The following is a 142804-nucleotide window of genomic DNA, read 5'->3' as shown; positions in this document are numbered from 1 at the left end:
GGTCAGGCTGGGTCCTTGTCGTGCTGGCAGCCCAGGCAGGAAGGGCAGCAGCTGGGGACTCAAGTCCTGGCAGGCGGAGGAAATTCCCACAGCCACATCCCTCAGGGGGCAGCAACTGCTCCTCCGTCGCAAAGTCCCTTCTAGAAATGGGTTCCCAGACTGACTGCCACATGAGGTTAGCTATCAGGGGTTAAAATAGCACTGAGGAACTAACAGAAGCTAAATCTTCAGATAAAAGTCTTATTTTAAGTAAAAAATTAAATTTATCCTTCCAAATTATGTGAAAGCCTTATCAATAAATCTCCTCAAGCTTCTCTGACTGTATTAAACATGAATTGTAATAATTCTGCTTGGAACAGTATTTTTGTGCGGATTAGCTGAGCACAGTTTTAGAAATCATTTGGCAGCTTTTTACTGTTATAAACTGGCTTTAATTCTCTGCTAAAATACCTTCTGCACTAAGCCTTCCTCTGGAGTGACTAAATGCACGCCACAAGCTTTTCAGGGAGTTAAACTTTATTCCATACACATGCAGATCTACTTATGTACTTGACACACACACTTACAGCCAAAAGATACCCTGCAACGAACAGGCAGCGATTCTCCCATAGAAGCAGAATGGCTCACTCGCTAACGACGGTTTCTTCATTAGATACTGAAAAATAACATTCCTTGAAACAAGGCCTACTCCTCCTCCCATTGAAGCCAAGTGGGATCAGGATTGAGCCCCTAGAGTGGAAATGCAGTTTGAGTTTCCTAAGTGCCAGGTTCCAGAGCTTTCTGATGGTGTTAGACCCCGTGGGCTGGCTCTGACTGACACCCAGCTGCAACGAACATGCTGCGTGTCTTCCTGTTGGGGAATGGAGACAAGAGGGGCATGCACGGCACGGGAGGCTTTTTGAGGGCAACCACCCCTTCCTCATGGCAGAAGGGGCAGAGTGAGGGTTTCTGTGCCTGACGAAGGCGCAGCCTGTTCACAGGGCCGCAGCTCTGGCCCAGACTCTTCCAGGCGTCACGGAAGGGCTCCTGCCCGCTGCCGCAGGGCGAGTGGGGGGTTCGTGGTGTTACACTCTCAGGCCACCACAACCCTCCCTGGCCCTCAGAACCAGCTGTAGGCGTCTAATGGGCAACACACCGGAGGCAGGCGAGGCGGCTCTCGGTGGTCAGCCGTGCGGACACCTCGCCGGTGGCTACCAGCCGCGACCCCTCCCAGCGCCATCAGCCAGGCCGAAGCGGAGCCGTGCCACCCGCAGCGGGGGGCGAGGCCGGGTCACTGGCAGGGCCCGCGGGGCTGGCGGGTTCGGCCACAACCCGGGCGGGAGGCCGGGCTGACACCGCGGCAACGCCCCGTCCGCCGGGGTCCGGCTGGGCTCTTCTCGGGGGCGAGGGCAGGCAGGCGGGCCTGGGTCCCGCCCGAGTGGGGGACGCGGGGAGCCACCGGCGGACCGGGGTGGCGGCAGCGGGTTGGCACGGCCGTCCGGCGGGGCGGAGCGGCGGCGGCACCGCCCCCGGGCCCTCCCCACGCCCGCCCGCCCTCCCTCCCTCCGCCCCGCCGCCCCCGGCCGCAGGCTCCGTCGGGGCCGGACTGGCGGAGCAGCCCCGAAAGTTTGCGGAGCGGCCGGCACCGGGGCCATGTGGCTGCTGTGGCTGCTGCTGGGCTCGGCGGGTGAGTGCGGGCGGCGGCGCCGCCCGGAGCGAGGGGGCGTGCTCCGCTCGGCGGGGGAGGGCGCCGGGGCCTCCCTGCCTCCCCGCGCCTCCCCTCGGCCGCTCGCTGCGGGCCGGGGGCGCCGCCGGCCTCACCTCCCTCCCTCCCCCCGGGCGCCGCCTGCCCGCGCCTCGCTGGGCGGGCCGGGCCGGGCCGGGCGGGGATGCCCGCGCGCCTCCGTCCCCTCCTCCCTCTTCCCCTCAGGGCGTGCTTGGTGTGGTCTCGCCTCAGCCCCGGGGTGCGTGGGGCCGGTGGGAGGCGAGGCGCCCCCGGGGGTCGGCGGGGCAGGGTGGCCGGGGGCGTCGGGCGCCCCAGGGCCGAGCCGGGCGTCGAAGGCGGCGGCGGGGCCGCGGCCCGCTCCGAGGCCTTCCCCGGGCGGAGCAGGCCGAGGCGGGGGGGCTGGGGTCCGTGCGGCCGAGGGAAGCGCCGGGCTCCTACCTGGCGTTGCTCGGGGCACTGAAGGGGGGCTTCCTGCTTTTTATTCGTATTCATCTCTGTGGAAGGTCGTTTCCCCCACAGTCGGCATGTGTCGTGTAAGAGCTGGTGATCTGATGATGTTTTGTGCAGCTTTGCTGCAGGTGTGAATTATTTCTGCAACATGATCTGAGCGGGCGCTTTTCCAGGCGGTGCAAGTAGCCCGGTTGCACGCTGTTGTGTCTGTTTCCGAATCGCGCCTTGGCGATGAAGTGATGACACACAGTGGGTAAAACCCAGATTATCAAGTTCATTTTTTTGGAGTTTGTTTGTTTGGTTGGTTGGTTGTTTTTTTTTGTCCGTAGAGTATTTGTTGTCATGAAGAACTGGTAAGTTTCATGGCTCCCACGGTAGAAGTTTGTTTGGAGTTGGGTGTCGATGGGCAGGAGGAGCGTAACAGGGCTTGTGCTGTTTTGAAATTATATAACTGCACACTTTAGCTGCAAGGCTTGTAAGTCTTGTGTAGGTCTGGGTGTCTCTGCACAACTATTTCAGCAGTTCCTTTTTTGGAAGGCTTCAGGCCAAGCTCAGGTTTGTTTATCTGGATTGTGTTGCCTTCTTCCGTATTCATTTCTATTTTGCTGCAGAAATGTTGCCAAAATTTCGCCTAAGTATTCACAGCAAGGTATATGTCTCCATGCGTTGAATATATTTGTAATACCACCCTTAACGCGCGGAGGATTCCCTGCTATAAGATCGTGATCTTTACACAAAAGATTTCCCAGCCACCCCTGCTCCACCTTGGCCTGGGGGCAGTGACCAAGAGCTGTTACCGAAGTTCGTACTTCAGCTTTTCTGCTGCAAGCTGCCATTCTTGCACAACAGTTACCCTGCAGTTATTTAACCAGAGGCTCTAGCTTACTTTGGGGCAGATTCAAAGAGCTTTCTGAAACTTTTTTTTTTTTAACGTGTTCTGTTTTTCTTTTGAAGAATAAAGTTTGGGGTCTTTGGGGATGTGTTTTTTTTAAATGTTGCTTCCTCTGTATATTTTGGCACCCCTTCAGGCTTCCCACAGGGAGAATTAGTTTGTCTCTGCCTGGCCTTCACTCTGTTTTGAATTTTAGTTATGGTAACTCCTGAAAATATTTCTTTTCCTATTGAGTCGTTTTTGGGTACAGATGATAAACTTTGAAACCCTGGGGAGCAATTTCAGTTAACACAAAATAAACACTGTATAATGTCTGTCTAAACAGTTGTTCTGTTAGCCTGCAGGAGTAACTGTTGACTTGGATGGTGTCGGTGAAGATTTGCAAGGCAAAGTCTGAACTTTTATTTGCGTCTTTATTCTTAATATTATAGTTGGATCAAATAGTGCTTTTGATCCTGAAAGGCCTTAGCTGCATGGGAATGGTCTTGTTATGATATATATAATGTGAATTTATACCAGACTGGATTAACTTCAGTTTGTAATTGCAACCCGTAATTGATCAGAAAGAGACTGTTGGTCTCGAGGTTTAACATCTAATGCCCACACAGGAGCTCCCCAGTTCCCTTGCTTTCCTTTTCCAGCCCCTGCCCTGGTTCCAGTCTCATCAGGCTCTTGAGTGCATGCACACACACGCACATTCAGTCTCTTTCACCTCTTGGTGTTCTTGCCAGTATAAGCAGGTCGTGCTCAGCTCTGATCCCTTCCTGCCCTGCATGTGCCATGATCTGACCCAGTTCCCAGCGCTTTGCTTTGGCTAAGTGTCATCCCAGGAGTTCCTGGATGTGGGTTAGGTCCCGCAAGGATTCCTGTTGCCAGCTTAGACCGGAACAACGTTATTTGGTTCAGTTAATGTAGAAGAAGGTTTGTTAGTTAGAAAATGGACCTCTATGTTTTCTCTTCTTCCACAGTTTGTATTACTGAAGTAGCGCAAGGTGAGCTACATGCAGTTACGGTGAGTTTAGGAAAGGATTGCTTCAAAGAATTGCAAGTACATTATAGCTGAGTAAACCAATAAAATATAAACATCCCCTAAAAGAAAAATGAACTCTGTAATCCTGACTGCTGCTGTGCTGTATCTTCAAGATAATTTTTTTTTGTTATTCAAGGAAACCTAAATCTACTGAAAACGTTTTGAACATAGATTTATGTAATTTTTTTCTTCAACCTGTGTATTGTCTGTTAAGGAGAGAAATGGTGGCAGGAGGCACAAATATTTAGCTAAATGAACTGTTTTGGAAAAAAAAGGACTACAAAGTGAGCAGAAAAAGGGGATTACTCTTTTTTTTCTGACGAGGACAAACCTTCCTGTTTAGCTGTGAAGTAGGGCTTAAAAATGTCTGTCTTCAAGTGGCTGGAGAGTTAGAATAAAATAAGTGCACAGCTGGAATTCCTGAGGGTGGTCCCCAGGATGTCGCAGTTCGGTGTAAGCAGCTTTCTGATGCATAAGCCAAATATACAATGTATATATGCTGCCTCTTAAAATATACTCAACTTGCTCTGTTTTAAGGGGAGGCTTTTGTGCCTTGTTCCCTCTGGTCTTTCGGTCTAATGCTGTTGGAATCGGGACCCTATTCCCCAGACAGCATAAACATGCAGGGCCATGCATGTGCTTTCATTGCAGTTTGCAACTACATCTCTGGGAAAAACCCAGAACGTTGCCTAAATCAAGCAGGGGCAGGAGTTGCTTGAAGAGAAATGTTGCCACATTAATCTGCATTGTGTAATGTCCGCTAGCTTAGAACTTCCACATGCTACTAAGGAGATACCTGGTATTTCTTTATGTGGGTCTTCATTTGTAGTGGTGTTCAGAGGTGCTGCTTTCAGTAGAATTTCTTTGCCAAAAACCTCTGTGTGCTGCATGGGAAGAGCGCTGCTGAATGCCATTCTGCTCTCCTGCCATGTCAGTAGAGAGAGCAAGAAAACCGCTCTGCGTGGAGACTCATGTCTGTCCTGTGCATACAGTAGATCTATTTTGTATTTTTGATGCAGTCCTCTTGAAAAACTCTTAAACTGGGTCTAGTGCTCTGTAACCAGTGTTTGTCTCTTGGTACACAAGCCTACTGCGGGCTGGCGTAGCACGCCAGTGTGTTAGAGATGGACGAGGATTCCTGTAGTAGCTTTGGCAAGTCAAGAAACTTCCAACCTGGCAAAGTAATGGGAGAAATAGGTGATAAACAACAAGCATGGGATATTTCCTGAAGACCTAAATTTGTCATGATTGGAGCAGCTGAGAAGTACCAACCTAGGTGCAAAGCTCCACTTCTACTCTGGGGAGGATGGCTGGGATTTCTTGGAGGAGCCAGAGCCCACAGACGGGTTCTATCAGATCAGTTTCTGGTTATCAGATGTTTGATGTTTGAAGCTGTTGTCAGACTTTACTGTTGCAAGTACATTTTTGATGCAGGGGCTGAAGCAAGCAGGTGATGGTTTTGTGGGTTTCATGTAAACTTCAGGGATTTGGAATAGTGTTGCGGAAAGGGACATGTCCTTAATTAGGTTCCTGTTGCTTCTCGGGTGGGAGTTGCAGGGCCCAGGAGCTTCCAGCCATCCATCCCACTTGGGATACCTTTGCCAAGGGCTGTGAGGGTGAAAGTGTGATTGCAGCATTGCAGTCACATGTTGTGGTGGGAAGTGGAGATTGTTAACTATAAAATCAGTAGTAAAAATGCAATTTTCATACAAATGTGAAATACAATGTTCCAAGCTTGCAGTCAGTCTGCAGTGCCTGATATGCTGGGAGACCAGCAAATTCTGTACTTTTTTGGATGAAAAAATTTCTTGGTGATACTATGTTTATTGTGACAACAGTAAGCTGCATCCTACTTCCATTTGTATGCTGATTATCTACCAGGTGAGGAGTAAAATGGCTCCCTTTGCCATAAATCTAGTAGTCTGTAACAGGAAGATGGTGGTTTGTTAGGCAGCAATGATGGCGTGAGCTGAGGTTCAGGCATCTCTCTGTTTCAGGGCAGCAGTTTAGGAAGGTCTAATACAAAATTAATTTGTCACCTGGGGACAAACTTGTTTTTGGTTTTGTTTGGGGTTTTTTTATTTTGTTTTTCCAAACTGGTAACTCTTACCAGAATAATTTCTGTGATCTGTCCTGTGCTGTGGTTGCTCTCCCTGTCTGTGTAAGCAGAAATGCAGTAATGGAGCAGGCCTGAAAAATCTGTAGTGTAAGATAACGCTGTGTTGATAGTCCTGCTCTCCATTTCAGTGTCTTGTCTTTGTTGTGGAAGCTAATGATGAGTTTATGGATTAGTAGGCAGCCATTGGTAGGCTGTCACTGTTCAGCTGTCCTACCTGCTGCAGACTGAAGCTGTGGAATGTCCTGCCTTTGGTAGAAAGCACTCTGCAGTTAAGTATTTGAACTGGTGTTCTCAGTGTTTGAACTGGAAAACAGTTTCATTATCAGCAGGTGCGTTTCGAAGATGAGGAGGGAGAACGATCTTGTGTCTCAGTAGTTGTTTTTGGTTTTGGCTGCTTTTGTGTCTGTTAAAGTAAGTATTAAAGCAAACTTCTTTCTGCTCTGGCAAGATCTCGTAACAGGATGTGCTAAGATGCAGCATGGAATATTTCAAGTGAAACCAGTTCTAATGATGTATTTTAAGTGAAACATTAAATGACAGACTGCGCCTTGCCTGAAATGTGAGTAGATTGTGGCTAGAGGTAATTGTATAGTCAGCCATTAGTATAATTAGTTTATAATAAATTTACTGACTGCTGAAGCATTTTTGAGGAGGAGTGCATATGTGTTTAAAAAAAAACAACAAAAAATGATGAAAATTTAAGCAAATAGCTTAAGAAAAGCAAATCAAAAAAACTTGGCAAACACCCCTGCAGAAATTAGTATCTCTGATGTCGAAACTTCTAGCTTATATGATCAGTGGAGGTTTGCATGTGCCATGGACTGAGTACGTCTCCAGATACTTGCTTATTTGACATGTAGAAACTTGTTAAACTGCAGTAACTTGATCATGTGTTTGGGTGGGGTTTTTTCATTCAACCTCTTGTGCCAGTAAAACTGTCAGCCTAAAAGGCAGCTTAAGCCAACCTTAGGTTGCATGCACTGCTGGATGTTGGGACAGAAAAGTCCTCTGAAGGGAGAAGATGGTGTCATGCTAATTTGCCTTGGTGTGTGTTTGTGTTTTAATTTACACGTGGGAATTGGGAATTGTTGAGGCAGTGAGTAGATTTCTGAATGGAGCCCGTGGTGTCTGCTTGTTCTTGTTCTCGGCTGCTTGCATGGATATCCATGTCTTGATTGCAAAGGAGCTTGTGGAACCAGACACCTAATTTAGTTGCAGCTTATAGAAATATGTCATCTTTGAAAGTCTGGGAGAAGTAATAGGTAGTTCCTGTAGTGTGAGAAATGTGTTGAAGGACTGGGGAGCCCTGTGGGTGGATAATCAAAAGGGCCCAGATGAACAAAACAGAAGCAATTTGCGGGAGGGTGGCTGGTGAGAACTTTCTCCTCTGTGATCCTTAAGCCTTCTTCCTGCTACGGCCTGGACAGCTGTGAACTTGGACATGATGAAAATGTACCAAGCAAAGCTGCTTGTTGTATGTGAGTAAACGGTTGTATAAGCTACTGTTTCACGGTGTGTGACGTCGCAGTGAACAGGGTGATGAGTGGAAGGTAATGTGGCCATGAAACTCCATACGGTAAGAATGAGCTTTTAGCCTACTGTGTGGGATCATTTAGGGTTAGGGGCTGAGGAACTTGTAGGAGATCTGGGGAGGTCCTGATACTGTGTCCTCTTAGCCAGGAGGTTTCAGTTTTAAAATGGATTTAGTATCTCCCAGGATGCTTGTGAGGTTTAATTTAGAAAAGGTTGGGAAGTGTTGAGTGTGGTTGAAGTGTGCTGTTGTGTTATGAAATAGTTTGTTGCAATAGGGCCAAAATACTATTTTTCAGGTTTTAGTGCTATATTTTGATTGGTCTTTTTTCTTTCTTTCTTTAACAGGGATGCTGATTTTTTTTTTTTTCTTTTGAATTAAAGGCAAATCATCAAGTGTCGCACCTTGCTATGAGTTTCTGATGTCGGGATGTTACCTTTATCTGCTTAGGCAGATTATTGTTCCAGTTGTCTTCTGGGGAATGTAATGGGGGAGATTTCTGGTTCAGGGTTCTTTTATTGAAGATTTTAGGTGGGAACCAATTGCATCAGATGAGGTAGCCTATGTTGGTCCATATTGAAACAGCTGGGTTTGTGGCATGAAGAATTCAATTTGAAGTACCATTTTCCTGTGGGGATTTATCTCCATTTTTGATAAAATGCAACAAGTAGGTTGTGGTGCTATTAAACATTAAGATGTGAATCGTGGCTACTAAGTATTGCTTTGTGCTCAGATTCCTTCATTCCTTGGAGTCCTTTTCCTTGCTTTACATATTTTGCATGAATTTATCACTTCAGTTTTTAACGAGTCAGGTGACACTTACAGCTCCAGACAGAAGTGGTTGCCAGCCATGTCTGTGTCAACTGAAGGCTTCTGCTCTGCTGGGCAAAGCTGTTCACGGTCTTAATGCTGCGGGATCTGCTCCAGGTCATTATTACTGATCAGCAGTATGGCTTTGGGCAAGATCTGTTTCTTTCCTCACTGTACTCACTTCCCTTTTACCTCTTTAATTGTGTTCTTGTGGACATCAACTCTTTCTTTTCCATCTTTCTTTTATGCTATTAGCACTACTCTAATTTTAGTCGAGAGCTATATGTTACAAATAGCAACAGGCATATGAAATCACTGATAGAGGGAACTTCGATGCCTAGGGTGGTCTTACATGGCAGGTCTTACTCTTCTTCTAGCTGTCCTTCCCCTGTCCATTGCGTAGCTGTGCTGTGTGTTATGGCCCAGGTTTGGGCTCTGTGGAGCTTCTACTGTAGCTGGGTTTGGAAGGTGGTGATTGATTAGAGCAGACTGCTTGGGACTTGGTCTCCTTAGGTTGTTGATACAGTTTTAGAAGTGAGTTGTGCATCTTGAGCAACTTACTCAGTTCCTCAGAGATCATCTTTGAAGTACAATCAATATTTACTTGACACACAATGCAAGATGTGCATGTGTAAATGGCTAAATGACTTGTGAACGTCGGCACTGTTAGACTGATGTAAAATGTGCTAGAGCAGTTTTGTGGTGTTAAATATGCAGAGTAGCTCTGCTTTGCTCACCTGCCACAGCACATCAGTTCTCCATGAACAGGTAAATTGATAGAGTCGGCACTTAGGACCTCCAAAGCAAACACATTGCAGTCAATGAACTTCAAAGGCAAAATAACTCCTTTAACATGCTAACCAGTCTGCTGTCAATGGCACCGCTCGCTGTTGTGGCTAGGACCAAAACTATGCAATCCTAAGAGCTAGCTGGGTGGAACTGCACATGGCTAAAAGGACTGTATGGTCTAACTGGAACCTGAAGTGCATGTATGTTGTCTGGAGGGGAATGGCTGTCTACCAGAAGAGTTAGGGGCTCTGATGCTGGTCTTGGATGAGTGATCTTGGAGATGGGGGACTAAATCTATCGTGATCTGAACAGTAAGAAACATGTCTTATCAAGGACTGGATGTTATGTAAAACAGTCTACAGCTTGTTCAGGTAACTGGAAAGACATAGTACAGATGATGAGATAAAGATCTGCTCAGGCTGGCAGAAGGCAAATTGTGCTTGTGAAATCCTGTAGTCTGGAAGAACTGTACTTACTGCTCGATCAGTTTCAAAAGACTAAGTCATTAAACTAATCAGGTATAGTTCACAATTGGCTAACAAGTGACAACTGTGTTTGTGGTGATTGCTGTCTATTCAAACTCAAAAAAAGCTTTTTTTTTTTCTTTTAAGACAAGCTTTTGAAAGGTGGATTTTTTCGTCCCTCTCGACCTTCTTTCCATGTGGCTGATGTTAGTTACATCTCTTAATAAAGTGCTGGTTGAATTTCAGATGCCTGATTGTGAGTGAAATAAAAGCCTGTATGGAGCTACAGGTAGAATTGTAAAAAACCCAACCATTATGAACTCTTAAATAAACAGATCATTCACTTTACCATGTAACTGAGGTTCTGCGTGTTAAACTTGTCCTTTATTAAATCAAGTCCTGTTGGAATTCTGATTTACATTCTCAAAAAAAATTTGTTTGCTAGCTCTTTTAAGAAAGGTGAAGTCTACCTCCACTTGTTAGGCGTTTTCAGTCTTGTGAATGAACTGGCTTTGAATATCAGCAAGTGTGAAGGTAAGAGAAAAGTGAAGTCCTGTAACATTTCAGCCTGTGAGCTCTAAACCAAACCACAAGCACTTGTCCTTTTACAGTCAGATGGAGGGCTTCCCCCTAGATCTGCAAGCATTATGTGAGTTCCAGGAACCGATTCTTTTGTGCTTGTCTGAAAAAGAAGCCACCATGTGTAGTGAACAAATCAGGAGTGTACTTCTGACCAAAGCTCAGTGTTACTGACTAGAACATTGACAGAGTACCTGGAAGATGAAAAGAATGTTGATAGTAGAGTTCCTAAGAGTATTTATAAACGATATAAATTGGCAGTACCAGTTGTACCCTAAAGATCTTCCATGGGGAGTGTTAGCTTCTATATCGCAGGTTTGAGACAGATAAGTGTCGGCTTTTTTTCCCCCCAGTATAAGGATTGGTGACAGCATCACACTTTTTTGAAACATTTTTTCATTGCTACCTTTATCTTCCAAAAAAAGAGTCCAGAGTAATTTCAGCAACCTTATTTCATACTTGATTATATGCCCATTAAGGGTAACAGCACAATTGCCATTTTTCTTCTTCTTTCCAGATTTCATAAAAGGTAGGAACAAAATGTTTTACAGCATAATTTCCTATTTGCGTTGCAACTTCAAGTTTTGAAATGCCTGTCCTGTTCAACAACTGAGATATTAGTAGACACTTCATGGAGAACTCGTGATGGAAGGTTCCTGGATGTAGACTCTGGTGGGGTAACACATAAAAGTGTTTGTCTCTTAGTTACATCAGTAGAGTCCACCCAAAAGTAGGGGGTACTTGATGACGTTGGTTTGCACAGCTATACCTTTTAATCAGTCTCACTTTTTTGATACAGTATAGAAAGCTTTTGCTATTCTTATGCAAAACTATGCATATTAGTTACAGCAGAAATGCCCAGTGTGTCTTCCTGCAGCAGCTTTGATAACTTCCAAGCTTTCAAAGTTAAAGGCTCTCTACTTATTACTGACTTCTACGTGCGTTAGTCTTCAGTGGCTAATCAGATTGGATATCCTTAAAATTTCTAATGGGATCCTTGAAAATGTGCCAATGGACTATATAGGTTTTCTGATGAATTGTTTTAATGGAGCTCTGCCTTGCTAGTTGGTTAACAGTCTTCAGGGTAGCCTTAAGCTGCTTACTTTCCAGTTTCATTGTGTTATCTGTAGATAAATGTCCACCTTGTTGGAGCTTGATGTCCAATTAGGAGAGTGGAATGAAATCTGAAAATACCAGAAGCAGTTCTCATCATGAACAGGGTATTCTTTTCCTGACTGAGGTGGAACCCCGGGTTTTGGGCCTGCTGACTGCTGCTACTCCTTGTAAGTGGTCTAATGAGGAAACTGTGTTTGACCTGTAAAGCACAGTGTAGCTGATTTTTCACTGCAGCATTGGTGCTTCATGTGTATGCTCATCAGCAGTTGCAAAATTAGGCAGCCCACTTTTGTGAGCAAACTTTCCCATTTAAGAAGCGATCCACGTAACTTCTGTGGGCCTGTACCTGCGTGAGGCCCATCAGATGCTTAAATCCCATTAAAATTAAACCCATGTGACATAGACTTCTAAAATTCCTGGGTTTGCCTCGGTTTTGGAGGGGAAGCATGGCTGATACAGGATCTCTTAAAAGGGCAGTGACTTTTGGTACGTAGAGCACTTTTTCCACCCTTGCCAGCCTGGCCCTTGAGGGTGGATGAGTTAGGTGTTTGCGAACACTGGCCTTCCAAGCTACCCTGCGCAGCCCTATAAGAAAACTAGCTTGGCATAGATTTAGTAAATATTCCAGTGTTGTTTACTTCTAGATCAGAAGTACTGTGTTGGCCTGTTTTGGAAAAAAAGGTGTTATTGAAATGCTGTAGTGTAAATGCTTCGGTTAGAGAACACTTTGAGTGAGCTCTGCTGTCAAAGTTAAGCCCTAGGTGTAAGCAGCTGTACCAAGAGCTAGTCATCGCATGTTTCCAGGGCAAAGTCATTCTGGATACCTCGAAATGTATAGACTCTTAATCTGTTGTTAAACAAGCTGCCCAAGTTGTTCCTTTCTCCTCCCCCACAAGTCATGCCACAGCATTAAACAAACCAGATAGGTATGTATGCATGCAAGAGGAAAACAAAGATTGACACTGTGCCGAGGGTTCTTACTGAGCCCCCGGGAGCGTAAATAAGAGGGCAGTTCATTTCTGTATCAAAAATGACTTGCATTTTCTAGCTCCAGGGCATGACTTGTCTCTCTAGAGCCACTGTGTGAACTAAGTCTAGTTGGTAGTTGAGGAGGCAGGGGTTTGGAAAGCTGGAATTTTGGCTGTTACAGTGTGGGCCTACCTATATTTTACTCAGAATCCCTGGACTGAGCATTAGCTGCTCAAAGACTTTTGGTTATGACTTTGCCTGTTCACTGCTGAGGAATTCAAGATACACCTGTGGGCTTTAATATTAATAGTTTGCATTTTTTATGATGCTTCTTAAAAACCAGTTTGTATATTTGGAAAACTGCTGGTCAGTATTTATCTTCAGGTACCCATCTCCTCAGCATCTGAGCAGCACGGAAGCATAAACTATGGATTCTTGCAGCATTCCCATGGGATAGGAGAGCATTAGTAATCAGTAACAGATAAGGAAAACTGAAGCAAGGAAAGCAAAGTAATGTGATCATGTAAGACATCTGTGGTAGGGCTGAACCCTGTCTCTGGTCTTCTCAAATTCCACCCAGAAAGCTGCCCTTTCCTGAAAGGGATCTTGTCCGCAAGGCTGGACTGTGTCACAAGTACTGACATTAATCTTCTTCCTCCTAAAGCTTACATCACCGACATGTCGGGGAGCGGACTAGGAGTTGGCACACTAGCATTAAACCATTGTGGTGTTCAATGCAGCATCGTGGTGTTTAACGCCAGTTGGGTGACATATGACTGCCGGTTTGTAAAGCTGGACCTGTGTCTGCCTTAACTCTGGCAGCTGCTCTTGAGGGTGAAAGCTCTAGGCGTGTGAGAGACTTTGTTTAAGTGCCTGTAGACAGTACGTAGGGCTGTCCACTTGGTAAGCTTGGTGAAGAATTGGGAGGGGGGCAGGATAGCTGACACAGTGTGCAGTGAATGCTCATGTCCTCCTGTGCCTGTTTGGTTTTTTAATAGTACAAATAGGCAATGGCATCAGTGGAAAGCTCAGGTGTGAAGTACGGTAGGAGTAGACAGAGTTCTCTTTCCTGGATGACTTTTATGCATTAGTGATAGGAAATGTGCCTGTGTGGTATTACTGACAGCCTTGAGTGGCTGGCAAGAGCGTTTTAAATCCAAGACTGAATTCCTTGGCTTTCTGCTGAGCTTCTAGTTGAAATTATTTGCACTGGCAAAAAAAGTTGGCTGACTTGAAGACATGCTATGCACAGACTTAAACTATCTTGAAATAGTAGGGCTTGAAGACTTTCTTTACTTTCTTAGGGGCAAATTCTGCCACTGAGCATATGTTGTAGATCACATTTTAAAGTGTTTTTTCCCTGGCTCGCGTTTTGCTGCCCTTTACTTTGAACACAGCCTTTTTTTTTCTATGCGCCCTCCCCCTCCCTCCCGTCAGTAAGATGTGGTTACTGAAAGTATTGAGTTTTGTACCTGGAGCAGTCACTGTGCCTCTCTGAAGTGGGAATATTTTACCCGTGGGTACAGTGGGACACAAATCAAGGTGATGTGTGATCCTGTACAAACAGAACTAAAATAACATCCTAGAGATAACGGTGATCTTTGGTAGTGCATAACATCAGGCAAATTGTTTGCTGTCTGCCTTGCTTTGTGCCTTACTTAAAATGGAGATACCACTTACCCGCCTCAGTTTCATAAATGCTGGTAAGTGCTTAATTCTGCGAAGTGAGTGTCATCAATAATTCATTATCACTTAATTGCTGGAGCTGATTTCTGATCGATTTGGTAAGTAGGATGCTAGGAAATAGTAAGTTTTCCCCTGTCAGTTCCACTTCACTGCTTTTGCCAACGTTTCATGGGAGAGTTGTCCACATGCCTTCTCATTCTTCTTCTGTGGATGCTTTGTGCTAGGGCCGCAATAAAACTGGAGGAGCTTACAAAAAGAATGGGGCAATTGGTGTCAGATGGGGTTGTGGGTTTTGTTTTGCATCAGCAGCCTGCCCATGAAAGGCTGAACTGCAGACAGGCTGGAGTTGGAGGGCTCAGCCCTGCCCGTATGACACACTGTCACTGCGTGTCACTTCTGTTTCTCTTGCTTTTTCAGACAGAGAGGCTTCGCCTGGACTGCTGTCTTTTCTTCCTGCGGGTGCTCAAAAGTGCTTAGAGGCCTGTCACTTTCATCTGATGCTGTTGTTTATAAGCTGAGAAGACTGTTTGAGTTGTCCCTTTTATATCCGTGCTTTGGATCACATGTGAGCTTTTTCTGATCGTTTTCTGTCATAATGGGAATACATAGTTTTGGAGTGGATAACACTTGTAGTTGTATTTTGCTTTCTTTATGTGAGGAACATACTTTAAATCGTACATCGGAGGTGAGGATTTGGAATTACGCAGGTTCTCCTTCCAGTGTTCCCTGACTGTAAAAGGACAAGTGCCTCCAGCCTCCCAGGGTGGAGTATGGCAGATTTCTTTTCTGGCAGCAGTTTGGACACCAGAGAGGGGAACTTTAAAATAGATGTCCTGGAAAATATGTGGTGCTTGTTTTTATTAGCATACGATAGTCTCTGTTATGTGTAAGATGTGAACTAAAATACAAGTGAGGAAGCAGTGCAGTGTCGTGGTCCTGCGTACCTAGAAACGAGAGGTGGGGAAGGACTATTGGTTTATCTATAGTTTATCCCCTGGGGCTACTGTAAGCATCTTTCATTCACTTTGTTAGATGAAGGTCCAAAGCAAAGTAACTACAGCAGGACTTTAATCGTAGTATCTTCTGATCTCTTGCTTGTGGTTTGGGACATTGTCTGTACCTTGCAGAATCTGAACCGTTTAACACCTGTGCAGGGTTCGGCAATACAAAATGTTCTCAAAGGCTGCGCTACATCCTGCAACACAGCACGCGGTCCGTTGGAGCGTGTCTTTCATCCGAGTCTGGTTGGCCAAGGAGGCATTAGAAGGGAATGTGGTGTGGGGTTTTTGTTTTATTTTTGTTCTGTGTTTGTTTTTTTTGTATAAACATAGAGTTTCCAGATGGATTCAATTCTATCTTAAACACATATCAAGAATTATTTTGTTACTATTTTTATACATTTTTGAGACTGTGTGTCCAGATTCTTCTCTTTAAATGAACTTAACATGGATACGTTTCAGTGCATTGACTGTTTTAAACTGCTATGAAAATAAAAGTGAATTGACAGCCCAATTCTCAGAAGTCAGTCTTTTTGTTTTGAGGTGTTCTGATGTCTTTAAACTTCAGTGAAATGACAGGGCTGGAAAGAACATCACTGTTGGTATGCTGCTTTGTGGGATTACCTGAAGCCTACTTCATTCTTGTTTCAGTTTCTAGTTAGCAGAGTTCCTTTAAAAAGTGTTTGTTTCAAAATGAAATTTCAAAGGTTGAAAGGTTGAAAGAAGTTAATCTTTTCAGCCAGCTGCACTTCGTTCTGTTCACAGTGTCACTCTTTCCTCTCTTCGGAGGAAGAGGAAGAAAATGACTGGACATAAAAGATAGTGTTACTTTGAGTGAGTAGTTTTCCATGGTGTTGTGTTAAAACTGAGGGTGTTGACCTGAATTCATTGCAACTAGGGTGTCTTGAGCAGTGATGTACCTGCACAATATGTTCCTCGGTCTGTTCTTTAATGTCTCATGGAAAAATTTATTGTAGACTTTTCTAGGCAGTAAATTGAGAATGGGAAAATAGTAGTTTTAAAGTCTGAGTGCAATGGCTTAAACCTTCACTTTCCACAAACAAAATGCTTGATTCTGTACTGCTTTTCACAAGTAAGATTCTAATGGCTTCAGAGGAGCCACTCCAAAGTAAAAGTGGTGCAACAGAAGGAGGAATCGAGACTTGGGCTGGTCTAGGGGAAGGAGGAATTGGATTTTGGCTTCCAGTGGCACACTGAGTTTTGTGCTCAGGTTGGGGTATATGTGGGGAGAAGAACACTCATTCTGTCTCTACATTTAAAGTTTTACTGTGGTTTTCATCTTGCCATGCAAAATTTTTTGTGCCATGTAAGTGTTTGATCACAAAGCATCTCTGTTAGCATGTGCTTCTTGCTGACAAGGTGCTTCTGAAATGCAGAAGGTGTGTTGACATACTGGAAAAGTTGTGGTGTCACCCATTTCTGGCAGTCACCGTGACTTATGTGACAGTCTGTATTAGACCCTGATGAGAAATGTCATCCAGGTACTCAAGCCTATTGTGCCGGTGTTGTCTGACCCTTCCTGAAACATGTTGTTTACAGGGTTGTCTGAAATCTACTGAGAAATTCTTAATGGGTGATCAAATGATGACAGTAACGAAGCTGCAAAGTTACCTTGCTAGTAGCAGTCTCTGAGAACGTATTCTGCCTTCGGGATGAACCTTCCTGACTGCCAAAGTATGCTGTGTACCATTGGCGGGAGATTTTTAGAGCAAGAAATAAATTCATTTTTTCCCAGAGAGCTCATTTGTTTGGCATTGGATTTCTGTCGTCTTTACAGCTTCCAGCTAGCTGAGAGGACTTGCGTTGCCACTGCTACTCGTTCCTTGTGTGTTGTCCCCTCCTGTTCTTTGGAGTCAGCATATGGCATGTTATAGATGAGATGCTGATCACAGGAGTAATCTTAGTGCCCGTGTAAGTGGAAAGAAAGCAAGAACTTTAATTTTCAGCTTAAGGACGTCTGTGTTTGGGTTATTGTATCATAGACGTCGTGTCATAGACTTCATTTGAAGTCACGTGTGGAATCATCTAGTGTTATTTGGTGGTGCTAATGCTTCAGTTCAGTCGAGTCTGTTTGGACAGTCATCAGCCATAATGCAGTCAATACTTAAGAGTATTCCTTTTAAATTTATTTCTTTGGAAATCTGGAGAGAAAACAGCCGTAGTGCAAAGAGCTAGTGGATAATTTAAGTGCTGCTGGTTGAGCTGCATCTTCTGTTTTGTGTGTGAAACGCATAAATGTGGTGTAGGACACTTACAGCCTGTGTCATGTTTACTGAGAAAGTTGTTTGGTGCTACAGTCTGGGGCAAGTTTTGGCATTGCATTGTATCTTCTGTATCTTAGTTTTCCATTTATACTTTCAGCTAGTTCACAGAACATGGGTCAGTGTATGTGGTCAAAAGTAATGTTACTTTTGTGTAGATTTCCTGAGTCAGAAATATCCATATACGTAACTTTCAGCAAAGCAACGAGAGCATAAATCTTTCCTTTGTGTTACGGACTATATTGTATTTGAATGTGTGAGAACTAATTGCAGAGGAGGTTAGGAAAATGGGACAGACCTATAGTAATCACATTCAGCCTTTTTTGAGTGATTAAAAAATTTAAGTCCTTATTAATTGAGCTTCACACCTTTTTCCTTTTTAAAAGGGACTAACCCTTGGACAAAAGAGGAGCCCTGTTGCTTAAGTAGAAAGCGAAAACAATTGAAGTGCTTTCAATATAATGAACAACTGTATGGTTCATTTCTCCTGCAACCACTCCAGTTACATGGCCATTACTAGTTAAATTATTAATGAAGTATTGCTGAAGGAAGCTGCCCCTGACTGTCGACGCATCCTCTTTTCTCTGTGCTAGTCACCATGGTCACAGGAGTCTCCTTTCACATGAAGCAGTGTGAGATGCAGATGGGCTTTCTTCCAGACCTGAAGTGGAGAATGCGGCCGAGTTGTCCATATCTTTCACAAAACTCATTTCTTCTGGTTCTTGAATGTGAGGAATTTACCTTTATGTTACAATGAATGATGAACATCCTCTTACATCCTGGCAAATGAAGGCCTGTCTGGAATGAATCGGTCTGGGAGGCACTTGCGTGGGTCTCTCTGAAAACAGAATGGCCTGATGTATTGTGTAATACATGAGGGCACAGGTTATCCAGTGACATCACCTATCTCTCATGATAGTGCTTACCCTGTGTCCTAGACAATATGGCTTATTGTCTTATGCTAATGTGTGATGTCTCCTGGTAACAGGACGGTGTGGCTGTCCTCTTAAATTGCTGTGACAGGCCGTCACTAAGCATTAGTGTTTGTAAAGAGGAAAGCAACCTTTTTTGGAACCATCTTGAAGGATAGTGACGTTTTTTGTTTGCAATAAAAACAGGATTAAAAAAGGTCCTGAATTCGTGGTCTGTATGATCTAAGCACAGGATTCATCTTCTTGGCTAAATATTTTTGCCTTTGCAAGAGTGATTTTTGTGCTAAAGTACTGATCTCCATATACTTCAGTAACTTGCCAGTATTGGGAAGTGTAAGTGAAGGGAAAATTTAGGGAAGATAATTGTGTTAAATGAAAGCCCCCTCCTACTACTTAAGTAGGAGGAAAGTCTTTTCTCTTTCTAAATTTTTTTTCCCATTTCCTTTGCATCTTGTCTGAAGTATGTGATCTAATTTTTCCAAAGTTATAGCAAGGTCTGTTACCTCAAAGGGCTTTGTACCTCACCTGTGAGGCCTGTTTCTCTGATCCTCATGAAGTGGATTTAGAGCAGAGAGAAAGCCTCAGTGTCTGGGTGATTGCAGTTTACCAGGCTTTCCAGCTGGTCAGGTGGGAGCTGTGGCTCTGCAACTGTTTGACAGAAGATCTGAACAGAATGTGTCAGCTTTTTCCATTCTCTTAAATCTGGGCCCGTGTGTTTAAAGCACGAGAATGTGCAGCAGCATTTCTGGTGTTGAGAGACTGAAGATCTTAGTAAGTCTGCTTAGATACTCTGTTAGAAAATCTAAACCCAGGTGAGCAGCAGCCAGTATGGGCTGCAAGTGGGTTGAGACGTGGCACTGTCAGTAGCGATGCACAAACACGACAGCTCATGGAAGTGCAAAGGCTGGAGACTGCTTTGCTTCGTCGCTGCTGTTGCACACTTGTGTTGAGTAGGAGAAACTGAGGCTGGTGCCCGAATGTGTTATGCTAGTGGTCTGTTTTGATGGCAGTGGCTGTCAGTCTAGCACTATATATTACCTGCCAGAGTGTCCTTAAAAATATCTATTATGTAGAACTTTCATTGTCTACGGAACTTATTGTAGTGTGTGGGAAGGACAGAAAGGAAGGTGCAAATGTGTGCATGAGCAGTAGAGGAGAGGCACAGTTAGAGCTAGCCAGCTGCTGATTTGTTAGGTCTGTAAAAGAAGTTTGAACATGGTTGTTAGAGAAAATATGTTCAGGTTGTCCTTGTATTTCAAAGACATCTCTTCCTCCTTGCCTTATCTTACCCAGATTTGATAGCTGCTTGGCAGAAGTCTTGGCATTGTTTGGCACTAGCAGTTCCTTGCTCATTGGCCTGAGAGAAATGCCTGTTAACAACTCAGAAATGCACAGTTTTGAGCTGCGCTGCTTTTGTCAGTAGCCAGTCATCATAGTCTGATTTTTCTTATTTCTTTCTTTCCAGAGATTAGGGGGGAAAATAGACAAGCTTTCATAAAGTGTGATATCTTTCTTTTAATTCTGATTAATCAAATAGTCTCTACCAGTAAAAAAGCATGATGTGTGAGACCCACTATGGTAAATTTACACCCCGCAATTTTTGGACATTAGTTGCTGCTAAATTGGCAGAGTGACTGGAGCCAAAGATACCTGCTTTGCAATTGTATCTGCTGGCTGGGTGTTTATGGGAATGGCCGACTAGGCCAATGAGACTTGAAATTAAAATTAACCCTTAATGGCAACGTGCTGAAACTGCTGTTTCGTTAATGTATTCATGAAGGCTCTTGAGAACCTCCATTACAGCCATTCTCAACTGCTACTGAAAGTCATAATGCTTGCTTCCCTAGAACCTTGAAAAAAAGATGGACAATTCTGTGAACTTTGTGCATCCGAAGTTTTAGTTTGAGTTCTGTGTGAAAGCAAGTGTATCCTGCCTTGGAACCAAGTAGATACGCACTTTGAGAACGAAAGCTTTATTACTGAATATGTGGAAGCCATGTCATTTGCCTGGGCATCTTGAGTTCTCTGGGCTGCTGAGATACTATGGACTTCTGGGTTTGTTGAAAATTTCCACAAAATTACTGAGATCTTGTCTGTTCTTTCTGGTCCCCACCTGTGTAACTGTAGATGATTCTCCAGCTCACTGGTTTGCGCCACAGCCCTCCCAGCATTTGCTGGTTTGGCACGCTCTGTCTGAATGCGTCTTTGCCCTGGCTTCTTCAGAAAATACACTTAGTAGCATACATAAATATGATGGATGCCAGGAGGAATGTGGAGCTTTCAAAGTTTGTTTAACCAGCAAAATAATACATGGGGTTATAGCAAGGTTTTAGAGATCTCCTGAGTTTTGATTTGGCTCAGTGGAAGATTACCTGATGCAAAGAATATTGAATGAAGCCTTAAAAGGCAAGAATGGTCTTGTAGTTAACCAGAAACTTACTCATTTTTGTTAACTTCGAGTTTGTCCCAGGATTGACCCATCTGAGTAAAAGACATCCAGCTCTGGAAGCTGCAAGTGGCTCAAGTGAGACACCCAAAATATTCAGATTAGGGGCTGAAGTATATAAATGCTTATTATTTCTTAACTAGAGTGTACTGGGAAGCTTTTCTTTGAGACTTTTTGTCTAATGGGAACTTTGAGTTGGGTGGCATACTTTTTTAGTATTTTTTTTTCCCTCTTCCAAGACCAGGATACACTTCTAAAAAAAGCAGGTGCTGCTTTTCTTTGTTGGAAACTGTTCAGAGGATTTTAGGAACTAAAGGGAACAGAATTGGCAGGAATCAAAGGAGTAGCAAAAAAAATGGGAAAAGGAAGAAAGCTGGTACACCACAGACTAAATCCTGGACCATTTCTTCTGTAACCCTTTCCAGAGAGGTTGACCACAGTTGCCTCCACTGCTCCTGGGGAATTACTCATTTTGCTCATGCACGCATCAGAAGTTTTTCTGCTTTTTGCTAAATCTTCCTCTGCCTATCTTTATTCTAGTGTTTTCTGCTCTTCGCTGTGCTGTGAAACATGGCAACTGTTGAGAGTGTCAAAATCCAAGATTGCTTATATTTTAAACCACCCCCCATTTTACTGCTAGCTGGAAAGCAGTTTGTAATCTATGGGGTGCGTGGATGGTACCTTGCTTGGCAGTATTTACTAGAAAGAATTGGTCACCAGTGCCTTGCAGAAAGATTGCCCAGGCATGCTCCACACCCCGCATGAACGTCCTCCTGTGCACATATAGTTCCTCTACAATGGGAAAACATCATTGCTCTCAACTAGGGCTTCTGATGTAATGAGTAAGTGAAATAGATAAGGTGAAACTAAACTCCCCTGAAAAGAATGAGCCTCTCGCTTCAATATAATCCCTTCTGTGTATATTCCTAACAGCATGTTTTGCATTGATGAAATGCAAATGCCATTTATTTTGCTGTTACTGATTTGCTTACAGAAAGCAGCAGAAATCTAATCCGTGTAGCAAATACCAAGTCACTTTATCTTCTGTATAAATTTTTATTATTACTATATAAAGCACATCAAAGAGCTCAGTTTGAATGAGAGAAAATCATGCTTTAGGAAGATGGTTATAAAAGTTGTTATTTTTTACATGAAGTGATTATTTTCTAGGTCTTTGGTAGTGATTATGGGAAATTCCCGACTTCAAATAAATAACCAGTTGTTGTATACATGTGACATTCCTGAACCCCATCTTCCTCCCCCACTTAACTCTCTTTGAGGCTTGCCCAATGGAGGACAAGAGACCAGAGCTATGGGAAAAGGGCAAATGCATAGTCTTTTGTAAAATAAACCTCTCAAGTCTAAAGCAATGGCAAAATCTCCTCGAATAGACCCAGGGCATGACATGTGAAGTGTTTTGTGTCCTCTGATGTCTCACTGTTGAATTATGCCAGTATATTAGCAGTGATCTCCAAAATACTGAATGTGGTGTGAGGTCCTGGACTGTCTGCAGGGTGTTGCTATGACTGTACCATGGCTTGTCAACATGTTTTCAGAATAGGGTGGGTGAGAACTGCCTGATGATAACCCAACCTGGTGATCCTTTGAAATGAAGGCTCTGGTTTGGCTGTTATGTTGAAATTTTTTTTTCTGAAGTTGTGTATGTCCATTTTTGTGTTCTCATTGCAGTTGGAGAGGAATGACTTGCTTTTCCTCTTGAAGATTCAGGGGTGTTCTAAGTTCACTTTGCACCATGTTTGGTGACCCAACTCACGTGGTCTTCATGTATGCCTTCTTTTCAGTCTAACTCTTACCTCCTCATTAGATTTACGTTCCTATCATCTATTTCCAGGTACTGCTTCTGTTTAGGAACAGTACCTGGTGTTCACTGGCCATGTGCTGTCACTGGCACCAAGTACAGTCACTCTCCTCTTAAACTGTTGCCTTTCCTTGACTCCAATTGGTTGTCTTCTGCTAATGCTTATCCCAATTTTAACTGTTGCTTCGGTGTATTATTTGGAAAAAAATTCTTGTTCCTCTTCCAGACTTTAGGAGCCTCAGGAGAGAGGTTTCTGGTCTTGTTTTCTGTTCTGAGGGCGACTTCAAAGCAGGAGCTGAGTTGTCTTCCCAGGGTAGGGAAGTCTGCAGATCTGCCTGTCTGTCTAGATTAAAATCATGGTTATCTGTCATCAGTCTCCTCACACTTGGAAATTAGCTCAGTGTTGTTGAGTGAGAGGTTATAAGGTGGGTTTTTTTGTTGGGTTTTTTTTCTTTATTGTTAAGAATTTTGTTGATGTTTTACTTTGTTACTCTGGCCAGCATCCTGGCCTTTCTTGGACTTGGCCCCTCTGTGGAGCCTCATGTCCCAGCTGTGGCTCACAGGCTCTTTCCGAGGTGTGGCCTTTCACATAGTCGCACAGCCTGAGTTCTCCCCTCGTTACCAGCACTGCAGCTTACTTCGCCTCCTGATGTACTGTACCGACGTGCAGTCAGGTCCTAAATGCATAAATTACTCTCCTGATATCATCAGGAGGATATCGTTATCATAACTTCATCTTGTTTTGCTTTCTCTACCATGCCTGCACCATGAGCTGGCTTTCAGGGCCCTGGACGTTCTCTCTCCAGGACACCTGTGAAATGGTCGTTCGCTGGTAAGACATTGGCATGGTATACCAGCCTTTGCTGCCTGCGTGCTTACTGGGACACAGCATGGCATGTCTGGTTCTGACATGCGGCTTTCCTTACTGGGGAAGACTGATATGCAGCTGCCGAGACAATTATGGCTCTTGAAAACTTTACTTTGCTGCTTCAAGAGGAATTGTGGCATAGTTGTTAAGGACATGCAACTTCTTTAGACTAAGGGATGTGTGTTGGAATTGAAAATGGCAGGAGTGTTTTGGCTTTAGGTTATCTGGTTTAGCCTGAAAAAGGCCACTAGTCCTTGTCTTGCTTTTATCTTGGGGTATGTTTCCACAGCAGCAAAAGGTCTACTGGGCTTTCTCTCCTTCCAGGGCATGAGTGTTCCTCTCCTCTCTTCTGTAATGACAGATGCTCTTGAAATTTGGTAGTAGTTTGATTCAGACCACACTGAGAACTAAAGGCTTTTAGGTTACCTTTTTTAAAGCTTGCTGCCCACCTGTGGTGGAGTTTATGCTACTGGGTAGTAAGGGGGAAGACAGGAATTTATAGATGGGGTTGGAGAAAGATGGAGCTCTGATTTAGATCAGCTTAGGCTGTTGGAAGAGATCTGCCTTTAGCTAATCACAGCAGTGTACAAAAAGCAGCGATGGTTAGTTTGACGTAGTGCTTGTGCCACTGACCAATAGTATCATTCTGTACTGTTGGAGTCTTATGTATTTGGACCCGAAAGTCTCTGGAGATGCAGAGATTGGTTTGGTGTTTTCCCCCCCTTACTGGGTGAAACATTCTTCTGCCTACTAGTTAACAATTTCTGTTTATAGGATTTTTTTCCTGTAATGCATAGCTCTTGCTTGAACTGCATTCGTTTGGAGAGGTTGATTCTCTGTGCGATCAGTGTGGTGGGACAGAAGACTATAGAAATACTAGATATTCTTAGAAGTGCTGAGTGACTACTTGTTGGAGAAGGGGCAAGATGATACCTCCTTAGCATCCTGCTGAGGGACAAGGTTGGCGTTCTACTTTGTAGTTATGCTTTTCCCTTCCTCTCCTCTCCTTCCATGTTTTTGTATTACTGAATATTTGGGCGGTTTTGGTTTTGTATGCTGGGATGTAGAGTAGGGTAGTGTGTCGAGTATCAGCTACTGACTCTGAAGGACTTCCGGGCTTTTTAGGCCTATGAGTTACAGCATACTTTAAACACTGCTGTAGTGAAATGCCAGAGCAACTGACATTCCAGAAATACTTTTTTTGCAAAATTAACACTGACATTTACAACCCCACAGTTAACTGCTTCCACTCCTTGTGATTACTTCTTGTTGGAGCGCCCTTTAAGTCATTGTTCTATGGCACAACAGAACATCCTGAAGTAGCTAGGGACATAAACTAAGTGAATTCAGTTGTCTGCTTCAGACAGAACAACTGTGGGATTTTTCTTACATCAGGTGTAAGACCTAAAAGAATCTGCCACCTAGTAAGGCTGAACATCCCAGGGTCTGCACAGCTGACCATCATCTCTGAAGGCCCCTAAGTACAGGTACTTCATTACATGTTTTCAAGCAAGAAAGTGTGCTTAACAGCAGCCTTTTATGACCCCTTGCATCTGCGTAGTGGAAAAAAAGTCCTTGCAGAAACAAGTCTTACAGAGCAATTACAAACCTTTGATCTTTGAAAATAAATGTTTAGATTCTATGATGGGGAAACTTAAACTTAGTTGTGTTTGGCAGGTTCGTATTGACATGGAATATCGTGTGAGGAAATGTAAACCTAGCCCATTCCAATTGTTTGAAAAACAAAAAAGCTCCCCAAAGTGCTTGTTGTTAAATGGAATTTCTGTTTGCCTCTGTTGTTGTAGGTTATTCCTTTAAATTCAATTAATATTGGACATTGAATTCATTTTTGTTCTGGACCTGCATCTTGCTAGGTATTAGTTGGACAAACATTTTACTAGCTTGTCTCAAAGGCGTGTGCCTGAACCGAACTGATGGGATTTCTCATGGTTCTGCTGCCGCGCTACAAAATCCTAAATATCACTTCAGTTCCAACTTTGTTGTTCTTTGTTCCTTTTCTTGACCTTCCTATACATGCTTCTTTAATCTTGGCACTTGCTGTGTACAAGATCTACTGTCCAGTTCTGCTAGTTGTCCTTGCCGGTTTAAAAAAGCTTATGATTTACACTGGGTGATGCTGTCGGAAGCATCACGTTGCCAAGGAAAATGCCGGACAAAGAGGGTTGTGTTTGCTGGGAGAACAAGTAGCTAAAACCTGGGCATAACAGCAGAAAGTAACTGTATACAGATCTGTATGTAGCAGTTCGGTTTCATCTCGCATGAATGTTTAAAGGCCGGATATATGGGTGACTGATTAGGCCCCACATTGTGAGAGCATTTTAAAATTTCATGTTCTATTGTGTTTTGCAGAGGGAATGTAATTGTCTCAGCAGCTTGTGAAATAAAGGTAAATTTGTATCGAATCCTTAGGAAAGATCCTTGGATAAACTAAACCGTAGTAGCAGTAGTCCTCCCGCCCTCAAGGTGTTTATCTGTCATATGAGACTGTGTTTCTTTTCTTGCTTCCCTATCAATAGGCCATTCAAGATTAGTGTTCAGACTTCCTCCTGTTGAAGATAGGAGATAACATTCAGCTTGGAAATCTTATAGCTTTGTGGATGTTGGCCACAAGTACATTTCTCTTACCCTACCTTATCAGCAAAGTAAGCAATGTGATGAGACTGGTGGAGGAAGAGTTTCAGCATTAAGAGTTGTTGTAGACAGAGGAATGTAAACATCTCCCTGGCTGTGATTGGTATCGTTTAACTTCCCAGTCGGCTCCCATGCCCGCCCTGATAAAAGACGATTTGATTCCTGCCGTGGGTCAGACCAGCAGCCAGAGCTGATGTTGCAACCTGCAACAGTTGTGTTTCTTTAGAAAATATTTCAGATATCTCTGATCTAACTAAGCTGGCATTTAAAAGCTGTGAAAATCCAGTGGTTTTTATCTTCCAAAATGATGGCAGGCAGTAATCTGAGCATGAGGTCTAACATTCTAAAATTTTCCACAGTAGTATGTGGGGCATGGCAGGGGCAGTTTGGTATAAGGATTTGATATTGATGTAGTTTGGGACATGCGGAACAAGTCTGAGATTACTAACCCTCTGTTTATTCTCTTCACGTCCATGCTCTGTTGAGAATAATTTAGGCTGTGTTTTCAGAGTGACTAATACCAAATGGTCAGGTAGTGCAGGCTTTACACAGACAGCATAGCTGTTCAGTTTGGTGGGATGCAGCAGTGCTCTATGGGAGGACAGATGATACTCTATTGATCATAGAGTTTACCCAGGCAAAGTTCAGCCTCCTTTCCTTTTTTAAAATCCAAGCTTTTAAGGCATAACTGTCAGACTAATCTGAGGTTCCTCACTGTGTCAGGTACTTATTAATCTGATACTAGTTATGGTATAACTTGATATACTGTCTCTTCAAAGCATGGTCTGAATCTGTCCAGGAGGAGGATAATATACATGACTGTATCATAAGGCTGCTGCAGAGAAATCTTTCCTCAAAGGTAGAGAGACAAAACCACTCTTTTCTGAGATGCTAAAACAAATTCTCTTTTCTGTTCTCTGTAGGTGTCTGTAGCTTGTAATGTGATCTGTGAGGTGATTTACTGTTGTCCGTTGTCGGGTAGCTGGTATATAGTGATGAGTGCATTACGTGGTTCATGAAGAAGTCGGATTCTTTGCTATTTACACAGGTTCTGTCTTTTATTTAGTATGTTGATTTTATACCCTCTCTACACAGTAACTTTCAATCAGATTCGCTTTGCATGTTTGAATATAGAAATTATAGCTTCAGGTTTTTGTACTTTCTTGCTGTTTTTGCTGCTATACCTATCAAGATGCTCAGTTGCATTTTTGAAGTGTGTTTATATTGCTTATCTTTTTGCCACCAGTGGTCTTGTGTTCTTCCATTGAATTAAAGCTTGAAGTTAAATTCAAAAAGTATACATTTCTAGCCAGGAAACATCTGGAAAAGGGTTATACATCAGATGGTAACCTGATGGCAGTCAAAGTTTCATGCAACAGTGTCTGTCTTGGGAAATGGCACTGTGATACTCTGCAAGGGTCTAAGCTAAACTGTTGGCACTAGTCGGGGCAGGAGGGCCAGAGCTATTTCAGAAATGGGCAGGTGTGTCACACAGCCTGTGAAGATGGCTGTTACTTTCTGATGCTGAAGCTGAACTTCTAAATAATCTGTCTGAATGTGGGACTGTGCCTTTGGAAGCAGTTCCTGCGACTAAGAAGTGAAAAGGCAGGTGGTCGTGTTAACATGCTGATGTTTAGAGTAGAGCTGATGAATTGCTAGGAGCGATTTCAAGGGAGGAAGGCCACTGCCTTGTGACTCAAAGCACTGTGCTGGAGGAGTTATCTTCTGAAGACTGAAAGCCACAAGTCTGGTCGTCACTGACTGCTGTTTGAAAGCCTTAATGGTCTGTAGATAACCATGCTCACTGCCATACCGAAATCTGAAACAGGAGCTTCTCCTGGTGCACCAGAAACTAAAAGAATCTCCCGAAGTCTGCTGGTCTTACCTTTTCACTTTTTGTTGCTAACTATGCACATTACTTCAATAAACTGAAGATGTTGTAGACTTGTCTGGCAACCATGCAGCAACCCCTTCTGGTGCTCTCCTCATCCTGCTTGCCAACCTGTACGAGTGTACCCTTGGCTTTAAGCTGCATGAAAGTTAAGGTGATTAAGAACCTGATTGTGGAGCTGATGTGGAGACAGGAACTGGTCAGCTTTCCTCTGTCAGAGAGCAGGTTCCCTGTGGACTCAGTGTTTCCAGGGGGTCAGTGTGGTGGGGGGGGGGCTTGCTTTTGTTCAGTTGCACTGCTGTGGGATATTTTTTTTGATGTCAGTGGCTTCTGCTCTTTTGGGAGATCAGAAAGATAGTAATAACATGTGGGTAAGATGAAATGCTTAGAATCGAGTCACTGTTCAATAACCTGAAGATGACAACTGGTGGAATATGTTCTTTGTATTTCAGATTTTTGTTCTGGACTCTGCTAACTTTCTGTTTAAGTGCCCGGAGATAATAGCGAAGCTCTTCGGAGAGTATGAGGAACACACAATTGGGGAAAATGTTTCCATTCCAGAGGATGTTAATTATTAGAGGGTTCTGTGTAAGTGCATTCTCTAATTCATTGCACAGTAATGGCTTTCATAGTTTGTTTAAAATCGCTGGGGGGGAGGAACTGGAGAAGAGTCTGGGATAAACAAAACAATACTAAATTTGGAGTATCGATCTTGCTGTAGGGGTTGGGTGGATGAGTCAGTCTGAGTTGGTCTTCTGCTCTAAGTTATCTTGGGAGATTGAGGGCAAGTGGGATAGGGAAACTGTTCAGCAAAGATAACCCTTTACTCATGTGGCCATTACAGTCAAAAGAAAGAAGTTGGGGGTCATGTACTGACTCCTTTTGCCGTGAGTATCCAGGAGTTTCCTGTAACCAAAACTGGAGAGAGAGGTAGCCATGTGATGACTCCACCGCCTTGCAAAGGATCATAAATGTTATTCGCCAGGGGATAAAAAGGGCTCAGCTCCATAGTTCCTTTGCTCTGGTCTGGAGCAGCATATGCATTTCTTGATTTAAGTCCTTAAATTCATAAGTGAATGAATCAGACTCTGTCTCGCTGCTGTCGTAGTTCAGGCGTGATCTCCGTATTTTCCAGGCAAAGTGTCAGCTTGCATGGTCTTCAGGAGACTGGAGTAGAGTAGTGGCACACATGAGCTTGTTATCTCCTTCACCCCAATCCCTTTTTAATTTCTCTTGGGTACAGCTGTTTGTATCAAGCACTCATGTTTGACTGCTGTTGGCAAGTACTTTACAAGTATGTTGCTAAAGCAGAGACTGGGCTCATGAAATCTAAATTCTGTCCCTAGATCTGTTGTAGGTCATCTGCGTTATTGTATGTGAGTCCTTTTCTTTTTGTGAAGACAAAAATAACGTTGTCCTCAGGGTGTGCTGTAGCAATACATCCCTCAAAGGTATTAAGAATATGATATATTTACCTTTGCTGCTTCCGCAAGGAGGCGATCTGGTTGGGTAGCTCTAGTTTGGAGAAGAACAGTGTACAATCTCCATTTGACCTTCTTGCTGGGGAGCGCTTCTCTTTTGAGGTGCACCTGTTTCAGTAATCCAAGTATTTAATAAAATCTCTCCTCCTCCTTTTTCTGTTTGGAGCTGTGTTCACTCTATACTGTTAATGGCCGTAGTCTGTTTTTCTTCCACCATGCTAACCGTGCTGAGAGCCCATGGACCTAGAGGATGTGAGTAATTTTGGTGTGTGCTCAAGCAGCTGCACTGGAGACAGGCAAATGTGGGGGCTCTAGTGAAGTGCCCAGGCCCCCAAATATAGAATCCAGCCACAAAGGCTGTAGGATTAAAGTAAGCCTGGTCACCTCTGATCACTTCCTGCACATGGTGCTGCAAGGAAAAAGCAAATGGTTGTTTATTAGGGAACAATTTAGGAGATTATATTTAATTCAGGCGCTTGCATGGCTAAGTGCTGAAATGCAGCCACCTACTATAGGGAATGTGCCAATTGCTTAAACCAACACTGTAGGATATTTAGAATAAGATAATTCTATTCTGTGCATATTGCATTATTTATGATGGAGATTGTGATGTGTTAATTGCTCTCCAGTTCAATAAAGGCAGCTTTTGCTGTGAGGAATTAATGGGCAAAGGATCGGTATCCGATAGTAGTCTGTTTTCCTTGCCACTGTAGTTTTTCTGTCTAAATTGAAAGCAGCTATCCTTTTTAGTGCTCTAAAGAGGGTTTTTCCATTGACTTTGACTTGCCTCAGTAATATTTGGTGTTTAATTGGAAGTGACCATGGGAGTTTCTGCTCTTTTGACTAGGCCTGTTCCATTTTAAAGCTTGAAAATACTAGATATTGAATATATTGCATCTCATGGATCACAGCTGGAAAACTGAAGGAGGGGAAGTCAAACCTGAACAGTGAGCAGTTCCTTGAATAATCACCAATTTACCTGCTGCTTCAGCAAAGAAACATTTTTGAGCGCTTGTATTGCAGTGGGGCTGTCAATCTGCCTGTACAAATAACACTCATACCTTCTAATGTTGCATAAGCAATGCAATGATCAGGCAGTTTAAATGAGGATAGGGGAGGATAGGGATTAAAACTGTTCAAGGAGATTTAAGTTGTCAGATAATCACTGGCAGGTGTCCCTTACTGGTGACAGATGGCTTAGGTGTTGTCAGAGGCTTCATGGCAGAGCAAGAGAGAGCTTCTCTTATACTTTGCTTCCCAAAGCCAGCCTGAATGTGCACTGGGATGCTTGGCTTCTGTTCTGGCAAGGCACCTTTGCAGGAGTGCATAGGAGAGCAAGCTGAAGACTGGCATTTATGGTAATTTATGAGATAGACTTATGAACATGCAGCTGCAAACAACTTCTTGGGTGATACCAAAGGTGTTTAAGAGATGGAAAGTAAACAGTCCTCATTAGCGTACTTTGCTTACCTGTTTGGTGCTGTTAATGGGCAATCTTTTGAGGCTCTACATACTCAAATTCAGCATGGGACTTTCCTCTTAAAAACTAGTGCCCTGTGTTAATTTTGGGTAAAGTGTAGTAAGGAGGTTGAGTAAGTTTGTTGCCACAGACTCTTTGGGTGGCTGGAGGAGTCCCAACTTGGATGTTCTCTCATAAACATGAATTGGCTCTGCCTTCTGCTCAGTGCAATGGGAGTTAAGCCGAGTCTGCCTTCACTCCACTGGTGTTATCTTGCTGACAATGTGCGTCTATTGCCGGTGAGGTTTATGCATGCATGTGTTAAATGGTAGTTTATAGGCAAAGCATAGTGTTTGGAGTTTCTTCATGCTCAGCTTTTGAATTCCTCTCCTGGGTACATCATCTGCATTAGTAGATATCTATAAAGTAGATGTGCAGTGAGTCAGATGCTTCATGTCAGCGTAAAGTAGTGTGATAAGCTACACCTGTCCTTAGTGGCTGAATTTACAGAAGCAGCTGGACTTGAATGTAAGCATTTGTAAATAGTTTTGCAGTCTTTGAGGAATCAAGTCTTGTAATATCCTACCAGTCACCTAGCACTGCTTATTTGCTGTTTTGTAAGATGACGGAGGAAGATCAAACAGTGTTTAAGTCTGCCATTATCGCTCGCTTCTCTGTAGTTCTGATGTGTTTTGTTGGTGAGCAAATACTGGCAGGTATTGAAGGTATGTCTTTCTGATGCCATCTTCCTGGAAATTCCAGCTATGGACTTGTTCTCTCCTGTTTTCACAACACGTTGCTGATTTCAGTAGAGTGAGAACAGGTTTCTGATGTGCTGAAATCAAACCTGGTGCGGATTTATACCCAGCAAGGGGATAAGCAGGAAGAAAGGATGAATTAATTCAAGTACAGAGCGTACTGCGTGCATCATGTGGTAGGGAAGTATCATGAGTACCCCTTTGGCCCCACAGCTACATACCAGCCTGGATCAAAATAGTTCTCTTCACACTTGAAAAACTTGAAGCAGCAATCCATTTAAAGTGTCGAGTGAAGATCCCAGGGTCCCACAAAAACCATGCCAGAGGTTTGGCAATGAAGAGTTTGTGCTTCATCCTTGGCGATAGATCCTCTTTGCAAAGAGGCTGAAGTTACTGGCATTGTTCATGAGGGCGTTGAACACACAAGGGTCTTGTGTTTCTTCCTCAAAGCCTCTTTGGCCAGGGTGACTGCCTGCTCTTACTGATTACACTTTCTGATACAGAGGCAGCAGGTTATCAGTAGTGACCTGTTCTGTAATGTGCACAGTTCTCTGGAGTGCTTTCAGGTAAAGGGGTTTTTGTGAAAGATAACCTTGACTTGCTTTATTAATATAGTGCCAAGTGCTCAATATGACTTGTCCTTTTATTTATTTTTCCCTGATGCTTTTCCAGTGAGTATTAAATATTTAGATGCTAACGTTTTTGGAAGTGTCTGCTAAAACAGATTGACTTGCCTTCCTGAGTCCCTTTTTTTTTTTTTTTTTTTATTCAGCCCAGATGGTGTGCTGCTTAAAGTGAGCAATGTGTTGCAGTGAAAATGGACTACTTCTTTCCCCTTCTTCCCTGCCTCCTTTACTTAGCTGAATGCATCCATGTAGCTCATATTTGGGTTGGATTCAGAATTAGTCAAAGAGGCTGCAGGGTAAATGTCAACTATTGGAAAGCTACCTCTGCCAGACTGAAGGGATTTCTGCCCCTGCCGTCAGGCGGTATAGCAAGTTGGCTGCACAAAACCTGACCTCTGCACGGACCTTACTGGAAAAATGGACAAGATGATCTAGTTTGGTCCTCTCCCTGTCTGTAGCACTGCTCCTCTTCGTGTGCGTGCACAGAGCCCCAGTGTCATGCTGTCAGCTGTGTGTGGAGTGGGCAGGAACGTCACGTTCCTGAGGGCTGGGAGGTAATGACCACACTAGGGCCTTCTTCGAGGTTTTTACATCTGATAGAGGAGAGTTGCAAAGTGAGGGAAGCCAATGGAGCAATACAAATCAAAACAGTTCCACATGTGCAGTTGTTTTGACAATTCTTTATCCACCAATGGACTTTCTGGAGATGGAGCAATGCACATAAGTTTCTGAATTCGTTGGCTATGACTCAAGTTGCTGTCTGTAACTTGCAGCTCTCTTCTGGCAGCTGATAGAGGTCATGTTTTAAGAGAAATAGTTGTTGCTTTGAAATTGGATTGAGTCCAAGTTCCATCTTCCCATTCTGCAGCTTGCATAGGGCTCTCAGCAAGTGACCTGATCTGCAGGTGTATTCTGTTTCCTATTTGGTGAAAAAATTAGTAATACAGTCTTGCTTCAGAAAAACATTGAGGATAAATTTATTGTATGACAAAGGAAACCATATAAACAAACAACTTACTATGTAATGAGTAAAACTTGGTATCTGCTCCTGGAATGTTGCTTCAGTTTAGTAGGGTAGAAGTATAGTGTTTATTTAAAGGAGTTGTTAAAAGTAACAGGGAGTCGACAATTTGGGGTGGGGGTGGGGGGGTGGGGTGTTGTTTCTTGATTTGTGTTTTTTGCTTTTTGAAACCCTAAAAATTTCTTGAATTATTTTGCTTGGTCTAAATTTTTTCATTGAAGTGTGGAGATCATGGCTAAAGCTTTTCAGGCAAGATAACAGCAGTAGCTCCAACAGGAGCTGAACTTCAGTTAGTCTGCACAGGAGGTTTTACAGTGCTCGAAATGCAGCCTGTTACCATGTTTTCTCAGGAACCCCATGATGCTTGGGAAGGAGAAGACAGTTTGGTAGTTAAGGCAGGTAGCTGTGAGACCTGCTGTTGGTTCTTGGACACCAACTTGCCCAAGTCTAGAAGAGGGCTCACGTAAGTGCTGACAGCAGGATTTTTCATTTATGAATAGGCGCAGCTTCCATGTGGAAGGGGACCAGGCTGGATGAGAGATGTAGGTATGAGGTTAGACAAGAAGATACCGCAGAGCAGCAGAGAGAGATGCCATGAGAACGGCACCTTTTTGGTATCGGTGCCTAAATGTGCTGCCTCGGTGCTTAGGCTGTGAGAGAGCAAAAGCCTCGGCAATTCCTAGTTCTCTTACCAAGCTTGAACTAACTCTGTTTTACAGCAGAGATTTAATTTTAGCCAGGATGTTTCAATTTTGTAGTTTTTGAGAACTTGTAAACTCTCTCTAATAAAAGTTATGACAACTACCAGGAAAGTCTTTCAGTGGTACCATACTGACCTGAAAGCTGGTTTTTGTCGGGAGTGTGGAGAAAGGAGTTAGGTTCTGCTGTTGAAGCTCTTGTGTGCTTTATAACAAACTTGAGAACATGGAATATTGGCTGTGCCTTTACATTGCAAAGAATACCCCGGTATTGTATCTTTCTTGTGTCTTGATGTTGTGACAGCATGCTGTAGTTTTGTAATACTGCAGTAAGTTTTCTGCAGTTGGAGGCAGGGGTGTCATTAGCACCCTGGGAGCTGTGTGCTAATAGGAGGTTGTGTAATGCTGACAGTTTCACCCTCTGTAGCTGTTTTGAGTGGTGACTTTGGTTTGGTGATTACGTACCAGGTCCAGGTCAGTGATAGGAAGACTGATCTGAATGTCTTCAATCAAAATGTTACTGTTTAAGGAAAAAAAACCCAACAAAAGAACCCTTACTGGTTGAACATGGAACTGCAGAACTTAGCGATATTGTCAGGCTGCGCTAGCCCGGGGGTGGTTATTGACAGCACTTCATCTGTGGTGTTTGTTTCATGGCGGGACTAGCCAAGGACAAACCGCTCCCAGTGTGTCATGCCAGAGTCCCTAAATCTAAATCAGCAGTGTGGGGTACAGTGCTTCCCCAGGAGCTGCTGGGAGCAGTGAAGGCTCTCCCTGAGTGGGCTGGAGCTGAACTTCTCCCACTCTGCTTGAGGCTGTAGCCTTTTCCTGTCATAGTGTAGAGAGCAAACCTCTTTCTTGATCAGAAGAGAATGATGCAGGGAATGACACTGAGGTTTGAATGAAACGGCTAAAAACAAAGAGATGTCAAATTGCCAGCTGCATAGCCTGGGCTCACTTTTTGCTGGATGTCCCTTTCGTTAAGGTACTACAGCAGGAGAGTTACAGGGAGCTCTGGGTGTGTCGCCAGTGGCTGAGATTAACATCTTCCAAGGCAGATGGAGCAATTTCCACCTTTTTCTGAACTACCTTGTCCTTTAACAGCTCAGGGCAAATTTTCATTAACATATCTGCTCTGTGCTGCCGTATTCTTAAAACATCCCCGGGAGAGTCATCCATTTGCAAGAAACAACGTTTGAGAGGAGATACGTTGTGTGGGGCAGACACAAGCGTGAAAGAACTCTGTGAGGCGTTCCTATGATGTGTCTTTTGCTACAGTGATGTAAAACTTAGCAGTTTTGCCTTTGTCAGGGATGGAACATTTTGCAATGTTGCAGAGGAGGAAGGGAGCCATCTGCATTCATCTGATTCAGGAGTTTCTGGAAAGCCTCATGCTTAGAGGCTTGTTGTTTTGGCAGCTGAGTTCTCTAAAGATACCTGTATGGAGCAGGTTCCTCCCTGGGACTACCCCAGGAAAGGGTCTTCCCTGAAACTGCTGGTCGCAGCAGCTGTGATCTGCTCTGTGCCCTGTCCGGCATCAAGAAGTGGGGCGCTTGCCATGCTGCTTGCCCCCCAAGCTCGGGCGTTCCCGGGGAGAGGGAGTGGGGCTCCAGCAGGAGCAGGAGGCAAGCTGGTGCAGGGTGGGCAATGGCGGGAACCAACTGCAGCTCTGCCGCTCCCCCAGGGTTCCAAAAGCCATGCAATTATCCTCAAAATAGGGAAATTACTAAGTTGCGCATCGGCTTCATTTGTTCCTCCTGGTTTTGAACCATGAAGATACATGGGCAGGCAGGGGAGCTTATTTCTGTCACAGCTCCACCCTTGTGTGGGAAGATTTGTGATTATGATTTTTGCCTGGTCAAGTGCACCTTGCCTGGGGCTAGTCTGGAGCATGACCGAAGAAGACAAGGGGAAGGATATTCTTTCTCTCATCCTCTGCCTTGTCTTGCAGGCCCCCTCCCCCCCGCCCCTCCCAGCTCGACAACATGATGAGCTATTTTTGAAGTTTGTGTTTCTGTGATACCTGTGTTCCAAAAATAATGAGCAAGGTGCTGAAACACAGTAGATGGAAGTGACTGACTAGGGCTGTGTTTAACCTTGAAGGCAAATCTCCAGATTTCCCTCTCATGCTGTTCTCTTGATCTCCAGTATCCTGCTACTAAACCCCCTCCGCTTGGCAGGCTGTGCCAACTGCCTGCTGACAGATGTATGCCAGGGGACTAGGTTAACACCAAGGAGCTCAATTCTAAATTTGGTCAGCAGCACCATGTTTAAAACTTTGTTGAAAACCTGGTGTGAACTAGTCAATGTGTTACCTAGTTCCTAGCCCTTGTGTAACAACAACAACAAAATATTCTGCAAGCTAAGTACTGATCTGAAAAAAGCGTGGTAGTGTGGAGCTGAGGTCTTGTAGCCTCATCTGTTTTACGTGTGTTTAGACTGACCCTGTGAAGGGGGAAAGGAGAGGTGGTGGTTTGGGGGTTGTTGGTTTTTTTTTCCTTTTTTAACGATCTTTGCCTTGACCTGAGGATACATAGAAGGCTGTATGTATGTTCCTAGAAAGAAAATAGCAAGAAAGGAATCTGTAGAATGGGGGATGTGAGTGGAGAACAGGTAAAATGATAATTTAGGAAAAAGAAATCATGATAACATGATGACAAAATAACCGGAGTCAAGCTCAGTGTCTCATCTTCATTCAACCACCGATAACCAGCCTGCTCAGTGAGTGCTTTTGCTGCCTTTTTCAAAATCCCTTGCAAACATTCCTGTCTCTTGTTTGCTGCAGAGAGCCAGCTGTTGCCTGGAAATAACTTCACAAACGAGTGCAACATTCCTGGAAACTTCATGTGCAGTAACGGGCGCTGTATCCCAGGGGCCTGGCAGTGCGATGGGCTGCCGGACTGCTTTGATGACAGTGACGAGAAGGAGTGCCGTAAGTGACCATTGCGATGACCCTGACATGCTTAATATCACAGGTCTTGGCTAGGTAGTGGTACTGATGTGTTCCAAGTGTATGTCAGGTAGGTAGCAAAACTACTGCCAGTTTCTTAATTTAGCTATTGTTAGAAGAAATGTACAGCCTTTCTTATTATTTCAGGTCTTAAACGTTCTTCAATTTGTCTGATTTTAATACAGCACTTGGTAGCAGGTACCTAAACCCCTATTCAGAGGTGGATAAATTGAGACAGACTTGACTTAACGATTCTTCCAGTAGAGCACCGATGCTCTGTGATTTTTAAGGATCCTGTATATACTACTTCAGCACACTGGCCTTTTGCTGCAAGTTGACCTCCACTATCATCAAGACTAGTTCCTTTCGTTTCATAATTATTGACTGTATCCTGTTATTTTTGTTCTCTCCTGTCAAAATTAATTCTTAACTACCTGAAAGTTAATACTAACTTTCTGGAAAATAGACCAAATGAATTGACTAATAATGTTTCCGTGTTTTAATCCTCCTACGGAACTCTCAGGTCTAGAGAGCTAAAAAGTCTGATCTGCTTCTCCTCTGCGATTTCATTTTTTTCTTAGCATTAATTAAGCTTAGTTAATGTTACTCAGCCATTAGTTAGCATGAAACTTTCTAGCCTACATGTTTTACCCAGACAGCAAGATTATACTGCAGCATGGCACTATAATTTGAAATCCATTTGGGAGTGATAAAACCTCAAATTTCATGTGATTCTAGAGTGACTGAGAAATCTCTGAGATGTAAGTTACTGCTTTTTGTCTAACAAATGTTGCTGCTTTACATACCTACTTTATGGAGATCTTCATTAAACTTAAACCAAATTATAAGCAGCTTATCTTTCCCAGGACATCATTAGCTTTGCTTACAGAGCAGAAGGAAGAAAATAGCTTCTTCCAAATTAACTGGCTAGAAATCCCGTGTTTTGTTAAATGCCCTTGCTTTTTTAACTTGATGCCTTTTCTTTAACCCTAGTTATCCATCCCTTTTAAAATAAGGGACTTCAATAATTGTGCTGTGGAAATTTCCATACGTAGTTCTGCTTTAAGCCAGTGAGCCGTTCTCCCTTTCTAAGGTGTTAAAAGTATCTGTATAAAATATCTGATGCTCTACAGTCTTTATAAAGCATCAAGCTTGTGGTGCAATGTTGAAGACAGGTTAATATTATTTTTTTCTTAGATTTTAACATCTTGGGAAAGGATGGAGCTGTTGGAAGGATTGATCATTGTCATGCATGTCTGTTTAAACCCAAGCAGCATTTATACTAGAGGGAGCTTTGGCAAGAGTACAAAATGTCCAGAGTTCCACCTGTACTTCTCGGTGAGATGTTCCTGGTGACAAGAGCTGTGTGGCGCTCAGGTTCCTCGTTACTTGGCTCCTGGATATGCTGCTAGCGTGGCTTTTAGTGTGCTGTTTCTGCTTCTTAAAACAACAACAATTCTCTGTATGTATAGGTACCAACAGGGAGGTTTTTTGTCTCTAAGAATGTTGTCATCCTCTGCCTTGCATGAATTTTTGTTTCACCTGATGCAATTAGAAAATCTTAATGAAGATTTTCTTAATGAAGTCTGGGCTGGGTATTTACCCATGAATTAGTAACAGGAAAATATGCTTTGTGACTCTCTGTTCAAAAATTTCCTTACCAAAATCTGTTGGATCTAGTGAATTGCAGACAGTAATGAACATAGTAACTGACAATAAAATATAAATAGCTGCACAATAGCAGTTCCTAAAAGTTTTTCTTGTCATGAAGGACTCAAATAAACCTCACTGATCGAGGCTATGCTGCAACTATGAATTTAAGTTTCTGTAGAATTGTTCTTTGTTGGGTTTTTTATTTAAATACTTCTAGCCCACTTGATCAGCTAACAGTTTTCTGGATGAGCATCCTTTTGATCCTGCCCAAATTAACAAAGATAATTGGACTGTTCTTTCCTCTTCCCATACATCTATCTGCTATCTGATCACCTTCATAAATGTAAAATTAGGATGGAAAAGAGACAACAGGGAGAGCAAGGACTTTGTATCCTGTGCTGGCCTGCTGTTAGCAGGTCAGATAAGCCAAAACAGAATGGAGATAATGCTCGTTTGAATCTCCAAATAAAAAGTGAATATTTGTGCAACCAAGGTTCTGTGATGTATCCAGAGAGCTTCAGGCTGCCTGTTCTGCATCTTCATTCTCTCCATTTTGGTAGGCAGCTTTTAACTCTGTGTATGCTGCTGTGAGAAACACATCTATAATGAACGGCTGGTGTGTGGGGAGTGCTGGGTAGTTACAGTGTGTGCACCATGGCAGAGACATGGGGTGGGAGTGGAGTCACTGGGAAAAGGAACGACAGCGTTAGTAAGGAAGCTTGGAGGTTTTACGTTGTTAGTTGTTGGCTGATGTCTGAATTGAGGAAGTTGGTTTGCTGTCTCAAGGATCGATGATCCTTCTAACCCAGGAAACATCCCCTTTTTAAGCCTGCTAAGCACCTAGCCCTGCTAGTCGCTTCAGAGGGACTGTGCCTTACATATGTGAGTGTATACATACAATGCATGTAGCTAAAAAAATTTGGTTTTGCTGTTTTGATGAATTTTGAAAATGGTCCCATTCTTACAGTGGACTGTTGCAGCATTACCAACCAGTCTTTTACATCAGAAAATAATCAGAATTTGGATGGGCTTGTACAGCCCGAGTCTGGTGTTAGAGGAGTTCCTAGCTCAGGCTTAAGTCATTGAAAGGCAGCCCTAGCGTCTTGTCTGAGAAGGGCAAAGGAAGAAGAAAAATCAGAATTGTCTCTCCTCCCCCCTCCAGCTTGTGTCAGTCTGTAAAGACAGGCTCCCAGACTGCTTCAGGCTGGGAAGAAGTCTGGAGGTCATATGGTCCAGCTGCCTGCTCAGAGCAGGACTAACTTGGATTGAGGTTGCTCAGGGCCTTGTCTGGTCAAGTTTTACACATTTCCAAAGACGGAGAGTCCACAGCCCCACTGGGCTGTTCCAGGGTTTGAATATGCCCACTGGGAAAATTCTTTTCCTGATAAATGACCCATTTCCAATGATGAGATGGAAGCTGAACCAAACAATTTTTAAAGATGTGCGGTGCAATTAGAATTGAGATCCTCTGGCCTTAGTGAGTGGGAGAGGGGCATGTAGGAGCCCAGGAATTGATCTTCTTGACTGCAGAAACAGCAGCTGAAGAGTAAGAGCAGTTGACATTCAAAACGTGTAAGTGCGCGCATCACGTCTGGTTGTGCCATTGTACCAGTGCAGGTTGTGTTACTTGTCAGACACCTCCAGGGAGAACAGCCGTGCCTGATGTCGTGCTAGTACTGCAAGGATTGGAGCATGTGTGTGTATAGATAAAGGCATAAAACTTTTTTATTTTTTCATCATTTTAGTCTAGGCTTTGTTAACCTTCCTCCTATCAAAATAGGACTCTCCTTACTAAAACTTACCTTGCAGCACAATTGGAGTCCTTTGTTTTCTGTTGCGATGCTGCTTTGCATTAGCTGAGCTGTTGATAGTGAAGACAAAGCTGTAGGAGTTGCATTAGCAGCATGAGATGGCTGAGTTCCCAGTGTGTTACTACTGAGCCATGCTTTAAGCTGCTTTGTCTGTGATTCCTCATCGACTAACTACTTCACGTTGAAAGGCTTGAACCTTGCTTTAAAGTGTTTGTATGTGAGTAGGAGTTTAGTTACAGGATTCATTTGGCACTGTGGACTGGTATTTCTGTGAAGACAAGCACGCTCTGTTTTGGCGTCCCCACTGAGGAGGTTGCATGCATGCATGTGGTTATGTGCAGAGTCTTCTTCTCTCTTTTAGATTGCCCTATGGTTGGACATGTCTGTCCAGCAATATTTTGTCAGTTCCCTTGCTGTAGCATCTGTCCCCCTTCAAACAGGAAACTTACGGCTCATGGTCTGGTTCTCATTTTTTGTGGCCAGTGAATCAGAAGTGCTGGTCTGGGGGTGAGAAGGAAATAAGATGTAAAGCAGAACTACCTGCACCTTGTCCCTTCACGTCTTATCTCCTCCCTCTCTTTCTTTTGACCCTTTTCTGTCTCCTGCTTTGCAGGACCACATATCAGTTAGTGATGGCCCTTTGCTTGTGGGCTTTTTCTTCATCTTCCCCCACTTGCTGGAATCCATACCATCTCTCATCTTCCTTGCTTCCCTTGTGCCCTGACCGCTGATCAGTTTAACACTTCCCATGCCAGCTGTCTGTGTGCTCTTTAGGGCACAGAACACCCCCTGTTCTATTTGCCTTCTGTCATGGCAATGGGATGATAGAAAAATTTTATCTGGTCTTGTCTGGAGAGGAGGGTTGAGAGAGGGGATAAGCTGACACAGTGACTGGGCATTGTTGCAAGTAAGAACTGCTTCTCCTTGGAGCAGAGCATCTCTTTGGCTTTTCCTCCAAGTCACTTATTGAGCTTGAAAAAGACTTAATTGACCATAGCAGTGCAAATGTTTTATGAGTATTTTCAGTTCTCTGTAGTTGGAGTAATCTGCTATCATCAGGGCATCTCCCAAAATGGAGAACCCTGTTGTAGTTCATTCCTGCAGGTTCTTGTCCGTTGGATTGCTCATCAGCCTGTGTAGTCCAATATTGGTCATCCAAGTTTCTTTTAAATGTTAGTGGGCTTTTAACTACTACTGCTGCTTTTTAGCTGTGTAGATGATTTATAATGGAAGCTGAGGCTCCTCTTGACAAATGCAGAATCTTTACCAACAGGACTTTCCTGGGGAGCTTATAGGTGTTGATTGCATAGCTACTACATCCTGCTCTGGTTGCATACCAGGCTATACATACCTGGGGTTAGTGCTTTCACTGGTCAGGTGGGAGCTGCATGCTGTGAGCCGCTCTGTTCTCTGTCCGTTATCAGATACGGAAGATCCAAAATGGCACAAAATAGAGGACCTGAATGGAAAGTGCCTAGAAGTGTGTGCTTGCATGTTTCAAAATATTTTGAGGTAAATGGATTATCTTTAGTGCTGCCCTCTATACCTGCCTGCTGATATATTCCTTTGGGGCCAAGACCTGCATCACACTTTTGGAAGGGTGTTCTCCTTGAGGTTTAAGAGTACACTTAGTTAAGCTTATTAATTTACTCTGTCATCTTTGTTTCCTCTTTGCTCTTTGTACATCTTCATATTGGATTATTACAGAAAGAACAATGTGAACACTGGAAAGGGCTTTTGTCAGCTAATGAGCAGCAGCTAGTGGAGAGATAGCATGTTGCTCCCTTTTTCTGCTAACGAGCAGCAGATGGTGCAGATTCAGAGCATGGCAGATCATCCATGCTAAGTGCCTGGCATGACAGCCGCCAAAATTAGAGACATACCGAGTACCCAGAAGTCTAGATTTTCCTTCATCGCTCTTCTGAGAGCTATTTCTTACCTGTCAAGTTTGTGTTCAGCTGTGAGCAAGTAGTGGCACACAGTGGATACAGCGAGTAGCTGTGTTAATCCAGGAGCTAAAGAGTGTAGGCTGTGGGCTAGAAAAAAATCCTATGCAAGGATAGCCTTGAGGCGGTGTGTTCTCACGTTAGGAACTTCTGTCTCTCACATGTTTCTGTTTCCAGCTGTCACTGTTGCTTATTCAACACAAACATAACAGTAAAGCGGGTTTTTGAGTCGGTGCTAAAGGCTGAGTGATTGGAGTGTACAGATGCCTGAGCAACAGGGCTTCATCAGTGCCTCTGAGGATGTGTTGCCAACACACTTCTGCACTGGCTAGCAAGAGCTGGCCTCTGTAGGAACATCTGGAACGGCTGTAGTAAAAAGCTCATTTCATCACCAGCAATCCATCGTCATCAGACCTTGTTCTGATTGTCCTTCAGACAGAGTCTTTTATGAGCAAGTCTTCTCCATGCGGGAGAATGTCTTCATTAAATGAAGTGCTATATGAAAATGGTTAGTTTTAACTAGCATTCCCCAGGCAGTATTGAAGCTACCTGCCAAGCAGGCTTCCGCTAAAGGTCAGCTTCATCTCTTTGTCTCTTACCTGAGACACATGCTTGCAGGGAAGCCCTTGTGGTCAGAACGGAAGAGTTTCTAATGTCTGGGGTCCTGGGTTGCACTTGGCGTGGTGCGGTGAGCCAAGCTTTGCTGGAGTCCTGCACCAGCAGGCTAACTCTCATGGCCCTAAACGCCTGTGACTTGTATTTGGGCAATCTGAGAAACCAGTTTAATCCACGTGTCTAGCAGATCTGGTAAGGGCCTTTCTGTATCAGAGAACTGAAGCCCTTGGAACCCATGCTGAAGCCAGGGTCCTGGTGACAAATACCCTAAGGAACTCCTAGATCTGGTAGGTTGCATGCTGTGGTGCAAAGATAAAGGGCTATGTTCAATTCTATGAAGTGTTTGGGGGGGCATTTATTAATGTGTGGTGGGAGTGTTTTCTGGTCTGTGTTTTAACGGTTGTAACCATGCTTCTACTGTTGTTTTTGCAAGCATTTTTGACTGTCTCTGGCAGGTTAGTAGAATAATATTTGAGATAGTGCTGTAATTACGTGTTCATTGCTGATATGTTGGCACATTAGTTCTCAATTTCATCTTCTCTTATGTGTCTCTTAACCATGTTCTTGGTTTTACCGGTGTAAAAAAAGTTTGAACTCAGGTGTTTATGTATAATAAAAATGCCCTATTTTTTTCCCATTCCATTCTGCGTCTAACTTTTCTATTTTGGGTGTATTTTCAGCTCCATGTAATCTATCTAAATGCACACAGCTCTTTGTATAAATGCTTTATAGACTCAGAAGACTTTATAAATCTTCCCATGTCATCAGGAGGTGATGAGAGGGGGTGGGAGATGTGGTACCACTAAGCTTGAGCATTCAACGTGCTTGTATCTGCACACTTGCTCTTACTCTTCGTTGACCCTGCACTGGTGGGTAATTAGTCTGGATTAGTAATATATTGTAGTTTGAAAATACAGCCTGCCATAACCATTTTTAAGTTTCCCCAAGGTTTCCTCTACCTTACTGTTCCATCTCCAATTTAAAAACTACCTATCAGAGAAATGTTTACTGCTCCCTCTGGTGTTCAGTTGCAACAGGTTTTAGTGCTCGACAGGTTCAGGAACAGAGTCTGTGGGAAAGTATAACAAACAATTGCACACAGTCGTGGATGAGATATAAAGAGTCTGTTCACAAGAATGCTAAATGAAACCCACAGTCTGCAATTAGCAGCCTGCATTTCCTAGATTATGTGTAGAATCCTTTCCTGTGCTCTAATACCTTTCAGTTCGGAAACTGAAACTCTCAGAGAACAAAGCAGGTTGATTAGGTTTTCATCGTCAGTGTGGTACTTCAGGTGCATTTTGACTGGCTTAACTGCGTCCGATTTCTACGAAAGAGATAGTTTTTGAAGAACTGTGTGTATTAAAAGCTGCACAGCATCAGAGGGGTGGAAATTAAAAAATAAGAAAGCCCACTGAAACTAACGTCATGGCTGAGAAAGTTGCTCTGTCGTTGGAGAAGCTCTCGAGCGCAAGAACTCCTATGCTGCCCAGTGCAGCCCGCAGGGAGGAGAAGGATCGAGTGGGGACTGCACCAGCTTCAAACCTGTGTCATATGCCTGGAAGCCTCAGGTGAGGACTGTCAGATTGCCCTCTGATGTGGGGTAGACTTCAAAAGAAGGCCTTTAGATTTATTGCTGTTCACTGCTTTTAAAAAATAAATAAATAAATTCACAGAGTTTGCTCTTAATCAGGAGCATGCTTTGTGTCTGCCCTAGAGGACGATCACAAGCTGGAATTGTATTAAGGCACATGATATACCCATGCTTTTCCATTTGTAAGCCCCAAAATTAAAATGGAGGCACAGACAAAATTTCCTAGTAAGTGGTCGTTACCGTCAACCCAAATCACCCTGGTGACAGTCTGAATTTAGATGTTTGTCCTCGCCTTTCCTTAGGCTTTGCTGTGAGAGCAGTCAGATTCATGACTTCCACACTGCTGAGAGTAAGTAACCAGATCCAGTAGCCTCTTTAGAAGGCAGAGAAAAGGTCTTGTGGAGATAATGAGTGCTGCAATCTCTATAAGCTATTTAATGACTGCTTATTATGATAGTACAGTTATTACAGCTGAAGATGTTTTGCTTGTGTTTAGCCACTCAGCAGAGTCAGTCTAATGAATGGCTTTCATGTACAGGAACAAAGGGCACAAAATAACTGGCTGCTCTCCTAAATACTAGGCTTTGGGCTCAACAAGCAGGGCTCAGTGCACTGAAGAATGAGATGCAGCGTTTTGTTAATAAGAAATGTCTGCCCAATTCAGAAGGGGATTTGTCTGAACCAGCTGAGAGCTCCTAGATATACAGCAGTGGGCCAAGACCCTTGTAGGACTAATCTTACCCATCTGTAAAGATTACTGACTTTGAATTGTTTAATGTATCAGTGGCCTCAAAATATGATTCTTAAAGCATCAGTTAAAGCCTGGTGTTAACTAAGGCTAATGCTATAGAAGATGAGGGGCAGGGTGGTATTTTAAAGAGATGCATTCAGGTTCCTGTGATTAAGATCTGGCATTGCATACCTACAGTGATTTTTTTTTTTTTTTATTTTTTTTTTTTTTTTTGGACTGTCCCATCATGGGTAAAGGTGGTAGTCTCATCTGCCGCAGTCTGTTGCTGCTAGACAGGTGCATGTTTAGCTTTGAGAAGTTTCCAGTGCTGGTTTCTGGTAAGTTTGGATTCTCTCTTGCTAGTTAATAGCTTATAGTTGTGTGAACTAAATAGCCGTGAATTGTGTGTTGTGTCAAAGCTCGCCACATTTTGGAAAAGATAAATCAGCAAGTAATGAATACTTGCAAGTAAGTGATTTAGCAGCCTGTCACTTTTTTTTTTTTTAAAAAAAGGGAACGCCAGCATCAAAATCACTTTGTCACATTTGAGGATTTTATGTTATGATTCTAACACCATTCAAAAGTATTAGAGCTGAGCTTGTACTCTGTATTTCATCAAACCTATATGCGCTACTTTGGGAAGTGTGGAACGGCTGTGACGTGGCTCAGGGTACTCCCCAGAGGCTTACGTGGCTGTGGACTTCTGTCATTGTCTGTGTGCTGTTTTGGAGATGGTGACGAGCCTCTGCTGCGAATGGATGTGTCCAAAGCCAGCTGAATGGTTGATACAAATAACTGAGCTAGCTGTCAAATACAGACTGATTTAATGTGCTCTGTGATTCCCCACGAGCGTGGAGGAGGATGATACAGGCACAAGGAACAAGATAAAGGCATAGAGATAAATATAAAAGCAGTACCTTAAAATAACTAGTATAATTACAGCAACTTGAATACTTTAAAACTCCGCATTCCTGCTAAAATCTATGTGCAGTGGTGGAAGTCTGGGGCTTGTGAGTTTCTTAAGAGTATGATCTGGGAATTTAACTCTCCCTATAAACAGGACTAACAGTCTGCCTTAGTGGTGCCCTGCCTGACACCACATCTCCATCTAGTGCATTTTAAATGTCTGTGGAGAAAGCATAAGTCTGTGAGGAAACCTATAAATAATTGTGGGGTTTTTTAATTGACTACTTATGTCAAGGGGGGTTAATATGTGGAAGGAGAAAAATCTTAACAGCAGGGCCAGAACTAAGGAAGAGAGAGGCGTTCTGCCAGAGCTTGCACGCTGGAAGGATCATGGCAAAGAAAAGCTGCAGTTAAAGGAGATTTTGTGTATCTATGCTAATGGAGTAGGTATGGTCATGTGCTAGCATTCCAGGCTGCCAGGTGTTGTGCAAACAACAGTCTTACAAAACGGTACAAAAACAATCTTTAGCGGTCGTGTTCTTATTTATAACCCAGTAATAATTTCTGCAAACGGCTAATGAAATTAACACCTTTTTTTCTTTTTCTAAATAACTAGGATATGTAGCAGAAAGCTAGGAATCCCTCTGTAAAAGTAGTTGTATGTGTTGTAGTAGCTGTACATATATCCAGGGAAGACCTCTGGACTTCCATGCACAACTTACGATCACTGAGTGCTTTTAGGTCCCCTGTTTCTCTTGTTGCTTCCTGTTATCTCCTGGTTGACCTGGAATATTTGTTTCAGGTAGGTGACAAACATCAGAATTCTTAAGCAAAGCTGAATAATAAACAATGCATGAAATGAGCGTCTGCGTTAATTGGAAAGATGCTGTAAGCCAGCTGCTGATTTCTTTGTCACGTCCTCAGATAGCTCTTAAACTTGGGATATCTCACCAGAATTAACTCCTGTTTTCACTCATGATTAAGCAACCAAATACTTAGTAGTTATAATAAGATCTATAATGAAGTGACCACAGCAAATGTTTCGTTTGAAGCTCAATTACAGAAATTTACACATGAGTAAGGGCAAGTGCAGCAGCTACTTGTGATAGCTTTTTATGTAGGGAGATCAAGAGGGTTTGTGGTGCTAATTATTTCATTCTCTTGCTGGTCTCATCTAGATGGGGGTCAGTAAATAGTCCGATTGAAGAGCTTGGAATCAGACAGGTTTGACAGTGGGATAGAAGCAGGGCACAACCGAAAACAAGATCAGGTAGCTGGTGGCCCAGGGTGGGGTGAGGGATCGTGCCCATCAGGCAACTGATGCCCTCTGAGGAGGGCTGCCCCTGCTACGGAAGTCCCTCAAGGGCAGCGTTCTGCCCTGCATGTATGCACCCTGAGAAACTTGAGTGCTTTGAAGTCATGCTTAGTTTGTGTGGTTTAACAGCTGATTCGGAATTTGTCCTTTTGTATGGTGTTATTGTTCAGGTTGTCTAATGAGTATAAATACTTCTTTCAGTGAGAAATCGCTTTACTGGATGTCTGAAAAGCAAGCTTTTGTCTGTGACCTCTTCTGACATCTCATCTGCTTTGTGATGATTTTGAAGGACTGAAACATCGACTTCTCAAAGTAATCTTTAACAGTCTAGGCCTTGCTGTCTGCAAGAAGTGAAGGCCACTGACCCATAGCAGTCCAACTCTGAAGTGCCTTCTGTTTTTCTCCTTTTCAAAGGAAGCAGTTTACTCTTCAGGGCGACAGACTCCATTGGCTTTTTTACTTTAGCATTGTCCTTTCTCTCTTACTGTAAACTGTAGTGTAAATATTGCCCGTGTAAGTGGGTGATAGTTTACTGTGTTGGGGACAACCTCTGATGTTTCCTACGGGGCTAATTTCACTACGTTAAAAAAAAATAAAAATAAAAAAAAATTAAAAAGTTGCTGCCTTTAGAAGAAAGTCCTTTTTAGTCTCACTTTCTCTGAGTTTAGACTAGCAGTTTATGACTAGCAACTCTTTCGCCTGAGTGGTTAGACAGGCAGCAAAGGGAAGAGTGACCCAAGGGCTTTTTGTAGGTCTGATGAATGCCCTGCAGTTACTGGCTGTGTTTTGGATCAGACCTCATTAAATTAAATAGTTGTTTTGTCTTGAATTGGAGAGCTTCTGGCATGGTAGACTGTTGGGTGGATTTTATACTGGGAATAGTACTCCAGTGCTAGCTTTTTTCTAGATAGGAAGAAACAAGCAGAGGAAGTGAAAATTCTGTGTTGTTCTGCACAACAGTCCCGTCAAAGAGCTCTGTGCTACTAAGTGATGCATTTGCCTTCTGTGCTGAGGCAGCTGATGAATGACTGCAGGTAGTGGTGGCTTTCACGCTGGAACCTGAACTGAAAATACTGTCCAAACAGCAATTAGCTAATGCAAAATAACATTTAGTATTAACTAGGTTAGGGTTTATATCCGTTCTTGGGGTGAAAGGAATCGTATCGTGGTGCCATCCTGCTTGTGTTTTGAAGTGTTGTAAAATTGATCCTTCTCTTCATAAATTTAAGTTAAAACCTGTTTTTCAAAGAGCAGGGACAAGTTGAAAAGACAGCTACCTTAACTCCTTCATGTAGAGTCTTTACTGAAATGCTGCACCTCACCACGCATGTGTCAAGAGAGGCTGGAGTTACAGTGCTGACTGAGGTGGCTGTGGCATCTCTCAATGTAAATTAACAACAGCAGAGAAGTTTAAAGGTGGTTCATTATCGAAGTCAGGAAAATACCTGTGGCTCTGCAATAATGCAGCATCTGCACCCAGGAGTTTCTGCCTGGGGAGTTGTTTGTGTTGCATGCAAGTAATCAAGTTTTGATTAGCTGAATACATCGTCATCTGCTGTTGGATTGAGATGTGTGGGTGTGAAGCAGCATAAAGTTATTTTGCCTGATTGCTACCTGGAGGGATTCTAAGACGACGATTTGACTTCAGAGATGCTGATGCTGAAATACTGTGCAGTTTACTTCCAGCTGCAGGTTCTCACGAAATGTCTACTGTTGGATGTGCTACATACCATTTCCCTCACTCCAGATTGCAAAATAACCAAGAAATATTTCAATAATAGAAATGTGTGTAGCATTAAAAGAAGGAAACGTGCTTGTCCTAGCGGCCGCATCATGTGGGGTGCCTGTTGTGTGCTGTCTTTGCGTCTATTGCATACAATAAACGCTGCCTAGTTCACTGGAGCTGGGTGTGAAATGCTGGAGGTGTGGACTGGCTGGCTCAACAGTAACTATTCAGTCAGAGAGTTTCTTTCCCTCAAGTTTCATTAGCAAGACCGTGTACTGACCTCTGTAAGAGAAACTCAATATGTTATGAATGTATAATATCTTCTCTTTAGGCATTATGTCATTATAGTGGGGCACAGCTCTAAAATTTTACTGTGATATCTAAACAGTAGGTTAGTATCTACTTACAGTTGCATAAAAATTCTTTTTCCAAGAAGTTGGGCCATGCCATCTTGTCCTGGCTGTATTCCTCAAATCTGTAGTCCACAACTGCACTTTACTTGCTGGTAATTTGGTAATTACAGAAGACATTTGTTGTCTTTACTGCTCTGTCTATGGAAAGAAAAATCACCTGCCCGTCAGAGATCTGCTGTAACCTTCTGGTTGGGTTTTAAGTCCTTGTAGGCCAGTCAAGAGTGTCAGAATTGCTGTTACACGAGAGGGTATCTATATACAGTACAAGGTTTTTACACAGTGTATGCCAAATTGGATTCTGCCGCCCGCCGCCCCCCCCCCCCCCCCCCGCCCCGCTGTTATCTCTGCTGAGAAATAATAGAATGGATTACACTTTTTGAAAAATAGTGCTATTTCACACTGGATACCCTAAAGATAGCAAAATGTTTTTCTGTTAATGGTGTAGAGCTGTGCCTACAAACTGTCGCATCTTCAGTGGAACGTACAACGGGTCCTGATGGGAAGTTGTTATTTTTTCAGAGCCTTAAAAGAAGCGGGTGGGAGGATTGGTTTCTGCATAGCATAAGGAGTGACTTCACACACTCGCACATACAGCTGCCGAAATAGTTTTCTTGTACTTAAGCAAACCAACCTGAGGGGAACGTTTGGCAAGCTTATATTGTGGCCAGCAGTTCTCTGACAGCATCTTCAGCACTTGCTTGCATTGGAATTTTAAGAGGCGAGACTAATATTTTCGTGAAGAGCAATTTCGTCCCATGGCTAGTGGAGTCAGAGGAGGCTCCTCCAAGTGCATAGTGGTTCACTGACACCTCTTTCTGAGTATAATGGCAATTCCCTTTTGGGTAGTGTAAATACAGATTCATGTTAATGTTTCAGTCCTGGATTGCTTCTGCTATAGCTGGGTAACAGGGTGGAGAGTGGAACTGGAGCAAATTGATCCTTTTCTGCCATAGGTTCACAAATTGCTTGAATGTCAGTTTATTTGAGGTGGTTTTTTACTTGCTATATCTCTGCAATTGGATCCAGACTGGATCTGCTGGTTGAGCTGCCTTTCTTTAGACACAGTTTTGTAAGTTGCTGTGTGATTTCTCACTGTTTCAGGCGTGTCCGTCAGTCCTTACCCCTTCCTCTCCAGCATGGGGTGTCTCAGTTTCTTAGGTTCTGGAGACCTGGGCTCAGGAGGACTTGACAGTTCCTTTAAAAACAGCCAACTTCTCCCTTCCCTTTGCCTTAGCTGGTTATAGCACCAGTGAATAAGGTCAGATGATCCACACATGGCTGTGTCCTCTTTTACTTCTCTCTTGTAATTTCCTGATATCCCGGTAACGTTTGATTATCCTGAGCCCGTTTCAGCCAAGCATAACAGAAGGATATATAGATTGCGAAGATAATGCTGTCCTTGAAAGCATTATCAAGGCTGAAGTTACTGAAGGAGCCAAATAGGTAGCTGCTGTTAAATAAACGTAAAGCTTTTCACGTACAGGTCTGCCTGCAGACTTGAGACCTGTGCAGTAGAAGGCACAGTGATGAGCAAAGGAGAAGAAAACCTTTTTTGTAAGTCATGTAATGGGAGTAGAAGTTGCAGAGGAGTGCTGTGAATAGTGCAGCACATGACTTGAATCTGCTACAGGAAGTCATGATCCTGTTGTAGGTATCTGTTACTTGTTAGGGTGCCAAAGACCTGAAGAAAATGGACAGCCCCTTCATGTTAAGAGTATCTCGAGAGATCGATGCACAACGGGAAGATGCGTTTCTGCTGAGGAAGAAATTGTGCTTTCCATAGGGACTTTGAGCAGTGACCAAATAACACCTGCTTGAAAACCTCGGAAAAACTGTGCCAGAGGACAAGAAGAATGTCAAATTGAAAATAAAGCAGAAATTCCACAGTGGAGTTCTACAGAGCCAGGGAGTGTGGCTTGGACTAAGCCATTACTGGTTTCTCATTTTTCCTGCATTTATGCACAGTGTATAGAGATGCATTTTGTGTCTGGAACTGGAACCTGGAAAACTGGGAGTGAGGCTTGTGTCTACTAAGCAGCCAGCTGCATGGCTAGTGAATCACTGTAGCGTTTGAAATGCTCTTTTATGTTCTCTGATGCCAATGTCAGTTTGAACTGGGATGGGTTTGTGTATATAACATGGCAAATATGGAGAATTGCATTCAGGTTTTGTTGTGTTTTCCTTCCCTTGAGTTAAAAAAAAAAAATAAATCAGTGGACTATGTAAAAGGGAAACCTAGAGGTAATTTGAAGGTGTTTACTTTCTTGTTTGGTTTTGATCTGTGGTTAGTAGTACGTGCTCTTTTGGAAAACAGTTATTCTAAAACAGAATTTTCTTGTTCTCTGGCTGCTGTTTCAGGAGGAGGAGGAGATAGGAGAAGGTCTGGGGAGAAAATGCTGAACTAAACATCGCATAGCTATCTAAGTAATACTTCTTAAACCATTGTCCTGAATGGTTTCTCCCTCTTTTTGATGGGGTATCAGGACACTTTGGACAGAAGGCAGAGTGCATTTTCCAGAAATTCAACTTCATTCCTGGTCATTCCAGCACCTTTTTCCTCCAGATGTGGTCAAACATTAAGTATTGCTTATGGCTTTACTGCTGTAGCTCAAGCTAAAGCCCCAGATGGGCTCTGGGCCTTCTTGCCTTAGGGCCAGGACAGCTGAGGTTGCTGCAACGTGTGTCTGTTGTACCTGAAATGGAGCTCCTGCAGTATCCACCACTGCTCGTGGCTCTGGTCGGGAAGGTGCAGGTACACGACCTCTGCTCTCCAGGGGCCAGAGGCTCAGGTTTTGATGATTCTTAGTCTGAAGTCTGTCTGGAAGGATAAGGCTGGAAGAGTAAGAGGTGTTCTGTATTAGAAATTTTAGAAGTAAGTAAGCTTGAAGGCTTAATTTGGCAGGATTTTCAGAGATGGCAAAGGGCATCTCTGAATATGATTTGCCAGAAAGTTGATAGCCTCCAAGTTCAGACCCCAAATGACTGAAGTAAACCTGCTTGAAGAAGTGACACACAGTAAATGTTAACAGGGGCAGAACCTCAGTTGCTTCTCCCTTTTCTTATTCCTTCTCCCTCTTCTCTTCTTGGAACTGTTCTGGTGCAAAATACATCTCTCACGAAGCTGCCCAGAGGCAGTCACTTGGTCTGGGGAATGTAAATGTACTGCGTGGTTTCGAAAAGGCGTTAGCTTTTAGGAAAAGAAAAGCAACAACAAAAACATAGCATGTGAAGCATTGGGCACCTCTTCACATAGGTGTGTTGTTACCAGCAGCTTGGCTGGCTGGTTAGTGTGCGAAGTGTCGGTCAAATGCTGATACGGACAGCTTGCTTTGGTGACGGGCTGGGAATCTGGTGCTGAGGTGTTTAGTTTGCTGCTTCTGTTTAACACCGAGGGGTATGGTACTGCCTCAAACCTTAAGATTACTGAATTATTTAGCTGAGATCAGTCTGCCTCAAAACTAATGCAGAAGTTGCTCTTTGAAGTCGTGTGAAGAATTGCAGGGGCTCGGATGTCCTGGCTAAGGGTTTTCCATTGCTGGTGGTGTTAAGCGTGGCAGCTACTTCAGAGTAATTTATCACCTGCTTTTCTACAGAGTAATGTTTCACTTTTTTTTTTTTTCCTCTCAAGTGGACCTTGGATACTCTTCAGAAAAAGTGGTAGCTGAATATGTGAAATTCAGTGATACGCCCTATTTTTACACTTCATAATTCTAACTGAAAACTACTGGTATAATAAAGAAAAACATGTAAGAGAGGAATTTGCTTTTGGAGGGCACTAAATCAAGTGAGAGTTGCTGTAGCTGTGGTTTAAAACAGTTTGTATGCGCTCTGCTGAGTGATGGAAGAAGGCTTTGCTACAGCTGCACTTAGCTTTTTAACCCCGGAAGAGAGGATTTTTTCCAAATTAGTGCTGAAGCTGTTTGTCCCTGTTAGAGATACTTTTTTTTCTTTTTATGTCTGTGCTTCAGTTGTCCCTGACCTTGTCCTGACCTTACAAAACAGTGCAGGTTGGCATACTGAAGTGCCATATGGCTACATAAAAAGATTGCCTGTGGCTATGATCTCCAGGTCTGTTACATCTCAGAACCTGGGAACTGTAAACACAACTTGTAGGTTTGGTGTAGGAGTAGAAAACATTTACTCAAAAGGCCTGCAAGTTATGCCACTGACTGCTTTTGTGGTGTTCTCCTATCGATGGTCTGTGCATCGTATTACCCAGTGTTTGCATTGCACCATGCACTCATTCCTGCAGCTACCAGCATCCTCTTCCTGCAGTGACTGGCTTTGCTTTAGAGTGGACTTGTTGAATAGTTCAGCATCCTGTGATGTGCTCCATCATGTTACGTGCTAATTTGAAAAAGCGAAAGGGAGGAAAAAACCCCTAACCACGTCTTGTTATTTTTTTTTTCTTTTTACTTTGGGAGTTGCTTTGTTCTAGGCTGGTGATAGCACAGGATTTAACTGGTACTTGCCTTGAGCATTATGGTGGAAGCATCTGCTTCACTCTAGCTGAGGGCAGTGTTCTCTTCTTGCTGTGAAGAGCTGCTGTGCAGTGAAGTAAAAAATGTGAAGTACTTAAGATCATAATGATATTTTTGTAATCATTTGTTAAACACAATTTGGCGCTGTTGTTAGTATTTAGTGTTACATGAATAGCTGTGCTGGTACTATGAGATAGATGTAGTTTCTGTCCTGAAGAACTGTATAATAGATGATGGAGAGAAGTATGGCAAGAGATAAAATCCATGTAATTCATGTTCCTTTTGCAACCAATGTTATATAAATCATGCTGAATAAAGGCAGTGTTAATTATAGCATTTTCTTTTTTGAGTTTGATTTTTGCAGCCTGAAAAATACTCTAATGAAGGTCTCTTGTGTTTCTTATTCTCACAAAGACACTAACTTGCTTTGTATCTCTGCATTCCTCCTTTCCTTCTCCAAACGTTTCGTGACTCTTTGTACAAGTTTGTCTCTGCCCAAGTTTGCCTCTGGATCTCAAATTCTCTGAACTTTCTGCCATGTTCATTATCTCTGCCTACCTTGGGCTGTTCACTGTTTGGCTTCTCTGAGCAAACAAGAGAAGCTTGCTGGTGTACAAAATCTAGACTTTTGCTGCTATTTAGTTTGTGGACTTGGTGCGACATATAGCTGCAGGTTGCAGGGGGCCTGTGACTAGTCCAGGTAGACTTTTGCCTCTGAGGGTTGTTGTCTGCTGCCGGAGGACCTACTTAGATGTGTCTCCTGAGGCAGTGATATTTGCAACAGACTTCCATGAAAAGAGGAGATAGTTGCTCTTGTCTTCTGTGAATTATGACCCTCTTTTTTAATATTTTTCCTCCACTGCTGCTAGGTTGGTCAAATTCACGTGGGTCTTTAAGGGACAGTTAGGAGTAACTGCTTGTCAAATTGACCAACTTCTTCTCCAAAGCATTGCACAATTTAAACTTGTTGTGAGAGGTCATTTGACTTCAGTTGCAATGTTTCAGTCAGTCTGGAAATTGTACAAATTGGAACCAATTCAGCCCAAGCAAGTGAAATCTCACAGAAAACTTAAAGCACGTCATAGGGAGCTTGGAAGGCACCTAACATCGGTGCCACCAGCGCTGCCTGGACTTACCCAACCTCTGCTGCTATGGAAGTGCCTCTAACATTTGTAAATAGTTTCCCTCATCTTTGTCCTCTTCTGTCTGTATCTTCTCCCAGCAAAAGCCAAATCCAAGTGTGGTGCCACATTTTTCCCCTGCGCGAGTGGGATCCACTGCATCATCGGCCGCTTCCGGTGCAACGGCTTTGAGGACTGTCCTGATGGCAGTGATGAGGAAAACTGCAGTAAGTGTGGGTCTGCTTGCGAGGGAGGGTGCTGCTTTCTTCCAGCTGATTAATACTACTTATAAAGGAAGCACTTGGTACCCTTTAGTTTCCGAGTCAAATGTTCTCCCTGTCATTTACAATCCAGATGATCCTTGTGCTTTTCACTTTGTAAGTGACAATCTCTTTTTTTTTGTTTGTTTGTTTTTTTTGTTTGTTAAGGTCCAGCTCAGTCTTATTCTGTGCATAATGCCTGTATGATGCTTCAGTTTTGTAACTTGGAAGTGAGATGTAAGCTGCCTGTTTGCTTTGAACAGGTTCTCTGTGCTCAAATGTAACTCAAATTGGGCAAATCTTAAATATGACTTAAAATTGTTTTAATTTTTATTTGCCTGTTTCCTTTTACTGAAGCATATGACTTACATGTTCATCAGCACACTTAGGTTTCTCTGTTTATACATGTTCTCAAACAACAAAAAAGCAAATAAAGGGTTATTTAGTGAAACAGGTTCTGGGAAGCAGAAGGAGGTTGTTGAACTCAGACATACCTGCCGGTGCACTAGCGTGAGCTGCTATTCAGCAGCCTGCAGGGAAGTTGCAGCAAAAAATCGCCTGAAGTGCCACTTGACTTGGGCAAGACCCTTGGCGTGTGGCCACACAGGTCCATTTGTATCTGTGAGAGTAGCAGGGATATATCCTAGCAGTAAGGAAAGCTATGCTCAAGCCCGCAGCTCTGTTGCTGTTACCAGGAGCGCGTAAAAGCAGGGGTCTGTAGGCAGAAGCTTGCAGCAATAGGTGCTCGTTCTCTTGTTGACACATGCTGAGTTTTTCCTTTTAATGGCATTTAAAGGTCAGGAGGAGGACAACAGTCACCAGCTTTCATAGATAACAAAAGGGGTGATCTTTACAGTGATCTATCACTCTCTGCTTCTTGGAGGACTTTCCTTTCTTGTTTGTGTCCTCCCCAGCAGGAACATCTCTTTAAGTGCTGTCTGTTGGCCTACAGAGTCTGGTTTGGGCCATGGGAGGACTGCGGCAGGGAGATAGCACCTCTGTGGAGCAAGTGAAGCTGGAGAGAGAGGATTGAAGGCTAAGGAAATAACTGGGCTATGCTTAAACAAGCAGACTATAAAGAAACTTTGACAGAAGTGCTTTGAATATCCTTGAGGTGGTGGACTGACAAGTGGCAGGTCTCCATGGAAAATGCCCCAGCTCATGGGGTTGGTAATGAATGACATAATTTCCCATGAGCTTGTAGCATGTAGCTCCAACAGGACCTTACAGATGATGATAACGTGCTGCTGATCTCCTTGTTTCTCTGTGCCCTTTAAGCACGCACTTGCTATTTTCTAGCATATCTGGGTGTCTAGTCACTGTTTTGCGTATGTAGAGGAACATCACTGTAGGCCCTAGAGTGACCTGGAATATCAACCCGCTGTGCAAGTGTGCAGCAGTATCAGACCAAAGGAGATTTAGCAGGTTTGTGGTAAATGTGCTTTTGGGGAGCTAAAAGAATTGGGAGTGTTGGGAGTTATACGACAGGTTATATGCATGGCAGACACTAAAGGTTTATGGGGTTTTTTTGTTTTGTTTTGTTTTTTTAGGACTCTTTAAAGGCAGCTCTTACCTTAAAGAATAAAAACAGGGAGGCAGTATTTGGGAACTGTAATCCCCTTTCTTACTGTGGCAGAGAAGCACTTTGAAGCAGACAAGTCATCTAAACAGCTTTTTTTTAAGGTTTTCAGTTGGAAAGTTGCATTCCCTTTCAGTCACCTCATTACCAAAAACTGGCGGGAGTTCAGAGAAGAGTGCCAAAAATGATTAAGGGACAGAGAGATTGATTTATGAGGAGATATTAAAAACTGCTAAATTATGTGTATCTCAGCTAAATGATGACTGTGTTGGAAGATAAGGCTATATATGCTGTATATGAGGACTGCAAACACTGTTCAAGGAGGGATTATGTGGTTATGTGTGCTGGGCCGTAGCTTAGAGGGATGAAATTAAAAAAGAGAAAACGAAGATGAATATCAAGGAAACCCCCTTGACAGTGAGATGCATTGAAGCTGTGATGTAATCTGCTAGGAGAAGCGGTGAAAACTGCACTGCTTGGAGCCTTAAGTGAAACTAGACATAGCATCTTACAGCATATTGACTGCTGGGTTTGGCGTGAGAAGACTGCTCTACCTAAATAAGCCTGCTGAAATACTGTTTTCACTCTGTGTGCAACACTGGGCCTTACGTGAAAGATTTTGTGGGTGCTACTGTAATGTGCACACTGGCCTTAAAAAAGGAGTTGAAATTCAAACACGAAGGAGTTGAGAAACGTCATTATTGCCATCGTATTGATTCAAAATAGTGAGAACGAGGAAGGTGGAAATAGAAACAGAGGTAAATAAAACACTGCCTGGCAGTTCTCAGCCAGTTATAATATGAAACTTGAGCCAAACTGAGTTTGGTGTAATGGGAAGCAACAGGCAGTGTTTACGGTAGGCAGTGCTCCCCTCCATATGTCTGCAGTGTGAGCAAATACTGAGCGCCAAGCAGCAAGTGTAGTAGGGGCTCATGGAAGTGAACAGAAGGCTTATCGCAACTGTGGGTGGACTAAATCTCTGCTAATCGTAATGAATCTTGCATGAATTAGAGATTAGAGAGACAAGGTTGGTTTGATTGCCAAATTACTGCCACATATTCAGCGAATTGACCAACTGTTGAGTTGTGACCTGTTGTCGTTGATTGCTTAATGGCTATTTCACTGTCTGAGTAGGAGAATTTCTAATGAAAGATCTTACTTTCTCTTTCCACAGCAGCAAATCCCTTGCTTTGCTCTACTGCCCGATTCCACTGTAAAAATGGTCTTTGCATTGACAAAAGCTTTGTGTGCGACAGTCAAAATAACTGCCAAGACAACAGTGATGAAGAAAGCTGCGAAAACCCTCAAGGTAGGCACAGGGGGTTTATTCTCTTCTTCAGTATTATACCAACTCAAATTAACGTGGAACAGGCTCAGCAGAAAATATGATTCGGTTGGCTTGCTCTGTGCTGGCTAGAGCTGTGGTTTCCTAATTCTACAGATGAGAGTGGGATGTGTAGAGGGTGCGTGTGTGTGCATGCATACGTTTCGTTCTCGGTGCTCAGAAGACTGGTATCTTTTACAGATTAGTGAAAATGTGCTTTTGCAGGAAATGCTTGTAATCTGTGATCCTAGTGCTCACTGAAGTTGCCGGGAATCCATTTAGTGACTTCTGTGAGAGATGGATTGGACCCAGAGGGATCAATAGTAAAACTTCAATTTGAAGTGTTTACTAGATGAGTAGATCTGTGTAGGCATAAAGCTTTAGATGCTCATTGCTCAGTTGTTTTCTGAAAGGCATGTTTCATTGCAGGACAAGCCTACAGTGGAAGAATTTATTTCTACCCTTCCTTGTTTCTGTGTTTAGAGAAAAGGATGAGGACAGAAGAAAATTTTTGTCTGAAAATTGTTGTGAATTGAGTCTTGTGAGAATCTCAAAACACAATCTCTGACTTTTTTCTTTTTAATTTGTGCTACAAGTCTACATCTAGTGCCCCTCAGTTTTGTTTTCTGTAACTTAATGCCATAGTATTTTATAAAACGTGAAGTATATATGAATGACTTGAGGTTTACAAATGGTGTATATCGGGTATCAGCTGCTAAACATTTTGATGTCTGAGTTACTACCAAGAGATCAGAGTAGGCAAAATAAGGCAGATGGTGGATATTTGCAGGGGAGATGCCATGTGCTTGTGCCTGTGGAAAGCAGGACACATGAAGAAAGATAAAGCAGGCTATGAAGGAAGAAGAAATTAGGGAAATTGAAGGAGAATAACTTTAATATCTAGCTGCACTGATGATTTAGTCCTTTGTGGAAGAGAAAATAGTACTGAGCTGAACACGGTGATAAATATTCTTGACAGCTCACAGGGGAAGAGGGAAAACGTGCAACAGCAATGCCAACAAAACAGGGTTTATAGTGATGGTATGTGACAATCTCTTCTGTGCCGTTCCTCTGCCTATCCTATGAGTGCTTCTCTTTGGCCCTGTATGAAGGGTCATCCTGGGAACTCGCCTGCTTGCTGGGCTACATTGCAGCCTGGAGCACAGCTCTGCTCAGATCAGAGCTTTGGCTAGGGGGGCTGGCCTGCCCCTACCCTCTGCCTGGGGGGAGGAAGGGGCTGGTGAGGGACTAGCACGTGTATCTTGCTGCTGCCCCCGCACTGAGGGCTGAATTGTTTTTCACTACAGGCCTAAGGCAGCCTAATAAGATTATTGTGGGTGGTAAGGTTTCTTGTTGTGTTTCTTTTTTTTTTTTTGGCTTGTGAAGCTTAAAGCAGCAGTGTTCTTTTCCAAGGTTGGGATGGCTGCTTCCTCTGCAGATTAATTGGCTGGATTGCCTCCAAGTTGTTTGTTGTCATAAATCTGCTTTTGGAAGTGACTGTCAGGCTCAGGAGAAGAAAAGAGCTGTATTTCATGAAGCCATTACCTTTGTCTTTATCTTTGGTCCTTCTGGAAAAGTCAGATCACTAAGAGGGTTAAGCAAAGTAATTCCATCTGATTCTATCCATGGAAAGACCCTCGAACGAGGAAGAAGAGACTCTTTCTCACTAGGACAAGCAGCATTGGTTTGTGGACTTCTTTTATCATAAAAAAGAGACAAGTACAGTGTTGGGAATGGGGAGTTCCCAAAGTGAAATGTTGGTTGTGGGGAGTGTGTGTGATTGACCTTTGGCAGCTCAGAGCCTCCCTGAATTGCCATTTCACCGCTTGTAAGTGGACGATGCTCATGTACCTGTCTTCCAAAGCGAGGATTAAACACTATAGTGTGCTCAACTTCCCATCTGAATGTAAATGACAATTCCCTCTGAAGTTTTGCAGCTATGTGCGTAGGTCTGTCCTGGCTTCCAAACACACCAACTACTTTATGTTAATTGAGAATTATAGGCTACTGTGGACAGTCTCATTTCTCACCATTCTTTCCACAGCAGATCTAATTACTGTAATTACAGTGAGTTCCATGTTAACACAGGACCCAAGAATCCTGGTCATTAACTAGATCTCAAGTGTTCTGGGTTCTTAGGGACAGAGCAAAGCAAATCTGTAGGGTGCTATAAAATCCAGATAGAGGGTTTTCTTCCCACTATGTTACATGTCAATTGTGGTAGCTTTAGTTCAGTGTAATCGAGTGTAGTCTAACATAGGAGATTGCCCTTGTGTGCCATTTTTCTGTCTAAAAATGTGTTGATTTAGAAATGGCTGAGCTTCTGAAGCACTGTATGGTAGCATTGTTACTGCCATTTAACAGATGGGGAAGAGGAGGCATGGATCAGCTAAACAAAATGTTTGCAGCGTGACATCCTGGCTGGTAGGAGTAGAGCTTCATCCGTGCTTGTCTGCTTCAGGGGTATGTCATGAGACTTAATCAATGTTTGCAAACTGTTTTGAGATACTATGATAACATGTGGAATAGAAGTGTGAGTAATTAATTGATGCTTTACTCTCCTTCTGCTCTTGGGTATACTGACAAACTTTTTAAATTAACACCTCTTTCTACTCCTCCATGAACTTCAAAGGCCTCCTTTATCATGCTGTCATTCCTGGAAAGCTCCAGTAGCAGAATGGTTTGGTTTGTGTCTGATACTCCTCTGTCCATAAAGATCCTTTTCAGTCAGGAAGGGTCACTCTGCACGCCAGGGAAACAGGATCGTGGCCCCCTGCTGAAACGTGTTGGCCTGGATTTGGCATGGACCACTTCAAAATGTGCCATCCTTGATGAAGAGTAGCTTGGCTAGCATGCTGCAATTTGAGACGAGCCTGAAGCCGTGGGTTTATAAAAATTAAAATTAGTCATAAGTAGGGGTGTATTCATTTGAGGGGAGGGAGATAGAGGCCCCAGTATTTAGTTGTGAAAATGGAGGACAGTCAAATTTTTGAGAACAAGGTCCCACCCTTCTTTCTCCTTATCACTTGGAACTGAGTGTTGCACGTCTTACAAAGGGTTTTATGTCATGGGGAAAGAGTCAGTTTAAAAACTTAAATCATGACAATTTAGCAGCAAGTCAAATAATTCTGCTCTAATTCCCGACAGTGATTACTTGTAGCTTTTGTAGCTGCCACGATAAACTTCAGAGCTGTTCCTTTAATCCCACCCCAGCTGTAGTTGGGTCATCTCTGATTTCCAGCATTGAAGTAGCATGGCCAGATGTTTCCCCTAGGCTGGAATGTGGTGTGTTCATCAAAGTATGTGCCTGAGTTTTGGGACTGGGTGGAGGATACATCCACATGAATTGCGTATGTGAATTGCTCTTTCTAGGGCGCCGTTCCACTTTTAACAGCGCTTGCAGCGGTTGGAAGTTTCTGCTCCTGTTCTGTGCTTAATGGATCTTAATCCGGGGAAGTTCTTCTCCCGCATACACTTTTTGCTCTTATTACTTTAAGATCCTTCCCTATGCCTCAAATAGGCTGACAGTGTCATTCGTTCACAGCAGCGACTGGGTGTGCTCCTCGGGCGCCTGTCGCTGGGGGGGATTCCTGCTCTGCTACAGGCATCCACTCAGTTGGAAGGGAATTCCTCCTTCTTAGTATTTTTCTACAACCATGTAAACTTGTGCAGCTCTAATACTGTATTTTAGTCTCTTAATTGCTTTTTATCTAAATGTGTCTTCACAGTGTATCTTCCTGTAGTTTCTCCACCATCTTGTACTTTCAGCCTAGAAAGCTTTTACACAAACACAAGCATACTGGATATGTTAATTCAAACTCCTTTTCCTTTTGTGGCCCTTCTTTTCTTTCCTTCTAAGTCTGCTAAATGCCTTTGTTAGCTTTATTCTGTTGCCTAGGAAAGGGGGTTTTATTGCTGCAAGTCTATATTCACTCTGGCTGGTGCTGCAGAGAGAGGCTCTTGGCTTCAGTGTAGTGTTCCTGCAGTTCTAGCTCTGCAGTTGTTAGTAAACAGTGCTATTGTGGTCAAGTTATAAACCAAATGTTTTCCAAGTGTCCTGAAGTCGACTCCTGCCCTATGTTTCTACAGTGTATTTGGTGATGTCCAGTGTTGCAATTGTGGATACCTCCTTTTTTATTTTTTTGCATGTTTTTCCATTGACTTTGTGTAAGATTTTGATATACCACAATATTCTAAAACAGATTTAGAAGTATACACAGTTGTCAGAAGTCTCTGTTCTTTTCTTCCATGGCATGTATAAATTGCTTGTATAAAAATTGGCAGCCTATTAAAAAATGAAAAATCTGACCCTGTGTCAAACAAGTGGAAAACAGTTCAAAAGGCTGACTTACTAAAATTAAATTTTCAGTGATAATATAAATTCTGAAATGATAATTTCTGTGGATTTAGGTATAGGTGAAACAAAGTTGGAAACGGACTGGCTGTAATGGCCCTTTGCTAGCGTTTGCACGATTGGGTTGCAATGCCAAGTGTGTTTTAGAACTGACAGCCAAGTGGAATAGACATACTCTAAATTTCAATGAAATACCACAAAACCTAATTTATGAAACACAAATAGCTCCCAGAACATCCTACTCTGTGTGGAGCTTGTAACCAGCCCTTTGCACATGGCAAACTGAAATTCTGAAATTCCCAGATGCTGTGGTATCACTTAGACATCCCAGAGCTTTGTAGTCTGATCCTGGCTGCGTACTATTCCTTTTATTGAGTCTCTCTTTGACTCATTACTGACTCAGTCTGTAAACTGCAGCTCAGCTTGCAATTGTTGTGCATCAGCTTAGCCCAGATTCAGCCTACAGCAGGAATTTAATACTCAGAGGCAGACTAAACAGAAGGAGAAACTTAAGGAATGAAATGTTACTGAATGTTTTATTAAATGAAGGCTTTGCCTGAGCATATTTAGCTCTCATATCCCTAGTTTATAACATATGCTAGAGGGAAGTGTCCTTGTCAGCTGTGAATTCCTTCTGTTCTTCCATTTCCTGGTTAAGGTCAGGCTGCTGCTGCTTTCCCTTTTTCTCTCCTCATGAGATTATTTATTTGAGAGGGTTCTTGTCAAGAAAAAAGTTGATCCATCTGCACGGAGTCTAAAAGGTGAGGTGAGCTACAGTAGGCAGATGTTCATATTAGTTGGGACTGATAATTCAGATGACTTCTAAGTTCATCTGTGCCTTTAGTTCAACAGCATGTGGACTCCACGGTCCCTGCTGCCTCTTGGGCCAGTCTGTCTTTTGTAAAATCGATTATTGATCGCTTCATTTGAACAGCAGATAACACAGGTGTTGTCGTAGACTGTCCCAGGCTCATTCAGAAGCATGGTAACATTGGAGTGGGACTGAAGGGAATTCTTCACTTCACTTTGTATGGAGGCTTTTCAGTTAAGGTAGTGTAAAATAGATGTGGGGATCTGAGGGAGAGGTCCAGGCAGCTGGTGCAAGTGGATATGAGTTGCTGTGTCTCACGGCTCCTGCAGGTTGCGAAGATGCCAGGGCTTTGTTGCAGAACAGGCATATGTACCTGAGGAAGAGTCATCTTGTGGATCAGCATGCTGCTTCCACAGGCACTTTGGCCTAGCGTTTTGGCAGAATAATACAGACTCATTGCCGATACGTTAGGCTGCCACTGTTTGGGGAGCAGCTATTCTGTTAAGAACAACTATAATGTGGTGATAGATAAGCAACAACTTCAGGTCTTCAAATGGACAACAAACTTACTTAAAAGGGTGTTTGTAGATCAGCCTCTTCACCTGATCCCCTGTTCAGCCCACCTTTGATGGCTTGAGTCTCAAAGCAGTTAGCAGCAAATGATGACTTGGCTAGTGTAAAAATCAGTTTTATGACCCAAGTTAAACCTTAGACAAGGTGGTGTGTCGCTGGGGGCTAGCCATGTTTGTCAGCAGCTCTAGCGGGGGGGGGGGGGGGGTGAAAGAAAAAGAGGGTCTAGCAACAATCACTTTTCTCTGAAAGCATTTACTTGAAGATAGTAAGGATGGGGAACTAGCTCTGTGTCTCCAGCTCATATGATGCCTGTTTTGTAGACATCTATACTTCAGGATGCTGATGGTAGCCTTCCCTCAGGGCATAGCTTACCCCCATGATGCAAGTGCCGTTCTTTTGGCAGTGCCTTACTGGACTCCTGCTGTAATCCCATGTGTTCTTTGTTTTTTGGGGTTTTTATTTGGTTGCGGGGGCTGAAATTGCAGTTCTTAAGCTAGTTACAAAACCAATACATGCAGGCTGTCACCACGTATCAGCTACTTGCCTTTCAGCCAGTGGCTCATGAGGGGAACTGGAAATTGAGACTGTAAATGGCATGCTTTTGTTCTCACCTGTGCAGAAATGAAATATGAGCTCTTAACAATTGCATCCAGATATTTTTTACCTTCACGTTGTGGCACTTACGCGTAATTAACAGTTGCAGAAAAAGGTGATGACATGAATATCCTGTTTCTCTACCTGTGCTTCAAAACTTCAAAAACAGGTGATAAAATGTCATGCTAGAGGAAGACAAGTTTAAAATAAAGGACATTCTTTTTCCTCATTGTTCTTGAGGCTAATTAAATTCTCTTGAGCTCTTATTAGTAAAAATCAATTCTTTTCAAATATATTTTCCACAAGTTTTTAACAGCATATAGGCATTTGAAATACAGTGTATGTATTGGCATGTCACGCCATGTCCTGGCTGCTGAATTGCATTAAGTTTTCATAGACGTCAGTGTCATTTAGTTGTGCAGAAGGCTCCTGTTGCTGGACCAGCGGTGCCAGCCCCTGGTCTTTTTTGCTGTCAGTGGAGGAAATCCAAACAAAAGGCACAGATGTTAATCTTTGACTTGCTGTAAAACAATTCCAGGTAAGGTGACAGAGTGTTTTTTCTGCAGTTGTTGAAAAGGATTACAGCATTTTTATTTAAAATGAAACTTTAGTTTTTGTTAGTACAATTCCAGTACTGGGCCAACCTGTTTATTGGAAAATGGTAGTTGTCGTAGCATAGACATGTCAGGGAGGAGCCACAACAAAGCTTAAGTACTAAAGAGAAGCTCTTGCTAGTAGAGCAGGACCTAGCTTGGCTCTTCTGTTTCTAGTCCCAACCCTCATTCATCACACCAGCCTGCCCCAACCTGGGATTCTACTTCCAAGCCCAGCTGGGAGCTGGTCTGCATGGCTCTCCTGCCAGCTCTGGCCCGTCACCCCTGCCACTTCAGTCAAATGGCAAACCTTGTTCTTTACCCTGATGATTAATGTTAATCTTAGCTAAGTGGTAGTGCTTCAGCCTAAATCTAGCTTTGAGACTTTCCTGCATTAACCAGGGCAGCAAAAAGTCTGAGGTAAATTTCTGCTTCAGTGCCTTCGTAAATCTTGGTCTGGCACTGTCGTGTCTGTAACCACTGGTTAGAAATTATTTCCCAAGGTGAGCTATTGAGGAAGCTTGCTGCATTCAGCAGTTCGCGTGGGGACCTGCGCAGAGAGCACAACGGTTTTCCTTTCTTGCTCTTTAGGAGTTGGGCTATTCTTTTTGTGCAGCAGTGGAATTGAACAGAAGACTAATTTTGCTGCTCAGACCTGTGTGAGCAGGAGAAACGGATGCCAGCAGACTTTGGGGTAGGTTTTTGATTTTGATGTTGTGTGGTTTTGTTGTTGTGTTTGGGTTTTTGGTTTTGGTTTTTTGGGGTTTTTTTGTTCCCCCTGCAGCTGCCAGCAGTAAAGTTGGAAGATCTGGCTCCTAAAATGTCAGGCTCCAACCTTGTCCCTAGCTGAAACTAGTTCTGCACACGGTTACAAGCTGTATCTTTTCACAACTTCAGTTATATCTGGGAATAATTTGACATGTGAGCTCTGTCAAAGCTCATATGTGTGTTTTTAACTCACATGTAAAGCCGCAAGCAAAGCCAATGTGACCAGGTGTAAAAGTGTGTCTATTCAGATGTTGTAGCAGTTTAATACATAATCAGTTATGTAATTGAGCTAAAGCAGCATGTTTTCTGTGTAGAGAGTCCCCTGGAGCAGGGTTACCACCGTCTGTTGAAAAGTTTTACTGACATCTATTCAACAAGAATAAATGCAGTGATTCCAGGTCAGCCAGATGTCTCTGTTGCTGGAAACTGTACTGGTGCAATGCACTTGACTTGTAGGAAGGGGAGCAGCTAGGAATGCAGGATTGTTCTCAAAAAGGTAGGTCACCCTGCGTGTGTGGGACCTCGATAGGTCTGGGCAGTTTGTGTCTGTTATTTAGAGAAATCCTTGCTTACAGTAATTCTGTTTTTTCTCAAAGTCGTTTCACTGTGCTGACATAGCTCCAATTTTACTCTGCCTTACAGAAAATATGATTTTTATATCATCTTATAGGAGAAATAAGGGTATGGAAAACTGAATTTTGGGGGCAATACCTCACAGCTGGCACACTGAGCATCGAAGTGTGTCTACTAGACCTCACTATGCCTTCATGCCAGCTGCTTTCAACTGCTGGTCCCAGCCAGGTCAGTGGGAACGTTAACTTTGCTGCAGATGGAGCAAATGGTGTGTGTTTCTTTATTGCAGGCCACCCTTTAGTTGCTATACCAGTGTGCTGTATTCACTGTGCAGCATAAATTGTGTTGGGGTGATTTGTAAAACCTGAGCAAGGTGCCAGCCAGGGTTCCAGAGAAAGGTATTTCATGCTACCTGATCTAAAACTAGCAAATGAAACTCGATAAGCAAGTGGATTACTACAAAAAAGAAAGTTTCTTGACAGGCTTTAGCTTAAGCTGAAATTCATTCTCAGCCAAGCATTTCAGTATCTGGAAATCTGTGAAGGGTGAGGCTGTTGAATTCTAGCTTTCCATCCTTTGCTGCTCTTGCGTTAAAACTTGGGTCCCAGAGTGCGATCAAGCTTCTTTGGAAAGCTGGGCACTGCAGCAGCTTTTCTTCAGCCTGCTGAAAATTGTGAAGTGATGAGAGACATCATGCCAGTCTTTAGTCTGTGTGCTGTTCCCTGTGCCTGCCAAACTAACCCATGCTTCCATCTCACATTACCAGATACTCTGTGCTAATTTGCTATAAAGGATTCTGTTAAAAATCCATATTTATGAGGGATGTTAAAAACATAAAGCAATTATATGGTTTTCAGTTACATAAACATCAACATGCAATGGGAATTAGAAGCTGAATAATTAATTTTGTGTTGATTTGTAATATAGAGTTATGCAAACAGTAAAACCTGGAGAACAAACAGAGGGAGGAGTGCGGAGGGTGCAGTGCCATAAAGTGCTTTTAGTATCCCTACTCACATTCGGTTCAGGTGTCAAAGTCGGTATTGGCTGTTAAGGGAGGGACAACCTGGTGAATGGGAAGCATTGGGTGCAGATGTCCTGTTCATACCTGTGCCCTGTTAGTTAAGTAGTGTTTCCCCTAACGTGGCTGAGGGCTGGGCTGATGGAGGTGCCTGTTCACGTGTTCTGAGCAGAGAGGTGGCAGCAGCTAGAGCCGCCCGGTGCTCCTGCAATTGCCCTGGTAAGTGACCTTGACATCCTCAGTTAACGGCTGTCATGTGCCTGATCTCTGTTTTACAGATTAAGAATTTCAAACTTCTAACTCTTGAAAGGCTGATGAAAGATTATAAAGTCATTTGAAGGTAATAAATATAATGGGTCACTTCTGAATATTTATCTGTCACCTGAAGTACACCAGCCAGTCACTGTGGAGCCTGGGCATTGGTGCTGAATTATGTCCTCTGAGGCTTCAAAGCAGAACCTTTCAAGGTTTTGTTTATTCTAACAGCATTATTGCACCACACTAAATGCAGTGATTACCAGCTAGTTCTTAAACGGAAGTCATTTTGAGGATCTGGTGTTTTTGTTAAGAGGTTAGGAAATGTGTTACGCCGCACTAAAGCCTGTGGGAATTACGCACTAGCTTGTTGCATTTGTTCAATGCAGCTCTTTACTCTTAGATCATCGTTTCCCTTTGCCTCCTACATGTTGAATAGCTAGCAAGTACCAGCCTCCTTTAGTGATGGCTGTCCAGGAAAAAGCTTTTAGACTTTTTGAGGCAGGTCTTTCCATGGCAAGTGGTGCTCGTGGTTTACTCTCGACAGGAGAAGACTTAGGACTGACTGTATACAGAACAAGTTCTACAGCGGAGAGTTTTGTTTCAGAAAGTTCAAGTTTTAGTTCAGAAAACCTATCGTCGGTTAACTTTGAAGTCCGTAGTGGCTGGAGCTTTGTTGACTGGTTTGCAAGGAGGTGGTTTGGACTTGGCTTGAGGGAAAGGGATCATTACGTGCAATTAAATGGAAGCTCTGCAAGGTACTTGGCAGTGATGCTTGTAAGAACCCATAGCTGTAGAAATAATGTGTGGGAAAGAGAGTGTCCTTACAGTAAGAGACTAACTTGCTGTCAAATTTAATTTTCTTTTTTTCACGCTCTAGAATCAGAAAATAATAAGCATGTGGCTTCAGGAAAGAAATGCTGTGGGGGAAGTTATATCCTTGTGTAATAATAACTGGTTGGCTGTGATCATCCAGGAAAAGGGGGATAAGACGACCATATGTTCTGTTCAAAAGCTAACAAATTCCAGGCTGAGTTTTTTCTGTTGTTTTTGCTTGCTATTAAAGCCAAATTTGCCTGACCGGATTCGAAGAGGTATGTTGGTGATGGGTTACGTAGAGGAGTTCTTCAGAGATGGGCTCAGACAGAGGGTGGGTGCAGCAGGTGTGAGAGGACTGAAGCAGCTACTGGGATAAAAAGGAGACATCGTGGTAGTACACAGAGCCTGGCTTGCAGATGGGGGGTGGAGATCATAGGTAGGGACTTAAGCCATGCTCCTGCTTCATTTTTTTTGGTTGGTTAGTTTTGGTTTATGAAAGGATCATAGTTTTGTCATTTGCCATTGTGTGGGAGCCAACTCTTATAATTAAGACTGAGACGGCGGTAACCTTCTGCTCTTAGGCACGCACAATCAGTTTTGTGATGAATCAGCTGCTGAGATTTGCATTCCTGAGGCCAAATTCATGCTCTTTCCATGCTATTGGATCACTGAGTGGTTCTTCTGCAAAGAAGCCACTGCTGGTATCTCCCTTGTTTTCCAGACTGCCTTTTCCACCACCTCTTGATATATAAATTCCAGAGAGTTGATGATTAGTTGGCGGCCATATGAGGTCAGATTCTAGTCATGACTGATAGTTGCAAGAAAATATCCAGAGCGTACTTCCTGGCCAAGCTGGATGTAATTCAAGACTTAGTATGTGAAGGAGCACTGGCTGGAGGTGCTTGGGGAAATGTGCAGAAGTGGTATTGTGAGCTTGTGTATTGAGATCACAGCACGATGCCTTTGCAAGCTATACGGCCTGTCTGAGGTGGAAACCAAGCAACATGGGAAAAAAACTGAAATGAGTTAACCTTTGAGTAATGAATTTCCCAGGAAGGTACAGGAATGCTTTTGGTCTATGCCTTTCTTATCTGTACATCAATAATATGGTCAGTCTTTGCAGAAAGCCTGGTGCAAATAGAGTAGAAAAAACATACTGAACTGTTCTTGTGCTCTTTCATTCATTGTTTCACCCTCACTGTGCTCTTTACTTTCTCTTGTTGGAAAAACTCTTCAAGCACTTTATTAAGTTTTTATTTGTAAAGAAATTAGGTCAAATTTGTGCTGCTCCCATTTTTTTATTGTCTTTTTTCCTGTAAGCCATCAGGGGCTTTTCCTCACTTGTTTGTTTCTGTGCTTTCTGGTTTCTTTCTGTCTTCAGTTTTTGTGTTGTGCTCTTTCTTTGTGTGCTTGTTTTTGACTTTTCTGGAGGTGTCAGCCAAGAGGAACTATGCATTAAGCCATATTCAGAATTCAGTCCACTACCCACAGTTAAAATACTGCGAAGTCTTGTTGCCCTATTCAGGTAAATCTTTCCTACTCAGTCATTGCTTGCACATTTTAGAGTTGCCCTGGAGAAGCAGAATTGGTCTAGGCTTAAAGCACACAAACTAGTACAAAAAAAACCCACTTTACAAACAAAACCCACATGCAGGAGCAATCATACACCTCCCTGAGAAGACAGGGTATACATTGCTTTCTGTTCTATCCATCTGAGATGGACCACATCTCTCCAATACGAGTGCCAGACAGTGGCTCTCTACAGGAACATTGCCAGTTGCAGTATTCATAGCAAAAGCGTGTTTCTTGATTACAATTTCAGCAGAGATTTGATATTACATGTTTAATGGTGTCTGCAAGTCACAATTGGGTGAGAAAAGGAGTCAGTTTCTGCTCCGGTTGTGCTAAAGCTGTTGCAGCGGGAATTTCTTTTCCATCTATTACCACATGATTTGTACTGCTTATATTTTATGGCCTTGATTTACAGTGTATGTCATGAGTTTCTCTGCTAACGTGGTTTGCTAGGTGGGAGCAGTCTCCTGATGCTTTTGACATGAAGTGCGTGCATTGGCTGCAGCAGAACCAAACCCTTGCAGTGGAAGGGGGGGGGGTCTTGGAAGAAGTTACTGCATTAAACATCTGCTAGAGGAAGAAGTTTCCACAGGAACTGGGTTAGTAGTCCACTTCTGGAGCGTAAGCTAGGAGCAACCGTTTGGGCAGCCACCTGCCATGCAGAGCATATGGCAGCAAAGGCGGCACTGCCGTGGTTGGCGTGCAGAGCAGGAACCGCAGTAGTTAAAGATGCCCACTCCTCTGTTGAAGGGGAGGAGAGAGAGGAAGCCTTTGCAGCTGGGTTGAGTGCAGGCTGCTTCCAGCAGTTGTCTCGAAGCATTCCTCACTGCTGTGAGATCCACGAATGGTGCTTTGGAGAGAAAAAAAATTTCCCCTGGGTTTTTGATGCTTTTCAACCACAAGTCTTCATCGTTTGCAGCAGGGTGGGGTTCTCTGCTACGCTTTTCCCTGAGCTTTGCAGTTGTGGGAGCTGATTGAGGAGAGGGGGGAGGGGAAAAAAAATCAGACTCTTTCAATTCCTTCCTTGCCAGGGGCTACAGAGCTGCCTCTCTAAAACTGTCATATTAATCTATGGCAGTTGCTTCTGGAATTGCAATCATAACATATTCTGTCTCTTTTCCTGGTAGTTAGAAGGGGCTTCTTTAGCTTTTTCCTTTTTCTCTCTTGTCTTTTCCATGCCCTTTTCCCTTCTACTTTTACTACGCAGTGAGAGTGCCAGGGAAATTAAGAGGGTGATGTGCACCTCTGCCCTTTTCACATGAAGGCAGGAATGTGTTTCTGTCTATGCTAGGGCTGTGTCCCAACAAGAAAGCGAAAAACTGTGGTGCTGAATTTTTTCTCAAATTGTCTGTTTAGATGCACAAGTAAGGTCAACTTTTAGTAGGTTCTGTGCTCTGAAGTGTATTTGAAAAGATCACCCTTTTTATGTAAAGTCATTTTTTTTTTTAAAAAAAGGAGGTAAACAGTGGAACACCGAAGAAAGCTTAATGCAAGCAAAACTTCTCCCTGAGTCGAGCAGCAGAATTTACTTTCACTTCCCTCCTGAAGCGTGGAAACAAACTCTATAACTCGCAGAGAGTTATAAAGCAGGTATGTTTATTACAGCGCTGGGTGCAAGGGAGATCGCTTCTCCTAGCCTGCACACCGGGTCACATTCTAAAACTCTGCTTATTACATCAAAACATGCATATTCATGAGTTAGTACGATTAGTTCAGAGACTAGGTGGGGATATTGTAGTTGTTTCTCAGAAATTATTATATTTCCTCCTCTTGGCGCATGTGTGCTGTCATCTGGTGGTCATTCTTTGGGGGCTTTTGGAGGAAGGCTCATAGTCTTATTCATCGTGTATTTCTCACCTTTGGTACAGAATCCCACTCTGGCTTAACTCCAAACCGAAGAACCAGTCTGAACCTGATGATTGTTTCACAAAGACAATCAAGTCCTCCTTTCTCATCCAAGCTGTTCCTACTATCTCAAACATTTCAAGGCTGCTTCTGCTCCCTTATCTTGTGCTAAGTCTAGCTAGCTAATTTCTACTTTCTACTAAGCTATGCTAAATTAACTCTTTATTCCCCAGATCACTCCTTGTTAGAGGCTTCAGAGATGATCTCCATTGCTCGACAATCCAGTTTGCCCTGCACACACCACTCCGTTGTGTTTCTTTCCATGTAAGATTCAAGGCCTTGGGCCGTGAGGATTTCATTACTGTTCCTGGGTGATTATTGTACCTGCAGTTCTAGCTTCACCTCTGCTCTAAAGTCAAGTAAAATCCTTCAAGTATTACATTCCCTACTTGGTTTCTGGGCCTCTACAAGCCTGTAGTACAGGTCACTTAGTGCGGGTGCAGAACGACTCCAACCTTCACCTTTCCTTTCTGTTTTACATGCAGATCAGACTCTCTAGTTCTTTGATTTCCCAAACAGGGGAGTAGATGTGTCTCAGCTGCTGTGGGTGAAGACTGCTTGTTGAGGTTGGAGAGCTCTGCCCTACACTGGGCTGCTTCTGCTCTTTCTGTGACCTGGACAGTAAACATGTGCCCTGCATTTAATGAATGCTCTGTCCCCTCTGCATTTAAGAGGATCTCGTGGACCAATTGTTGCTGTGTCTTGCTAAATAACTCTCTTGCAAGAAGGTTCTGCTTGTGCTGAGGTGGGATTATGTAGTGCTGAGCTTGTCTTCTGGCTCGTTACTTTTCCAGTGGTTAGATCAAACTGAATTCAGGCCCATTCTGTCACATTAGGAACTTATTAAACTACTGCTTTATGGCTTCATCTTTAAACATTGACCTTTCCATTGACATTTTGTGTGTGTTCAGCCTGCCCTGATCTTCTGTCCTCTGCATTTTATCTCTTGCGGGTTTGTTTCCCCCTCAAGTCTTGTGTGTTTGTGTAGGTGCTTCATTTCAGAGGAGTATAGGAAGGATGCAGATGTTATGACTTCATTTTTTTGTTATTTAGTATACTGCTTGGGCTTTTTTGATCTCTGGAACTCAAAACAATGATCAAATAAGGATTCTCTTTCATTTTTCTTGACACTAATTTCTCTCTCCATGGATGGAAGTCCCTGAGGTTGGTTCTCACAGAGTCAGTGACTGGTAAAATACATGAATCCATCCTCTGTCCAGCTGAATTTATTACCTATTTCTGTTTTTTGCTGGATTTCAATTTCTAAACCTTTCTTCTGCCCTACATAGTTCACATTTACTGTTTCAGGCTGAAAGCATATCTTGTGGGCCTAGGGGGGAAAAGCTTGCGGGTTCCCCACTTTCCTGCTTTGCCTGTCCCTTGGGCAGGACTCAGTTCCTGGTGGCCAGCATGGAGATGCCCTGAGGAGCAGGGAGGGGAGTAGGATCCAGGTCCTTGTCCCCAGCCTAGCCCCTCTGGGGGGGACTGCACCTAGTGTCTAGCTCTCCTGCAGCCTCAGCAAGTGCTCAACAGCATCTGTTTTCTTAGGCACTTCCAAGCTCCATGAGAATGATTTCAGGAAGCAGAAATGCATTTTACTTGCCAAGTATTGTGTGAAATGTCCAGGAAACAGATCTGGTTGGGAGGAGACCTTCCTTGGCAGGGGAGACAGAGATAAGGAAGACAAGTTGTCTGTTTTTCACTTATTTGAAATAGCACGTCTCACAGCTTACCACTTGCTTAAATCTGTCTGCCTACTGACTTGTTTGTTTCCATTTCAAACCTGGATATAATTAATGTAATTTTATAAACATGAGTGTAGAGAAAAAGGATAATACAACTTGAGGGACGTTTTTCTTCAGAGCATGATGTATTCTGCTTTCTTTGACAGTTCCTTTTGCAGAGCAGTTTGTGCAGCTTCAAAGCATTTATCCTGCTTAAGAACAACGTTAAGTATCTTAATTAGCTTGGAAAATGTTCTGGGCTTTTTTGTGCTTTAATATATTTTAAAGATATTTTCTGTAGTGAGAATTCAAAGTGATGTTTCTATAATTCCTTTGACTGTGCAAGTGGGCTGTCACATTCTCCAGAACTGCATAAGCTACCTGCTGACCTTTTTTTTTGCTTTTGGGACATCTCATCAGGTGAGGTGAGGTTTTTGCAGATAGGCCCACAAGCCAGGTTTGACAGTGTTGAGAAGAGTCAGAGCCACGTTGCCAAGCCGTTTATAGGGAGAGGGAGGGAGAAGGCTTTGACTGAAGGTGTGTATGCCTTACTGGTGTGGGACAGCAGTTGACATGCTGTGTATGTCCCCCTTTGCTGGAAGAATCTGCTGGAACCTCAGGCAGAAACGTCTAAATCTGTGAGTGTGTAGACGTCAGAAGCTGCCGGATGCGAGTTCAGCAAGGAGGAAAGGGGGATCTCCTTGGCCAAAATAGCAAAGTCTGTGAGAGTCCCCCTTTTTCTTTCTCTCCCCACCCCAGTTCTCTTAAAACTTCCAGTTGTTGCTGCTGCTTGTTAAAAGGTATTTTCATTCTGTCATTCATTGCTCCATCTCGCGTTTGTTCCCTGGTAGCACTGCACCAGCCTTTGTCTCACCACTGTTGGTGAAAAGCCTCTCCTTTGCCCTGCAAGCAGAGCGCTTGAAGTGCAGGTAGTTGTTCAGTGGCCTCTGTTTGCTGAATCGGGGGTGCTCTGCTGAAATGAGGGACTACGTTAGCTCTTGTGCAGCAGAAAAAGGAGAGGTTATTGCTTGTATTGGTAATTCTGAAGGCAGTCAGTTCTCTCTTTAATTGGGGTAATTGCTCTGTGTCTTCACACTGGCTTGTTTGGCAGTTTCTGGTGAATCTGAAAGGGATGCTGCCTGTTGAACGGCATGTCTCAGTGACATAAGAAGCTCTGGGCTTTTCTGCTGGACATGATGGTTTGGTGTCACCCTTCCCTCCCCGAGGTGGTTTTCCACCTCTGGCGGTAGATGTCCTGTGGGCAAAAGCCCTGTTTGACTGATGTGGGTTTGGTTCTGTTGGTGAAGAAGCAGTAGTGGAAAAAGTCGAAAAGTAGGTGCAAGTGGGAGATGTGGCCCTTCACCACCATGTGGCAGTCTAAGGGAGGGGAGGGACGGGGCTGCTCTGTGACAGGGAAGTGTGAATGAGGAACGTCGGCAAGCTGCGAGCGTATGCATTTTTGGAAAAGAGTCGTGACCTGTCTTTCCCTCTTGCTTTCATACTGCATCTTAGCCATATGTTCTGTCAGCCCTGGAGAAAGCTGCTGCCTTTTCTTACTTCATGTGCTTAGCTAAGGTTATGAAGCTCCTGTCTGTTGTCATTTAAAAGCATTTACTGTTAGGAATTATGATGCCACCTCTGCTCTGCATGTGCTTTAGAGGAAGCAGGGGTTTGGCTCATTGAGGGAGAGCTGCCACCACAGCAGGAGTCCTTAGTGTTAACATAGCGCTCGTTCCTACAGGACAGGGTGAACTTCCTGCTCTACAGACTCACCATCGGTTCATACAACCTGTCACTGCATCTTTTGCCACATCGCATATAAATACACATTTTAAAAACATTTCATGTAGACTTCCAGATCTCAGATCGTTCAGTCTATGTTCTGGTTAGGTGCGTCCTACCTTCAGTTTTCCCTCGCATACTAGCGAGAGCAGAGATAATTACAACAGCTTGCTCAGATGTGCTCAGAGGAGTCCAGAGGGCAAAGTGGGAGTCCTAAGACCTCACACAGGGAAACTGCTTTACTCTCCCTGAACACTTAGCGATGTGGTGGTGATCGTTTTTCTGGTTTTACGTGCCTTTCCAGAGCAATTGCATTGAGAGCAGTGGGGCACGGACTAAGGTGAGTTGTAATTTGAGTCCTGTAAAAAATGCAATTAAACTGCAAATCGGGTATAGAAACTTGAAATGCAGGATTGTGTATCAGTCAGAACCTTGTGTTCTCATCTGAAATGAAGCCTTGAATATCGCACAATCTTGTAGCGTGGTGGTGCAGCACTGTTCCTGACAAACGTAGGCACCTAACTTGCTGAATTCCTATTTCTGCTGTTTGCAGTAGCTTTCTTCTCCCCTTTCCTCCTCTCTTCACACTGTCACAGGCTTCTTGGGGAAACTCATTTACCCTAATCCTGTGTTTGACTCGAGACCTGATGAGCTAATAGTTTGAGAATAAATTGCTGTCGCAATTGCATTCATAAATATCATGAGCGGCTTCCTTAAAGCGGTACTTGAGACAAAGCTCTCAAAACATTAAAACAGCTTAAAAATAATTACTTGGCTAAAGCAATAAAGTTCCGTTGATACGTTTCATTTTTCATAACCCTTTATTTTGTCCTGTTTTCAGAAAATGGACAAGAAGCCTGTATTAAAAAGTAATTAAATCTGCAACCCAAGCAAGACAGAAAATTCAAAATTTAATGCCAATGCACTTTTTTTCCTTTTGCAGATGATTGTTGCCCACTCGCATCCACACAAGTATGCATATCACTAGCATTTACAAAGAGCTGACTGTTGACTTTGTAATTCTTGGTTTCCAGGAGTTTATCTCACAATCTCATTATGCAAATGTTTGGGTTTTTTTTTAAACTTGAACATTTGCCATGAGAGTAAGTGTCTGTCTGGAGCACTGCATCCAATGCATCCTGCAAAAGGTGGGCAGAACTATCAGTTCTGTTGAAAGAGAGTCATGTGGCTTTGATTTATAATTAATCTTTAAGACTCTAAAGCATCTTGACAGTATAAAACAAACAAATCTGACTAACAGTGGTGGTTGCCAGATGAGGCTGTGTCCCGCACTGCATTGTACGCATTGCACGGAGGCTTGGTGGAAACTGCTGGCTTTCCCAAAGAAAAGTTGTGTGTTGTGTGAGGCCGTGCTCCTGTTGAAAATGTGTAGGAAAGAATATGCTTTAAGAACAAGCACTTTTGGATATCTGGGGGGAAAAAAAAAAAAAAAATCAGTATGGGATCCCTAATTTTGACTAGCACAACACCGGATGTGTGTGTTGGAGGGGGTGATATTTGACAAAACCTTATTCCCATTGCTTCTGGAGGCTTGATGTGTTTGTTGTTGATTACATGCGTGATCTAGCATGAGGGGATGGAGAAGATCCCGTGGAGCACCCCAGTGCCAGAAGCTCTCCTGGCTGGAGGGCAGCTCTGGGAGTTCCGATGTCAGGTAGTTCTCCTACCAAAGAAGCAGAAGAGAAGCCTCATTAGAATCTGCTTTGTGGGTGGTAGTCATGTACAGGCAGGAGCTGGTGGGGACTGGTGATGGGCTCAGAAGGGTTTATTTGCGCTGGGAGAACAGTGTGCTTCTGTGAAGCTGCGATATACAGTGCACGGTGCCAAAACGACTTCTTGTGAAGGCTGTCAAATGCTTTTGGAAATAATGTACACAAATATGTCCCATCATTCTGTAAAAATAAATTCCATCTATCTTTTCATGGTGGGGAAGGGAACCGAATAGGCAGATGGTTCAAGGTCATACTTAAAGGCATAGTAGTCAACGTGTCTTCAACCTTAAAAGGTTGTTAGGGTTAGTCTGTGAACTCTGACTTTGAAGCTTGCAACAGGTGACATGTTTTTTTATCAATCTTGTCCTTTTTAAAACAACACGCCCTTAGGTGGGATTGCTGCTCAGGACGGGAGGTGAGGTTCACCTGCTAAATATAGAATTTTATGTTTGGTAAGGGCTTTCCTCTGGAGGTCTGTGTTATGCCAAGAACAAGGAGAATGGGGCTTCTTCGCACTACTAGACTTGTAGTTTGGTTGTCACAGAATAGTTAATAAGTGATAAATGTAGCTACAGGCGAGTGTAATTTTTTTAAAATAGAGAAACCTGTTCACTTTCATGTGGCTTTAAGCTTAGAGTGAAATGCAGTAACTTGATGATTACTCGATATAATCTCTGGAGTGCCTTTACGTCACAGTCTGGTTTGAACGCTGTTCTGCCAGTCCCAATCCAACAGTGGACCCTTCCACTAATGCTTTCACCTTCCTTTGTCCACAGACCAGCAAGGCAAATGAGTTTCATTTTGTTGTCCCGGCCTTTGCAGCCGGGTGCTGATGAAGCTGATGCCTCATTCTGAAGAAGCAAACAGTCAGAGGCATCTCACCGGCTGCCATCTTGCTATCAAGAGAGACACACTAGTAACAGCAGCGTGCGTGTTTGGTGGGAATGCCTCCCATCTTCTGCCACAAGCACAACCTTGTGTCCCAGGGATCAGCAGATACAGAGCATCTCTGCCAGCGGTGGTTTTGTTTTCCGTGATCTGGTTCATGCATATGCAGCTCACCACTGTGCATTTTAACATTCAAAATACTGTTCCTCCTGGTCCAATACAGAAATTGTTTTGAAAGCTGAACTAATGTCTGGAATACTTCCCATATTTTGCCCCAGAGTTGCAGATATGCCTGTTCCATCCTATTTTTATGAATTGAAAATGGGCCCCTTCAGACACTTTCCTGTATAAAAATTGAGCTAGATCTTTCTCAAGATGAACCTTTAAAATTAGAAACTTCACACTTGGGTGTCAGAGCTGTGTATAATTTGCTATCATGACAACCACATGGTCTCTGTCACGGAAGAGTGAAATATCTTGCGTTGTTACGGAGTAAGTTTGTGCCTGTTTCAACAGCTTCTATGCTCCCGTAGTGCAGATAAAGAGTTCGGCTCTGGGTTGTGTCGTGGCTGATCTTTTCTTATGTGTTATAGTCACTCTGTGGAGCATTAACAGCCTTTCATGTACTTGTGCCATGCCAGGGTTATGCTAGTTATATTTGTAGTTTCTGGCTTGCTGCTAATGGTATTGTGTAAACGCTGAGTTTGGTTTGTGTTTAAGACTATTAGAGCAAAGGGAAGATCGTTCTTCTCTGGCTTACATATAGAAAGCTCTGGAATAGTAGGTTTGGTTTCCTATCAGAATAACTTGCCATTGCCTCTGTCACTCCAGAGGATAATGTTTTCCCTTCTGGTTCCCATTACTATAATTAGATGCATTCAGAACTTTCCGTTTCTGTCTATAAACATCCAATCATGTGATTGATTCTTGCATGCCAAATAGATACTTTTTCCAAAGGAAATGTGTATTTTACATGAGTTTTCAGACGAGCTATGTAAATCGAGTGCTTCTGAGAGGCACTGTGACATGCAGTCTTTCAAACTTGTGTCCTGTGTGCTTCCCCCTTGTGTACCTCCGTAGCTTTCTGCTGCTTTAATTGCTGGTTCCCGTGCTGTGATGTTTAGTCAGATGTTCAAAGCACTGGCTGCTTAACTTGCCAAGAGATGCTTCTGTATCATGTGGGTTTTTGTATCGATCAGGATTTAGTGGGAGGCTAACCTGCCTTTCTGAATGGATCGCTTGTGTCAAGGAAAGCTGCTGACCAAGGATATTTTTAGACATTGTTAATGATCCAGAGAATGTACTGTCAAATATTTTCTTTTCAGTCTTTTTTTTCATTTTGGCATCACATGAGGTTAACATTCAGCTTGTTGTGTCTGCTTCCTTGGGCACTACGAATTCTCTGCATACTTTGGGATAACTGTCCATGCAGACCCTGTGGCTCTGATTATTTCTGTGCCATCTGTTTCTTTTGTTCCCTGATGGAAGGGAATAATCTTGCCTCTTAACTAGAGCAGAATTTCTAAAAGTAACCAGTAGCTGTGAAAATAAAATAAAAAAACCCAACTAAAACAACCTTACAAACAAACCTTGTTTTTCATTCCCAAAGAATTAAATTTTATGCCATGGATAAGGTGTGGGTGATCAATGCTGTCTTCCTTCAAACTGGCTTGTGCCAGGATAGAGGATTGGGCTGAGACCATGATTCCAGAGTCGTTAATTCCAAGGATGTGTGCTATTGTTTCAGCCAGGGGTATGGATTTGACCAGTATTTTTGTTGTTAGCCATGACACTGGATTCAGGTCAACTGGAGGAGGACAGATGATACCTATGCAGCACAAAGTCTTCCGACACAGTCACCTACTTGCTTTTCATAAATTTCTTATCCCAACTAGCACTTTGCATAATGTGGCCCAGGTATTTTTGATTTCAGATTAGTCTGTGGCCCCAGGGCTTGTGCTGGGGATGCAGTGGCTCAACAGAATGCCCCTAATCTGGGAAGGGTATTGAAACCCTGTAGATGAGCAGGTACTCACTGCATGCTTCATTTACTGCTATCCTGAGCTGAAACAGACCATCTCACTGAAAAGCAGGAGCTCTCTTAATCTTCAGAGATGTAAAGAAGGATGTTTTAATGTCATTTTTTTTATCCCAAATTCACCAGTCTGTTATGGCTTCAGAATTTATTGTGTATGTTGTATAGGCCGATTGCCAAGTAAATGAGAACATCCCAGCTCTCCTGCTAGCATAGCCCATTGCTGCGTAGTCAGACTCAGGAGCAGGGTATTGGTGGTAGGTCTTGTGGTCTTAATCTGCTGTTATATTGGTATTATGATTCTAATGGTTCTTTTATAATAGAGCCTCTTTCTAGGGAGTGAGCTCTCTTTAAGAGTCTTGGAGCTCAGCTTTATGAATGCATCCTTCAGAGAAGGATGAGAGTCTGCTGGAGGGAGTTTGACGTTTAGGTGCACATTGGACAAGGCGACTCGGGGTGCTTGCTTGCTGAATATGTGGGGGTATTCCTTGCTGTTGAACTCCTTGATGTTAATAAGAGGATCTGTGGTTTTGGGAGCTGATTTTGCAAGTCAAAGATGGTGTTGGTTTTATTTTTGAAAATACTTTTCTGCTGTTGCAGCTAGAGTATAAATATAGGAATGATCTGTCTGTAGGGTTCCTGGCATACCCTAATTGTCACCAGAGAACATAAAGATCAAAGAAAGCGTCCTTGCCACTTGGGCCATCCTAATGAAAGAATTGAGAGATTAAATGCAGTTCCTTGATCATCTGTGATCCTACTATGTGACTTAAAGCAAGTTTTTGCCTCTGTAATTATGTTTTCCCCCCAGTTTTTAAAATAGCAGTAGTACTTCCTCATCTTCCATTATATAAACAGTTTGTTGATTGCTTACTTAAGATTCTATGTTAGGTAATGAGACTCACAAATGTCAAAAAAAAAAAAATTTTTTTTTTTGACGTTATGCAGACACTGAAAGGAGTGTGTCCTGGGGTTGAGTCATGCTTGCTTGGTGTTTTTTCTCTTTGCTGAAGAGAGGATACTCTACATACACCAGATTCAAGAGTGTCTCTAACTCCTTTTGCCACCACGCTTGTTCAGTGTTTATCCAGTGATGGAAGTCATCCGCAGCAAAGGATGGCCTTTACCCTGTCTGCCAGACGGATGCCAGCGGAGCACAGACCTGCCAGCCCACCACCGCCTTTCCTAAGAAAAGTCTGAGAAGAGGCAAAGGAGGGTTGTGTTTCTGAACGTGGCCCTTAGTCAGGTGGGTGGGGAGGCACGCAGGTGCCGTCACCCCAACACAGCCTGCGCTGTGCGGGGCTGTGCGCAGCGGCGGGAGGCCCTCATGCTGCAGCAGGAACACCAGCACTTCTGGCTTATACCCCTGCAAAATTCAGCTGTTGCCACTGCAGCGTTATGGTGGGTGAGCTCCCTTTCCCGAGGAGGAGAGCTCTGCTCTCAAAGTAGGTAGGCTTTATGTAGTGCCTGTCCTCAGCAGACTTTCGCTTGATCTTTGGAAGACTATGGCCATGGTGCTGTTTTACGTGTACGTAACACCTACGTGCTCTACAGAAGTGGGACTGAGTTTTGGGGTTTAACATAGCTGTGTTCACTACTCTTCAGATTGTCAGAGAATCAGTGATAAACACACACTGCAGTCGTCATGGACACTTAACAGATGCATTGTTTGATTTACAGGTTTTCAAAAGTCTGCATAAATCATTTTTAATGGATACATTTATAGAAAACAGTTTTGTTCTTTGCAATCCCGAGATTTTCTTCTACTGAATATATCTTAATGCTTGTCAGCATCATGGCTTACTTATTTTTCACAGCATACGTACAAAAATAAGTTCATCTTTCTTCTGAAGGGCTCTTACAAGTTTTAAGGGAGGAGGGGAATAATTTTAAGCTTGACAGAAGCTATAATTCAGGTAATTAGAAAAAAAACAAAGCCACAACAAAAAAACAAATCTCTGTTGTAAGTAGTCAGTCAATTTTATGCTGACAGAGGCAAAATCATGGTGTTTGGGTAATGTTGTTTGCACCTCAGTGTGGTTTGCAGAACTTGCAGTAGGTTACCTGTTTTCTGAAAGATACTTCTCTGTCTGCTTTTAGCAGGCTGTTTTGTGTACACAAGCTGCAAAGCATGAAATTACTATCTAAACAGAGCAAGACTTCTAAGAAATGGGAAAAATATATTTCAGTTATTTAAGTGGATTTTTTTAATACCCTGCATTGAGATATGAATGGGCTTGTGCCAGTGGTCTCAAACACAACCTGCAGATGAATTTTAGGGGTCTAACCATCTGAGATTTAGTGTCTTGTCTTTTAGTATCCAGCAGGGCAGGAACGTACTGTCACAAGTTCACTCAAGAACACTGTTCAGAAAGAAGCTGGGAATCCATTTCTCCTTTGGATATACCCCTGGAAAGGTTAAGAGTTGATTCGTGCAGTTCCCCAGGGCACCTACAAGAAGGTGTTTTGGAATAGGGTGGTCTTGAATGGATCCTGCTATATGTTTTGCAGTTTGATTCGAATTGTGCTTCTCCTAGTGGATTATTTCATGAGGAACATGGAGCTTGTGTATGTGGAGTTTCCCCCACGAAATCAAAGCGTTGTTACCCAGAATGTTAGTGGAGCTGCTCTCTGACCTCTTCACGGGGGAAATGGGCACCTTGCTGTGTGTGGAAATGCAACAACAAAAAAATGTGTTTCCCCTTCTGATCAATACAGTCTGATTCTAGACCTTTTACCTCCGTTTTTTAGCGTGACTCTTATCTGTTGTTAATCCTCTCGAGCAGCGAGAAGATAGTTTAATACAGAGATCCATTTCACCTCTGAATTCCTGGAAGCTAACACTATAGAGTTTTATGAAAAGAAATAATGTGGGGACAAGAGGGTATTTGCAAAATAAGCATTTACATTCTGATCTCAAAATACTCACTTTGACCTCTAAATCTCTCTATCAAACATTTTTATTCTTGTCTAGCAAAATATGAGAACATACACTCACTTATCCCTTTTCATATTTATACGTGTTCATTTGAAATCTGTCCAGCAGTTGGTAAATACACGTATCAAAATGTCAGAACATAAGTCACTCTTTTTCTTCTGCTGTGTGAGTAAATAATGATGAAGGGAAGTTTATCAGTTGCGTCTTATTCTTTGTATATTTTTTTTTTTTGCTTACGTGGGTAAGAAATTTACCAATTTGTGTCTCTTGAGAGGATGAAGGGCTGAGGTAGTGTTTTCCTAGGCCTGGTGTATACTTGTAATGGGTCTAGGTATGTTATCCTCTGCTTCTGATGAAGTCTTTCTGATTTTATGGGGTTTTTTGATTAAGCTTGATGTGTATTAGAAAAGCATATTTTAGTTCTTTGAAAGACTGCCTTTATTAAACAAAGCGACTACTGATCAGGAAGAAAAAAAAACCTGTTAGTTAAACAAATGCAATTAGTTAAGAGTGTTCTCACAGTGTTCTTCAAGAGCTAAGCTTATGCTCGTTCAGGGCAATTCTTCTTGGAAGTCAGTGATGGAGGAGAGGACTTTTATCTGTAAATCAATGGTGAAGACTAAAACATGAAGTAAACATGAGGCGTAGCACAGAGAAGGCGCTGAGGTTTTTTTCATTTGGTAAAATGGCTTTTGTGTTATTATAGGGGCGGGGGAGGATTTTCACTGTTATTAATTAAGAGCAGGAAGAAGCATCTGGTGTTCTACAGAGGGTTTTTCCTTGGGAAGTAATTTCTTTGTTAGCATCTCCATAATGATCATGTTCACGCGATTTGCCTACATGCAAGCCCCTGTTCCTCTGAAGTTACAACTTACAAGCCCCTGGGACTTTGGGGGATGATGCAAATGCTGTGGAGGTGCTAGGGATAAGAGACTTGTCGCTGCTTGATTTTTGTGGCAATCCAAAGCCTGTACACGTATGGAGATGCTCCTGTCTCCCCTCAACTCGACGAAGAACAGCTCTTGTTTGTTAATAGTTTCTAACCTGTCCGTGAGAGGACACTATTTCATTTTGGCATCTCCAAAAGTTGTTTGAGTCTGAAAGGATACTTCTAAACAATTAACAGCCATTTTCCATCCTGAATGTTATGTTTCTGTACGTACAGAAAGGAATTGATAGAAAAAACACATCATATAAATCATATGTGTGATGTACAGTTCGGTGGTGTGAATTCTGTATTCAGTGATGCTCATTAAGCTGCTTCTGTTCAATTTCTTTGGATAACTAGCTGAAACAGTCCTCAATCTACCCAGATGTAAAAGATAATTCTTTCATGGATAAAAGTGGTGGAAATACAGTCTCTACCACTTTAAAGTTCAAAGGAGAGAGCAGTCAAGCTGAAAATCCAGCAAATAGGGTCAGGACATTGTGTGAGGTGAACACACCATTACCTTGAAGAGTGTGATTTCCTAAACAGAAAAGGCCCAGTGAGAAGAATAGAGGCTGCAATAATTATTATAATTTATAGTTGTCAGTGAGCAATAAAGCAGTTATGTATTACTGCATTTCTTCATGGTGGACACTTCCAAATAAACTTACATTTGCATCAGTCCAAAAAATAAAATATCTCTTGTCGTTTCAGGCTTCAGCAAGTGCTTGAAGTTCAATGCTAGTATTGGAGTGTGAAACTGTTACCAAGTACTGATCAGTGTGACAGTACTTGTCTTGAGATTTTTTTGTTCTTGTTGTTTAAAAAAAAAAAAAAAAGGAATGCCTAACTAGTTTAAATTGCTTTGTAGATGCTACTGAGATGAATTCTCTAAGACTAGTTGCCGTAGGGGAATCAATATTAGGATTGTCAAAGTGTTAAGGACCCGATTTCAGTATAACATACTCTGTTTTAAATTGGTAGTAAGTCATCTGGTATTGTAGTAATTAATCTGGTGTAAATGAGATCCAAATCAATATCAGATTACTGGCTAATTGGAGGCCTCTGATTGGCGTGGGTATGTCTTCAGGGGCTGGTGAGAATTTCCCATGGCAAATTCTGCTGTGCAAACTCTTCTCTTTGTTCTTTCCCGCATTTACCACGCTTTTCCTCCATGCCTGGATTTGCAAGCTCTCATAATGTAGAGCACTGTGTAGTACAATTGAAGAGCTTTCTTTGGGGGAGAGTATTTCAGAATCATCTGCTAATCTTTGCCAGGGAAGATAAACCTGAAACCAGCGCAAACGGTGAAAATTTATTTATTAAGGAGTAGATGTTGCAAAACTCAAATCTTCCTGCCTAATATTAGTGCAGTCGGCTTATATTCTTACTGTTCTTTGTCAAATCCCAATTCTGTCTGATTTTCTCACAGGCTTGCTTTATTGTTCTGTGTTCCTTGCATTCAGGTTGCAGTGCAGCTGGCAGACAGATGAGGGGAATTGCATTTGTTTTTCTTTGAACAAACTGTATTAATTAAAATGCCTCCCACTGGGCTTGCAGTTTGCTGTAAGTGGCACATATCGTTAGCTTTTAAAAACCAACAGGGCCATAAACTTAGTATTATTTTAGCTTAAGTGCTGTATGATTTAGGATGCAAAGTAGAACCCTGAGGTAGAACAGCAAACCTGGACACACAGCTCCACGTCCACAGAAGAATGTATTTTTTTGTTGATAGGAAAGAGTCTGTGTTAATAGAAGGGGAGCAAAGTCACTTTTTTTTTTTAGTCAGTAGAGCAGGTTAGTTGTTTGACCAGAGAATCGAACATGAAAATTCATACAGTCTTGATGGATACATTCTTTTTTTATATACACGCGCACATATTCCTGGAGAATATGGTGCCTGGCCTGTTTTCTTCCTGCCAAAATGCTTTCAGTAACGAACAGCTGGCTTCATCCATGGACAAGTTGTGGCTTGGAAAGTGTAGGTCTGTATCTGCTGTTTCCTGTTTTTTGACCTAGGTCGGAATATTCTTCTAGACAGATGAAAGCATTTGCTTGCATCTTTTTAGGACATTTTAATGATCAAGAGTTTATCAGAGTTACGCTTAGAGCGTGAGAAACTTTGGATCCATTAGGAAGAAACGAAGTGATTTCTCTGTGAAGCGGGACGGGGTGAAAGGAGAATTCTGAGGTACCTAGTTCGCTATAAGATATCAAAGACAACAGGAAGGAACATGTACTGTGTGTTTGAGGTGAGAGTGTCATTAGTTACAGGAGAAAGTCAGAGCCTTGGACTATTTCTATACAACTCAATCTGGGTTAGGGTTTATTAAAGTGACCCCTCGAACTGTTAAAAATGTGCAGTATACAATGGGTAAATGGATAGGAGCTTTTCTCTGCTGGAAAAGAAGGAATTTGCATCTAATGTTTGAAATGTTTATCACACACCAGGAGCCCTAGCACTGGGTGTATTGCCATAGCAAATCCTTAGGCTTTGTGTCGTGCATTCACCGAGTATAAGTAAATAGAACAGATGAAGTTGATCTGTTGGGCTTCAGATGAAGGGAAATTTCCCTTATTTAAGAAAGTATGGGCCTCGGGTGATGTAATGCAGTGTGTTGTTTTTTTTTTTTTCACTCAGACCATTGTTAAAAAAGCAGTGCAGTATAAAGGATCGTTAAATAAGGATGTGCAGTTCATTAAACGCAATGCTTTATATTGAGTTAGCAGTGAAACAGCAAGCAACTGGTAAGGAAATGAGTGATTGTATTTAGAGTTTCAGCAAGGAAACTATGCCAAAGACAAGAAAGAAAGTTTGTTGCTAATCTGTCCCCGTAATTTAGAACTACACTAATGACAGTGGTAGAGACAACAGAATGAGAAAGGTGCGCGTTTGAAAGATCTGTGCTATTGGGGTGTGGCAAGTAGTTGGTCAAAAAAACAGACCTAGATTAATGCTGTGGAAGTGTTCTGTCTCTGCTGCCATTTGGGCAGGGTGAAGCAGCATGGTTTTGGTTTCACGCCTGTATCTGGTTGGGGTGCTCTCAGCAGGAGTTCATTTACTGAAGGCTTCCAGGATGGAGGACATGCACAAACAGGATTAAGTTCCACCAGAAATGTAGCATTTGCATCCGCTTGGCTTAGACCCAGGATAAGCTGCTTTTCCCTTTCATACGCTATCTTAGTTTAAATCTGTGTCCAAGGATGTGGAACACCTTTCTGCCCTCATCCTAAGGTGATTAAGAACAAAGCACCTTAAGAGAGAGCCTTTAACTGTACAGCTTCAGCCTGTTTGGTAGAAACACTCTTTGTTTGGGTTTTTTTTTTTTTTTTTCCCTTTGCAGGAGAGAATTTGACAGTCCTTGGTTTGAGGAGGGGGAGAAAGAGGAAAGATGCTGCAAAAATGGCATGGGAGGAGGCAGCTCTGTGTTCCATTCTCCTCAAGTACAGCTTACATATTTCTGTGTTGCACTGTATAGAAAAGCATAAGCAGTCGTTGGACAAGAGATCAGAATTGCCATCTCCTGTTTCCCAGATGAACTCTAGTTGCTAGGCCTACAATCTAGGTATGTTCAGTAACTTTGGGGAGATAAAAGAACATGGGTATGAACTCCCTTGACCAGGCATGATCACACAACCCCAATTTCCTTTGCTATCAGATGCTAATGAAGGAAGAGAATAGAAGAATACTACTTTTTGTGTTAAATGTCATAATGCTGCGGTTCTGTTATGGAATTAGCATGCAATGAAGAACATGCACAATATTTGTTCTGTTCAGTGAGTGTCGTTTGGAGTCCTTGTGTAAGATGCAGCATTGAAAAGAGGGTGTGCAGCACAGAAGTTTTCTCCTTGATCTCTGCAGATTCTGTTACTTCAATACTGGTTTTATTATTTTCCTGGGTAGAGTCTCTTGCTACTTGCCCTTAAAGCATCATGGTTTTATCCCCAAGGGTGGAAAAACTTTCCTTTACTGAAATTTGGCAAGTTGCTTTCAAGAGGATGCAATTTTTCTGAGTCTGCAAACCTGATTTATTGGTTAATCCCCACAGAGGATGTAGGAAGTGTCATATGTTATACGTTCTATGAGTTTTTTTGTCTAGACAGAGTATTAGAGTAGGGTTATAAAGATACTCGGGAACATCTGCAATTTTTAAACACAAGAGGACTGTATTACTAAGTACCTTCTCAGCTGCCACTTGCTTTTCACTGAATACTTAGGTTTCTTGAATAAATCCGAATGCTTGCAGATGCTTCTTTACTAAACAGCTTTGACCTGTGTTCAGCTACTTGAGTATCATTGAGCAAGTAATTCCTTTCATTGCTCTGGTTTTGCCCAGAACCAGAATCACTGTCTCCATCCTACACGTAGCCTTTTGAGATTCTTGGTCCAAAAATCTTAGTGCAGAAAAGAATGGAGCTGTACACAGGTTTTCCTTCACAAAGGACTGGAAATCAGTGAGATGGGTTTCAGATTGCTGACAGCTAGCCTACAAGTCCCTCCAGGGCGTACCTCAGGAGAGAACAGGACTTCTTACTGTCATCGTGTTGGGTGTGCTCTTGGTCTCTTCCAGACCCTTGATGGGAACAAGAAGGTCTGCAGTGACTCTGCTCAGGGTGGCAATCCTCATTCCCAGCGTTTGATGGGAAGCGTTTTGTGCTGATGCTGTGTGGCCTTGAAGACTCTTCTGTCCCTTGGTCACATCCACTCTCGTTTCTGGCCCAAAGTTGTTTCCTAGGTTTCCTGTCATCTTTCCCCTATGAGAGCTCTGGTGGTTTCACTTGAGTGACCTGACCCCTGGCTCCTGTACCAAGCTAGGGTTGAAATGGTCACTGAGAATAATGAGTCAGAGGAGAAAAATGTCAGTCAAGCCTGAAGACGTTTAGGGACTTAGGACTTTGGGTCCCCTCTTACTGAGCTGGCAAAGTTAAAGCTAAACAGGCCATTGCCCTATAACGGGTCCAGTTCATTTATTCCATCAAGCCTGCAGCTGCCATAGACCTCAGGTATGTTTGGATTAAACCTGTCAGACCAGTATGTCTTTGTAAGCATTGTGTTACTGAGAATGGTATTTAAACTGTGTAAGGGACAAATTCCTGTGTCTAATGTCTTGCCAGACTGGGGATTTTCCATGAGGCTGCGGTCATCCTACTAATCTTCACTGATTTCAAGGGGAAACAAGCTCATTTTAAGCTGCAGCAGTAACTAAATCTACATGCCTACTTGACCGATTTGGTATTTAATTAAAACAGAAGTATTATGGTGGGGTAGTTGAGATAAATGACAGTCAACGTTCGCAAAACTGACATAATCTGATTTCTTTCCTTTTTTTTTTCTTCATTTTAGGTATTAAAAATGTTCCTTAGTATAGTATGTAGGTATGCATGGAGAAATACTTAGCAAATGTGCACTGGCCTGTAATGTTCCTAGCAGGTATTTTCTGAGTTTTGAATTAAGAGCATAGGCTTCTATCAGATGAAAGATGCAGAGTACATATAAACTTGAATAATGTCATGCCAGACCATTCATTGTAGTTTTGTGTATATATCTGTGTAATACTATTGCTAGCCATTAGCAGAATGAAGGAAAAAAAATTCTTTGGTAAAGAAAATTTTAGAGTTATTTACAAAGAGCTTTGCAATGTTGTGTGATTACAGGTATTTAACTATAGTCAGTCTATGAAAGTATGCAGCTGACTTTGTTTTGCTTCACTTTTTAAATTGGACATGGTAAACAAGTAGAGGTTTTTCCCCGTTGAATTGCAAATTATCTGTAAAACCGAAATCACTGCTTTCTGAAAGTGCCAGTCTAGTTTGTTGAGAACCTCCTAGTATAGTAATACACGCGTGTCTCACAGGTTCATCAGCTCTTAGACTTCTGAGACAGATTGCTGTTCTGGTAAGGGGACAAATTTGCTGTTCTGGTAAGGGGTCACTAATCATGGGGCTTCATGACACTTAATGAGAGTGCTTTTTTGGCATTCTTGGGTTCTTGACTTTCAGTGCTTTTTCTCTTTAATTACTCCCCGTCTGCCCTGGGCTCTTCACGCAGGAGTTTTGAAATGAGGAATTCCTCTTGGCTATTAAGTTTCCACCTTCCTTATAACAGCTACCCTGGTGATTATGGTGAACAGCTACTCTCGTGATTATGGTGTACACTGCCTCCCAACTTGAAGTCCCTTTTTGTCTCTTACAGTAGATGTGGTCCAAGACAGCTTGAACCCAGTGCCATGTTGTACAGCTTTGTATTGCTCAAGCCTTTAGCAGTGTTGTCACATGCTCTAATCAGCAATTTCCAACACAGGTGATGGATTTAAGTGTCCAGGATCTGATTTTTATTGCAACAAAGTTTTGAAACGTTCTGGACCTATTCCAGATGTAGTTGCTCTTACCAGTCTTTTGGAAGCTCTCGTTGATACTGACATAGTACCATATCGGAGGTGTTCTTCTTCAGCCTTCTGCTTCTTGAGGACACCAGTCTTCAGTCTAGGTAACTGGAAGAACAGTTAAAGATCCCCTTGCTGGCAGGATAGCCTGCGCTCTGGATGTTGGTGACAAATTTATTGTGTCCAGATCTTTTGCCCTTGGAGCAACAGGAATTTTTGCAGAATTTATAAACTTGGTTTATTCCCTGTATGTAGTGATAGCTCATTCATGGGACGGTTGCTCAGTAAAAGCCACGCTTTTGAGAACTTGCTTTCTGAAGGAGTCAGCCTATAAACTGTCCACCTTGTGTTGCAGCTCACACTCTGGTTCTTGTCATGAAGCCTTAAAAGATTATAAGGGAAAATTTACCCATTGACTTAAGTGGCTTATAGAGACTGTGGTGGAGTAAGGAACAAGTGTTCTGTTCGCGAACTTCTCTCATCTTTCTGAAAATCTACTAGCTTGATGAGACTTGTGCAAGATTTCTTGACAGACGAAAAAACTTAAATTTGATTTACCCAGCAAGATTGACATTTTGGGGTTAAGCTAGAAAGGGTGTTTGAAATACAGATGAATTGAATGTGTTGTTGTTTTGGTTTAAACAGTAATGAATTATTTTAATGGGCCGAAAAGCTAATACTGACATTATTATAAGGTACTAAGGACATGGGTTTAAATGAACATAACCTTAATAGTTGATGGATTTTTGTGGGGCTATGTGGTGTGGGCCTCTGAAATGTCCTCTGGTTTGTTGAGACATGTTACTGGGCCTGTTAGAGTACCAGGTGCATTCTGGAAGTTGCTGGGACCCCCATCCAGGGCTTCTGCATCTTGCATCTGCTCTCAAAGCATAAGATTTAGATGCTTTTTAGTAGACAGCAAGATTTTACAGTGTCCTTCATAAAAGGCATATCCCAAATTGAAAAACCATCACATATGCAATTGGACTATTCTAGCAAATTAGGAGACCCTGTTAAATGCTGGCTTATAGCTTTGAAAGACTTCGACCTGTTGATTTAAGTTTGCCACGCACAGCGTGTACTCCTGGGCAACTATTTTTCCAGGCCAAGACAAAATTTTTCAGGCAATTACTTTTCTAGGCCAAATCAAAATTTCGCTTTCCTACTTGTTTCTTCCCCTTCCCCCACCTCTCAAGGGAAGAAATGTTTGTTACTTCTTTCAAAATCCGTTGTAGAACTGGACATCCAAAATCATTAATCACCCTTGAAATATTAGGCACAATGTGTGAACCACAGTCAAAGAAAATTCCAGGTTTGAGCTTGATTTGAGGTAACCGTGGGACTGATGGGAGTAGCCTGTGTCTCAGGGGATGATGTGCTAATGCACTGCGTGAGATGCCAAGTGGGAGCGGGCAGATTGAATGCTCTTTGAAGAGCGTGCAACTAACAAGCATATAGTAAATAGATACTGTGGCAACACTCTCTTATTTTAAATGATAAAATGTACAGTACTCCTCTCTGCTACATTACTAAAAGCAATTAAAAGCACATTTTGGTGTATGGCACCATCCGAGGTAAGAGCACCGTGCTTACAAGAATGACTGGGTTTGAAAATTTTCAATTTTCAATTAAGCTTGAAAGTACAAAGTGCAAAATTAACTAACTTGCAATTAATTTCAGTAGTAATTATGAAAAAAATGCCAGGCATATAGAGGATGAGAAGTGTGGCATAATTAGTTATGGAGTTTTTTTACTGCTGTAATTACAGTGATGAATATGCATGAACCTGTTTGGGGAAGGGAAGCACAGCAAGCAATTGTATTTAATTAAACTTTTAGCTGGCTTAGTTATGAAGGCTGTTCTTTGTTTTAATCCCCTCAAAACTGCTGGGAAACTCCTGATGCAGGGTAGTTACACCCCAGAGTGTAAAAATGACTTTTTTAGGATCTGTATTTCCTGTGTAGAGGTCTCGCAGGTCATCTGTCACTTCATGAGTCGTAGGTAACCATTATGTTCCAGTTTTCTAGCTCTTGAAACTTCTGTGAAAAACCCAATGAAAGCAAATTGCACTTTTTATTGTTTGTGTACTTAAAATGTTCCAAGAGAAAGATGTAGAGCTGCACAGGTGAGCATGAGGTGGAGGAACCGTCCTGATCTTCAATAGCATGAGGCAAGAGTGACTACTGTGCACAGTGATGTTAAGATCAGTCAGGGGTCTTTTTTTATGACGTCCTTAGCTATAGAAGCAGAAATGAGCTGAAAAATGGTTTGTGAAGGGAGCAAGGAGTCCTGAGGAGCGAGTGTATGTGATTTGTTTTGAGGGTTTTATTCACTATTTTCTAGATATTTGGTATGTTCCGCTTAGTCTAGAATCCAGTGTGGTTTTGTTCTTTTTTTCTTAATTTTTTCTCCTAATTTGTCTTTAGTCAGGTTTTTAAGCTGAGATGTAGGCATGTTAAATTAGTCTCCATCTTGACTGTATGGACTCTGCAGATGGCTTCTTAAAATGCTACAGCGAGTTGCTTAAGGATAATTAAGTGCACCTTAAGAGTGAAACAACAAAGCTACCTCCTTTCTGGTGGTAAAGAAAAAGTAAATAGCCGTTAAAGTGTGTGTGTGGAGAGCAAGGTATGGCTGATGGAAGCAGAGAACTCTGATTTCTGGTCCTGGCTGACGGTTTTTAGCTCTGCAGCTTTAGGTGAATCATTCATTTAGGCCTTGCTTTTTTGGTAAGGAATATATTGACCTGTCTTGTTGGATTACTGTAACATCGCTGTGACTTGTTTGTAAATACTTGAAGATTACTATAAAAGAAGTAGTATATAATTACTTGCATCTGTACTATAAATGAGTAGTAGTAAATGTTTTTATTTCTTCCTGTTTGAAATTAGGTAAACACTTAACCTTTTTCGTTTTAAGAATGTTTTTAAAAATTGCTGCAGATGTTTTTGCATGGAAACATGTCTCAGCTATCACAAAAAGTGCTCCCTGGAGGCTTTTCCCCCATGATGTGGTTATTCCCCAGCACAGATTCTGTATGGTCACCCAGCTTTTGTTTAAGTATAGTCACGAAACATCATTTCACCTGTTTTCTCTTCTTTCTTTCTGTGAAGTGTGTCAGTAATTTGTCCTGCATCTATTCCCTTTTACCCGTGTCACCTTCTGGTCTGCCCAGCAATCTAAAAATGAGTCACTGAACTCAGTTTTTATAACCCATGGCTATTCCAAACACTTCAATCGTGTCTCCTCTTAATCATCTTTTCGCAAGACAAAATAAATCCTACTTCTTTCTCTCTTGATATTTAAGCCCTGTTTCCCCATTCATCATCTGTTTCTCATGCTGTGCTCTCACCAACCTAATTCTGTCTGTCTTCAAATAAGCTGGCCAAAATAGCACGGTAGCTTTCACATGTGGTTTCGTTAAATATATATGCAACAATATATTTAATATCCTTTGCTTCTGATAAGCCAGTTTTCTATTAACCTTCTTTACTACTGCTGTGCATTAGACCAAGATTCTGTCGACAAAGGTTCATTTTCATGTGACACATTAGCTAATTCAGTGCCTTTTAAACTGTGCTTAGCTCTACTAATCATTATTTGCCTTCAGTCTTTGCATGCAGAATGTGAACTGTAAGTAAGCTACCAAAGATCTCTTCATTTGTCCTTGCATTCAGTAATTATCTTGACATAGTGGTTAATAATTACGATTCTTGCCTCTTAATACAAATTTTAAAATACATTTTTCTTTCTTGCATTGTACACATGCTTTTCATATCAGGAATTGTCCAATTCGGTATGACTAGTTCAGTCAGTGGCCAGGGTCAAAGGGATAATAAATGTTTCCACAGTCTCTGTGGAAACAAAAAGACGACTATGTCTTCAGTGAGACTAAAATCTGGCACTCTTACATTCATCAGGCTGTGTTTGTCAGTGCTGAATAAACAACCTTTCGTCAAGTGCAGCAATTTTCTCCGTTCTGCAATTAAAGATATTTTTTGCTTAATTTATTTGTATGAAAACTTGCTGAAGTGAGACCAAAATTTTTATAATGCATATTTCAAAAAGCGGAATGAAGGTTCTGGATAAAGTCCCAGGTACTATAATATCTTGATTTACTGTCTGAAATGTTAGGCTGAGTCCATCCGCAGAGGAAAGCTATCCAAGTTTCCTCCACACATTAGAAGAGGAGATGAGCTCCTTCTTCCTTTATGAATGTGTGGTTAGCTTCTAAGGCTTGTAGAATTTATAGATTTGTCAATGAAGTATGAACTTCTGCTGAACTTGGCAGTAGGATGGGATGATGCAACAAGTGAGAAAGCTTTTAAAAGAGGAGATCCATCCTTGTTGATAGAGGGTGGTTTGGTTTTTTTTTCTGTTTATCTGAAGACAAAGTTGGTGAAACTAATGCAGCTCACTTGGAAAAATAACCCAAATTTCGGGTTTTTGGCATGGTTTGGGTTATTTGGCAGGGATGGAGATTTTGTTAAATTTTTTTTTTTTTTGGACTACGGGCCAGCATATACATTCAGGACAATCAGAGGTCTTGGGGTACCTCCAAAGAGGTGTCTAGACCATCATTGTTAGCTCGAGGCAGTCCATTCCAATGCTGCATTGCCCTTGCCACTTAGCAAGCTGCATCTGACGCCAGACCTACACGCCTGTGGCTTAGGAAGTCGTAGTAAGTTGTTGTGATGGTGCTTTGCCTTTGGGGGTAAGTGGTTCAGCTTCAACCTGGCTTGTAGTTACTTAAAACTTGTAGGACTTTGCCTATTCTGCAGAGAGACTTTGGGGGAACTCACTTGAGGACACGAGGAGATGATAGTCCCTGCAATAGAACTATCAGAGTGGTCAGGGTAACTGGAGTTCTAATGGTGTGGAGGCATGTGCTGCTACTGTTCACTCACAGACAAAGGCAGCAGCTCTGATCAATTAGATGTATGAAATAAAGCTGTGATCTCTCATGTTAGTCATTTGGGACACCTCCCTGCAGCTCTTGAAAGCACTGAGTTTATATTGTTAGTTGGAGCAGGCATTGTTTTGATTCTTTTTTGTTTCAAACTTCTGTATTCAAAAGTAGTAAAAGCTTCCTTGCAATATTTTCTGCAGCCCAAACATCCCTGATCATTACAACCTTTCTTGGTAGTTAGTCTTATGGACATCTGATAATTCGTGTTGTTCTCCACCAAGCTCTGATTCATCTTTGGGGTTTTTTATGATGCCCAGAGCTGGATAAGTACTCCAGCTGCAGTGTGTTGGGGTTGTATTTTTCCCTGCCAGTGAACATCCTGTTCTCTGCTGGCACGGGGCTACGCGTGGTCCTGACCATCTTTGCTGTTTTCTGATCATTTTGAATTTTAATCTTGTCTAGCAGGGTGCTTGCATTGCCTGAACAGCAAGCTGAGTAAGTGTTTTCTCTCTGCTTTTGTCATTCAGGTAGTTACTGAATAGTGCCAGACTTGGAGCAGAGCCCTTTGGGCCCCCTGAAAAGTTTTCAATTTTCTAATGAACAGCTGGTAGCCACAGCCTTTGAATGGTTCCCTCCCACTACCTATTTTCAGTGTCAGATTTTCTGATCAAGTGAGATTTTTTTAGCAGAGGATGAAAAGCACAGGTTTATCTTCTTCCTAGTGTAATGCTTTCCAGATTCTCATTGATGTCCCATTTGTGTACACTAGCTTTCCAATGCAGCTTTTTTCCTTTTGACGTGCAGAAAACAGACTCCACAATCTGTGAGATTCTAAAGTAGGTATGTTTATTCAGCTCTGGGCAGCACGAGGGGTAGCCCCACCAAAGTCGTGCGCCCCCAACGCGGCAACTTGTCTTAGATTTATACCATTAAGCATTACATAATACATAAGGTTTCCCAGTACACCTATACATATGTATGACGTGTCCCCACTTCGTATTAGAATTAGTCCCAAGAAGTAATTTCCATAAACTTCTCCCATCTGTGCTTGCGCAGTGCCTCCTTGTGGTGGTCGTTGGGGGTCATAAAGATGAAGGCTGATCGCTCCTCTTCGTCACCGCGGGTAGCCCCTTGTCCTTGCACAGACTCAGTTGCTCCTCGGCTCTTGCCCAAACTTCAGAGTTGGTTTCAGCCGATTCTTAAGACAGGTTCATAATTCTTATTGGGGACTGTCTATTGTAGGGGGGCACAGGGCTTCTTGCTTCAACCAGTTTGTACAATGGCTAACAGAAACGTTAAGCAACATCTATTAATTTGATCCCCTGGACTATACAGCAATCTAGATAATCATTAAGCAACGCCTTATCTACTAAGATTCCCTTAACTCCTTCTCTCACTTTTTTTTTGCCTCTTTACTTCCCTTGCTTCTCCTTTCTTTATTTTTTTTTCCTTTTGTTTGCTTCTCTTTTCATTTTTTTCTTCCCCCTCTCTTTCTCTGGTGTTAGATAGTATGTGTCTTGTGATCATGAAAGCCAAACAGGGTTATGTAATAGCTACTTCACAACCAATTGTCATCTTTGCTGTTGTGTTTTGTGCTTGCTTGCTTTCTGTTTTTGTAATATTGAAGGGAAGAGTTAGAGTTTGATTTGCAACCAAGTATGATGTTTGTTCAGACCTTCCTGAAGGTGTAACCTGTACACAGTGAAGCTGCTGAGGCCACTGTTTGGCAAGTCTCTCTTGCCATTTACACTGAGTTTACAGAGCTTGTAGCTGGTAGGAGACATTAGTTTGGATGTCAATTGTAATGCAAAGTCAGGCTCACTTTAAGATGCAAAGCATCTCATGGTGTCACTTCACGCAGGTGCTTTCCCTGATGGAACCAAGGACTGGGCTCCATCTTGGTTTGAACTGCACGTCTACCCAAATCCACTCAGTCATCATAGAGTCATAGGATCATTAGGTTGGAAAAGACCTCTTAAGATCATCAAGTCCAACTGTCAACCCAACACCACCATGCCCCCTAAGCCATGTCCCTAAGCACCACATCTACACTTTTTTTGAACACCTCCAGGGATGGTGACTCCACCATCTTCGTGGGCAGCCTGTTTCAGTGCTTGACCACTCTTTCGGTGAAGAAATTTTTGCTGATATCCAACATAAACCTCGTTGTGGTCTTGCTTTCCTCTCCAGCCTCCCTCTGTTTCCTAGAGGCAGGCAGGGCAGCCTGCAGGGCTCTTGCTAGAATGGGTTCGCTGCTCGTTTCCTCTGGTACACCCTAGAAGCAGCCAGCGAAGGGGCGTTTGGTAGGTGTGAGTGGGTGATGTGAAATGTGACCCTAGGAAAGGGATGAGGTCACCTAGCAGGTCTCGTCTGTCTCTGCTTTCTGTTTTTTCTTTTTCCACTCAAGATCACCACCTGTTAATGGTTTCTAAATCACTAGGACGCTGTCTTGAATGACTGAAGCTATGTGGACTGTGTGTCTGACAATACCTCTTCCTCTTTACTATTCTAGAAAAAAATAGGATTTACAATAGTAAAATATGTATAAGACAGGGCATGGACTTTGTACTAGCACTTTCTCAAAAAGCAGAGCCATTAAAATACAGTCCTTAAATAATTAGACTGAATTTAAAAGCTGATTTAAAATTTACTTTATAGTATATCTAAATCACACTTCAGCAGTGTTTCTTGCTGACTCTCCAGGCTCCGTAAACCTGCACCGCATCTCTTCAAGCCTTACTATCCTTCTTACACACCAGCTGTCCATACCACTAACGCAGCATCTAGAAAAAAGTTAATGTGCACATTTGAGCTGAACAGTGTGTGTCTCTTCTTACTAACCTCCAGAATAAATGCTGTAAAAAGGCAATTCATCTGCCTCTCCTGTACAACAGCCCACGTCCAGCTTTTTCTAGACGTTCTATTGCAATAACGTCCATTTTTGTAGGCACGTAGATCACCCAAGATAAATTGGTAACAGTTTTGCAATGTGGTGTAGTTTAGTTTCAGGGTTGATAGATGATAAGCACACAAGCATTTCATCCACTGATTTTCATTTTAATTAGTTTACTTTTTGTTTTGAGTTTTTTCCTGCCTAGATATTCGAATGATTCCAAGGAATGTTAGCGGAGCATGTCACGGAAACCTCGGTTCTAAACTCTTGGGGTCAGACTGGAGTAGGAAAAGCAGAGCCACCCATGACCTTTGACAGACCTGTTTTCCTTCATGCTTTTGGCTTGAAACTGCTTAATACCTTTAAAAATTAATCAAGGTAGAACATGCTTCTGCACTGGCAGGGAGCTGGTACAACGTCCAGGCCCTTGCCTACCTCAGAGCTCTGTTATTCCAATTAACCTTTGCAGAAGACAGGACTTGCACGTGGATTTGCCAGTGTTGCCAAGAGTACTTGGTAGAAAATGTAGTTGTTATGGTATTACTTAAACTAGTGAAGATAAAGCTGATGTTGGAGACTAACAGTGAGTCCACTTGAGTCTTGCTGGTGGAATTTCACATTTCTGTTAACTTTTCCATTAAAACATTCTTTTGTTTTAACTTTCAAGACAATACAATACTACTTATTAATGTCCACAATGGATTACACAGCAACCAGAGACACAAACTCTGGGCTTTTCCTGCAGATACTGTTTGTGACTTGAACAAGGTGAGACTGGAATAGCTGTTGGGAGATAAGGGGGAAGGAGCAGGCTGTGGTACAAGTCAACAGCTGTTATCCCCAACTTAGGCACAGTGCTGGCACTGGGGCTGGAGGCTGGGATGCTCCATGTTGTCATAGGTCACTCACATTTATGCTATGAAGACTATACAGTTTTTCTGTCTTTGCAAGACGTTCTTGCTTTATTTTCTAAGCTTGATACACAAAGGAGCCTTTCAGTGGTGTGGCTGTTTGAGAATTTAATTCTTCAGAACAGGTTTAACTTAGTGACCGGGAGGAGGACGATAGTAGTGGAAGCCTCTAGAGCTTTTAGTGCTCTTGCTGAGTAACGTCTTCCTGTCATAAAATGCTCTGAGAAGTATATAGTACCTACCTTCTTGGGAGTCTCCTTGATGGTGACCCTCTCTTTTTAAAGGAGAAAGAGGGGTTTGGTTACTTCTGTTTGTCTCCTCTATTTAGAGAAGTGGACTTTATTAGGAGAAAGTTCGTCCTTTTTGTGTTCTGCCCCTACTTTTGGGCGCAGTTTCTGTACTGGCAGTGAATTAATCAGATTACACCATTAGCCTTTTGGGCTGTCACGTGTGCAGGAAGTGCTGTTTAGATCAATGTTGGAGTGATCCTGAATTGCATTTGAGTAACACTTTAATTTCCTCCTTGGCCTTCATCCAGCTACTGAGCCTGGACCTTTTGTTTCCATGCTTGATGGTGCATTTTGGCTTTTCAGGTTTTTATGTTGCTGCCAAGCTAATTTTAGAAATTTAGTTGCCATGGCTACTGCTAAGTATTTCTTAGTTCTCTACTTATTTGCTCAGTTTGCTGCTTTCCTCCTTTTTTTTTTAATGTTTAAACTGCGACGTGTGAAGTGCATGGAGCAAGTATGCTACCCTGCAGAAGATAAAAAGGAGGGCATGTGAGAGGTGAGACTCTTGATCTTCAGCCTGATGACTCAGCTGCTCTTTTGGCAGCTGCAAAGACTGAAAGCACTGCTCTTGTAATGCTGGTAAGGATGAGAGGTGTCAGTCTGGGGAGGAAGGCATGGGTAGCACACTTGTTCTGATGCATGGAGTGAGACATACTGAGGCTGCTGCTAATTCAGCTGATTAATAGTGTCTTGAGGGTTATCTATGTCTTGCTGGCTGGTTGTATAGACTATATCAATGTGGCTGCCCCCTCCTTGGCAGTGTTCAAGGCCAGGCTGGATGGGGCTTGGAGCAACCTGGTCTAGTGGAAGGTGTCCCTGCCATGGCAGGGGGGTTGGGATGGTCTTTAAAGTCCCTTCCCACCCAAACCAGTCTATGATTCTGTGGTTCTATATATAGTTCCAAGTCTAACTCTTAGCTTTAAATTCTTCAGAACAATGGCCGTCGTCTTGCTCAGAGCCTGTACAGTACATCATACACAGAAATCCTATTTTGTTACTAGAGCTGCAAGATGCTACACTAATAGCAATAATGATTTATAAAAAATTATATGAGTGAATAACAAGTTCTCCATATCGAGATATCCTACTCTGTTTATGCAGGCAAGGTCACGAATGTCTTTTCAGTCATCTGAAAGAATAGGCAAAGGCAGAGGACCCAGTGGTATTTAGACCTCTGATTAATAATTGAAATGCTTATGCTTTGGGGGAAAATGTAGTTCTTGTCAATACAGAGGAGCCTGAGACAATGTTGTGAGAGCCCTAGAACATCATTATCTAGTTTTCAGGTGAGGATAGCAGGGCAGGGAGCCAGGCAGAGGTGGAGAAAGTGACCTGATGGGCAATTTCAAGAGCTGGTAATAGAGCTACCCTTTGCTCCAACTCCTTAGCTCGAGGGCTGTGCTAGCTGCTGTGATTCTGGTCCATGGGTATTAGGGTCACTCGTGATTAGCACAGGGTGAAACACAGAATGACCTGGTGCCATTTCAAGCCAGGATATCTGTGGAGATCACTGTTGTGTGGATGTGATGCCACTGCTGTTGTTAGACGTACCTGGAAGGAGCGTGGGGTTTCATCCTGCTGCTTTCCTAGAAATCTTATCCATTTACCACATACCTGGTAAGCAAAGGTGTAATCCTGTTGAATTACTTTGGTCAATTCCCCTAGGTAAGGTCTGTTTAGTATGGGTATCACCTATGTTAACAAAACTCTCTTCTATGCCTGAAACAGAGAAAGCCAAAGCAGGGCAGAAACATGCTTTGAATGCAGTTGAAAACAAATCCTTGTCTTGGGTGTCAAGGGGAATAAGGAAGCTGCTTGGGGAGGGGAACAGAATAGTACCTGAGTGTGGAACTCCATGCAGTCAAGGTGCTGTGCCGTCTGGGCTAGGTCTTGTTTGTAGCTTGGAGAGGGGCGGTAGGGAAAAAAGATAACCGGGTTAGAAAGGACATCACTTAGAGTAAAGAATATTCTGAAAGTCCAGTGCACAAAATCTGTGTAAGACTTGTTTTAGTGGCACATAAAATCATCAAGGATGAAAAATTTAAGGGCTTTTGGAGATTTAGCTGGATGCCGTAGGAACTCGTAGCACAAAAAGGAAATAATGTGCAGAGGCTCTGCCTGTCCGTATTGGATTTTTGTCATCTTTAACCTTCCAAGCTGCAGCTCTGCTCTTTAACCAGTTGGAATTTAAATGTGTTGTTACAGTAGGGTCTTTGTTGGAGATGGACTGTGACTCACGCTCATTAAGGCTACAGATGTCTGCTCAGATTATGTATTTCAAAAGCTTTTTCTCTGATGAACTGTGAAAAGCCAGGCTTGAGCAGAGGATTGCAAAAGACAAAATAATAGCCCCTCATCCCTGTGTCTGGCAGACTTAATGCAGTTACTCTCTGATCTTTTTAAAAACTGAGACAGCAAATTTGTTCACAGTCAATAAGATAACCCTCTAAGCACAACCCATTATGTTTCCTTTATCAGTCTTTTCCTAAGTTATTTGCAGAGCTTTTTACACTCCAGAAATCTCTAATCGGCAAATTCAGCATTTCCCAGATAATAAGGTTTAATAGGCATAAGTGGCATTGATAGACTGTTTATATGTGGCATGATTAGAAAACATAGATCTTCTTACCTGGGGAGGGGGACGGGGACGACGACGGGACAGGGTGGGGGGACGACAGGACGGAATGGGGATGGGGGATGGGACAGCCAGAAAGAATAAATACTCCATGAATTTAAGCTAGATTAGCTTGCCCACTCACTTTTTTTTGGTGAATTTTCATTTGAGAGCAGAGCAGACAGAGCTTTTCAAACCTGCCTGGGTAATACCAGCTGCTTCTTGGGAGAAGGTGACTGATTTAAGAAATTCAGTTCAATGACTTCTGTGATGCGTAAACATTTGCCGAAAGTTACTAGAGCAGAACTAAAGAGTCGTGGCTTTTTCTTTCTGAGGTATGTTCAGCTAAGATTTGTCACATGTTCTTGTGTCTCACCTTCTCCCTGTTACGCTGTGCACAAAATAGAGGTTCATTGGAATGCTCACCTGGCTCTGCAAAAACTGAAATGTTAACTGAGGGATTACCAAGAAGTTATTCAGATCAACATGACCAGATGCATAGTAAGATGAAGAAAAAACTTGATGTGTTACTAGCGTGTAAAACTGTCTCATAGTTCTGCTGCTTTTGTTCTAGCTGGGCTGTAGAGCAGTTTTCTTCTGGAGCATTATTTTGGAAGACCATGAAGGGCAGTTCATTTCTTTTCCTTGAATGGGAGGTGCCCTCTCCAGGGCTACAAGCCAAACAGTGCTGATAGGCTCAGGCAATGTTACTCTTGTCTTTTGCAGGTTTGGATTTACTGACTTTGCTAAAAAAGGGAGGTTAGATCCAGGTTGGTCTTTCTTGGTTTAAACTACACCACAGCAGAGGCAAAATACCACTGGCCTTCACTTGTGAGCATGTTTTGCTAAGGGATGTTAAGATTGTGTGGTCTTGGCCCAGAAGACCCTCCTGTAAGGCAAAAATAAGGCTGTTCTGGTGGTGGAAGAAGACTTTGTTTGAATGATAGCTGAATCTTCCTAGGCAGAGCTCCGTCTTGGAGATGTGGTGCGCTCTAAGTCTGTTCCTGTAAACCTATAAAGACTATGTGTGACTGGGGAGCTGGATTCTTTGTATGAGGAGAGACAGTGTCTGCATGCAAAGCACTCGACACTGCCCAGGGCACAAGAAAGAGCACTTGACAGAAAGCAGGTTCTTTCCTCTTCACAGGGTGTATCTGTACTCCTCGGTGCAGTTCCATGTTAGAGACACACAGGCTAGAAGTAGCTTAACTGGCAGAGATGCTTCTGCTTCAGAGATCTCTGCGTGGACCTGTAGTCCCTAATGTAGACATTGCCCTTAGATTGCACTTGTTCTCAGAGATGCAGTGAATTAAGTGGGAATACAGGCAACAGATCTGAAAACCTGAAAAGGAGTAGAGAGTTACTGGTAAACACACAATGTTTCATTAGCCACGATAATCCCAGAGCTCCAAACTAGCACGTTAACTGCACATTTACCCAAAATCTCTGCAACATATGTGGGTGGTGGTTCTATGCAAAGGATCATAAAACCAGATAAAATAGAAGTTTTTTTTTCAGACTGTCCTAAAGCTGGTCAGATCCCGTCTGACTTCTGACAAAATATTTTTTCCTTCAGCAATCTGGTTAATCTGTTTGGATTTATGGAGGCTTTTCATGCAGGACCTAGAAGGTGCTATCCTAAACAGATGAATAACCTTAAAAGTTTTGAAAATAAATTGATTTATAATTCACTTCTCTCATTTGCCTTCCCTTTTAATAAGATGGAGATTATAAAGAGAAGGGACTGTGCTGCTGCAGAATGATCCCATGGTAACTAATTAGGTCTCATCAGGTCTGCAAAGGCATCCTCAGCCAGTGCACTGTGACCAGTAAGTCAAGTGGAATGGAAGTCTTGTGTTTTACTGGGATGTCATAATAGATTTACCTTCCTTGCACTGAAGAACTGCAGGTAGTGGTATTCGCGCATGGATCATTCCTTGTAAGTAAACTTGTTGATGTTGGCATAAAAATGATTTGCTTGTCACTGTACTCCCTGTGCTGGCCCTTGTCTGTGGTAGGTGATAGGAATTCATTTCTCAGCTGGTGAATTTAGGGACTGTGTTAAAGAAGCCACAGCAATATGTGGTGAGCTGTAATTAAAATTACTAATGCATGTAAATTCCTTTCCTCCCTTCTGCTTTGATTTACATTCTTCATGCAGAGTTTGTTCACTTTGAGTGAACCAGAAAGTCCGCGTTGGCTGGTAACAATGATTTCTGCTTTCCCTCTGGCACAGTTGTACGGGGAAAAAGTTTAGGAAGGATCCTTGCTGAGGTGTGATGCCAAGTATCAGGAAACCTGTGTGGCTTGCAGCTGGCCTGCAAAGCTCTGGTGTGTGGTTGTAGTGGCACCCTCGCTAAAACAGATCTATTTGAGAGTCGTAGTTTTTGTAGGCAGTAACAGGACCAATAATCATGCTCTCTTAGTTTTGGTACAGTCTTTCTTTCCCATCTCATCCCTTCTTACCAAAATATCTATGATTTAAAATGGAGATGTTTAAAGGATTAGCCATTTTATGTTGTATTCTCTAACCTAACTAATGCATAAGTTACTTTTAGTGATGCTGGAAAATTTGGTTTGGTGTTTTAACCATGGCAGTGAACTACCAAAATCCAATATTGAGAGAAATACCCAAAGCGTCTTGACGCAGAACAATGGGTGCTAGAGGAAGGCTCTTCTGTTACGCTAGACGTAGTCAGTAGATATTTCATTATTTTGTTGCTAGAGAAATTTGTAAGTGTCTGAGTTGCAATTCTGAGTGACCAAAAAGCGGTTTTACTTGATAAGTGAAAGAAAGGGAAATTGTGTATTAAGATTTACTGTCTCAGCCTTCTGCAGTAGGAGATGAATTTGTAATTGTGTGGATTTTGGAGGTCAAGGGGTTGGGTTTGTTTTGTTTGTTTTTTACTCAGCCTGTCGTTTTTCTTGAGGTAGATGAATGTCCTATCAGAATACTATTTTTCTTTTTGAGACTGTAAGGAGTTACAGTCTGCACAGAAGTAGAAAATCTCCCCCCAAAAAGACAATGCTATTCAAAGGCTGTATGACCTTTTGAACAGGGGCCTGAAATGGAGTCAGGGAGCCCAGGTCTGTGGTGCTGGCACTGGCCTCAAGCGCAGTAGAGCCACATCAGTGTGTTTATGCCATTTTCCTTCTCCAAGCCTCATTCCTCCTTTGCATTTTGGTGCCTTTTATTGTGTTTTCTCGTAAGATTTGTGTGCAGTTCAAGTTCCATTCAGATGTCGTCCAAAGTTGTTTTTCCGTTACCTTTTTGCATCTGTGGGCCCAGCGCCCGGGTGGGCGTTCCTTCTCCTCCATCATGACGCTGAACAAATCCAACAGCAACTTCTCTTACAATTCTCAGTAACTCTGCCGATTCCTCAATGCTTCCTGCAGATGAAACACATACTGGCTGCTAGCTGAAGCACCTCTTCTGACCTGGTCTTCTCGTCATCCCTCTAATACTGCTTTTTAGTGCAAGGCTTCTGCTCCTGCTCCTTGCCACTCAGTTACCATTTCCAACCACTCCTTTTACTGTTTCTGTCTCAAATTGAAGCTCACTTGTGTGAGCTTTCGTGGCCTCAGCCCAGCTTGTGTTTTTAATTTTTCCTCGTCTTGTTCTATCCCAGCCTGGTTTTTTGTTTGGTTTGGGGGGTTTGTTTTCATCGTTCACTTCGTTCACTGCACCCTTTCATTGTGAAAGAGACTTCCACATCTCTTGCTGGTATCGCGTCTACCAGGCTTACATCGCTTTTTTTGCTGTTCCAATGCCCTTTCTTCTTTTGATTTCCCCCCCCCCCCCCCCCCTCCCCCAGCAGGAGGTCCTCTGATCACAAACATCCAAATAGCCACCCTTTCCTGAGCAGCTGTCTGTACTTTCTCCCATACTTGTTTTGGACTATTAGATCCATGGAGCACAGGCTTTACATAAACTTGTGAACTTTGACTGCCCTGCAAGTTGTCATGAAAAGTAAAGATCAGGCCTTTTACATCCGTAATTCTGATGTACCTGGCCAGGTACTGTGCTTATGCCTCAGAACAGGGTGTCTCACCTCTGGAAACAAACTTATGAGTGATAGGTAGGGATGGGGGATAACACACGTGCTTCCTACTACAGTGTGTGTTTTCCTCTTTCTCAGTTTGCCTCCCCCTAGTAGTTTATCTGCGGGTGAGGACGGACTGCATGATAGTCAGCCAGTCTCTGATTTGCATGCATGTGCTTTCAGTAAGCTAATTTTTGTCGCACAGTGCATTAGTGGGAAACACAGCACAGGTTAAGGGCAGTTTTATATTGAAGCAAATCTCAGGATTGGTTTTCCTTTTGTCTTGCAGAGGCGGGCAGCGGCCAAGATTATGTGACCTCGGAAAACCAGCTGCTGTACTACCCCAGTATTACCTATGCTATCATTGGCAGCTCTGTCATTTTTGTACTCGTGGTGGCCTTTCTTGCCTTAGTCCTGCATCACCAACGCAAACGCAACAACCTCATGACCCTGCCGGTGCATCGACTGCAGCACCCTGTCCTGCTGTCCAGGCTGGTGGTCCTCGATCACTCGCACCACTGCAGCGTCACCTACAACGTCAACAGTGGGATCCAGTACATGCCCAACCAGGCCTACCACAGGCCAGTGGATCTGGACTCTCCCCCATCCTATTCAGAGGCTGTGCTTGACCAAAGGTACGTACAGGAGCTAATTCTGTGCTCACCGAACCTTCCTGCTGCTGGTTGCAGCTCTGTTAATCTGTGCTTCTGATCCCTGTTTATCCTTACTACTGCTTTCGACAGAAGTACGGCGTTGCAGTTCTGTCTCATGCATAGGGCCACATTTGGGACACATTTGAGCTCCTCCTGCGTATGGAGAACTCACGGTCTTCAAGTCGCCTTGCTGTTTCTGGTATTAAAGGGATTTAAGGCAAACTTAAGTCATGCTCTCTTAGCATGTGTTGTTGACAGTAGAGATTTTGAGAATGGCAGGAGAATGCAAAGAAATTATATCACTTGTCTGGTAGTGATATCAAAACATAACTGAATTTGGAGTTTTGCCAAAAACCAGCTAGGTCGTAGGTTATTCTATTATAAAAAAAAATGCCCTGGTCATATGTGGTAAGCATATAAAGGTGGGAGGTCTTCAGTTCTTGCATAAAGAAATTGTGTAGTTCCTCTGCGCTGCACTACTTTCCCTTTATCTTAGAAGAAAAGAGCAGGACTCGGAAATGGGAAGTGCTGTGCTCCTTTTAAATAGCTGGAAGTGCTTTGATGATTTGTGGGTGGGTGTGTTTTGGGTTATGAGGGTTTTGTAGTTATGACACTGACTTTGTTTGAAGATAATTAACCTTTGTTTTAACCTCTGTCTGTCAAGTCTTTCCAAACTAAACTCTTAGACTGATATACTCTGTACATAAAAAGGGCATGGCATGAACTTCAGTGATCCAGATCGTTTATTGACACCCTCTCGAGTTTTTTTTTGTTACAAACCCTGAGATCTAAGAATGATAGTGTAATCATTTACGTTCCTATTCTCTTGTTGCATTTGGCAGCAGCTCCCTTATCTTAATGTTAACATTCATAATAATGATACCTTTTCATTAGTAAGGACAACTAAATGAGCAGCTGTCTGGATTGTAATCACTTCTCACCTGAGCTGATATAAACCATCAGTGATTTCAGAGCTAATTGCTCCCAGGACCTGTTATCAGTCTGCTAAACCCTTTGGTCCCTTTACTTGTTAACTATTGGAACAAAAAGCCAGTTTTCCTGAATCCAGTACTCCTCTTGAGTATGCCTACTTAGCAGTTGCTCTGCATGTGATGCCGTGACAGAAAAAGTGATTTCTCCTGTGGAGCATTCAGTTTGTTATTTCTTTGTAGACCATAAGCCGTTAATCTCTGTCACTTAATGGAGGTTTCCTCAGAGCTTTCTTCATTATAGGTGTAAATCCACTACTTACCTTTCTTTCAAAGCACTTTTTCAGGTTGTGTGAATGTTACACAGGAAAAATTCTTACCTCTCGCAGCTGTCTTTGAGGGTAAGCTGAGATTTGTTGAAGTGCATAGCCATGAAAATGGGAGTGTAGGGTGTCAAGCTGGATGTAATTAGCTACAGAATCAAGGCATCATTTGGGTTGGAAGGGACCTTAAAGATCAGCTGGTTCCAACCCCCTGCCATGGGCAGGGACACCTTCCACTAGGTTGCTCAAAGCCCCGTCCAACCTCTTGAACATTGCCAGGGAGTGGGCAGCCACAGCTTCTCTAGGCAACCTGTGCCAGTGCCTTGCCCCCCTCACAGTGAAGAATTTCTTCCTAATATCTAACCTAAATCTCCCCTCTTCCAGTTTGAAACCGTTACCCCTCATCCTGTCACCACACCCCCTGATCAAGACTCCCTCCCCACCTTTCCTGGGTTTTTTTCATAATTGGGAAACTATGTACTTTCTTCTGTACCCCTGCTTCCAGTAACCCCTTGCTGTGTTGCGTATCCTACAGCAGACCACCTTGGTTTGACCTTCCTCCACCGCCTTATTGTTCTGAATCTGAATCCCTCAATCAGCCAGATCTTCCTCCTTACCGATCTCGGACAGGAAGCTTGGTGAGCACAGACACCCCCATGGCGGGAAGCCCTCTGGGCACAGCTGGTAATTGGACAAGAGACATCCACGACAGCATGGATGGCCACAGAACTCTTCTCGAGAGGACAGCAGATCAAAGTGATTTTCTGGTCAACCACACTGCTGAAAGAGAAGTGTAACTGCTCCAGTATGCCAGGAAGGCATTTACTTTTTCAAGTCTGCTTGGGTTAATCTGCTGTGGCTGGTAGGTTTCAGGGGGACTCGTGCCTGAATGATGGCTGTCTAAATCCAGACTAAGGTAACATTTGGGTTCAGCATTTTGGGCTCATCAAAGACAGAGCTGTGAGAGCTAAACCTGGAGCCACATCAGCTCTCCACTATATTCCCACCAGCCAGTTCCAGTTCAGACTAGAAAGAGAAACATCGATGCTGTGTCAAAGGACTGATGCAATGTATTTCTTGGACTATTTACTGTATATGAATGTATATATGTGCGTGTATAATGTATACAGATGCTGGTGGTCTAGGCTGATTTGGGAAGCCTTTCATTGCAAGCTCGGGCAGCCTGTCTTGAAGTGCATTGGTGAAGATGCTCCTGGATCCTTGTAAAGGAATGTACGAGATCAGGTCAGATTTCATCCTTGCTGGGAGCTCAAGCGATACGATTATGCTGTCCTTCACAAAACAGGGCTTGGCTAATTAATGACTCTGTCCGACTTGATAGGCAGACTGTTGTCACGTAGCAGGGCCTTATTCTTTATTTCACAGATAGGTTAAACTCAGCTAATAGTAGGGGTGGGGGCAGGGGTGTGTCTTGTGAGTGCGGGGCCCTGCTATCCCTCCTGCCTTTCGTAATGGTTCTGCTCTGCCTCTGTGAGAGGGCTACGTAATGCTGTGACAGAATTTGCCTTAATGTGTTTCTGATGCCATTTTTAGAACATCGTATTGGGCTTTAAAACATGCTATTGAAGAGTTTGCAGTAGTTTCATTAGAACTAGGCACCTTTTTAGTTTTGAAGTTGCCTAAGGCCATGTTAGTGAAATGAAGTCGTTGTGTCCGGCGTTAAGGTGCCTGGCACGCGTTCCTCCCACTGGCCTGCCGCGGGGGACGGTGCTGCACCATGTGCGTTTGAGGGCACCAGCGTGTGTGCAAGCCAAGTACCATTCACCCTTGGCATCTGAAAAAGTCTTGCATTGCTGAGAAGTTGGAAAAGAGTGGATGTAGCCTGCTGCTTCTGCCTTCTGTGTTGGTCGCTGTCATGTGTGTACACACACACATATATATATATATTAAAAAAAGATACTCTTTCACGTTGTATATATTCATGTAACTTTTGCATTACGATAATCTATTTGGACTTTACAAAAAAAAAGGAAAAAACATTCTAAATGGCGTGACATTTTTCCCTTCCAGCTAAGGGTGTGTTTATCTTTGTGTAGGAATCTTGTAGCTTTTGAGAACATGAGTTACAAAAGGAATTGTGCCTTTCTGCTTGAATATTGATTTGGAGGGCTGTTACCTACAGTTCAGGGTGGTGTTACATGTTGCTGTCTAGAGATCCAAAAAGAGAAACGAGTCTTGTCTTCCTCTTTGTTACTTACGGGGACCGCTGAACTCAGGGGAGTACAGAAGTTCAGCATCCTATCTTTCCAAAAAGATGCTCAAACTTCAAGGGGGGGTTTTCATCTTATTCCGGTTTTGTGGTTTGTAGAACAGATTTGCTATCTGGTTGCTTTGGGAATTGCTGTAGTATCACACAGGAATTGTTTATAATGTGTCACTTCCAGTTGTGTTAATACTGTGTTATGCTGCGTTATTCAGTGGAATCTTTGGGAAAGCGTGGTAGCAACAACCGTGCTAATGAAATTAAATAATTCATTGAAAATCCTGGAGCTTGTGAGGCTGAAGTGAAATGTTCATGAAATGCCATGTAGTAGGATTTCTTTTGAGCCAGTAAAATCAGAATTAATCCTTCTATTGTTTGCAGTTGCTCTTAAACTTTTAGTTTGAGGTTAGTCCTCCAGGAGCTTTTTCCTTTATGCTTAATATTTAAACAAATGGATGTTATTTCAAAGACCTATTCTTAGAAATTAAAACCTATTGAAGTTTTCTTCCAGAGCCAAATTCTGATTCCACATCCATGTGGAATGGTGACCGCTGTGATGAGCAGTTCTCCCAGTGCAGGTATTAACGCCTCTGATTCCTACAAAACCGTTTAAAGAAATGACTGCATGAGGTGAATGAAGGAGCGTGGAGTAGCCTGTTGAAAATAAGATTTGTGTTACTTAAAAACAAAGAAAAACATAAATGTCAGGAGTTCTGAGTGCTATAACCTCCGCTGAAGTCAGTGTGTTTAAAATGAGGCCATTAGTGAATCCAGTTGATAACAACCTACAGTTCCTTGCAAGGCAAATCACAGTGCAGCTCTCCGCCGCAGCGCCAGGGGAAGCTGGCAGTGGTGCTTCTGAAGAGCTGGCGAACTGTTTTCCCGGCTCTGGTCCGCAGTGACACACAGAACAACACTGCACTGTGATTTTTGAAGTAACTCGCCCTTCGTGCTTCCTCCTCTTTTAAGTCAAGTCAGTTTTATTTACACCACATCACTTTGATACAGCTAATAGGGCCCTTGTGATAGATTTAGAAGCTGGGTGGAGGGAGGAGATGATGACTCGTTTTAATTAATGCTGCAGCCTGGTAATCTTGCACGCTTTACTTTTTAGATATCTTAAGAAAGACAAATGGTTTTAGTAGATAAGAAAAACTATTAACGGTGAAGAGGATAGAGGGACACTGATTCTGAATTTAGTTTTTAATGAATATTTAAAACTGTATAAATGAAGGAGGAATTTAGTGCTGTATTTTTAACGTCGTGATCAGATGGCAAGTACTGTTCTTAACCATTGCTCATTGGAAGCTGCCTGGCATATAACTCCTGGAACGAAACTGGTAAGACAAGTGCTTTTCTTGCAGTTCATACCAGATCTGAAATACTTTTTATTATCACAAGGCTATAGTGCACCTGTGGACTAAAATATGGACTGCAGAGAGAATTTCAGTATCGTGCTGGGTTCTGCCTGAATGTATCCCTGTACAGGACTGTGGCCTATGTTTGTCTTTCTTTCCCCAACCCCCCCACCCCCCCCCACCCCCCTTTCTGATTTGAGGGGTTTTGTCAGCTTGAAATAGAGATGTTACCCAAGAGCTTTAAGGGAGGTTGTATGTTGAAACCCAACCTTGTCTTAAACTTTTGTAAACTGGAAATCTTCAAAAATGTATTCTGTATTCCTGAATAAAGTTGGGATCTCCCGTCTCATAAAGCCTCCATTGGTTTTGTTTTACAGCCTCCTATCTGAGGCTCCTTCCAGCTGCTTTTGCAAGCAGTGTCAAGTTTTGTTAAATCTTTGTGGGTTTTAAACATAGTTTTAAAAGGAAGTTATACTGGAAACCCACATGTACATGTGTGTAAAAAAAAAAAAAAAAAACCAAAAAAAAAAAACAAAACAAAAAAAAAAAACCACAAAAAAACACCCCCCCCAAAACAACAACAACAACAAAAAAAAACGCTAAACAACGAAAACCCCCACATATGTCTCTGTATTTATACAAATGAAAATTGCTTAATTTCGTAATTTTTTGTTCTCATCTTGCCATTCTGCCCGTACTGTCGAAGATGAGACCTCTGAAGCAGTCACGTTTTGTGGTTGTCCGCCTTGCAGCGAGGTCCCAGAGGCCTTGGCAGAGATGGGTGCTCTGTGCTGGCTGCTGTGGGCATGAGGACAGCCGAGCTAAAGGGCCTTTGGCCTCACCTTCCACCTCCCCCTTTGCACCTGCCGCTCCCCACCCCTCATGTTCCCGGCATGGCCCCCATGGTATCCCCAGGTCCGTGGTCTGTGCACCTAGCTCAAGCGGAGGCGTTGCGTGGGGGCCGTGTGTCTGGCTGCAGTCCCTTCTCGGGGCTCTTGCCCCGGCAGGTGCCTGGCACAGGCACTGCCACCCTACTGGGAACCGTCTGGCCCCGCTTGGCGTCTGGGTCGTAGCCACCCTTCTTGTCAAGGCCCTCCGTTAGGGGTGGGTCTGTCACTCGAGGGACTTGACGGTTGATCTTAGAGGTCTGTTCTGACCTAATGATTCTATGACTAGCCTAAGAAGTACCCCTTATGTTACGAAGTTATTTTCACAGACTAAGGAGAACGGGTTGAAATGTTATGTCCAAATATTTTTATATTTTTTTTAATAATTTTTTCTTATATAAGTTTATAGAGGTTGACATATTACACTTCAAGACTCCTCTCCACTTACTACCTTCACAAAGGTCTGTCAGTCATATCATTATCCTGGTTAATTAAGTCACATACCCTCACCCAGATCCTCAGATAGTAATCTTTCTTTGACGCTGGCAGACTGCCCCAAAATAGATAGCTGTGGGTCCAGAGCTCACAACAGCGGTATGAGGGAGATGGAGCTGGTGAGGCTGCCACAGTGGGCTCCCTGCAGGGGAGGGAGCACTGGGGTCTCAGAGCTGGCTCAGTTGGTCCTGTCCCAGCGAGAGCTCTCTTCAAAAGTGTTGATTCAGAAGACAGCCGCTTATGAAAACAAATAGCATACTCTCTAGCTAAGCGCCCTGATTAATCATTTTTGTTCTCTCTGCTTCTATCTGTTTAAAGATCTTAATTTTTACACCTTAAAAATGAAACACACCGTTTATTTCAGCAGTGATTTCCGAGTGCAGGATCTGCTCTTGCTGGTTTGCAAGCAGTCTCTTCATGATTCAGCCTCAGTTGTCTGTTGGTGAGAGAGCTGAGCAGCTTTTCACTTCTCGGGGAGCTGTAGTCCACAATGATGTGCTGTTACTAACTGAAGTAAAGGCACCTTCATGTGGAAATTCACAGCTGCTCTTTGCTGTTCAAAGCAGAGATGAGGGTGTGCGTGTCGTGTGAAGCACTTTGGAAAAGTACTGGACCGGTCTCTCTAGAGAATTAACGTCTCTGTTTATCTGCCAAATATACTGTGAATAGATAAACCAAGACATGATCCTCTGCTTCCCAAAATCCCAACAGTATTCCTCGCAGTCTTGCTGGGGGGACCTCTGCAGACTAAAAGGCCAATTTTTTTGCAGTTTTGCAGCCGATCCCGCCCATGGCGTTTCTGTGGTTAGCAGTGTGACCACGGTGGTGCTGGGTACCACACAGAAGAGCTGGTTTGGGACCATCACCTCCTATGTGCTTCCCTGCAGTCACTGCACAGGTAAGTGGTTAATTCCTACTAGTTGCCCTGAGATAAAAAATTTCATGTCTCATTACTTGATACCGCAGCCTGTATTTCCTTCATATTTAAACCATGGTCGTTTCTCAGCATGGCCGTACAAGAGTCTTCACCTGTGTAAGAACAACAGGAGTAACGGCTTGGCTTGACCCAAACTCACTCCCTGCTCAAGGAGCGTTGTCAGTTTAACCAAATGAAGGAATGTTCCATGGCATTAGTTTGGAATATCTGCAGTTTCCTTGACAAACGTGAGTTGTGTTGCAGCACAGCGATGAAGTATGATGTCACGTTTGACAGGGTAGGTTTTTCTTCTCATTGTTTGTGATGGAGTTAGAAAATGCTCTTTGCCCAGCACTACATCCAGAGTAGCACTGACTTGCAGTGGTGTGGAGTAGGGGGAGGACAGTAAGGTTGGCTGCTTGGTACAGATGTAACCCCTTTGGAGGTTTCTTAAGTATCCTAGCTGTTACAAGAAATACTGAAATGCTACACAGTAAATGTGTTTGTGGACTAAGGAAACACGGTTGATACTTGGCTGCTCTTTTGCTAGTTCCTGTTTACTCAAATATGCTGCAGAAGCAAGAGCAAAAATCCCCACTGCATCTGTTGCTGTATTTATTGTTCTCCTTTGGTGGTCTATGTAGAGCAGAGGAGTCAGCAGAACCAATGGGTCACTCAGACCAGCAGTTTGAGTGAGCAGAGTCAACAGAACCAATAGATCGCTGCAGAGGAGTCGGCAGAACCAATGGGTCACCCAAAGTTGACTTGGAAAGCGTTCTGCTTCAGAAACAACAGAGCTGGCTTAACTAGCCGCTTTTGGGGTGCCATGTTAGGTATGCTGGTTAAGACATGGATTACGTGGATAAAATCATACCTGAGCTTCTACAGGAAAACGCCCAACAACCCTGTCTGTGCATCTGAGAGTGGGGTCTGGTAGGAGAAGTCGGTCTCTGCTATCTGATACCTGGAATAGGGGAAAGTTTTTCCAGACAGATTGTCCCCTTCTGTCAGGGAGCTGGCTGGAAATCCTCTGACTGCTTTGCTGAAGTCATGGTTCTCACGTGACTAATCACTTTCGTTACTCTGGTTCTTCTTTTTTATCAGTTGCAGGGACAGGAGGAAGGTTTGCACTGTTGTTTGAGTGGGAGCACCTGAGGCAGGCAGAGACATCAAGGTGAGTTTCAGGAATAACAGAATCTGCATCTTCCAAGATCCAGCCTCCTGACTGCTGGGTAGTGCTGCCTTGTCCATCCATTTGTAATCTTTTTAATTCGATCAATTTAGCAGAAGATTTTTGCACATTTAAGAAAGAAAAAAAAAAGAGGTAAGTCTGGGCCTGTAGGTAGCTGTTTCAAGTTCTCTTCCTTTCTGCAAAAATTTGGGCAGTGATCAAAAACCAGAAACAAATACTTGAATTCCATATTTTCTTCTAACCTCTAGGTGCTTGTTGCCTTATTTATATTTGCATATGTACTGAAACAGTTCCTCTGCGTAGCTCTTTGCATGGAGGAGGATTCTGCTCTAGAATAAGTTTCCTGTCTGGGACATAGCCTAGGGTAGGTATTTCTGTAGGTTTCCGCAGGTGAACAGATAGTGAGTGTCTCCAGAAGGGAGCTAGGGTGCACTGGCAGTGACTCACCAGGACTAAGGCTGGTTTAAAGATGCAGGCTGCCATGGCAGTGTGCGGGGGCTGGGGGCACAGGTTCCCACAGGGACACTTGTCGGACGGCACCAACGTTTTTTGCTTAGTGTACTTGGGAAAGGAGGGGGAGGATGCGGGAGAGAGCGATGTCAGTTTGACCCTGAGCGTACAGGTAGCCCAAGGTGAGACAGGGAACTACAGAGAGCAGAGCAACCTGGCTGCCTTTTATGCTGGCGTTTGAAAAGTGAGCTCGAGAGAGTGCTTGGAAGGATGGCTTCGTAACATTATGTAAAAAAAAAAAAACCAAACCCCAATTTCTTTTCTTGGTAACAGTATCAAGACAGATGACAAACATGTCAGGGAGAGAGTGGTTTGAAATTATTTTTGGATGGTTTGGGGTGTGGGGTTTTTTTCCTTCCTTTGAAAATGTAGGTGAAGTTAATTACAGAATGGCAGCGGTGTCTGATCTGAAGCAGGTGCTTTCATCTTGCCTCCTGCTTTTAAAATAGCTGTGCTCTTATCTCTGCTTTGAGAAAGGGGGTCTGGGGAGGGGGGGAGCACCCCGGTGCTCTTGCAGCCGGGCGGTCACCAGATGAATGAGATGCCTTGCGAGATCCGAGGCCGTTAAAGATTGCCAGCAAAGAATTAGGAAGACTTTAGGAGCTAATTTCCCATGGTGACAATGACCAGAGGAAGAAGGGAAAAAAAAAAGCTCTGATCTGCAAAAGACAAATGAAAAACATAAAAAAGTAATGAGCACAATTACTTTTAATACTGTCCAAAATATGTTCTGCTTAAAAGAACATGGAAGCAGACAAGAACTTGGAGATGTGATGGGTGATTCCCCTAATCCCCGCTGACAGCCTTAGCCACACAACAGCTGACATTAACCCTTCCCTTTGTTAATCACAGCGAAGTTGTAGCTATGAGTCGTTATTAAGAGCCTGCTGACAGTGTTCTTTGTGCTGGGCTGATAAAGCAAGCGGAGGAGCTCTGTTCCTGGTGCAGCTGCAGCACAGAGAAGCACGTACTGTGCACAGCAAGGTGGCTTGAGCACGTGCTTCGGGCTGCAAGGCGAAGGAGTGAGGTGCCATCAAGAGACATGGCCAAATGCAAGACCCTGGCGGGATGAGGCCCTGCAGGGAGCTGGAGAGCTCGCAGCATCACTGCCTGCTCCTCGCAGCAAGGCAGAAAGCACCTTCGCCCTTGGTTTTCTTCTGGGGGTCTGTGTATGCCATGGCGCAGCAAGATCCAAGCTAGCGTGAGAGCTGAAGTGGGTACTGCTGTGTCAGGGCAGGCCTTCGTTAGCGGTGGTGGGGCTCATGACCCCCATGAAGGGGTTAGTGCTGCTGCACGGTGTGCTGGGTGGCACCAGCCCTGAAAGGGGTTAGCTGCCATTTCTCAATGGCACAGAACTTGCCCACACAGACGCACCCAAGGGTTTCACATCCTTTTGAAGAAGCAGGCACTTGTTTCAGTGGAAGCGGAGTCTGATCCTGTAGCAGTCACCTGTAGCCAGTGGTTCTTCTCTTGTCCTGCTGAGCTGTGCTGAGTGGACTTTTGATGGTGCCTGTGTTGCTTCTGAAGGGACTAATCATTCCTTGGGATTTTGTTTTCCGGGTTGCTGAGGCTAGATCCATGTGAGGGGAGATCTTGGGGTGCTGGATATGCTCATGATGAGGCCTTTCCAGTGACTGAGGATGGCAGCCAAGCCTGCACAGCAGCCTCAGTCTGTCCGGCAGCCCTTAAACTGCATGACTGGATCCAACCCTCCTTTAAACAGAAGCAATGCGGCTCATCCCTGCCAAACAGACTGTGGCAGGTCTGAAGGCAGAGCGGGGTAGAAATGAAGGGGAGAGAGGGATAGGAACATGAGATGTCCTCAGAAACAGGCTTGTGCTGTGCTCTTTGGAGGGTGCTTGACTCCCCACTGCCAGCCGAGCAGGGGCCTGCAAAGGATCCCTGAGGCTTTGGGGGGGCTTCCCCCCATCACTCTCGGCTGCTAAGGAAATGCCACTGGGTCTGCCTGCCCTCCTCGCTGTTCATACTGAGATTTTAAGATGCCCTAAAGAATTTCTTGGTTTCTTTGCACCTGTGGTTTGATCTCTCCTGTCAGCTTCGTGTTAGGTGTCACTTTGGTCTGTCCCTGGCAGCACACCAGCAATGGCTTGGTAACACCAGACCTCTCCACTGTCTGAGGCACCACCTACCCTTTGCCAATGCAGTTGTATTTTCAGTCAGCAGGTAGAAGCAGCAGCCACGCCCCTGTAAGCAGGACCCTGGATCCAGGCAGATTAGCAGTGCAGTAGGTACGATGTGTTTGTGTTTTTCAAGTGTCTTGTTTTTTCCAGTCAGAAATTATTGCTCCAGCTGTAGTCTGGTGAGTGTAGGGGGTCACAGCTTAAGGAAGAACCTTTCAAATCCAGGATCTACACCAATAAAACATTGGGATGGTTACTGCTGAGTTAATGGCCCAGTGAAGAAACAAATGACTGTGTGACCCCTCGTGCTTCCAGTCTGCCTGATCTCCATTATCCTGCTGCAGCCAAGCTACCCTCACCAACCAGAGATCACGTGTGATGCCGTGTAACCCAGTGCAATGCGGTTGTCACCTTTTCCCTCTCTGGCTGGGCTTATTTTTTATCCTGTGCCACAGACCAAGGCGGGCATGCAGACATGAAGCTGGATTCATTGCCCACACCCCCCCAGCCCCGTTCAGCAAGAAATTACTCAGATTTTTTTCCTAGATCAGTGGATTGCCATCGTGTCCCAACAACCTTGCATTCCCTCATAGAAACGCAAAAAATGATCCTTTGTCTTCCATGTGGCACTGGCACCGGGGGTGACAAATGCTGCCCTTTTTATGCTTGCTTATTTCATGGCATGGTGCGTTTTTCTAGATAAGCTGTGTAGCAGCCCTCTCATGAATCAAATGTGCTGCAGGCCTGTGAACTGCTCACCCAGAGCACTCTTGGATTTGGCTCTGCTGAGGGCAGGGCAGAAGGGGCTGGTAGTTCTGGGAGGACTGGGATTGTGTCCAGTAACATCACATTTCTTTGCTGAGAGCCGTGCACTCAGGTAAGTGAACCCATTAAGTATTAGCCTGATGATTTATCAACTCTTTGACATGCATGAAGCATTGAGTGTCTTTAGGCTGCAAGTAAACCAGTGATTCTCGGCTAAAGGTAAAAGAGAAGGGCAAAGTATCAAGAAATTGGCACTAGGGTGCTTTTAGATAGAGCAGCACTTTGCCATTTTCCAATTGAATAATGTTAGTTCTGGGGCTTTTAATTTTTGAATGTTGAATGCCCTCCTAAATACACCCTGCCCCCTAAGTGAGACTGCTAATGAAACAAACAGATGGTGATTTGAATAGAGTAAAAGGATGTCATAAAGATGTGCTTTGAAATAGCCAGACAGAGCAAATGACACAGGAGACTAGGGGGAAGAAAGTGATGGAACACTGAGAACAAACCACCGCAGTATTTGTTATTCACCAAAGGGCCCAACATGTGAGTGGAAAGGTGTTTAATTATCTTCCGTAATCTGATATTAAAAGAAAAAAAAAACCCAAATGTTTTCTATCCTGAAAATGGTGGGGGTGATGGGTAGGGAACTGATGTCTTGATGAAGCGCAGGGGCCGATCATGCATGCCTGTCTGTGCCTGTGCGTCTCTGCTGTCTCTGGGGCTGTGTGTGTCAGCAGTGACATTTGTTTGCTTTCTATTTTAAGCCATGCCTGGGAAAAAAAAATTTTTTTTTTTTTGGTTTGCCTCTTTCCCAAACTAGTCAGATTTGAAACACTGTACCAGAGAGCCTGGAAGGCCTGAGGCAAAAGTCGAAACTGTGACCCTCTGAACATCAGGCTGTGATGTTATTCAAGTCCAAAGTAAAAATGGGTAGTGGAATCTGCCCCAAGACAGCAGGCTGACCAAAAAAACCCATAAACTGATATTATCACTGCTCTTCCCACAGCATCCGCTGCTGGAGTGATGGAGCGTCTCCTTTTGGTGCCTGCTTTCCCTGCCCTGGTTTGCTGCAGCCTACTCCGCTGGCCCCTGCTGTGGTGCTGGAGGCAGCCACCCGGGTGTTGAGTGCTTTCGGAAGTCGAGTGATCAACTTCAACTAAGGCAAAGTCCCTCAGGGTGGGAAGAGGGGAGGGGACACCCTTATTTCAGGCCCAGCCGCCAAAGCTGGGAGGAAAGGAATGAGTCTTAGAAGTACACTTAGCCACAGAGTAACCCCGTCCCTCATCTGCACTTGATTACGTGGAGGTAACGAGCAAACCAATATCCAAGACACACCTCCAAAGCCTTGGTATTTCAGTGTCTGACAGTCTGATAATTCCAGTAAAAATGAATGGTGCCCTTCTGTTGGCCTGAGTCTCCACAGCAGCCTTATTAACGCACAGCCAAATGTTTCTTGCTTCCAGCTTGCTGAACTAGAAGTCAGTTTTGTTTGCTTGGCTTTTGTTGGCTGAGAACAAAATACTTTATTGTTTCTCCTGTGCCTGCGATTGCACCCTGAAAGGAGGAGGAAGGCAGAGCAGCCTTCAGTCTCTCCATAATCATCAAAAGACAGTTTTGCAGCCTTTGAGGGTCAACTTGCACCTCCCCTTGCTGTATGGCAAGTTCCCCAGCTCCCTCCTGCACCCTCCTCTCTGATCATTAAAATTGTTGTGATCGCATCTCCCACGGCAGAGACAAGCAGGAGCTGTGGGTGCCCTGATGGCCCAGCTCACCACTGCTCAGTGTTGTGCCAAAACAACCGTGGCAGCTGCTCAGTCTCAGAGAGGAACTTCAGTGACACTTTATGCCTTTTACCAGGTTTAGTGAATAATAAATACGTAACCCCAGCAAGAGCAGATTCCTCTTGTGCGGACACACATCAGTTCTGTGTGTGGGCACCCACTGCATGCTCTTGGGAGAGAGCCGAAACAGCCATCACCCAGTCCTGGCTCAAGATCCCCGTGCAGGCTATTATGCAGTCCTTTACAGAGAACTACAGCTTTTCAGCTTCTGTGGGTAAGCTAGGAGGAAATTATGATCCAGCTTTTATCCTGGTGTGCCCCAAGGGCAGGGAGAGGTGAAAGAGCCTGAGCTGCATGCATCGGGATGGGACCCCAGCACCCTGGCTTGCTCTTCCAACGGCCGAGTTGTGTGCGCTGGCTTCAACAGAAAGGGAGAACCATGGGGAGATCTTTGGAAGGCTCCAAGGGATTTGGAAGCTCAACACATATTCGAAAACGTAGTGCCTTGTGCATGCTGAATACAGCACCATGTTACTACAGAGTGTGTGAAAACATGCATTGCTTGCAATAGTTTTGAGGACAAAAGGTGGATTATCAAGTGCCAGGCGTAAGTAAAGGTCTAGTCGAAAACCTGATTAACATGGGGTTGTTGCCCATTACGTGGAATCAGCTCTTTGCTGATCTGTGTGTTGTAAGCTCACTCCTGCTGATAGTAACTGCTTTTAGCACAGGACATACCTCTGTGTCTCACCCCCACTTTCACCACCTGCCACATGCTGTGACACCTGGGGTGCCCCAGCAGCAGTTCGCTTGTTCCGGCAATATGTGTCGCTGCATTTTTGCAAGGAGCGGGGAGCCACCGCAGTGATGTATAAAAGTGAATTTTGTTGTGCTTTGGAAGACTGTTGCGTCAGCAGCTCTAGAGGATGTTAAAACCTCAGATAATGTGATTTGAGGTTGGGTTTATTAGGTTTTCCTAGAGGTTTGTGTGCAACACGACAGTTTTGTAACCTCGTTTCAGCTTGCCTTGCTTACGCAAACTTTTCTGTTGTCTCCCTGAAGAGCCGGGGCCAGACAGGACTGCTCCAGGATGGCCGGGACCTGACTAGCTTTCAGGACTGTTTCTTCATGACCTCCAATGGCACATGACGCCCTGTCCTGGATCATGGTTGAGGGGCAGCGTCTGCGGTGCCCAGGAGGAGAGCGGGCAACAGGGACCTCAAATCTCTGCCGCCGAGACCGCGGGTCCATGGGGAAACAGGAGTTTGCTTAGCCAAGGTGGAAACCGTGTAGCGGAGTGGGCTTAACTGTCAGAGCTGGTCTCTGTCCGCAATGGGACTGGGGTGGTGGATGGGGTATCTGCCGAGCTTCATCAGCCCTGCTCAAGCTGAGCTTTGAGGGGAGGGAGGAACCCCTACCTACTTCTGGGGGTCCCCAGAGTTTCCACCTGTGGAAACAACCCCTTTCTTGGGGGCAGTAGTCACGCAGGGGGTTTTTGTGGGGCGGGATGGAGCACAGCAGGACGGCAGCAGCTAAAATGGGGCAGGGGGAAGGCAGATGGCTTGAAGCCTCTGGAAGGATGTTGAGGTGTCGAGGCCTCAGGGGGAGGGTTGCTCCCCAGGGTGACCCGGAGTAAATCACTCTGCTTCTGTGCTTCCCCGTTTCACAGGGCCCTCTTGAGCAGCTTCAGGAGCTGCGAGAGGAGAATGCAGTGGTGACGGGGAGCGGGGAGAGGGTCCCTCGGTCTCCCACTGCCCAGGTGGGGATGAGAAGCAGTCGGCTTCATCACAGTCAGAAGCATCGCAGCAGTCACCCAGGCTGGGGACTGGGAAAGATGTCTTTGTGAAAAATCTTCCCCTTACTTCATGGCTTTCAGCTTGTGGTGTAAAAAAAAAAAAAAAAAACAGAAAAGAAACTTCTTATGGCTTTGGGCAGTTCCTAGCCTGGCCTGGTGACAAGCAGGCAGCAGTTTCTGTATGAGAGAGGTAAAGCAGACACATGGTAAGGAGTGAGCCATTGACTTTGCAAAGTGTTGTGATAAACTGGTGATGGAGGAAGGATAGATAAAAAAACCAAAGGGTCTTTACATCAAAGGCAGAGAGAAAAGCTGCAATTAACATGGTCAGATGTGGGAAATTCGGCAGGGGAGAGGACCGGTATCAGAATTTGTACTGATGTCCCCCCGCCTAGACCTTATCAATCTTGCCAGGGAATTTGACAGGCAAGAAAAGTCAAAGAGCAGCTGAGGGATTCTGAAATCAAAGGGCTTTGAAAGCTGGATCAGATAATGGAGCATGGTTTTCCCATCTGCTTTGAGTTTATTGTTACTAATGAGAAAGCAGCTTTGAATTTATTGTTACTAATGAGAAAGCAGCCTCTGGTCCGAGTGAATGTGCTGGACCAGAGGGGTGATTTGACATTTCCGTCACGTTCCGAACGGGGTATCGAGGGACTCTCTCCAAGTTAGCCCTTTCGCTGGTGAGCATGTACCAATGAGTGGTTCGGAATGAGATGGCACAAGGAGGGGAGACGTTGGCCCCTTTTGGGCTGCCAGAAGGTGCTGTGTGGACTCCCAGGTCCCCTCCCAACTGGTGGAGCTCCTGCAGGCAGCGGTCCCTCCTGCCAATGGCTTTGTCCGTGCCTGCACTTCCTCTGCTTTGCTGCTGAGGGTGGCTGCGGTCAGGCTTTTCCTGTGGGGCTGCGAGTCCAAGGTCTGCAAGCATCTTTGGTTACGTGTAATTTAGGTACAAAGCTGGGAGCGGTTGTGCCGAACGCCTATCTACAGCTAGGTGAGTGGACCTCCCTCCCCCGGCATCTCTGCTGGGGCTCCTGAGCCGTGGGGACAGCACCGCATTTGAGTGAAGGGGTAGACGAGCAAATAGGCTGATGAGACCCGGAGGAGCATTGGAATTAATTTGAGGCCTTTTGCAACCCATGAACTCTTCTGCGTTCCCAGCTCTTTCCTGCTCGCTGCCCTAAATGCTGATGCCATTGTGCTTGATTTTCCCTGACTCCTACTAACACTGAAGGCACAACAGCCGGAGACAGAAGCCCTGAGGATCTGCTCGCTGAGGTCGTGATCCCTGATTATTGTTCCAGGCTGCTGCCTGTCTGCAAGGCAAGAGCTGTAGCCAAGACGCGCAGAGCTGCAAATCTTCAGAGCATGCAAGAGGAAAAATGTTGGCATGAGAGCTACATCCCTGACTCATTTTCGAGGAGCTTGTCCATGCAAGCCAAGGAGCCTCCAGTGCAGCTCGGAGAGGGGGCCAAGCGCATCGTGCTACAGAGTTACGCTTCATCCCTTCTCTTCAGCGCTGCAGAGCTCCGAGCCAAGCTGGCCGTTGGAGCCGACACTGGTCACAAAAACAAGTTCAGGGGTTGAGTTCAGAAAACCTGCAGAGCAAGTGAACGGATTCTTGAGTGGGTTCATCTCCTGTGAGTCCCTTCCTAGCAAAACACATCTAAACCTAGCACATGGTGTGATGGATTAGCCAGAGCCGTTCAGAAGGGGATACAGCATGGCCATCACTTGGCATTTCCGATCTGATCATGTCCTGTCTGAACGAGGTAAACATAGGTGGAAGGTGTTAACCTGCTGCAGTTTGAAGGAGTGCAGCTGTGTGTGCTCTCAGGTGTGGGAAGCAGAAGGCTCCAGTGAGTTGGCGCAGCCAGCTTGTTAAATGGCAGTAGGCTGATTGTGCGGCCAAACCCTGAGATTTGCAGGAGCTTAAAACCATAAAATGAAATTACTCTCTAAGGATTCATTCGCAGCGAGTCTCCATTTGTGATGAGACATCAGACAATGTCGCTGCTGTGCCCTGTCCATCTTTCTGCTCCTCAAAGATTTTTTGCCTTCCTTCAGATGTTTCTTCTGTAGTTGTCTCCCTGAATGCCAGGATATGTGGTTTTAGGGCTACCTGCCACCGAACCTTCAGCAGCGTTGCACTGGGTCTCTTAACGGCACTTCGGAGGCTACTTCAGTGGATTGTGATAATGTGGTAGATATCGGATAGAAAAGGGTCCCAGAGCGGATGAAGGATGCTGTGGCCATTGCCTCGTGGGATAATTAGGATTATGTTTTCAAGTAAAGTGTTGGGAATTAAAGAGACAGTGAGTCTTCAAGGACATTTTATCTCCTGGGAGCATTTAAACCTGGAAATATACAGTGTTGATAATGTAGCAGTGTTAAAGCTTGTTGCGTCAGAATCAGCACAAATTTTGTTGCCAGCCAGTAGCTAGAGCACAAAGCCCTTATGTAGCAGTTAATTCCCTTTTTTGGAGGCCTTCCTGCTTGCTGCCTGCTAAATCGCAAGTGGCAACGGTATATTTAAAGCACTGTCTGTTCTCAGCTCTGCCCCTGAACCGCTACCTGGAGCCTTGCTGCTGTACCCACCCGGCTCACTCAACAACCGATGGAGCTCAGTGCTGAAACTCCCATGGCCGGGCACCTCCGCCATGTGCTCTGGGCGTTGCACTGCTTGGGGGGATCTAGCCTTTCCAGGTCAGGCCAGAGTTAACAGATATCTTTTTAATACAAGTTGTTTTTTCCAGTAGTCATCAGAGCAGCATCGATGCCATCATTGCCTTCCCAAGAGCACTGGGCAGGTTAGAGCGCCCTGCACTGCTCGCAGCCCTGCCCCGGGCACACGAAGCCAGGACTCACACCAGAGAGCCCCAGGCCTGGGTCCTAGGGGCAGACCTGCCCTTCAGACCGTGCTCCAGAGTGGACACGAAGGTGCTAACAAGGCATGAAAAAGAGCTGGGGGGCATAAGGGGGACAGGGGGGAAATCTGTGGAGATGGCTGGAGTTTATTTACTTTTATTTCATTTTCAGAAGCATGGTAGGGACCACGTGGCGAGGGGATAGCTGCCTGTAATGACAGGGGCGCTGGAGACAAGACATCTCTTTGGTGAAGCATGTGGAGGGCTCCTGAGGGGTGCGGAGGGAGGAAGAGATGCAGAAGCACTGGCTGAGAAGCTGTTCTATAACTATAAAAGAGCTTGCGGCACTTTCTGTGTAAGGCGATGTAGAGCAGATCTCAAGGGGATGGTAATGGACCTGTAAACCTCTTTGTGGTCCAGTCTTAATGAAGGACGACACCTGAACAGAGCTAGTTCATTGCAGGCATTTCTCTGTCGGGTGTGGGATGTCTCAACATCATAAATGCTGTAATAAAAGTGGGTTAATAAGGCAATAAATGGCAACGATGAAGTCCCCGATTGATTTCAGAAAAAAAAAAAAAAAAAAAGAATTTGTGTTCCTACTTCACTTTTAGGATGGCTGAAGCCTTATTAGGCCCCTTCCCCATCTGCTGTGTCTGCTTCATCTCAGGTTTATTTGAGTGATACATCACTCCACCCAGGAGACATCGCTGGGATCTGCAAGCTCTGCAGACCCTCTGAAGGCCTGCCAAGGCTGTGCTGCCCTCTAGGACGTATTTATTCTGTAGCAAGTCCTACAGCAAATGACTGGAAACCAGGCAGCTCTGACAAAAAACAAAACACCCTGGGCAACAGGGAGCTATCTGTGAAAATGAAATTCGTGTCAGCAAGTCGATGAGGATCATCCAGGCTTGATTCATTTGGAAGTGCCACAATCCCTTCCTCTCTCTGCAAGGGCACATGCCTCGTGCAGGCAGTGGGGACCTTAAATGTGTGGCATTTCTCTCCCGTGCCCAACAAATTCATCTCCCCAGTCACAGCTGTATGAAAGGAGAGGCAAGGCTGAGGGATGAGATGCTGCTGGAGTGGGGGAGAAGGGAAGGGGCCGTATCTTGATAGTTGCTGGTTTACATGAGAGGTCTGAAATTGAGACAAAGCAAAGAGGGTTCTTTTGAAACAAACAGATGAGATGCTCTTTCACTGTTGCCTCCACTCAGTTTCCTGCTGAAGCCTTTTATATGAATGAGACAGAAGGACAAACTTCTAAAGTGGGTCAGGGAGAGGTGAAGACTTACTCTCTGCAATAAACCCCAGCAGGGCACCGTTCCTTTGAATAGTGTTGTAACAGCGATTCAGGTTTTAGTTCAGGAGTCGAGCTTGTTGTATTTTCAAATCTGTGTGGTACTGTGCTCCCAAGGAACTGGAGAGAGTGGTAAATTCTGCAAAACACTGTTTTCTTTGTAGGCAGCCGAAAATCATTTCAGCCTGCACTGTCACAGGGAGCACCATGCCCTGGCATTGACATCTTTTTCTTGGCAATATGCTCAGTGTGCTCGTAAGTTCCTTTGCCTACACACTTCAAGAGGCTTAATACCAAGTGGATCAGTTAATTATCCTATCTCTCCCAAAATAGGTGTAACCTAGCTTCCTACCTGCGAGGCAGAGGCAAAGGCAGATGCTCAAGAGTTGTGGCAGAGATGCGCACTCAGCTCAAAACTGTGTGGTTCCAGGCCTTGCTCTTGTCCCCACCCAGGCTACCTGCTTCATCCCAGAGGTGACATCAAGGCCTCCAGTTCTTCTATAAAGGCCAAACTCGGTCCCACTGCTCTGGGTCGGACATGGCCGACAAGCATGGGGGGCTGCAGCGGCTCTTCTGGGCACGCTCTGCTTCTGCACCCAAGGAGCTGCAAGAGCTCTGACTTCTGGCAGGGCACGCAGAGGGCTCAGCAAAACCAGGCTGTGGTCTGGAGTTGGAACAGCCCTATGTGAGACGATGCTCCTTCCTCAGAATGCTGCTAATGAAAATAAGCTGCCTGTACTTAAGAATAAACATAATTAGTGACCAGGATATTTATTCTGTATGCAGTGGTCATCTCCAAAGCTTTTCCCCGCTCTCTAGAGAACTACCAATGAATTTAATTTCATCATCTGAAAGTCGAGTTCATTTCCAGTTACCAGCAGACTTCATAGCTCTCTTCATTGCTTCAGAGCCATTAAGACAGTCTGTGTAAAATTTTTTTTTTTTGGTAATTTTGGTACTTTTCATTTATTATTATTGAATTATTGAAATAGGACTGTGTTTTTTCACTGGTCTGGAGTGGAGGATGACAGCGTGAATTATATAGAATGATTTAAGAAAACGTGGGGGAAGAAGAAATTTTAACCAAAAATGACATAAAAATTACTTCCCTTGGGGAAAATTGTACTGAGATCCCTTCTGATGCTGCAGATTGGATGGGCCCAGAGGGCAGTGCAGCAGAAGTTCCAGAGAAAGCACTCTGCACCTCAGGAAACTGGACCATTTCTCTGTGAGCTGTCACTGGGGCCACAACCACTCATTAAACGGCAGGGATCAGCCTCACTCATTGAGGAGAAGGTAAGACGCTGTTGTGTCAGGCAACCAGAAAGCCTGCAATCTGCTCCTGGAACAACTAAGCTGCCTTAGTGATGTCTGACGGGCCAGACTCCAGACTGTCACTGGCAAGAGCTCCGGTGGCAGCGCAGGGCCCTCTGTGGAGCTGCGAAGATGAGGCCTCTGCCCGGGGACTAGTTGAGCTAGAGGTGGCGTGTGAATGTGGACAGCGAAGGGAGCCGCAGCTCCACCTGGGTTAGGTGTCTTGCTCAGCTGTTTTGTTTTGGTTTTCAGAGGCTGTGAATTTGTGTTTTGCCTGGGGACCAGGCAAAACTGTGCCTGGCTTTCACTTCATTTAAAGGATCTTTGATTTCCTGAGAGCTGTGTTACCACACCACCGGGGTCGCTCTGAACCTGTCAGAACGTGAAGCCAGAACTTCTACGACAGCACCAAAGGGAGAGGCGAGGTCACTGGAAAGCAAAGGGTAGAAATTGTAACTGAGGTGGCTCACAGGGCTGATGTGGTAGGTGAGAGTGGCAGTGATGTTTGAAGTTTACCATCTGTGCCCAGGAAAAGGGAAACATCCTGAGACGCAGATGGCCAAGTATGCTTTCATGCTGTCCTTTTCAGAGAGGGAAAAGACGTTGTCTAAATGCACCTCTCATTCAATTATGCAGTGTACTCAGCCATGCTTGCTTTGATTTCATTCTGATCTTCTGATTGTTTATTTGTCACCAGACACGTCTTTACAAAAGCGTATCAGCTGTCTGTTGACATCCAGGTCGAACTTTCTAGATTATCTATGACTTTCTGCCATTCTGGTTTAGTAGAGCATGGAATAATATTGACTGTAACAAGTGGTTTAAAAAAAATAATCAAAAGTGAGGGTCATGTCTCTGCGTGTGCATATAAATGGGATAAACACAGAGACAGGCTTGGGAATGAGGCCACAAAACACGAAGGAACCAAAATAGTTGGGACAGTGCGTAACTTCCTGCTCCTGGCCATGAATCTCCACTGAACTTCACATGGGCTGAGCCCTGCGCTATGTGGAGCAGAGGGACAGCTCAGGGAGCCTTGCTGACCTCCATAGGACTTTGTTTGCAAGTGGTGGTGATGCTTGCCTCAAGAAGACTTACTGACACAGGATGGGGGTTTGGACACCCCTGGACTGACAGTCACTGGTCCAGCTCTAAGGATGTCAGCTTTTCCAACCAGCCCAGTTCCCCGCCCGTGCAAAGTCTGGGCACCAGTATGCTGCAGCCTTCTCCTTTAGGTTTCTTAGATCTTCCTTAACAGCATGGTTCAGAGCATCAAAGCAAACTTGGTTTGTATTTTTTTTGTAAGAAACTAAAAAGCCCACTGCAAGGTCCAGATTTTCCATGTAAATTTTCTCCTTCATCTTATTCGCGGGGTGAGTTCCAACACTCTAAATGACAAACAGAAGCCCTGGCAGGCTTTAGCTAGCAGCTCTAATGGATGCTGTTATATTTCTGCTGCTAGTTGGCACTCAACATGCACTAGCTCATCAGCATAAAGGGATGCTGTCAACTTGAAAAACTGTGTCTTTCTTAGAGGGGAAACAAAAAAACACCCCACAAAGCCATACCTACTGTTGTTCCAAACCATCCCCTCGCCTGATCAGGGACTGGAAGGGAGCAGGGATGGGAAGGGGATGCTGTTTGGCTGTCTCTGCTCACTGTGTTTGCGTATGTGGTGGCACTTGAGGGGGAGGGGGGTGGTGATGGTGGTGGTCAGCCTTGCTGGTGTGCATCAGCCCTTCCTCGCTCAGGTGGTGCCTCCTGGGAGGTGGGGTGCAGAGGGCCAGTGAGGAGAGAGGATGCTGTCACGGGCTGAACAGCAGCAGCGAAGGCGAGCGAAAAATGTATTTGTCTATAGGTGGAGAGCAGACATCAAATGTGTAGGATGCCATTGCGCTTAGTGCACTGTTTGAAGTCGGTTTATAACATGCTCGGGAGAGAAGGAACTCTCCCTGCCCCCAGCTTCCTTCCTTCTCCAGAGATGGCTTGTACAGTGCCCTGCCCACTGCTATTTAAATCTATGCAAAACTTGCATTGTCTGAGATGGGCCCGCTCGAAACATTCCGAGCTGGCTGCATCCCTTGCTGTCCTTTCCCTTGAGGGTGCCAGAGCTGTCCCCGGAGGAATTTGCATCCAACCTGGCAAAAAAAAAAAAAAAAAAAAAAAAAAAAAAAAAAAAAAAAGGGTTCCTCCTTTGTGCTGAAAGCGACTGGCACACTGCGGAGAGCCGTCTGTTGCTGCCGCCTCTGCCAGCTACCCCCCACGACGTGCTCAGCTGCCCCAGCCGGCAGGTGCCATAGCAGATGGGAGACCTTTTGCCAGCCGGCGGATGCCATTCCCTTCCTGGTCTGCTGCTGGGACACCCGGGACTGTTGGGGCTCTTGCAGGCGCTCACCCCACCGCTCCCAGCTTCTGCCGGGCAGCCCACCCTGCGTCCTGCTGGAGAAACGGGAGACTAAGCTCGCCATCTCCTGGGGAAAAGGCAGTTTTATCTCATTCCTGCCTTTCATTCTCGCTCTTCATGCCGTCTGACAGAGCGGGGTTGCAGAAGAAGGCTCAGGGAGGCTTGCCGGCTGGCAATGCCGCTCCGGCTCTGCTGCGGTCCCTCCTCTCCCTGCGAGACTCAGTACAGTCGGGCAGCAGATCTATGTCACGGGGCGGGCACGCTGCTGCTGCTGTCTTTGTTACAAGCTTCACGCATGCTTCGGTGGTGGCAATGCCAGTGGCAAGACCTGTACACATTAATGACCCCAGAAAAGAGGTTTATGCAGTGCTGAGCAGATGCAGGAACAGGCAGGGTCTTGCATATGACATGGCAAGGACAGTTTATAGGCTGCCACATCTGCCCCGCGGCGCACAGGGACGTTCTGAAGGCTAGTTGCTGCCTCGTCACAGCACAACCCCTCAGTTATAGGGCACCTCGAAAACCGATGCCTGCAGCAAGGTGCCTGGGGATACCCACAGACTTGTCAAGTGTAACAAACAAACTCGGGTTATTCTGCTTGAAGGTGACCCTTGTTCAGAAAGCCAGGCCCAAATGTCCCAGGCATTACTAAACTCTCCCATTAAAACAGGGTGAAAAATCAGCAACTACCTGCACAACATCTATGCAGTTGGGGGAGAAACGTATGGGCGTTGCCAGCGTAACTACTGCATCACAGAATAAAGTTCCCAACTAAGGGGCCAAGAGGTTAGGAGAGGGCCCGGGGAGGTGGGATCCCTCACCTCCCAGTGCTGCCACTGATGTACTGTAACCGTAAGCACCCACTTTACCACTCTAGAACTTGGCGAGGTGAACCTTTTAAGGGGAACATGAGAAAGATTGGTGAATTCATTAACCTGGTTATTGCTGTAGGGGTTATTATCACTCAGAATAGCTACGGTTATAAAGCGACTGAGGAAATAACACTGCTAGATATGTTGGTCCTAGTACCAAGAACAGAGATTAAGCTCAGCTGTTGTGATTTTTAAGAGAGATGGTGGTCACTTAATAAGAGATCTATCACAGATTTGTTACCAAAAAAGCCTTTTTCAGTCCCAATCTGGGCAGGGCATCCCATATATATTGTTAAATATAAACTCTGTTCTCTCCAGTGAAAGTTAGATGCCAAACAGATCGAAACTAATATTTTTTTACTTAGGTCAAAACAATTCTAAACCAGATTTCTAGTAACAAAGTGACTTGTTTGAAGTGAAATAATAACACCTCAGTTATAAACAAAGCAAAAACAGTTTTGGAAGAGCCTGAATACGTAAATTTACACATTAAACCCCAAACTTAAACACAGAGTAACTATTACACCTTTACCAAACCATCTTGAGTCTTGTAAGGTCTTCTACTGCTTTAAACCAATGTTTAAAGATCATTAATAGAAGTGGGAGTTAGGAATCATAAAGGCATTTTCTTCCAAAGTTGTTCTTGCTCTCAGCATCTACACAACTTTTGGCCTGAACACCCTAAACCCCCCTTTTTCTTGCAGTAAGAGGAAGCAAAATTTTTTGAGTAGTACACAGTAGGATTTAATGTCTAAATGCTTTTTGACCACTTTGACACAGTCAGATCCAACACAATGTCTAAATTGTGAGGTTACAATTTGAACTTAACTCACATACTTGTGTTTTATGAAGAAATGTATTACTGTTTTGCTAAGTGTAATTGCATTATCATTTGATGACCAGGGTATGTGCAGGAGGTAACTACCTATTCCTTAAATACTGCAGTGAAGATGGAGTTGTTGACCTCCACAGTGAAGGCCTATAGTTTCCTGGGCAGAGGAGTTTGTTCAGGCAATGCACATGCTATGATAGCTCTATCCTTTATTTGTGCCCTTGGCCTACTCCTCTCCAGGAATGAACCATTGTGATGACCCCATTCAAGGGAGATGTGAACTGTGAGCGAGGAATGGCCACTATGATGCTGACAGGCACAGAAGCTAGAGCCAGCTGGGCTTAGCCGTTGAACACGGAGGGGGAGTTCACTGCTCCGTAAGCACGAGGGGAAGATGGAGAGGCAGGCGAGACATAAGCTAAGGAGGACAGTGTTGGCAAGGAACAAGCTGGTGGTGAAGTAGTGCTGAATATCCTTCCATGAAAAAGCTCACACACAACTGCCTGCAATGGCAGGCGCATTACTCTCTGTGTGGCAGTCTCCATGAGCAGGCCCTTAGTGCGAAACGTTCTCGCTGGTTGAGTAACAGCGGTCCTGCTTGGCCTCTCTTGTTTTACCCCCTTTTTCTAAGCAGCCTCAGCTCTTCTGGCGAAGGTGGTAAAAGCCAACACAAAAACTCCTAACACTTTAGGCAAAAATTTGAAGGCAAGCTCTCATAGCCTTCTAGATCTTGGGCTAGAAAATACCAGTATTTTCTTGCTGAAGGACTGGAGCTATAGCCCTTGAAGCCCTCAGATGTTTGTCATGCCTCTGATCCAGTGGGCAGTACTAAGTCTCCGTCAGCAACTTCCAGCTGCCTGCAGATAGTGCCACTGATGCCACTTGCTTCACTCACTGCAGCTATTTGCCATTTCCAGTTATGGTCCTTGTGATTAAGCCACACTGAGCACTCGAATCCTTTTCTGAAAGAGAAACCAGCTTTCATCCAACAACATACTAGGAAAACACCTTTTGGCATCAGACCAAAGGAACGTTTCAAGTGTTAGCTTTTCAAAAGCAATTGGATTAACTCAATAAAGAAATCTTTTTAATTTTGTTTTGTTAAAATAGAAAATGTGTTAACATGAGGCTGTAACTTCTGAGAGCTGTAGGCAGAGAATACTACCCTTCCTCACTGCTGGAATCCATGCCCTGGAGCATTCATTTGTTTGCAACGGCAGAAAGTTGGTCCCGGATCCTTCCTAGACCTTCTAACATAGTGTCCAGGGTTTCCTTGCTCAGTTCCACAGTCAGTGCAGAAACAACAGGACTATTTCCACATACGGCAACATCTTCCTGAATCTGAAAACAGGAATGCAGATGTTAGGTGTAGGAAAAATTAATTCCTGTGTTTTTTCCATGCCACTACAGAAGTCAGTGTTCAATAGACAAAGAAAACCACTTTGTATCTGGCACCCAGCTCCATCCTGAAGGACCATGGCACATTTTCTGAGCCATGTGCCTCACTAGGGAGTGCGTTCCCATTGACAGAGTGCAAGTAAGCATATACAGCCACGAGTGTGGGGAAATTCTGAAGACACTGGTGGCAGGAAGCCGCATCCGTATCAAAAGCATCTTAGCAGATACCACATAGGATACTTAACCTCATCCTGCACACAGAAATTAGATTTTTTTCCTCCTCCTCTGAAACCCACCGACCCCATTTTCACTGGCTGGGGGATCCAGAACTCTGTAGAAGACAAGCAGCAAGTTTAGCTGTTCTCCCCAAATATCACATGTGGACGTTATCAGTAATCAAAAGTAATTTCCCAACTAACACAGTCAGCTAAACATGCTGATGAGTGGCTTAGGATTCAAGGGTGATGGCTTCATAATTTATCTTCTGTCTTTCTTTCTGAAGACAATAGTGGTGACCAGGAACAAATATGCTGCCTTCTCTCATCCTCATGCAAAGAAAACTCTCCCTTGTAAGAAAGAGAGGGCTTTCACCAGAGAGATCACTCCCAGGCTCTCTCGTAGTTCAAAGATCGCCTCTGAGAAAGTCTGTTAACTGCCCACCAGGCAACGGGCAAGCACCACATGTCTGCTTGAACTCTGCTGCACTACCACTGCTAAGTCAGGTGTTGGACTTGATTACTTTGATCCTGTACCCTTTACAGCCACTGACATTACCTTTAACTGAAGCAGGCAAGTTGGGACTGCCATTCTGCTGATGCTGTCTGAAGACGTCTTGATGTCTACCCTCCAGTCCATGTCAACCAGACGAGGCAGGGAGACTAAGGGATTAAAAAATGGGTCTGTTAGGCCCAGCAGCACATGAGGACATCAGACCCTGCAACCTGTGACCACCACCACATACATGCTTCTCCACTGCTGGCCCTGGGAAGTGTACAACTTCAGCACTACTATGTGGTTTCACACCATTTTTACTCTGCAACAGGCCAGTCTCTGAAGCACTGCTCGTGACAGTGGAAGGACAAACAGGGTTCTCCCATCATCACATGCAAGGATGGCACAGTGCAAGACAAGCCCAGGTAAATTCACAAAGCAGCTGGGAGAAGGAGAGCAGTAAGATGGCTTCTCCACTTCTTCATCCCCTGCAACACTCAACTAGTGTTTTGCCACGGGTTGCTCTGGGACCTGCATGCTTCTTGCTCTGTTCTGTAACCAGTAAGAAAGCACACAGGAATGCTCTTAAAATCCAGCAGCATAAAACATGTTACTGCAACCCACGAACCAAAGCATACTGCATATGTATTGATAAACTGCAACCTTCACACGTCCTGCCCATTTCTTAAAAACATGGACCATATTGCCCTAACTAGATGTAGCCTAACAGAAACCATTCAACAGTTTGGTGCAATACTGACCGCAGCAGTCAGGGCTGAAGACCCCGTGAGCCTTCCAAGGGAAGGGAGGACAGCTCTGACTTGGCTGCCCTGCCAAGAAATTTGTGTAGCTATCCCTTGCAGAGGAGATAGGGATACTCTCTGATGACGGTGTGTCCTTAATGGAGCTCACTGCACTACGAACCCACAAGAGTCCCTCAGCACCGCACAAACTGGCATAAAAGCTGAGATCAAGCTTCTCCCAACAAAACTCTGGCACCAACAGCCTGGCTGCAAGTGCTCTTTGTCAGTTCCTGGGAGTGTAATGTTTTCCAACAGTGTCTTTCAGCTGCCAGTAATAAATACAAGGAACACTTGAAGAATATACTCAGGTGAAACTGAGGCAGGTATTTAGATGGGTGACATGCAGATATCTTTCTCCCTTGTTTGAACAAAACAAAGTTTCCTACTTTCATTTAAAAAAAATACATTTTAACCAGAAAAAGAACATTTTCATCTCAGATTTACAAGTGTTTTCTCACACAAACTGCAAACCAGTAATTAATTATGCTTTACTTATCCAACCAGATAGCAACAGCATGTGTTAAAAGACGAGGCTTGAACCCTTGACTGCCCAGAGGTGAAGCACAATTTACCACCAGAATCCAGAAACTTGGAAAATGTCTGTAAGGTAAATTCCTTGTTTAAAATATACATAAAGAAAAGAAGCTGTAAGGTGCAGTTTAATGGGGAATACTTAAAGTCATTCCCACTTTGTACCATCACATTTATAAGACTCGGAACACCTCTTGCACTTTTTTCAGCTCCCATTTCTGGTAAGATCTGAGCTATGCTTCCTATGTTCGGAAGTGCAGCATCCAGTTTCCTGGCAAAACCAGTAAATTCTCACTAGAAGAAAGTCCACACTAAGGACATGGAAACAGACACAAACCCTTTTGGTCTGACAAGGGCATTTGCAGCTGATGGGCTTAACTGCTGTAACTATGTCAGAATAAAGGGCTGTAGGGTGCCTGAAGAAAAACTGTTCCTGTTATGTCACCTAGGGATTTTCAGAGAAGTCTGAACGAAACGTAGGACCAACCCCATAGAAGATCTGTAGGGAGGTGATCGTTTATTCACAAAGTCAGTTTAAAATCTCAGCTGTGGTGCTTGGCAGGTTTGAGTGTCTTTGTGAAGCCTGACCAAACTTGGTTGTCAGCAGTTGTCTGACATGTGTTTAAGGGTACCAGAGGGGGTTAACGAGGCAGAGACTAAACCCATCAAGCACCAAGAGCTGTCTCAATAGGCAGCTGCAGCCTGACTGGGTTCTGCCTGCTGTAGGATGCCCTGTTTCCTCCCCAGGGCCTGATCGCCAGCCTTCCTATGGACTCCAGGTGCTCAAGCTGCTTCCTAACGGTGCTTACAAAAACTCTTCTTTCTGTCTGGGGAACGGCTCTCCTTCTTGCTTCCCCGAGCAGAGCTCCAGGGGGCACTGCAGAACTGGCTGCCTTGCTCTTGCTTTTGGAACAAATTCCAGTTCGCGGTCTGTCGGGGCCAGCACTTGGCAGCATTTGCAACAACATAAAATGCATCTGTTTAGCCTTGTAGGTGAATTTGCGAAGACTGATTGCTGGTGGCTTAGGAGGGGCAGGAAACCAGCCACACTTTCATGTTAACATAGATCAATCAGTTGGAATGTTTGCTCTTTAGGTCACTGCCTTGGCCCCTATGTAATACACACCAGCTATTTCATGAATACAATACTAAAATAATCCATCATTTCCTAGAAGATGACCTCATTCCAACAGGGTTAAATATTTATCTAATGAATACAAAGATGTGAGTGTCAGAGCAGAGCTCCTGTGTGATGTTGCAAGAGCCACACACCCAGCCTTGCCTCTGGGCTGTGAAGACCTAGCTAGTGTGTTAGGCTGGTGTGTCATGCCTGCTCTCGTCTCCTCCAACGCATGGTAGTGCACGGCTACGGGGAAAGGCATCATGTGTCTTGGTAACACTAGGACGTTGTTTAGTGCAAGCAACTGCTGTGTTTACTGTGTTAGCATTATGTGACAGTTTCTTCCCTCTTCTCTATTCTCCTCTCCATTAAAACTCTGAGGGACAGGCATGACTATAATTCTATACTGTTTAGCTGTTGGACATTATCCCCTCTGCAGCCAAAGAAAAGGGTAAAGAGGGTCCTCGCAGACCTCAAAGTACTCTGTTACATATCAGCTCTCATTTGTAACTCTCTAAGTGCAACAGCTGTACAGAAAACCTCTTGGGGAGAAAACAAAGTGTCACAGCTGCACGGGACACCTAACTGTGATGTAACTCACTGCCCATGATGCTATTACTGAAGTTCACAATCCTGGATTACATCACTGTTTAGAAAGGTGAGGAAAAAGCAGTTAGGAACATATACAGTGTGCTTTCTGCTGCGTGGAAGACGAAGAACGCGCAGAATCGACCCGACCAGATGTGCACGGATGAGGTATTCCCCAATACGTACACATCTTTTACAGTGCACAGTTACTGAATATGGACATCACTTGACAACCTGAATGGGGAGGTCAGAGCGCTTCAGTTTCAAACGTTTTGCAAATAGTCGCTATACACTACACTCTGCAAGGTAGCAACAGGCTGAGCATTAAACAGAACTGCTTGAGGACTGGAAACAATTTAGCACAGACCTGCACAGAAGCTTGGTGGCTTCTGCTAAGCTCTGTGATGCCACAATCGTACAGCTTCATCTAAGGCAAACGGGGGCATCCCTGTGCCTCGTTATGAAAACACGTCGCGATGCACTACTCTAAATTCTAAGCTCCAATGACCTCAGGAAACATTAATTGCATCAGGGTATGAACTACTACTTACTCTGACTTGCTTGTGCTTCATTCCTCCAAGCAGAGCTGTGAAGAGAAAAACGGTATCAGTGGTGCTTTGGGGAAAAAAAAAAAAAAAAGAAGATAGGAAAGGCATTCGGAGTGGCTTACCCCTGACAGCAGAAGGGTCACCAGGCCTGCAGCAGTAAGCAGGGGAGAGAAGCTGTCTATGCTGCTGAGTGCCAAGGAAAGGCTGTCACTGGTGGGCAACGGCAGGCAAACTGGTGACCAACTATGGGTGGTTCTTCACTTATCGCATGTGCTTTCTCCCCAGTTTTATCAATGCAATGGGCTACCAAGCTGTGAGAGGTACAAGCATGCAGGACTGCTACCCTCTGCCACCAGCTCATGCACGCTCTACGCACATGGTGCCTCCGCACCTGCACCAAGGTGGTAAGTGGATGGGCATGTTGATGCTACCCAATCACATTCTGGAGTGCTGAAATCAATCCCTCTCAGTTTTATCATCAACTGTAGCATTTTTCCACCACACAGGCAAGTTGTTAGGGTAAAAGGGGCTTTGCATTATGTGACTGAGGCCCACGCACGTTTCAAACGTCTTGGGAAAACCCTCCGGGCCCATGGCTGTGTTTTGTTCGCCATTCCACTCAGACAGACGTATTTCATTCAACTGTGCTCACCCCAACCTGTGCGATTACACCCAAGGCACACATAAAATTCCTAGAAGCCAGACTTTGCATGATGCCAGCCATCTTCATATCAAACCAGACACACAGGCTTTAACTTGGCAGCTGAAAGCAAAGGGCAGGTGGGTAGCACTCACATATTCTCCAAGATTATCTTAGTCAAAAGGTTTTTCAGATTTTGGTGGAAGTTTTCTGGGAAGAGAGCGAGGATATCTTCTGCCCTTGTCAAGCCGTGGTACACGACGTGCCTGGTGAGGCTGTGCAAAGCAGACACCAGCTGTAGGAAAGGAAGAGATGAAAGGGCTCCGCTGGGTTGCGAAGCATGACCTACAGCACGGGACGGGCCTTCAGTAGCCGGGAAAGCTTCTGCAGCGACCCACACCACCAGGGCCCAGCACACCCAAGCGCTGCCCAACAGCCTCTGCAGCTAAGGAGCCGAGCTTCCCGCTGTCCTCTGGCACGCCCGCCCCACGCCGCCCCTTCTGCCCCCCCCGCAGGGCCCCTCCGGGCTGTGCCGCCGGGGCAGGACGGCTTTTACCGACCGCGCTTCGTCCCAGCAGCGGCCGCGGTCCTCCGGAGCCCCCCGGCGCCGCGGGCCCGGGCCAGCCCTGGCTCCCACTGGCTCGGGGAGGACCCGGCGGGCGGCAGCTCCCGGCTCCCCCTCCTGACCCTACCTGCTCCGCTTCCACGGGGCCGGCGGCGAGGCCGGGGCAGGCACGCAGGGCCAGCGGGCCGAGGCCGGCGGGCGGGCTGGAGAAGCACTCCTGGCACAGCTGCCGCACCGCGTCCCTGGACGGCGCCTGGCGGGGAGCAAAGCGGGGGGCAGTCAGCCGCGGCCCGGGAGAGGCAGCAGCCCCCGCCGGCGGGCCGGGCCGGGCGCCCCATCCCCCATCAGCTCGGCGGCCCGCTCACCTTCAGCAGGCTCTGCAAGGCGGCGAACTCGGCTTCCCGCACCGCCGCCATCTTGGCTCGGTCAGCTGAGGCGGGCGCCCAGCTGCCCATGACGCGCCGCCGCCATCTTGGCGCTATCAGCTGGGGTGGGCGGGGCCGGGCGGGCTGGGGTTCGGGCTCCGTAGTCCTGCCGTTGGAGGCGGCTTCGCGTTATTCGTCTCGAGCCGCGGCAGTCGCCCGCTGTCGAGCGGGTGGGAGTGCGGGGGGCCCGGCCGTGTTGCGGGACCCCGGCGTCGGCAGCGCTGTAGGAGGGGCGAGGGCCTCACCCTCGCTGATCTACTCGGTTTTTTTTTTATACTGTCGGTGCAAATCTCTACGTTGGATGCAGAATTTAGCTGTAAGCGCTCTATTTTCAGCTAGTGGGAACTGAAGGCAAAAGAATTATCGTGGCGCTGCTATGATGATATGGGCCATTATCTTAGCAAACCGTACCTTTCACTTCATGAGGGATTTAAAGGAGTCCTCTTCCTGCGAAAGAAATAGGCTTCTCTTTGTCTTGTGTAATTCCCAGCACATCTGAGTCCAGGCCATCGGTAGACTATGATCTTTCCCCATCCCTTCCTTCTGTCACGGCACCCCCGTCCTCGTTTCCATTTCTGCTTTGTAAGCAGAATAATATAGGGAAGGAGTGGAATTATCTAAATGCTGTTTGCATTGGTCTTCACAAGCTTGGCAGGGAAAAGGGCTTCCTCTTGCAGAGAAGCTGATTTCCCTCTCTCTTGCTGGGAAATCTTAAAGGGCAGAAGAATCCAAAGGGAGAGGACTTTATTTTCCGTCATTTTTCAAGAGCAGCAGGAAACAGGGCTCTGGGGGAACTATTTTGGGGTATGAGTTTACCATCTGTGGCCTCTTGAAATTAATTAGTGTGATTGATCAGCTTGGAGAGCTGCCATGCATTCATGCTGCTTTCTCTAGCGCCGTGTCACCAACAAATCCAGCCCAGTGCAGGCAGCATGTCAGGGAAAGCCGAGGCTCTGCTGTATGGAGTTGCCTCACGGTGGGGCCTTCCTGGGAGAGCTGGTGTGCTGCTGAGTTCAGGTGGCAGGACTGAGTGGGCAGTGGGGCTTGTGGACAGCAGTTGCTTGTCCAGGTGACCATACTCTACAAATCAATACTCTGATCAGAAGAGGAAAATGAGCTACACTGGCGACATTGTCTATTCCTTCCTGAGAGGAAGTGTCTGAAAGATTTGGTGATGGTCCCTCTTCTACTGGTGCCACAGCGATCATTTCCTACCTGCACAAATATGGCACTGTCTGTAAACTACGCACTGAAATAGACCAGAAGGTGAAGGGAAGGATGGTGAGATCCTTACTTTTGTTTCCGAAATGAAAGGTTTGCAGAGTTAGTGGGCTAAACAATAGCATCCCAAAGGAAAAAAAAAAAAAAAAAAAAGGTAGTGGTTAGAGGTCAGGGTTTCAGCGCTAGGAAACTGGAATCACATTGTCTTGACTATGCTTCTGTCCTCAGATGGATCAGGGTAGGTCACTTTTGTTACCTGAGTGACAGGAAGGTAATGTAGCTAACTGCATAACATGAAGTCCTGCATTAATAAATGTGGGCATTTATTAACACCAGAAGTAAGCTTAGAGGCGGTGAAAGGATAAACGAAGGCAGTATGAAAAAACAACACTGTGTTACAGTCTGAGCAAGAAAGCCTAGGGATTGTCCTCAGGATGTCACTTAGTATTGCAATTGCATTGTTGTTCCCAAACCAATAAACTAGCATTTCCTACAGTCAGAGGTAAGCAGAAGTTTTCTAAGCAGTAAAACTTATGCATTGCTGTGCCCAGCTGGAGAAGAGGTCACTGTTTGTTTTTTTTTTTTCCAGGGCTTTTCTAAAGCAATGACTTTACAAGATGTATGTAATATCAGGTTGATCCATGGCTGGTAACTTTGTCAGACAAGTCAGTGGAGAGATGCAAAGGGCAGGGAGCGGGGGAGTAGATAACTGTCGCTGTTGGCTATCACAGCAGTATGTGGCAAGAGAGAACATTTACCTGTGAGTCACGTACTCAGGACAAAGATGCTGCCTGCCATTAAGTACAGCTGGCATCGTACTGAATTCGCTCTCTAGTCCACCTTCTATTGTTGCTATTTCCTCACTCCAGGAGCCTTCTAATTATGAGGAAATAATGACAGGTTTGCTTTAATATCCAAATTGAAATGCTGTTTGTAGTTCATGGTCAGAAGCCATCAGAAGTGCTTAGTACAATGCTTTATCTGAGGGTGAGTAGATCTTTCTTTCTTTTCGTTCTTTCTGTTCTTTCTCTACCCTTCTTTCTTTCTTTGGTAGTGTGTAGCTGCCTTCAAGGTCCAGACCTCCAAAATCAGATTATAAAGGGTGAAGGGTGAGACTGAATGGTGTAAGGAAGGCTGGCCCTGTGATCACTGTGCTTATCAGGAAGTTTTGAGAAACACCAGTTCCATTATCTGCTGTGCCAGAGGCAATTCTTTTTGAAAAAAAAAAAAAAAACCAAACAAAACCAAACACTTAGAACTGAGATGGATTGGATGACCTCCTTAGGTCTTCTCACAGCCATTGTTCCCCATGATTTCATGTCTATATCACCCAGTGGGACTCGGCTCTAAGCCTGCAGATGTGTCTGCACAGTGCTATGTGCAGGAACTGGCTTGGATCTCCAGAGCTAAACTGCTGTTAGTCCAGTCGTGGAGTCTGAAAATTAAACTCTGCTGCTGAGTTGGGCAAACCTGCCTGCGCCCAGGCCTGGGCAATACAGCTGCAGTACTAACTGCTGTGGCTCTCTCTCTCGATTGTGCCAGCCTTTGTGAAGTAGCACAGATACGTCTATACAGAAATGACGTGGGCCGTAGCACTGCAGGGGGCTGGCTGAGTGAGCAGTCTCTGGACTGAGACTCTTAAATGCTGTTAATAACATTCTAAATTCAAGATCTCCCGGACATGGGGATGTGGGTGTATGGATATGTATACTTACCCGCTGTCTGCTGTTCTTGCCCATGACCTCTGTTCCCAGCCATTTAAAAAAGCGTCCAGAACTGGTATTTGATGTGGGGAGGGAGGATCAGGGACCCTGGCTGGGAATCGCTTGAGTGAGAAGGGAGGTGAGGCAAGAAGGGATGACTTCTGAGAGCTAGGTGGGAGGTTTCTGGTGGGAGTTGGGGACCTTCTGGGATTTGCAGTAGGAGAATAGTTCTTCATTTGCCTTTTCACTTAAAACAGCAAGTTGCCCTAGTTTTCTGTCTCTAATGGTAGTTGGCAAGGAATAGCGGGGGGATTGTATCAGGTATATATACACCTCTCTCTGGTGTACTCTGGGGGATTTAAACCTTTCCCTACCTGGAAAATATCAGAAGGGAAGTTGCCTGTGTGCCCTTTGCCTTTTTTGATGGAGAGGGACTGCCAACTCTTTTTTTAAAAAAAAACCAACACAACCCCCCCAAAAAAAAACACAGAAGAGGGAGGTGGGGGAGAACTGTGTGTGTTTCATATACGAAGCACTGAAAGAACTGTGTGCATTTCAGGTACGAAGTATTTATCTTCAACAGAAG

General features: G+C 44.1%; 2 protein-coding genes across 3 annotated transcripts; one reads left to right on the top strand and one right to left on the bottom strand.

Moving 5' to 3' along the window:
* Positions 1-31590: 31590 nt before the first annotated feature.
* Positions 31591-109106, top strand: LDLRAD3 (low density lipoprotein receptor class A domain containing 3). Its single transcript, XM_086463001.1, has 6 exons — positions 31591-31693; positions 36785-37003; positions 55434-55559; positions 58346-58480; positions 106694-107039; positions 108845-109106. Exons 1-6 carry the CDS (start codon positions 31591-31593, stop codon positions 109104-109106), a joined length of 1191 nt encoding a protein of 396 aa, XP_086319127.1.
* Positions 109107-133030: 23924 nt separating this feature from the next.
* COMMD9 (COMM domain containing 9) lies at positions 133031-139304 on the bottom strand. Of its 2 annotated transcripts, XM_086462257.1 has the most exons (6): positions 139235-139304; positions 138997-139122; positions 138460-138599; positions 137668-137702; positions 134138-134241; positions 133031-133306 (listed from the first exon to the last, which is right to left on the bottom strand). In XM_086462257.1, the coding sequence occupies exons 1-6, from the start codon at positions 139283-139285 to the stop codon at positions 133166-133168; spliced, it is 597 nt and encodes a 198-aa protein (XP_086318383.1). In that variant the 5' UTR covers positions 139286-139304; the 3' UTR covers positions 133031-133165. The 2 variants fall into 2 exon arrangements, with proteins under 2 accessions (XP_086318383.1, XP_086318384.1); XM_086462258.1 differs by lacking the exon at positions 138997-139122.
* Between the last annotated feature and the right edge of the window lie 3500 nt (positions 139305-142804).

This window comes from Leptosomus discolor, chromosome 3, assembly GCF_034619465.1.
Source record: "Leptosomus discolor isolate bLepDis1 chromosome 3, bLepDis1.hap2, whole genome shotgun sequence".
NCBI lineage: Eukaryota > Metazoa > Chordata > Aves > Leptosomiformes > Leptosomidae > Leptosomus > Leptosomus discolor.
This window is presented reverse-complemented; position numbering and strand designations above follow the sequence as displayed.

Coding starts and splice junctions, on each gene's coding strand:
- LDLRAD3 (XM_086463001.1), top strand. CDS start 31,591: ATGACGGAGGAAGATCAAACAGTGTTTAAGTCTGCCATTATCGCTCGC. Junction 31,694..36,784: donor AATACTGGCAGGTATTGAAG/GTATGTCTTTCT, acceptor ACCGATAACCAG/CCTGCTCAGTGAGTGCTTTT. Junction 107,040..108,844: donor GAGGCTGTGCTTGACCAAAG/GTACGTACAGGA, acceptor CGTATCCTACAG/CAGACCACCTTGGTTTGACC.
- COMMD9 (XM_086462257.1), bottom strand. CDS start 139,285: ATGGCGGCGGTGCGGGAAGCCGAGTTCGCCGCCTTGCAGAGCCTGCTG. Junction 137,703..138,459: donor AAGATAATCTTGGAGAATAT/GTGAGTGCTACC, acceptor TTCTCTTCACAG/CTCTGCTTGGAGGAATGAAG. Junction 133,307..134,137: donor CTTGCCTGCTTCAGTTAAAG/GTAATGTCAGTG, acceptor TCCTGTTTTCAG/ATTCAGGAAGATGTTGCCGT.